This window comes from Pongo abelii, chromosome 3, assembly GCF_028885655.2.
Source record: "Pongo abelii isolate AG06213 chromosome 3, NHGRI_mPonAbe1-v2.0_pri, whole genome shotgun sequence".
Lineage (NCBI taxonomy): Eukaryota > Metazoa > Chordata > Mammalia > Primates > Hominidae > Pongo > Pongo abelii.
Window position 1 is genome coordinate 190,340,900 of NC_071988.2, and position 121,896 is coordinate 190,462,795.

Sequence of the window (121,896 nt, forward strand, 5' to 3'; positions counted from 1 at the left end):
GTCACGGCTTCCCTTTGCTAGGAAAGGGAATTTCCTGACCCCTTGTGCTTCCTGGCTGAGGCGATGCCCCACCCTGCTCCATGGGCTCCACCAACTGTCTGACAAGCCCCAGTGAGATGAGCCTGGTACCTCAGTTGGAAATGCAGAAATCACCTGTCTTCTGCATCGCTCATGCTGGGAGCTGCAGACTGGAGCTATTCCTATTCGGCCATCTTCACAATCTCCCAAGATTGAATCAGGGAGAAACAAAAACCCTGAATAGAACAATATAAATTTCCAAAATTGAATCAGTAATAAAAGACCTACCAACTAAAAAATTATTTTTTGGAATAATTTTAGTAGAATTGGTAATAGTGTTACAGCTCTTTATATTTCTGATCAAATTCAACTGTGAAGCCATATGGGAGTGGGTTACTCCTTAAATCACTCTATGAAGCCAGCATCACCCTGACATCAAAATGACATACTCATTTTTCTCACTATTTCATCTATATGCAGGCACCAAACCATCCTCTACCTGTGGTCTGTGGTTTTCCCTTTCACAGTCCAACAGCTGGCAGTAGTCACAAGATCTGTGGAATGAGTCCTCAGATGTGTTCTGAGAAGCTCTAGAGAGGCAGGTAGAGCTACACTTATTCCTGGAACTGAATTGATGGCAGCACCCTCTCTGTACCAGCTGTCACACTGCTTTAGGTTTTGTTTCCTCACAGAGCTTTGTGTTTTGTTACAGCTTTAGAAAACAAAAGAAGAGTAGGTAGCTTATCACAGAATCCCATTTTTTAAAGTCAAAGCCCCTAGAAAAATATATGTCTGGAACACTGAAGGCAAAGGTTGAAAGTATATGCACATACACCTGCAGTCTGGCATGTGCCCCAGCTACCAACTACTTCAAGGACATAGCCCAGTCACTCCTTTAGACTCTCAGTCATGTTTCTTTCTCTTGTCACTTCTCCTTCTCCTGATTCTCCTTCTTCCTCTTCCTCTCAGTTTTATCTATTCTCCTCCTTTTTTTCAAATTTGATTTTTAAATGTGATAAAGATCAGAGCAAGGTAGAGAAAATCTTCGGGTGATTAATTAGTCTTGAGAGTCACTAAAAATTATTCTCCATCAGCTCAAAAGTCTTTTTGTGTGTGTGTGTGTGTGTGTTTAATTTAGCTTTATTTTTATTTTTTTTCTTTTATTATTATTATTATCATTATTATTATTATTATTATTATTATACTTTAGGCTCTATGGTACATGTGCGCAATGTGCAGGTAAGTTACATATGTATACATGTGCCATGCTGGTGCGCTGCACCCACCAACTCGTCATCTAGCATTAGGTATATCTCCCAATGCTATCCCTCCCGTACAAACCAACACTTTGTATTAAAAAACTATCTGCTGAATGGAATCTGATGTCCAGTAAAAAATAAAAGCATGATGGAGAGCTCCTGTGCACAGACAGTGCTATGTAGAGAATTAGCACAATGAATTACCCTCAAGGTTTTAATGAGATGCAAGAAATAGTACTTCATTGTGATATGACCATCTTCATATTTCTTCATTTCTTAAGTATTAAAAATTAATAAGGTTAGAGAAAATTTGAATAATGCAATTAGGAACCTTTCTCTGATTGCTAGTACATGTAATAATTTGAGAATATACATATACAATCTTCTCATGCACATAAGAAACGTTTATGAAAACTAACCATGTATTAAGTCACAAAACTACTCTACAAAATTCGAAGAATAAGTGTCTCAGGAACTATGTTATCTGATGACATAATCAGTAATGAAAGATAAAAAAGAAAATCAAAATAAAATGGCTTATGTCTGGCAGTTAATAAGACTACTTCTAAATAACTAAAGAGGCAAAAGTTAATTAGTCAAAATACTTGAAATAACCTTAAAATATTTATTAAAATGTATGGAATGCATCCAAAATTATGATTAGAAAAATTTATATCTTAAATACTTTTATTGGAAAGAAGTTAGAGTGAAAATTAGTGAGCTAAGCATCCAACTTAGCTAAGGGAATTAAAAGAACCAAGAAAAAAAGTTAAAAGAAGACTATTTTCTAAGAAAGTAAATTAAGGAGATAATTAAGATTAAAAATTTATTGACACATAAAAAAGAAAAACGATTGATAAAGCCAAAACTAAATACAACTATGACTATGCCTTACTTAGCAACAGGACACGTTTAAGAAATGTGTCATCCTTGTGTAAACATCATAGAGTGTACTTACACAAACCTAGTCTACTACATACCTAGCCTAACCTCCTAGGCTACCAACATACACAGGGGTGTTACTGTACTCAGTACTGTAGGCAATTATAACACAATGCTATTTATGTATTTAAACATATCTAAACATACTAATGGTACACCTATATAGGGCACTTACCATGAATGGAGCTTGCAGCACTGTATGTTGTTCTCGGTAAGTTCATGAGTGAGTGGTGAGTGAATATGAAGGTCTAGCTCATTACCGTACATCATTGTAAACTTTATAAAATCTGTACTTTTGGGCTACACTAAATTTATTAAAAAATTTTTTATTCCTTCATTATTAAATTAACTGGTTTACTGTAACTTTTTTACTTTATAAACTTAATTTTTTAAAATTTCTGACACTTTTGTAATAACACTTAAAACACACACCCATGTTGTACACCTGTACATAAATATTTTCTTTCTATATATCATTATTCTATCACCATTTTTCTATTTTTTTAATTTTTAAACTTTTTTAATTAAAAACTAAGACGCAAACACACACATCAGCCTAGGCCTGCACAGGGTCAGGATCATCAATATCACTGTCTTTCTCCTTCACATCGTGTCCCACTGGAAGGTTTTCAGGGGCAATAATACACATGGAGCTGTCACCTCCTGTGATAAGAATGCCTTCTTCTGGAATAGCTCCTGATGAACCTGCCTGAGGCTGTTTTACAGTTAACTTTTTTTTTGATAAGTAGAAGGAGTACACTCTAAAGTAATCATAAAAAAGCACAGTATACTAAACGGTAGACAACAGGAATCTTTTAGTTCCATTAAAATCTTATGTGACCACCTTCATATGTGTGGTCCATTGTTGACTATAATGTCATGTAGCACATGACTATATTTCAAAATAATAATAGTTCAACAACATGAGCTTGGACACACATAGTGGTAGAAATAAAAAAGAAAATAAGTGGGAGATCCATTGTAAAAAGTATGTCAATAGGACATGGATACAGATTGCATCCAGAGGTAGAAAATTAATTTAAGGATGACAAATTCATTATGACAATAAGAAACAAAACTTTTGCAGACAACCTTATGTTTTTATTTATTTCATCTCTTGTAACATACATGAACATCTCAGAAAGAAGGGAACAGCCCATGCCTAACAGTACCATTCTGTGGGAATACTAGTGGCAGTTTATTTATTGAATTCATATTTTACAGTGAAGAAAGAATTGTCACACAGTAAATAGCTAATAATCCACCAACACACACACACACACACACACACACACACACAAACACACACACACATACACCCTTTCCAATGTCCCCTGGCAATAGTCCCTCACGTCTGGGTCCCTGGCAATACTCCCTCATGTCTAGCTTTTTCTAGGCTTTACATCCTTTACTTCACTCCTGTTTACTTTCAGCTGATTCTATTTGTGTGTTTTCTCTATATCGCACCGTGTTGCTAAAGAGATTTGTTTACACATTGATATGGCTTAGCTCTGTGTTACCACCCGAATCTCATGTTGAATTGCAATTCTTAATGTTGGGGGAGGGGCCTGGTGGTAGGTGATTGGATCATGTGGACAGATTTCCCCCTGCTGTGCTCGTGATAGTAAGTGAGTTCTCATAAGATCTGGTTGTTTAAAAGTATGTGGCACTTCCCCCTTCACTCTCTCTCCTGCTGCCATTAGAAGATGTGCTTGCTTCCTCTTCACTCTTCTGTCATGATTGTAAGTTTCGTGAGGGCTCCCCAGCCATGCTTCCTGTACAGGCTGCAGAACTGTAAGTCAATTAAACCTCTTTTATTCATAAATTATCCAGTCTTACGTACTTCTTTATAGCAGTGTGAGAACTGACTAATACAGAAAAATTGGTACCAAAGAAGTGGGGCATTGCTATAAAGATACCTGAAAATGTGGAAGTGACTTTGGAACTGGGTAATGGGCAGAGATGGGAACAGTTTAGAGCACTCAGATGAAGATAGGAAGATGTGGGAAAGTTTGGAATGTCCTAGAGATATATTGAATGGTTGTGACCAAAATGCTGACAGTGATATAGACAATGAAGTCCAGCCTGAGGTGGTTTCAGATGGAGATAAGAAACTTATTGGGAACTGGAATAAAGGTCACTCCTACTATGCTTCAGCAAAGAAACTGGGGGCATTGTTCCCTTGCTCTAGGGATTTGTGGAACTTTAAGCTTGAGAGAGATGATTTAGGATATCTGGCAGAAAAAAATTTCTAAGCAGCAAAGCATTCAAGATGTGGCCTGGCTGCTTCTAAAAGCCTATGCTAATTTGCATAAACAAAGAAATGGCCTGACACTAGAGAACATATATTTAAAAGGGAAGCAGAGCATAAAAGTTTGGAAAGTTTGCAGCCCAACCATGTGGTAGAAAACAAAACAAAAAAAAAATTTCTAGGGAGGAATTCAAGGCTGCAGAAATTTGCATAAGTAAAGAAAAGCCTAATGTTAATAGCCAAGACAATGGGGAAAATGCCTCCAGGGCATTTCAGAGACCTTCATAGCAGCCCCTCCCATCACAGGCCTGAAGGCCTAGGAGGAAAAAATGGGTACATGGGCCAGGCCCAGGGCCCCACTGTTCTGTCCAGCCTTGGGACATGGCACCCTGCATCCCAGCTACTCCAGCTCCAGGAGTGGCTAAAAGGGGCCAAGGTACAGCTTGAGCCATTGCTTCTGAGGGTGAAAGCCCCAAGCCTTGGCAAGCTTCCAAGGCTTGTACCTGCAGGGTCACAAAAGCAAGAGTTGAGCTTTGGGAGCCTTTGCCTATATTTCAGAGGATGTATGGAAATGCCTGGATGTCTAGGCAGAAGTCTGCTGCAGAGATGCAGCCCTCATGGAGAACCTCTACTTGAGCAGTGCAGAGGGGTTGCAGCCCCACAGACAGTCTTCACTGCGGCACCGCCTAATGGTGCTGTGAAAAAAGGGCTACCATCTTCCAGATCGCAGAATGATAGATCCAGCAACAATTTGTGTTGTGTGCCTGGAAAATCTGCAGGCACTCAACATCAGGCTGTAAAAGCAGCTGTGGGACCTGTACCCTGAAGGGCCACAGAGGCAGAGCTGTACAAGGACTTGGAAGTCCATCCCTTGCATCAGTGTGCCCTGAATGTGAGACATGGAGTCAAAGGAGACTATTTTAGAGCTCTAAGATTTAATGACTGCCTTGTTAGGTCTCAAACTTGCATGGGCCCTGTAGCCCCATTGTTTTGGCCAATTTCTCCCTTTTGGAATGGAAGCATTTATCCAATGCCTGTACCCCCATTGTATCTTGAAAGTAACTAACTTGTTTTTGATAACAGGCTCATAGATGGAAGGGACTTGTTTGTCTCAGATGAGACTTTGGACTGGAACTTTTGAGTTAATGCTGGAATGAGTTAAGACTTTGTGGGACTATTGCGAAGGCATGATTATGTTTTGAAATGTGAGAAGGACATGAGATATGGAAAGCAACGGGGCAGAAGAATATTATTTGGCTCTATTTCCCTACCTAAATCTCATGTCATATTGTAATTCTTAATGTTAGGAGAGGGACCTGGTGGGAGATGATTGGATCATGGGGCGGATTTCCCCCTTTCTGTTCTCATAATAAAGAGTTCTCACAAGATCTGATTGCTTAAATGTGTGTAGCACTTCCCCCTTTGCCCTCTCTCTCTCCTGTCTCCATGTGAAGATGTGCTTGCTCCCCTTCACCCTTCCACTGTAATATTAAGTTTTCTGAGGCCTCCCCAGCCATACTTCCTGTATAGCCTGAGTAAATCTGAATCAATTAAATCTCTTTTTTTCACAAGTTACCCAGTCTCTGGTAGTTCTTTATAGCAGTGTGAGAACAGATGAATACACACATATTGTTTATATATGCAAAAAATAGAATATAAATTTAAAATCAATGAATAAAATAATGGGTAAATAAGGAAAGGAAAATACTTGAAGCCCAAATTGAAATGTATACTAAATGTCTTCCCTGAGATTCCCCTTTTCTAGTGCTGTGAGATGACCACAACTCCTTTATATCACGAGATATTTCCTCACTTTTGTATTTCACCCTGCAACTTATCCCCAAACTATAAATATAGTAATGATGGTGTTTCAGGAAGTTAATAATATATAATACCCTTTTTATTCTTACATGGTTTAATTGGAAAATGACACAGGTGATAGATGAATGGAAATACAAATGTCAGCCTTGTGACTATAGTAAATTTTCTATTGCTGCTATTAATAAGTTACTATTAAATTAGTGGTAATATCACTGTTCGCAAAGTCAGATGTCTAAAATGGACTTCACGTGCTAGAATTAAGTGGCTGACAGGGCTGTGTTCCCTTCTGGAGGCTCTAATGGATGGGTCTTTCTTTGCTAGACAAGGGAAGGGCTGGATCTACAAAGTAACTGAATAAGCCAAGGTGGAAAAATAATGGGGGCCATAAGAGTCATGTACCAGAAAAGAACATGAGTATGTGCTAATAGATGTCTGCTAAAATACTTGTCTGTATTGTACATTTTTTAAACTTCGTATTTTCCAAATGCTTCAACATCCCCACAAACAGGCTGTGAACACCCTGCCCAGGAATCCAGGCGCACTTCTTTTCCTCCACTCACTGTCACCTACTGACAAACACACCAGTGAAATCCCCTCATCCCTGATCCCCAATAAAGACACTTGCCCAGGGGTCCTCTCCCTCTCTCTGTTCCCCACCTACTTGGTTGAGCTGAATGGTGACCATTTCTCTCCCTCTATAACCTGTGAGTATAATAACTTTTCATTTCCTATGCCTCAGCAAGTGTACTGTCTACAGCCATGTTGGACTGATTTTTCAAGACCTATAAGATTTATAATCCAATTTATAACCCAATTTATAACCTGCTATCAATAAGCAAAAACCTAGATCATCCTTCATTTTTCTCATAATGTCATATTTGTTATATAATCCATCAACAATGTAAGCCTACTTGAGTTTACACCTTCTCTCCCTTTCTACTGTAGCTAATTTAATCCAAGCCACACACTTGTGTCATGATGACTATCATAGCCTCCTTCTCTCCTTGCCTCCTCCAGTCTGTTTCTCACGAGGTAAAAGAACATCATTTGGAAATGCAAATCATAGCATGTCTTGACCATGTCTTGGCCAAAATGTTCCACTGTATTCTTCAAATCTATAGCCTATAAGGCCCCCTTCTTCTATTCCACTCTAATCTCTTACCACTTTCCTTATTTACTTCACACAGTCACACTACCCTTCTCAGTATATCTTAAACACAACTTTATTGTCCCATCAGGCCTTTGCACTGCTGTTTCTCTGCCTGAAATTTTTTTGTAATTTCTTTCTTTCTTTTTTTTTTTTTTTTTGAGACAGGGTGTCACTCTGTCACCCAGGATGGAGAGTACAGTGGCACAATCTTGGCTCACTGAAGCCTCGACATCCCAGGATCCAACGATCCTCCTACCTCAGCCTCCTGAGTAGCTGGGACCACAGGCATGTGCCACCACACCTGGCTATTTTTGTATTTTTGGTAGAGATGGGGTCTTGCCATGTTTTCATGGCTGATTTTGAACTCCTGAGCTCAAGCAATCCATCCGCCTTGGCCTCCCAAAATTCTGGAATTATAGTCATGAGCCACTGCACCTGGCCTGCCTGAAAATTTCTTTCTCCAAACCTTTGTGTGGCTTTTTTCCTCCCCACTCCCAACAGTTTTTATATAATTATCTGACCCTTATCCTATTTTGTCAGTGACTTTAATAGGACATAAAATTATGTTATATATTTATGTGCAAAAACTGCAATTACTTTTGCACCAATCTAATATTTCAGCCTCAGTGTTATTGAACTGCAGACTCAACTTGCATAAAATCAGCCAGGGTTGGGGTATGATTCTTTTTCAGAGAATTAAACATCTATGTAGAGTTGTATCAAGAAAGCCAGGCCCTGTAATAAAAGGGTCTACATTTTCTGGTTTCTAGGATATTGTTCAACTGCATCACCTATGATAAGAGCTTGTTATCAACTTCAGAGTCACAAAGATGTGCAGTGCAAGCATTATTAATCCATTTATTACTGGGAAATTAGATTTGGTTTCAGATTGGTACCCCCACATAAATAATAAGAGCTAATACGGGTTTAATCAAATGCATTGGTAAGACACAAATTTTTTTCATATGCACTCAACCTAGTAGGGACTTCAACTGCTTGTGATATAAAGATGATAAAGTGGGTCTTTATTGCACAGGAAGATATAAACAGGATCACAAAGGGATATTGAGAGGAGCAGGGACTAGCTTTGAGTATATTCTCTGGTTATGGAAGCCTTGCTCACTTATATAAGATTTCTTGCAGTAGCAAAAATTCCTATAAAGATCAGCATTTCAAGTTGAAGAGGTAAAGCTTCCCTTGACCCAGTTACTGATTCATGCAAAAACTGTAGTATCAAACATCCCCCAACGTGTTCAGACCTTCCTTTCTTTTGATAAAAATCTCATTAATGAAAACTTCCATTTCTGGGCAAGATGGAGCAATCTGATTTCTTCCAGGTCTTTTTTCTTACAACCCAAAAAAGGTCTTCTTTCTTAAAACTCAAAAACCTTGGACACAATACAAAAGTAAGTGTAAGAAGACTCTGAAACATGAGAAGAAGAAAGCGAACTACCTAGTGACCTCAAGTCAAGGAACAACATGGCAATATGTTTCCTGGGTTTCCTTATTGACTCCCACATATCCTGGCCATGGTGCTACAGAAGTCCATGACCTAGAACTGCCAACTGGCACGGATAAAAATAGTCCAAGAAAAGCCTATTTTCCCCCAGCCAAAGGACCTGAACAAAGAGTGGTCTAATGTAGAAAGCCTTTTTGGCAATATCCGTTGCTATGCTTTGAATATGTTGTCCCCAAAACTTAATTGGAAACTTAATCTCCAATGAAACAGTGTTGAGAGGCAGGGCCTAATGGAAGGTGTTTAGGTCACAATGGCTCCACCCTCATGAGTAGATTAATGCCAATTATAAAAGGCCTTGAAGCTTCAAGTTCAGTCTCTTACTCGCTCATGTGCTCTCTCTCTCTCTCGCCCACATGATGACTTTTGCCATTTTATGATGCAGCAAGTAGTTCTTCACCATTCTGTGTTCCCTTGATCTTGGACATCTCAACTTCCAGAATCATGAGCCAAATAAACTTACATTGTTTATAAATTACCCAATCTGTGGCATTCTGTTACAGCAGCACAAAATGAACTAAAACATCCATCCTACTCCTTCCAAACCCCATTAGAAAAAAATACAGCAACTCTCCTCCACTGCAGTTTCAACAGAGAAGAGTGAGAAGCTAATCCACTGCCTGTGCCACTGCCCCATAGAAGCAGGAAGTGGCACTCTCATTCCCTTGCCTGTTGGTGTTGGCAGGGCTGAGCAGGGAGCTGTTATTCCATTCCCCGCCTAAAAGAAGCAGATGTTGCTCAGATTCCCTCACCAGGATAATGTCAGCAGGTTCCAGCAGCAAACTAAGCCTCTACCCTTACCTGGCAGCAATGAGAATTGATAAAGAACTAAGAGATCGGGCTAATCACCACTATGCTTTACCCTCTCCTGGTGGCATTAGGGCCTTCTGAGTCTCTCCCTGACTTGCCATCAGTGAGAATGAATGAGGTAGTGTGAAGTGGAGCTCATTGGTACTCTCCTTTTACCTCCCTCCCTGACAATTCTCCATGTGTCCCTGAAGTGACCCAGTTCTCCTCCCTTTCTTGCTTGTAGTTGTCCTCAAGAATAACTACGGAATGTGCTGTGAATGCAATATTCTGAGATAAGGGGGAATTGGCTGGAATCATCTAGGCTCTGTTTTAGTCTTCCCCAGAATAGGCTGTGCATTGAAATTCTTTAACCCAGTGACTCCTGTTGCTATGGGGTATAAAAACCAAACCAGACTGCTTTCTAAGGTCCCTCAGCTGTGGTGCAAGTAAGGCCCCAATAGTTGAGACTTCATCTTCCTTGCCAGCTTTCCTGAGCCTTGGGGCACTAGTTTGCAATGAATCGGACCTTCTGTTGCACCTTGCTGCCTATCTGTGAGTAATAAATCTGCCTCATGTAGTTTGCTGTGCATGAGTGTGTTCTTTCTCATCAGACTAAGACAAGTTGGTAAACCAGTGCTCAGTGAACCTGCTTCACAGTGTGTACCAGGGTTGGGATGGTCCGCAGTGGAATGCTGAGCTTCCACTCACAATCAACATCAATAAGGAAGAATGAGGAGGAGCAAAGCAGGACTAATCAGCTCTTCCTCCATACATACTCCTGGTGGGAGCAGGGCCAAGCAGGCTGTTGACCTTCCATCCCCACCCTAAAACAACAAAGCAATGTGAACCACGCCTCTGTTTTCATTCTCCCAGGTTGTCAGCAAGGCCCAGTAGTGAGTTAAGTATACACCCCCACTAAAAGGCAACAAGGCAGGGGAATTCACAGTCCCACTAACACTAGAGATGTTTCAGAGGAAGTATGGGAGAAGCTAAGCTTCAACAACACCACCATCTGCATGAGGCAGTATAAGCCTATGCTCCGTTTGTCATAGTGATATCAGCAAGACCTAGCAGGAAACTAATACCTGCCTGACTCTCAAGCTGGTGAGGCTACACTTCACCAAGGAGATGACCTGTTCAAAAAGCATATTAAATATGATTCAGTGTTTCATCATATAATATCCAAAATGTTCAAGATGCAATAAAAATTACTCATTATACGAATAATCAGGATAATTAAAACTTGAATAAGAAAAGACGATCAACTGATGTCAATACCAAGATCAATCTGATGTTAGGATTATTTGAAAAGAACTTTAAAAGCATCTATCATTATACTGTTTCAACAAGCAAACGCATATTCTCTGGAAACAAATGGAAACATGGAAAAATCTGTGAAAAGAAATAGAAGTTATAAAGAAGAACCAAGTGGAAATTATTGAATGGAAAAAATATAATACAATAGCAAAAATCATTCTTCAAATATTTTTGCATGGCTTTAATAGTAGAGGGAAGATGACATAGAACAAAATCAGTAGACCTGAGGATAGGTCAATAAAATTTACCCTATCTGAATAACAGAGATAAAGTGACTGAAAAAAGAAATAAACAGTTTTAGGAACTTGCAGGACAAAACCGAAGAGCTAACATATCATTGGAGGCAAAGAAGGATAGGGAAAAAAGGGTGTATCTGAAAGGGTATTCAAAGAATTAATGGTTGAAAAGTCCCAAATTTAACAAAAGACAGACAACTTCGGATTGAAGATGCTAAGTGATCCCCCAGTAAGACTTGAAAGAAAGCAATACCAAGAAATATCTTAAACTTCTGAAATCTGTCAGAAAAAAAAAAATCTTTAAAGCAGACAGAGAAAAGTAACACATAACTAATAAAGAATTGCCAGTCTGAAGCCATAAAGGCCAGAGGAGCTTCAATCATAAGTTTTACATCCAGGGAAAATATTCTTTAGGAATAGAGAGGAAATAAAAACATTGTCCCATGGGGAAAAAATGAAGAGAATTTATCACCAGCAAACCTATTCTTAATGAGTGGGTAAAGGAAGTTCTCTCAACAGAAAGAAAATGAATACAAAAGAAAGCATGGGACTTCAAAAAGGAAAGAAGAAAACCAGAAGAGAAAAGAAATAGAGTTAAATATAATAGAATATTCTTCTCATGAGCTTTTTAAATCATATTTGATAGGTGAAGCAGAATTTTTAACATTATCTAAAGTGGTGCTCAATGTATTTGGAGGAAATATTTAAGGAAATTATATTTTAAATGTGTGGAGGGTAAAAAAACCTAAATAAAAATAAAGTGATAAAAACTTTGATACCAGTATACTGTGATAAGTTACATGTGTATTGCTATGGTTTCCAGGTGTCTCCCAAATTTCATGTTTTGGTAACTTAGTTCCCAGATTCATATGTTGATGATATTTGGAGATGGGGCCTTTGGGAGATAATTAGGATCAGGTAAGATCATCTAAGTGAGATCCCTATGGTGGAACTGATGACTATAAGAAGATAAAAAGATAATTTGCAAGGCTGAGGAGGGTGGATCACTTGAGGTCAGGAGTTCGAGACCAGCCTGGCCAACATGGCGAAACCCCATCTCTACTAAAAATACAAACATTAGCCGGATGTGGTGTCACACGCCTGTAATCCCAGCTACTCAGGAGGCTGAGGCACAAGAATTGCTTGAACCTGGAGGTGGAGGCTGCAGTAAACTATCACACCACTGCACTCCAGCCTCCAGATGAAAAGAGACCTAAGCTAACATACTCATGCCCTCTCACTGTATGATGCTCTCTGCCACATTATAAAGCAGCAAGAAGGCCCTCACCAGATGCCAACACCATGCCCTTGGATTTCTCAGCCTCCAAAACCAGGAGCCAAATAAAATTCTGTTCTTTACAAATTATCCATTCTGTAATATTCTGTTATAGCAACAGAAAACAAAGACACGTACATTGCAACACCTAGAGAAACCACTAAGAATACTACATATAGTGATATACTCAAAAACAATATAAGTCAATCAAGAAGTATGCCTAAAAATGTTCAGGTAATTCACAGGAATACAAGAAAGGAGAAATAGGAGAATAACAAACAGAAGGAACATGAATATTTATAGCATAACCTAAAACTAGAAATAAGTTAAGTGTCCTTTAATGGGTTGATAGGTGAACAAACTATGGTACATCCATACCATGGAATGCTATTCATTAATATAGAGGAAATAAACTATTGATATAAGCAGTGGTTTGGATGGTCTTAAGGAAATTATGCTAAGTGAGAAAAGCATATCTCAAAAGGTTACATATTGTATGATTTGATTCCATTTATATAGGTTTTTGCTGTTGTTGCTGTTTTGTTTTGTTTTGAGATGAAGTCTCGCTCTGTCACCCAGGCTGGAGTGCAGTGGCATGATCTTGGCTCACTGCAGCCTCCACCTCCTGGGTTCCAGTGATTCTCCCACCTCAGCCTCCTGAGTAGCTGGGATTATAGGCATGAGCCACCATGCCTGGCTAATTTATTGCATTTTTTGTACAGATGGAGTTTCACCATGTTTGCCAGGCTGGTCTCGAACCGCTGACCTCAGGTGATCTGCCCACCTTGGCCTCTCCAAGTGCTGGGACTACAGGCGTGCACTACCACACCTGGCCTCCATTTATATAGGTCTTGAAATAACAAAATTACAGAAATAGAGTACAGCTAGTGGTTGACAGAGGTTAAAAAAGGGATGGTGTCAGACGGGGAAGAGAGAAGGGGTGTATGGAAGAGAGTGAGAGGGAGGTGAGTGTGGTTAAAAGGGCAAAGAGAAGCATCCTTGTGGTGACAGAACTCTTCTGTATCTTGACTGTGGTGATGGATATACAAACCTATGCATGCAATAAAATTGCATAGAACTAAATTCACACAAATGAGTGCATCTAAAACTGCACTATTAAATAATAGATCATTTAGTGTTAATTTCCTGGTTCTGATATTATATTACATTATAATTATGCAAGCTGTTACCATTTGAGAAACTTGGCAAAGGGTATACTAGATCTCTTGTGTATTATTTCTTGTAACTATCTCTATCTACAAATTTCTCAAAATGAATAATTTAATAATTGGCTATTGCAGGACACCTTGTAAAGGACCAATGACAATATGATTTTTTTCCCCTCTTGGGAAAAGGATGGGAATGAATTGTGGCCACCATAATTTTTCTCCATCATTTCTCACCAAGGACTCTGCATATGTTTTTCAAAAACAAAAATTACATTTTATTACCACAAATAAAACATAAAATGCTTTTAGAGTTCCTATGTAAACTCATTCTTCATAAATTGTTGCAGGTTACTCCTTAAAGTTGTTGCTAAACATCAAAAAGAAAGCTGCCCATTGGACCCACCTCAAGGTGGTTAGGTATAACTCCTCTCTTTTAAGAAGATTCTGGATTGTAAAAAATATCTCACTTTCCTCCTAAAAATGAGGAAGTCAGATTCGCTCAGTAATGTGAGAAAAAAAATCTTCATGTCTCAATCAGACTCATGAAACTACAAATGGAGGAAAGCATCACGACAATATATTAACATTGTGTAACACTGTTTTGAGTACAGATTAACAGGCAGTAGAAAAACACTTTAGTCTCTTTTTTTATTATTATACTTTAAGTTCTGTGATACATGTGCAGAATGTCCAGGTTTGTTACATAGGTATACATGTGTCATGGTGTTTTGCTGCATCCATCAACCCGTCATCTACATTAAGTATTTCTCCTAATGCTCCCCCTCACCTTGCCCCCCACCCCCTGACTGGCCCTGGTGTGTGACATTCCCCTCCCTGTGTCCATGTGTTCTCATTGTTCAACTCTCACTTATGAGTGAGAACATGCAGTGTTTGGTTCTCTGTTCCTGTGATAGTTTGCTGAGAATGATGGTTTCCAGCTTCATTCATATCCCTACAAAGGACATGAACTCATCCTTTTTATGGCTGTATAGTATTTCATGATGTATATAGGCCACATTTTCTTTATCCAGTCTATCACTATTGGCATTTGGGTTGGTTCCAAGTCTTTACTATTGCGAATAGTGCTGCAATAAACATATGTGTGCATGTGTCTTTATAGCAGAATGATTTATAATCTTTTGGGTATATACCCAGTAATGGAATTGCTGGGCCAAATGGTATTTCTGGTTCTAGACCCTTGAAGAATTGCCACACTGTCTTCCATAATGGTTGAACTAATTTACACTCCCACCAACAGTCTAAAAGCTTTCCTTTTTCTCCACATCCTCTCCAGCATCTGTTGTTTCCTGACATTTTAATGATCACCACTCTAACTGGTATGAGATGGTATCTCACTGCGGTTTTGATTTGCATTTCTGTAATGACCAGTGATGATGAGGTTTTTTTCATATGATTCTTGGCCACATAAATGTCTTCTTTTGAGAAGTGTCTGTTCATATCCTTTGCCCACTCTTTGATGGGGTTGTTTGTTTTTTTCTTGTAAATTTGTTTAAGTTCCTTGTAGATTCTTGATATTAGACATGTCAATTTTGGCTTTTGTTGCAATTGCTTTTAGTGTTTTAGTCATGAAGTCTTTGCCCATGCCTATGTCCTGAGTGATATTGCCTAGGTTTTCTTCTAGGGATTTTACGGTTTTAGGTCTTACATTTAAGTCTTTAATCCATCTTAATTTTTGTATAAGGTGTAAGGAAGGGGTCCAGTTTCAGTTTTCTGCATACAGCTAGCCAGTTTTCCCAGCACCATTTATTAAATAGGGAATCCTTTCCCTATTGCTTATTTTTGTCAGGTTTGTCAAAGGTCAGGTAGTTGTAGATGTGTGGTGTTATTTCTGAGGCCTCTGTTCTGTTCCCTTGTTCTATGTATCTGTTTTGGTACCAGTACCATGCTGTTTTGGTTACTGTAGCCTGGTAGTTTAGTTTGAAGTCAGGTAGTATGATGCCTCCAGCTCTGTTTATTGTTTGTTTGTTTGTTTTGTTTTTGTTGTTTTGTTTAGGATTGTCTTGGATATAGGAGCTCTTTTTTGGTTCTATATGAAGAACAAGAAGAGTTAACTATCCTAAATATATATGCACTCAATACAGGAGCACCCAGATTCATAAAGTTCTCAAAGACCCACAAAGAGACTTAGACTCCCATACAATAATAGTGGGAGACTTTAACACCCCACTGTCAATATTAGACAGATCAATGAGACAGAAGATTAACAAGGATATTCAGGACTTGAATTCAGCTCTGGAACAAGTGGACCTAATAGATATCTACAGAACTGTCCACCCCAAATCAACAGAATATACATTCTTCTCAGCACCACATAGCACTTATTCTAAAATTAACCACATAGTTGGAAGTAAAACACTCCTCAGCAAATGTTAAGGAATGGAAATCATAACAAACAGTCTCTCAGACCATAGTGCAATCAAATTACAACTCAGGATTAAGAAACTCACTTAAAACCACACAACTACATGGAAATTGAACAACCTGCTCCTGAATGACTACTGGATAAATAACAAAATTAAGGCCAAAATAAATAAGTTCTTTGAAACCAATGAGAACAAAGACACAACGTACCAGAATCTCTGGGACAGAGCTAAAGCAGTATTTACAGGAAAATTTATAGTACTAAATTCCTACATCAGAAAGTGGGAAAGGTCTAAAATTGACACCCTAACATCACAATTAAAAGAACTAGAGAAGCAAGAGCAAACAAATTCAAAAGCTAGCCGAAGACAAGAAATAACTAAGATCAGACAGAGTAGAACTGAAAGAGATAGAGACATGAAAAACCCTTCAAAAAATCAATGAATTGGCTGGGCACGGTGGCTCACGCCTGTACTCTCAGGACTATTGGGAGGCCGAGGAGGGCGGATCACGAGGTCAGGAGATTGAGACCATCCTAGCTAACACGGTGAAACCCCGTCTCTACTGAAAATACAAAAAAATTAGCTGGGCATGGTGGTGGGTGCCTGTAGTCCCAGCTACTCGGGAGGCTGAGGAAGGAGAATGGTGTGAACCCAGGAGGCAGAGCTTGCAGTGAGCCAAGATCGCACCACTGCACTCCAGCCTGGGTGACACACACACACACACACAAAAATCAATGAATCCAGGAGCTGGTTTTCTTGAAAAGATTAACAAAATAGATAGATCACTAGCCAGACTACTAACAAAGAAAGAAAGAGAGAAGAATCATATAGATACAATAAAGATGATAAAGGGGATATCACCACCGATCCCACAGAAATACAAACTACCATTAGAGAATACTATAAACATCTCTATGCAAATGAACTAGAAAATATAGAATAATTTGATAAATTCCTGGACACATACACCCTCCCAGGACTAAACTAGGAAGAAGTCGAATCCCTGAATAGACTAATAGCAAGTTCTGAAATTGAGGCAGTAATTAATAGCCTACCAACCCAAAAAAGAAAACACTTTAGTTTCTAAGTGTCTTGGTGTCCAGAGTTCTTGCAGTGCTGATTTTAAGCAATGAAAATGAGATTAGTCCAAAGAAGGTAGAGACCTATAATATGGTACATGAAATGATGGGTTAGTCCCAGAAATCAGAATATTCTTCTATCTCCAGACAAAATGAAAAACAGGTTTTATTCTAAGCCAATGTAATCTATTTATAAATAATAGCATACAAAAGATCCTCTTTCAGTAAGGCATCTGGGTGGCAGGAAACAGCAGACTTTTTACACTGAGGAAAAAATTTTATGTTTTAGTTTAGGATCTAAAATAGATTCTAGAACTGTGACCTGAGGCTAAGGGTAAAGGGGGAAGATTTTTATATATAAATTATAATATATATGATGAATAGATTGTGCCAGAGGATTGATAGATGCATATATTTAACACAATGAGACCAATGGTAAACAGATCGAATCCACTTTATTTCTTCATGGCTTTCCAGTCACTTATATACAATTACAATAAAGCAAATCATTCTCTATATTTTTGTTAAATCATCACAAAATGTATGTTTAAAAAGTAGTTTTTTACTAGAAAGTACTATCTCAATAGCTGTATAGCTAACTTATGTAAATCATATTTATGCTAATTGAAGAGAATATATTTCACCTTCAGGATATTGTATTCATCTTTTCTAGACTTAATAAACATTTTATAAATATTGACACTGGGGATAAAATTACTGATAATATTATATTTACTTTGGCTTCACAGAGTAAAAATTGTTATTCAGTCACGTACAACATTCTCGCATTTTTTTAGTCAATCCTCAAACTACCTGAGACGTAACTATTATTACTCAGTTATAAAAAGAAACCAAGATTCAGGTATACTAAATAATTTGTGAGTATTCATGATAGAACATGGCAGGTTTGATTGCAACTCTGTTTGATTCCAAAGTGCTCGCACTTTCCACTTCATCATAATGTATTTCTGGCAAGAAGCATGAGAATCAAAAATGTGACCTGAAAAACTACTATGGAATTATTTTTAAGTGGTTTGCATAGACTTTGTTTTTAGACTTTGTTTAACTTTTCCCAAAAAGTTGTACTCAGTTGTTCAAAGGCTAAGACAACGTTGTCGTCTTCATTTTCACATAGCTCACGCAAGGAAACACTGGAAATGGGGAAAAAAATATAGGATCCATTTTAGTGAGATTGAATATTATAAGAAAGGCTTTCCTTGGGTAGGCAGAAGTAAGTAAATCCCATCAGATGATGAAATTATGCTAGCAAAATATGAGGAATAATGATAAGAAACATATTTCTCCTAAAAAATCTTGTATAAAAAATTTAAGAAAAGATAACAAAACAACCCCATGTAATTCTTCTCCATGACTATTACCAAGAGAGTCTGAAAAGCCATCAAATTCCACACAACTTGATCCCTTCTCCCTTCAAAAGTGCAACGCAAATTCCTTTTCTTTCCTCTACGTATCTCTTGTGGAGTCATTTTGTGTTATTTATGCTACTGTGTCCAGTGTATACTGAAACCCACAGGCAGCTACGTCTACGAAGAGGAAAATATTGCTTTCTTTATCTAGATGTGTAAAAAGATAAGGACAACAAGATATGGTAAGCAGAATAAAGGCCCCCGCAAGATGTCCACATCATATATTCCCCAGAAACCAATGAATAGGTCAGGTTACATGGCAAAGGGGAATGAATTATGGCTGCAGAGCGAATTAGAGTTGCTAATCAGCTGACCTTGAGATAGGAAAATAATCCTGGATTATCTGGGCAGGTTCAGTGTAATCTCAAAGGTCCCTGTAAGTGGAAGAGAAGAGTGAGGCAGGAGAGAGTCAGAATGATGCAGTACGAGAGTCTACGAACCATTGCTGGCTTTGGAGATGAAAGGGAGCCACAAGCCAAGGAATGCCGGCAGCCTCTAAAAGTTGGAAAAGGCAATAAAAGTAGATTGTCCCTTAAGAGCCTTTACAAAGAAATGCAGCCCTGCTGACAACTGGATTGAGCCCAAGAAGACACATTTTGGACTTCTGACCTCCAGAATTGTAAAATAATAAATTTGTGTTGGTTTAAGCCACTAGGTTTGTGGTAATTTGTTGCAGCAGCATTAAGAAACTAATGTACAGGTAACAAAAAAGGAGAGAAGAAATCCAAGAATGAACAGTACAGCTGGACTGATCAAGAGCTGAAAACTATCATGATCTGACATCTTATCAGCCTTTTATTATTTGCCGCTACCTTGTTTTCACTAGAGTTCCAGTTATTTTCTAGTGTTATCACTGACCTACCACAAAAATTGATCAGTTCTGTCTCTACAACACCAAATTTCCTTCTGAGTTACAGACTTAACATTGTGACTACTGAACATTTCCTCCTGATTGATATCTCCCAGATATAATGTGATGTGTATAAATTCTAGCTCACTATTTTTCTTTCTCATCCCCAAATGTCATGCTCATCCTTGTTTCCTATACACCCTTAACAAAAATAGGAACTTTGGTCATCTTTACCAACTGCATAAATTTTTTTACCAATTTCTTGAATTTTACCTCGTAAATATTTTTCTGATCACTCTTCTGCATCATATTTCAATTCCCTTAATTCAGACCTTCACTCATTTTCACCTGCATGACTGTTACAGCCTTTGCACCTACACATTTCTGCCACATATATAATCCGCATGCTCATGCTCCCCTCATGCTTATGCACTGTCTACACATTGCTCAAAAGATGAAGCCCAAACTTCTTAATGTTAACATAAAGACCTTTCCTGATATAGATCCAAATTCCATTTAAAGTCTCTTACAACAACCCAGCATCTTCCCCCATCTCTGCCAAATGCCCATATTCTCCATGTCGACATAGTGAGCTTGGAGTCTATCCCTGACACATCAGGCCCTTTCTCATTTCTGTACTTTGAAAATACTATTTCTTCTTCCCCACAATTTAACTCTTAGTCAAAAAATTACTTCATTTGAGACTCTTTCTTTGAATGCAAGTAGCATTAGTCATTCCCTTATCTGCCATCATAGCTCTGACCGTGTTTGTAAGGTCTATAAGTGAGCTTCTTTCACTACACATGTAAGAATTCTTTTAAAGCAGGTATATTAATTTAATGATCCTTTGGCCAGGCACAGTGGTTCTTGCCTGTAATCCTAGCACTTTGGGAGGCCAAGGCGGGTGGATTGCTTGAGCTCAGGAATTTTGAGACCAGCCTGGGCAGCATGGTGAAACCCCATCTGTACTAAAATACCACAAAAAAAAAAAAAATTAGCCAGGCATGGTGGTATATACACCTGTAGTCCCAGCTACTTGGGAGGCTGAGGCAGGAGAATTGCTTGAACCTGGGAGGTGAGGTTGCAGTGAGCTGAGATCGCAACACTCCACTCCAGCCTGGGTGACAGAGCGTGACTCCCCGTCTCAAAAAAAAAAAAAAAAAAGTTATGAACCTTTATAGCTCAAATGCTTAGGAAGTGTGTCTCATACCAACAATGCTTCAATACTTCTTGGATGAATGTGTGAATGATCGATTGATTTCTTTAACCAAGCTTTTGAGACAGCTTCCAAGTCTGTGGAGTTTCTTGGGCTGCTCTGGAGATGATAACTTGAGTAACTATGAGCCACTCAAGGAATACCCTATCTAGAGATATTCCAAGTGGACAAAGCAGTTTCCTTCTGCTCCCAAAAGTTTTACTCTCTGTATAAAAAGTCCAAACAGGCCAATTCTGCTCAGATCCAAGATATAAAAAGAGACTTGATTAGCAAGAAACTAATAATGGAGAGATTTGCGGCAAATTAAATATATAAAAAGGGATAGGACAAAGCAACATCTATAAAGTATTGAGTTGCATGCAGATTGAAGGCTTTAGAAAGATGGACATGTAGGCCGGGAGCGGTGGCTCATGCCTGTAACCCCAGCACTTCGGGAGGGCAAGGCAGGCGGATCACCTGAGGTCAGGAGTTCGAGACCACCCTGACCAACATGGAGAAACCCCCTCGCTACTAAAAATACAATATTAGCCAGGCATGGTGACACATGCCTGTAATACCAGCTACTCGGGAGATTGAGGCAGGAGAATTGCTTGAACCCAGGAGGCAGAGGTTGCAGTGAGCCGAGATCATACCATTGCACTCCAGCCTGGGCAACAAGAGCAAAATTCTGTCTCAAAAAAAAAAGAAAAGAAAAAGAAAGATGGACACGCAACTAAGCAACAGTAGATGGTCAATGAAGCCTAAGAATGGGGTACCCACATAAAGTTTGGTGTTGCTTGGGACCCTACTAGGTTTCGTTGAAGGTGAAAATAGGAGGCCAATATGAAAGATCAGAGTCAGACGGAGCCTGGAGAAAACACAAAATTCAAAGTTTGTAAGTGAATATAAACTAGAGACCGGAAGGAACCCTAAGGAGCCCTCTGAAATATCATGTCCCATGTCCTTGACATACATTGCTTGTGGCAATTGAGAATACTAGGATCTAGGAGTCAATAAAGCTTTCAAATATTGCTGCCTGTCAGTGCATGATGCCTGGGGCTGAGACTCTAATCTGGATGAAACTTCATCTCAACTAGACATTGGAATTAATTCTGTTATAGAAATAATACAACACATGTTGAGGAGACATTCTGCAGAGCCTTTGGGGAGTTGAAATGCATAGCACAGAAGAAGCTTAATGGCACCTTCATGTACCTGGCTTATAGTAACAGCTCAACATTTTTCAAATTATAAATAAATTATTAAAAAATCTAAAATCAATATTTAAATATATAACACACCTGATAGATTTAATGGTGAGTGCAAAATCCTTCAACAAATAATAAGCATCTCCTTCATTCATCCTAAAGAAAACAACATTGTGAAAATTAATAATACAAAACATTAACACCACATATTCTCACTCATAGGTGGGAATTGAACAATGAGAACACATGGACACGGGAAGGGGAACATCACACTTCGGGGACTGTTGTGGGGTGGGGGGAGGGGGGAGGGATAGCATTGGGAGATATACCTAATGCTGGATGACGAGTTGGTGGGTGCAGCGCACCAGCATGGCACATGTATACATATGTAACTTACCTGCACGTTGCGCACATGTACCATAGAGCCTAAAGTATAATAATAATAATAATAATAATAATAATAATAAAAAGAAAAAATAAATAAAATAAAATCATAATCATTAAAAAAAAAAGAACATCCTATTTTATATTTAAATGCTGAATTTATCAGTAACAGGTTGCTTTTGCCTGTCAAGATCTCTTTCCAAAAATTATTTCTGCCACAGACTCCTAGATATTGATCTAACCTATGGCAATGGTGATTATGAATTCAAGAATTGAAATTTCACAATCATAGATAAGCAATAAAAATAGGAGGCTGGCCATCTCAGGAGATAACCAAAATAGGAAAATAAAGCTCAGGAGGGTAAATTGGAACTAGAGACTCAAAAGGGAAGAAATAGATGTATCATTTACTAATGTCACAGCTGCTTTATTCACAATGAGTCACTTTTTTTCAAAACACTGCTCAACATCTTTGAAGAGTGTCAGATATTTTAATACCTTCATTCTATAAGGATTGCTCAACATTTTATGTAAAAAACAAAATTGGTTTCCTGCTTTGGTGTGACAGAATGCCCCTCCCCACATCTATGTGCTCAGTGCCCAATTCAATTTCTTCATCCTAGATAAATCCAAGAGTGTTTACCCCTGGTTACTATTTTTGAAAATGTTTTTCCTGCCACAGAACTAAAACAATTGTCATGTACTCAGTCCTATATCTACTCTTCTCAAATACTGGATAGCATGCCATTATTTGTTATTCAGTTTTAAAATATTTAATAATGAATAAACGGGAGAGTAATAAATACAAATATATCTATGAGCATATGCAAATATTTATATCATTAGAGCACAGCATTATGTCATGTGAGCTGGCCTAGTGCCAAGATTTTGCTGGAAAACCACAAACAAAAATAATACTGAATTTGTTATTCTCTCTTGCCATTAGTCTCTAAAAAAAACAATCTAGTATGTTTAGTATGATTTAACCTACACTTGAAACTGTAATGAGGTTTCTTCCTTAAAATTCATTAAATTAATTCATTAGAGACGGAGATGGGAGGACAGAGAAACATAGACAGACAGAGAGGACATACCTGTTATCTTGGACTAATCCTAGCAAGGAACCATGTTTGTAGAAATCCAGTGCATAGGCATTAAGCGACATTTTCCTTCCTCGGTTATCAAATTTCTGTGACAACAGCACTGGAGCCTGAGAGCGATTGACACCGATTGTGCCTAGAGTAACCTGAGAAAATACGATTCTTCTTAATGTATTATTTATGTATAAAGAAAGTTGATAATTTCTTATGTGGTGCTTTGTAGATACATCCTTTAGTTACCATTTTTAAAGCCCATTCTTTGCTGTGAAGGAAGAGGGTGCCTTAGCCACACACTGTGGTAGCACCATCCTAAGCAAGAGTGGAGAGTGGCTCAGCTCCACCCCATGAAGATTATTGCCTCCACAAAATACCAATGACACTTTCAACCATCCATCCACTAGAATATAGAAACACTCACTAGGAAAGAAAACCTAACACCATTTCATTCTCCTTATTGGTGAAAGGAATTTACTTGTAAACAGAATATCAATGAGCTAGAGGATTATACATCACAAGAAAAGAATTCAACTGAACAACTCTAACAATCTTTGGAACCCAATTACCTGAATAAAAAGAAGGAGGAAGAAGAAGGAGAACAAAAAGAAGGAAAGTAAAAAGAAGGTGGCAAATAGTTTTCCCATGTCTGCTCATTTTTTGCAAACTGTACTGTAGAGGATCAACAGAACTCTAGCATACTGTTATTATGAGTGTAAATTGGCACAGCTACTTTTTTTTGGAAGTTACAAATAAATTTTAACAACTAAGCAAATTCATACATAAATATCTATGAATAATAAGAGTTGACTCCATGTACTTATGCAGATCAGTGATGCAAATTATAAATTGCAGCGATATCTAAACAAGACTCTACTATTAAAACTTAATAATTTGCAGGTAACCATTCAAGTGACAGATATCAACTGCTTTCACTCCTGCTGAGACTTGTTTGGCACAGCTACTTTTTAAATGAGTTGGCAGTAGCTTGAAAAATTTAATATTTGAATATTCTTATTCCTATACGACTCAGAAAATTATGTTAACCCAGAAAATCAACACCTAAGAGAAACTATTGCACATACGCACGAGACATCCATAGCAACACTGTGTGTAATAGCAAAGACGAGAAACAAACACAACTCTTCGAAACAGGAGAACAGATTAACAGGCTGTTTGATATTCACACTATAAAATATTATTAAGTACTAAAAATAAAAGAGAGTTTGACGTTACAACAGGGATGAACCTTAAGGCATAGCATTGAATGTAAATAAAAGCGACTTTCAGGTGACTGCAGTAACTATTCCTTCACTTTTCATAAAATTCAAAAGCAAATTAATATAAAAAGGGATTTTGTAATATGTAGTTTTTAAAAAGAAAAGTGAAAAACACAAAGTTTAGAAAGGTTGATGGCCTGGGGGAAAAGGGGAGACAAGAAAATGAAATGTGGGAGGAGTACACAGATCCTTAGTACATGGTGTTCATTTAGTTCAATGCTTTAGAACTTATCTATATGCTATAAAAGATATATTTGTATGTATACTTAGCATTATATTAAAATGTAAAATTAATTTTATTGTTAATTAAAATAATAAAAGCAAAACAATTTTAAGAGGTTATAACTTAACTCTAGTAAATTAAATTTGTATAAAGTGAGTTGGGTAAGGTACATGTGAGGGAATATGGAAAGAAAATGTGAGTTCAAGAGGAAAAGAACTGCAAATTTATAAATCCTTATAAAAAGTTTTCCTGACTTGTTCTTAACTTACTGACTATGGGTATGAAAACACTTTCTTGTTGATATTCCATTTTATACAATTAAAAGAATGATGCATTGGTTTTAACACACCAACATTTATTTGAAACTAAAAACTATATCTTTAGAAAGTATTTAAATTTAGGATAAAAATGTATGTGTTCATTTAAAGTGCACAAGATGTATATAGTTTTCAAAATTATTTTAAGTGATACATGACTATGATTTTGGAATAAAATAGAGTTGAGACACCAATGCCAATCCATAATATCAAATGTAATAAAACACTTTTTCTCAAAGTTTGTATTAAAATATAAATTAAATTTCACCAAGTATCAACATTCAAATGAATTAGCCAGGATCTTCCAAATGTGCCTAGTTCTTTGCATTCCATTTTAGGCATCAATGATGCAGACTATAAGTAGTATTTACAGCATTTCTAGCAGTACTGAGAAAGTCTGAAGACAGTTTTATGTGCTACTTCCAGAGCAAACCTGTGTCAATATCAGTAGAGCCTTCAAAGATGGAAGAAAAGTAGTGGTGCCTGGAAATTCTCTGAGCAGGGTCCTCAGGCCAACTCTGAGAAACTGAAATCATATTGACTTCAAGAGCACCAATTGCTGAATATATTTGTTGATACATCCAGATTTTTTTTCCTTTTTAATCTGGGAAATTCGAAGTTCTTTCTAAGCTGCCTAGCAATATAAATCCATTCTTTCTTAAACACCTTTTATTAATAAACCCCACTCTTCACTTACATGGTTTGGAGTTTCTAGTCGAAGCAAATCATCATCGAAGTTCCCAGACAGACAAACAAATGGTGAAATTGCTACTCTTCCTTCCTTGCAGCTCATCAAATGAGATACGAGTTGAGAGTCTTCACATTCTTTACCTGTGAATTCTGACAATAATAGTTAGGGATAGATTAGTGTTTTGAACTCAGTCAAACTGTCAAACCTCAGATACTTTCTCTAGACCATGTTACAAGGGGAGCCATTCGGCTTCATGTAATGAAGACTGAAATGTTTTGTAAGTTATATCACATAAGGTTAGTAGCACAGCTTGGCACAGAATACATTCAATGAAAGTTGGCTATTAATGTTAGTATCACTATTATAAAAATGTGTATTATATTTTAGTTGCCTTAATCAATAAGAAATGAAAGACTAAATCTAAATTGTATACTCTTATCACAGAATTATTGTTATTACCTTTGTACTTTTTCTTACTGAACTCAGACTTGCCTTCAGAATTTTTCCTGAAACCATGCAGCCACAATTAGTAAGTTTGGAAGTAGTGCATGAGAATAAATATATTTTCCATTTATATTCTTATAAAACCCAGATCAGACATTCAAACTGGGCTCTAATTTGTAATTGAGGCATAATATTCACAGACTCCAATCTCACCCCACCTGTGATGGTCACCTTTTTGTATCTATTTTCCCTTAGAAGGCTTCCATCTATTAGCTCATGAAAAAAAGAACAAATGCTAAGACTGTTAACCACGTACAAACACTATTTTAAGATTTTCATATATGTTAATCATTTAAAACTCATCAAAACTACGTAGATAATGCTATTCCCTTTCTCATATATCTGTTCAGAAAACTAAGGCATGAGTATGGAGTCTCTCGCTCAAGATCTCACAGCTAATAAGTAGCAGAACCAGAGTTTGGACCCAGATAATATGCTCAGAATCTGTGTTTATGAAAACTAAGCGTATTTCCTCTCAAGAGAGAGTGACAGAATTAGTCTCTAGTTTCTCTTCATCTCATATGTACCCTTACTCTGTTTTCCAGGCTTGACCCTGAAGCAGCATTTAACAAGATGGTTATAAATGGCCCTACTTAGTTTCAGTCTCTTTTGCCCTTTTCATGTCTAATAAGCAAAATTTTTTTCTTTAGAAAGGAAAAGGAATCTCCTCACTTTAGGGCAAAATAAACTTTCTGGGGTTCCACTCTTCTTCCAGAATAAACTATTTTTAGGCAAGATTATTTATTCTTCAAATTATTCTACAATGGAGGTAAAATACACTTACTAATTTTTGACAATGGGAGTTGATATTCCTGATTCATATCAGCCAGTTTGGAAACAATTCGTAGGAAAGTGGTAAAGTCCTCCATAATTTTCATGTTATATTCATCTAAAGCATCACTGAAATCCTCAGGGAGATCATCAAGGAACACCTAGAGGCCAAATAATTTTCAGAGAGATCTATTTACCTTCCTTCAAAACTGAATCATTGGAAGAAGAAAGGTAAAGAACATTGCAATATAATTCTATAGTTATCTATTAATATTTATTCAATAATGTCAGTTTTATTTTTTCATTGGTGAAGTTCAGGTAACTTCATCTTTTGTTTCTATTTGCAATTATGAAAACAAATACCTTACTCATTACCCTTAAAAATGTATTTTGACATACTGAATCAAAACCACTTTTAAACAGAAGCATGCCCTCAAATAACATTAGACTTGTGAAAATTTCAAAGACTCTAGTGACACATTTGAATAGCAAGCAATGAGACAAAGTACATTTGCATGCCTAGAGTAAATCTCATTTTGTTTTGAGGGTTTTTTAAACCTCACTGGATTCATTTTGCTAATATTTAGTTAACTATTTTTTCACTTACATTCATGAAAGAGAAGTATCTCTAATTTTCCTTTTCATTATGTCCTAGTCAGGTTTTGGTATTAAAGCTAATTTTTGCCCTTAGAAAGGGTAAATATTCCCTCTTTTTGTATTATCCAGAAGAGTGTAGTGGACTGAATGTTTTATATTTTCTCAAAATTTATATGTTAAAATATGAACACAATGTGATGGGATTAGGACACAGGGCCTTTGGGAGATGATTAGGTCATGAGGGTGGAGTCCTCATAACTGGAATTAGTGCCCATAAAAAAAGACCCCAGAGAGCTCCCTTGCCTCTTCCACCATGTGAGAACACAGCATAAAGACAACCATCTATGAACCAAAAAGCAGCCCCCACCAGACACCTTGATTTAGAACTTCCTTTTAATTATTAATTTTTTATTTTTGTGGGTCCATAGTAGGTGTGTATATTCATGGATTATATGAGATATTTTGATGCAGGCATGTAATGCATAGTAATCACATCAGGGTAAATGGGGTATCCATCACTTCAAGCATTTATCCTTTTGTGTTACAAACAATACAATTATATTCTTTTAGTTATTCAGCCATAACAAAGAATGAGATCCCGTCGTTTGCAACAACATGTAAAGAATTGGAGGTCATTATGTTAAACAAAATCAGCCAGGCACAAAAAGACACACTTCACATGTTCTCACTCCTTTGTAGGACCTAAAAGTTAAAACAATTGAACTTAGGCAGATAGAGTAGAAGGATGGTTATCAGAGGCTGGGAAGGGTAGCTGGGGGATGGAGAAGTCAATGTTTAATGGGTACCAAAAAATAGCTAGAAAGACTGATCTCTTCTCAGCCTTCAAAACTGTGACAAGTAAATTTCTGTTGTTTATTAGCCAGCCAATCATTGCTACATTATAGCAGCCCAAACAGACTAAAATAAAATTTGTAAAAAGTTGGTGTTATTCTCTTTACAATAAAAATCATGCATATTTAAGGTATACAAACTGGTGTTTTAATATACATATATAGTGATGTTATCCTTACAAAGTTTGGAAGAATTCACCAGTGAAGCCATCTGAGCCTTGGGTTTTCCTTGTGGGAAAGTTTTTTTTTTTTTTTAAATAATAGATTACATTTCTTTACCAGATATCAGAACCAGATTAATTATATCTTCCTTGCTCAGTTTTGGAAAGTTGTATTTTCTAGGAATTTGCCCATTTGTCTAAATAGTCAAATATATTGCTATAAAGCCATTCAGAAAATCTTCCTTTGCTCTTTGCGATGTCTAAAATAGAGCCTGTAGTACTGCCCCATTTTCTTTTCTGATACTTGTGCTTTTACTCCCTTATTCTTAACCAGTTTTGCTAGACATTAATCAATTTTATTATTCTTTACAAAGAACCATCTTAGAGGCTTTGTTGGTTTCTTGTTCTTACAATTGTTAATTTACTTTATATCTGTTCTCATTTTATTATTTCTTTCCTTCTACTTACTGTAGGTTAGATTTTCTTGTTCATTTTGTTATTTTCTTTTTTTTTTTTCTTGTTGAATATAGTTTCTTTTTTTTTGTTTTTTGTTTTTGTTTTTGTTTTTTTTACTATTATTATTATTATTATACTTTAGGCTCTACGGTACATGTGCGCAATGTGCAGGTAAGTTACATATGTATACATGTGCCATGCTGGTGCGCTGCACCCACCAACTCGTCATCTAGCATTAGGTATATCTCCCAATGCTATCCCTCCCCCCTCCCCCCACCCCACAACAGTCCCCGAAGTGTGATGTTCCCCTTCCTGTGTCCATGTGTTCTCATTGTTCAATTCCCACCTATGCGTAAGAATATGCGGTGTTTGGTTTTTTGTTCTTGCGATAGTTTACTGAGAATGATGATTTCCAATTTCATCCATGTCCCTACAAAGGACGTGAACTCATCATTTTTTATGGCTGCATAGTATTCCATGGTGTATATGTGCCACATTTTCTTAATCCAGTCTATCAAATTCCATTTGACCCAGCCATCCCATTACTGGGTATATACCCAAAGGACGATAAATCATGCTGCTATAAAGACACATGCACACGTATGTTTATTGCGGCATTATTCACAATAGCAAAGACTTGGAACCAACCCAAATGTCCAACAATGATAGACTGTATTTTGTTATTTTCTTAAGCTAAAGTTTAAATCATTGATTTTTCAGCCTGTATTTTTTTCTAATTTATGGTTTTAAGGCTGCAAATTCCCCTGTAAGCACTGAATAAATTCCAACTTATAAGCATTCTTATGTTTCCTTAATTTTTATTTAATGTAAAATATTTTTAAATTTCCATTTTATGTCTTTTTTATCCTTTGTGTATTTATAAATTAATTTTTTAACTTTTCACGCAATTGAGATATTTCTGATTCTTCTGGTTAGTGTTTACCTGGCATTTATTTTTAATCATCTTACTTTCAAGCTTTCTCAGTTTTTATACCTAAAGTGTGACTTGTATAAATAGCATATATAGTCTGATGTCACTTAATGGCAGGGATATATTCTAAGAAATGTGGCATTAGGTGATATTGTCATTGTGCAAACATCACAAAGTGTACTTAAACAAACCTAGATCACATTACCTAGGCTTTATGGTACAGCCTATTGGTCCTAGGCTACAAACCTGTACAGCATGTTACTGAATTGAACACTATAGGCAGCTGTAACACAATGGTAAGTATTTTGTGTATCCAAATATACCTGAATGAAGGAAAGGTACAGTAAAAATACAATATTATATTTATGCAACCATCATGTATGCAGTCTGTCGTGGATCAAAATGTCATTATGTGGCACATGTCTATAGTTGTCTGTATTTTAAGATACAGCCTGAAAATCTTTGTATTTTACTTAGTGTATTTAGTACATTTACATTTAATGTAACTATTGATATAGCTATTTTCTACCTTGCCATTTGTTTTCTGTCTGAATTTGAACCACTCATTAGATATTTTTTCTCTTCCCTTCTTGTTTTTACCAGTTTTTCCTTTTGTTAACATGTATGTGCACACTATTTTACTAGTCTTTTAGCTGTTACCCCAGAGATTATGATATAGCTTTAATTTTATATTTCTTAAACTTCCAAAATTTTAAAACATTTAAATGTATTAACCTTCTGAACTCTTACATTATAATTTTCATAAACTTCAGTTCTATGTATTATTTCAAATTTTATATGTTACAATTATTTTTTGACACAATGTATATTCCTTTATATGTAATCACACATAACCCTTTTTATTATGATTCATTCCTTCCTGTACTTTCATGTTTCCAAATTTTGGATTTTGTCTATGTACCTAAAGTATATATTTATTTTACTGCAGACTTGATAGCAATGAATAACCTCAGATTTCACATCTGAAAACATCTTAATTTTATCTTTATTTTGACGAATATTTCCTATAAGTGTAGAATTCAGGAATAGGAGTTATTTTAATTGAGCACATTAAAAATATTGTTCCATTGTCTGGAAAGCCAAAAAAAATATAAAAATAAAAAATGGCAGACAAGAGGCAGAACTAACTTGCAGCTCCCACTTGGACAGACAGATCAGCATGTGGAGACTGACACCATGAACTTTTGCTCCAAGAACTACCACAGGAACACACCAGGAAAGCTAAGAGAATCCACAGACCCTTTGAAAGAAGTAACTTGCCTCTTCAGGCAAGCTGAAAAACTGTGAATACCCAAAGTGTGAAAGAGGGAACATCCACCCCTTAACACGTATCATCACTGGGGAAACTGAAGTTCCAGATCATGGGAGAAGGATCTGGAATTGAGACAAATTTAGAGAGCCAAGTGAAATATAGGTGTAGAGGAAGCAGTGGGATGAGCACTCTGGGCACTTTCTGTCTCCAGAAAAGCCATTTCTGACTTTGTCTCACAGTCCTTGGGGAGGGCTGCCAGTGGAATTAGGGAAAGACCACATGGAGAAGGAAACTTCCAGCTGAACTTTGTAACAATTTCAACCAAACACAAAGTTTCCTGGACAGACCCTGGGGCAGGGGGGTAAACAGGGAGTGCAGATACAAGCACAGAGGCTGCAACAAGTGGGGAGGTGTGAAACCCAAGAGCCCTGCTTGCTTTCTCAGTGGGGAGGCTTGTAGCCTGGGGAAAGTTTTCAGCCCTGCTCACAGATTGCCTGGAAATAAATTCAGTGCTATTGGGGAGTGGAGGACAGTACTACAAGAACTGCTGAAAGGAGCTCTAAATCTTGAAACAAATCCCTGAAAGACACCAAAATAGAACCTCCTTAAAACATAAATCTCACAAGACCTATAAAATAATAGCACAATGGAAAAAGAAAAAACAAGGTATTCGGGCAACAACTAGCATGATAAATAGAATAGTACCTCACATCTCAAAACTAAAATTGAATGTAAATGGCCTAAATGCTCCACTTAGAAGATTTGGAATAGCAAAATGGATAAGAATTCACCAATCAAGTATCTGCTGTCTTCAAGAGACTCACCTAACATATAAGGACTCACATAAATTTAAGGGAAAGGGGTGGAGAAACATATTCCATGGAAATGGACACCAAAAGCAAGCAGGAGTAGATATTTTTATATCAGACAAAACAGATTTACAGCAAAAATAGTTTAAAAAGACAGACGGACACTATATAATGATAAAAGGACTACTCCAACAGGAAAACTTCACAATCCTAAATATATATACACCTAATACTGGAGCTCTCAAATTTATAAAGCAATTACTAATATACCAAAGAAATGAGAAAGATAGCAACACAATAATAGTGGGGGACTTCAATACCCCATGACAGCACTAGACAGGTCATAAAGACAGAAAGTCAACAAATAATGGACGTAGACTACACCCTAGGACAAATGGACTTAACAGATATTTACAGAACATTCTACCCAACAATTGAAGAATATATATTCTATTCATCAGCACATGGAACATTCTCCAAGAAAGACCATATGATAGGCAACAAAACAAGCCTCAATAAGTGATCTCAGATCACAGTGGAATAAAATTGGAAATCAACTCCAAAATAAATCCTCAAAACAATGCAAATACATGGAAATTAAATAACCTGCTCCTGAATGATTATTGGGTCAACAATGAAATCAAGATAGAAACTTAAAAAGTCTTTGAATTGAACAGTATTAGTGACACAACTTATTTATAACCTCTGGGACACAGCAAAAGTGGTGCTAAGAGAAAAGTTCACAGCATTAAATGCCTACATCAAAAAGTCTGAAAGAGCAAAAATAGACAATCTAAGGTCACCCCTCAAGGAACTAGAGAAACAATAACAAACCAAACCCAAACCCAGCAGAAGAAAAGAAATAGCAAAGATCAGAGCAGAACTAAATGAAATTGAAACAAACAAACAAAACCAATACAAAAGATAAATGAAAATAAAAGTTGGTTCTTTCAAAAAATAAACAACATTGATAAATAGACCATTAGTGAGATTAACCAAGAAAAGAAAAGAGATCCAAATAAGTTTCATCCAAAGAAATGAAACAGAAGATATTACAACCAATACCACAGAAGTATGAAAAAAAAATTATTCAAGGCTACTATGAACACCTTTATACACACAAACTGGAAAACTTAGAGGAGATGGGTAAATTCCTGGAAATACACAAATCTCCTAGATTAAACCAAGAAGAAATAGAAACTCTGAACAGACCAATAACAAGCAGTGAGATTGAAATGGTATATATTTTTTAAATGTCAACAAAAAAACTCCAAGACTATATGGATTCACGACTGAATTCTATCAGGCATTCAAAGAAGATTTGGGACCAAGCCTACTGACACTATTTCAAAAGATAGAGAAAGAGGGAATCCTCCCTAAATTGTTCTATGAAGCCAATATCATCTTAATGTCAAAACCAGGAAACGACATAACAAAAAAAGAAAAGAAAACTACAGACCAATATCTCTGATGAACATAGATGCAAAAACCCTCAACAAAATACTAGCAAACAGAATCCAACAGCAGATCAAAAAGATAATCTACCATGATCAAGTGAGTTTCATACTAAGGATGCTGGGATGGTTTATCATATGCAAGTGAATAAATGTAATATACTGCATAAACAGATTTTAAAACAAAAATCACCTGATCATCTAAATAGATGCAGAAAAAGCATTTGACAAAATCCAGCATCCCTTTAAGATTAAAACCCTCAGCAAAATTGGCATAGAAGGGACATAGCTTAAGGTAATAAAAGCCATCTAAGACAATCCCACAGTCAACATTATACTTTACAGGGAAAAGTTGAAAGCATTCTCCCTGAGAACTGGAATAAGAAAAGGATGCCCATTTTCACCACTCTTATTCAACATAGTACTAGAAGTCCTAACTAGAGCAATCAAACAAAAGAAATAAATAAAGGACATCCATATCAGTAAAGACGAAGTCAAACTGTCACCATTTCCCAATGATATGACTGAGTACCTAGAAAAGCTGAAAGACTCATCCAAAAAGCTCCTAGAACTGATAAATGAATTCAGTAAAGTTTCAGGATACAAAATTAATGTACACAAATCAGTAGCTCTGCCACACACCAACAGCAACCAAGCTGAGAATCAAATCAAGAACTCAACCCCTTTTACAATAGCTGCAAATAATAAAATAAAATACTTAGAAATATGCCTAACCAGGAGGTGAAAGACCTCTGCAAGGAAAACTACAACACACTGCTGAAAGAAATAATAGATATCACAAGCAGATTGAAACACATATCATGCTCATGTATGGGTAGAATCAATTCTGTGAAAATGATGATACTGCCAAAAGCAATCTACAAATTCAATTCCCATCAAAATACCACCATCATTCTTCACAGAACTAGAAAAAACAATCTTAAAATTCATATGGAACCAAAGAAAAGCCCATATAGTCAAAGCAAAACTAAGCAAAAAGAACAAATCTGGAAGCATCATATTACCTGACTTCAAACTATACTATACGGTTATAGTCACCAAAACTACAAGGTCCTGGCATAAATATAGACACATAGACTAATGGAACAGAATAAAGAACAGAAATAAAGGCAAATGTTTACAACCAACTGATCTTTGACAAAGCAAATGAAAACATAAAATGGGGAAAGGACACCCTATTCAACATATGGTGCTGGGATAATTGGCAAGCCACATGTAGCAGAATGAAACTGAATCCTTATCTCTCACCTTATACAAAAATCAATTCAAGATGGATCAAAGACTTAAATCTAAGACCTGAAAGCATAAAAATTCTGGAAGACAATATTAGAAAATCCCTTCTAGACATTGGCTTAGACAAAGGCTTCACGACCAAGAACCCAAAAGCAAATGCAACAAAAACAAACATAAATAGATGGGACTTAATTAAACTAAAAGCTTCTGCACAGCAAAAGAAATAATCAGCAGAGTAAACAGACAGCCCACAGAGTGGGAGAAAATCACAAACTACGTATCCAACAAAGGACTAAATATTCAGAATCTACAAAGAACTCAAACAAATCAGCAACAAAAAAACAAACAATCCCTTCAAAAAGTGAGCTAAGGACATGAATAGACAATTCTCAAAAGAAAATATATAAATGGCCAAAAAACATATGAAAAAATGCTTAACATTACTAATTATCAGGGAAATGCAAATCAAAACCACAATGCGACGCCACCTTACTCCTGTAAGGACGGCCATAATCAAAAAATAAAAAATAACAGATGTTAGCATGGATGTAGTGAAAAGGGAACACTTTTACAAAGCTGGTGGAAATGTAAACTAGTACAACCACCAGGGAAAACAGTATGGAGATTCCTTAACAAACTAAAAGTAGATCTACCATTTGATCCAGCAATCACACTACTGGGTACCTACCCAGAGGAAAATAAGTCTTTACACAAAAAAGATACTTGGACATGCATGTTTACAGCAGCACAATTTGCAATTACAAAAATATGGAACCAGCCTAAATGCCCATCAGTCAACGAGTGGATAAAGAAAATGTGGTACATATGTATTATGGAATACTACTCAGCATAAATAGAAATGAAATAAGAGTATTCACAAGCAACCTGGATGGAGTTGGAGACCATTATTCTAAGTGAAATAACTCAGGAATTGAAAACCAAAAATCAAATCTTCTCACTCATTAAGTGAGAGCTAAGCTATGAGGACACAAAGTCATAAAAATGGTACAATGGACTTTGGAGACCCATAGGAAAAGGTGTGAGGGGTGAGGAATAAAAGACTAAACATTGGGTGCAGTGTACACTGCTTGGGTGATGGGTGCACCAAAATCTCAGAAATCACTACTAAAGAACTTATACATGTAACCAAACACCACCTGTTTCTCCAAAACCTATTGAAATAAAAAAAAATTCATATGTGGTCATCTGGAAAAGTATCTTTGATATAAGTATAAAAAAGCAATAGCATGTCTAATATGATTCTAGTTATGTAACACCAAGAGTTTATATATGTATATATCGATGATTGCATGTATTTGCCTGTAAAATATCTGAATCAACAACAAAATATTGTTCCATTGCCCACTAGCTTCCATTCTTTTGATTAAAAAGAGATCTATCATTCTCATTATTGCTTCTTAGAAGGAAATGTGTCACTTTATTTCTGTCCTAGGTGATTTATGATTTTCTCTTTGTGCTTTTCAGCAGTTTAGCTTAATGTTTTTCTACATTTATCCTCCCTGAAGTTGACTACGGTTTTAAAACTATAGTGTGTTATCTTTAATCAGCTTTGGAAAACTCCCAGCTATTATCTTTTTGAATACTCTTCAGCCATTTTTCTCCATCATTTTTTTTCTGGGACTCCCATCATATATACATTAAACTTTTTCCATATGATTCATGTTTCTTATGCTGTCTGATTTTTTAAATTTTTTTTATCTCTGTGCTATACTTTGGATGCTTTCTATTATGCTGTCAGCTTACTGATCGTGACTTCTGAAATGCATATTCTGATGGTCAGATATTGTATTTCCAGTTCTAAAATGTCCATTTAGTTTTATACATTCTAATTATCTAGTAAAAATATCCATCTTTTTATCAATTTTGTCTCTCCTCCTATTTTCTTGAACATATTAATCACACTTATAATCCTTATATGTTAATGCTAATGTCTTGATGATTTATGGATCTCAATTATCGACCTCTTTTCTTCCTGCTTATTGGTCATATGTTCATGCTTACTCACCATTTTAGGTTTTGTTTTGGTTTTGGTTTTGCACCAGAAATTGTTTTCAAAGGACTTTACAGGCTTTAGATGTTATCTTTCACCAGAGTGAATGCCCCCACTTTCGTGTTTGGGCAAGAGAGTGAAAGTATGATCACCTCAGTACAAGTACAGACTGCAGTGGGTATTGTTTTACAGTTTTAGTAAGCCTCATTTATGCTTTGTCTCTCTTTCTAGGTCATGGATTTCTTAAGATTTTGAGAATAAGGCTAGTTAGTCTTAGTCTTCTCAAATCTAAAAGACTGCTAAAGATCCACCATTTTCCTATAGCACTTCCTAACGTGCTGTTTAATTTTCCAGTCCTAGATGGCTTCGAAAATGTCTTGAGGGGGATACAAGCCTACCCATGAAGGCAGACCCAGATCCTTTTCTCTAGTGAGTTTTTATTTAATATAATGGGACTTTAGGAATTATTATCTAATTTTTTCTTTTTCTTAGAGATGGGGTCTCCCTCTGTTCCCCAGGCTGGTCCCAAACTCCTGGGCTCAAGCAATCTTCCCACCTCTGCCTCCCAAAGTACTGGGATTACAGGCTTGAGTCACCACGTCTGGCCTATTTTTTAAAGCTTTTTGGTGTAGTACCCCAATATTTCACACAGATCTGTCTGTTATGCAGTAAAGTGTATTTTTATCATGATCTTCTTTTTTCAAAATAGAGATAGTGAATTTTCTATGTTAAATATAAATTTATTTAAACAGAACAATTAAATAATTGTTTCAAAAATGTATGGGTGGTGAAAAGTGTAAAGATGATAGGTCAATGACTAAAATTGTGTTCACTGCTCTAGAGGGCATTCTGTGAGAGCACAGATTTTTAATCCAGCATTGTGGGATTAGAAAATATATACTAATTCTTTTTGTTTGTTCCATAGCAACTTTTCACTAAGGTTATCTTGTATAAACCAGCATATCCCATTTTATTCTAGGGAAGTATAATAGTAATAGTATTCGATGTTGACTTGATGGTAGAGAATCATAACCAAAGAAAATGTTGTATGTTACAAATAAAATTGAAAAAGTGTTTCTCTGTTTTTGGTCTCTGTGAGTCAAGTAATGATTTCTTAGATGACTATTCTAATATTTTCTCAGTGAAGACATTATAATTCACAACATATACTTCCCTTCCATAGTTCTATCTTAAGGTAAAAGGATCCTAAAAGAACAGTATATTCGGTGATACAGCTAGATGTTTCACTTAATGTATAACTGGCATATCTTTTCTTTAGTCACCTGATGTTATAATTTGATACAATCACATGAAAAACATGAATAAAATGTTGATCCTGTTTTTTTCACAAAGACTTTAACTTTTTGGTAGATTTACAGAGGGAGACATCAATTACAGATTAAATATCACACTGATTACAAAAAGAACAAATTATTCTATAAAACAAATGAACTGCCCTTTGAATTAAAATTCTACAGCTGCTAAGTCATTTTAGGTAAGATCTATTTAGTGATTTTACATTACTAAATTTTATCAGAATCACACAGTTTACCTTTGATTGATAAAACTCGAAGTGTGCATCTTGGAACTTTGGTGGAAAATATCTTCTTCCAAAGAGATGTGCCAATACTAATACTAGCTTTTCCATAACGTCTTGAGAAAAATGTTTTGAGCCTATATAAAACAAAGTGTCTTCTTGTAAATATGAAAGGGTATAATTCTATTTTTTCATGTTTAAATGGAATGTCATATTACATTTAATTTCATGGAAACTAAAAATTTATGACAAACATAGCAATTGAAGAATTACCATATATCCGCTAATAGTTTTTATCTGTGCCTTCTTTTTCATCCTTGCTACCTATACCCTAATTTAGATCCTAATGATCCCACACAAATTGCCTTATTTCCTTACCTAGATTTTCCTCACTTTAGTCTATCTTAGTGATTTTAAGAACTACCATATAGATTTAGTGTTTAAATGTAAAAATCAAAGGATTTTAATCAAAAATGTATTAAATAAAATATATTTAAAAATTTACTCAATATGGATAAAATTGTGCTATTTTTAGGGGAAAATATGATTCTAAATTACGCTATGAATATACTATTAGCTATTTAGGTATACTATACAATAATATTCAAAGAAAATATGATTGGAAGAAAATATTCACAAACATTAATAGTGATTATCTGTGGATAGCGTAATTATGAGTAATTTTTTATTTTTAACTTAATGCTTTCCTATATCCTTTTTCCATGATTAATATATATTATATTTAATTAGAAGAAAATATTTTCTAAAAAGTGTATATTATTTAATATGTTATTAATCCTGGAGGCAAGGAGTCACTGAAGTTAATATTTTGGAGGTGTTGACATTGTAAATACATGTCATAAAACATGGCTGACTATCATTTAATATATATTAGTAGGTATTTATCAATTGAAAATCTATAAATTATCTACATATTAATTGTATTTTCTTTATTAAAAATATTCCTGAAGTGTTGGTTTTCTACAAATCTGTTGCTATTTTTGGACTCTCTCTCTACATACATATATAAAATCTCAAGCTTACCTTTCCTGGTTGGCTGACAGAGATCATGGAAGAGGCCATTTACAAGAAAACTGACAAAAACAAGATTAGAAGGTTCATGATAATGCAAATGTGACACAAGTCCAGCAAACCCCATAGGATTACCTTCTTGATCTAAATAGCCCTAAAGAACAAAAAACAATTTATTAGTTTAACTCAAGTCACCACATAATAGGTAACTTATTAAGTACCAGTTTAAAATAGTATTTAATGCCAATATAAGAAATATTTATAACTATTACTGGGCCCAACTTTTATAATTATACCATTTATAAATAATATCAATCATTGGATAGAACCTTCTAAAAGCTACAATTTGTTCAGCATGATAAGAAATCTAGATAGTAGTAATGCTATTTCCCCAAAACAATAGTGCAGTAATGCATACCTCTTTCACCAGGAACTGCAAAGAAAACAGGAAGTAAAGTTTTAACATGTCCATGACTCTCGGTTGCTTGAAGGACAGCAATGAATGCTTTAGCACTGATAGCACCTTTAAAGAAAAGAGTATTTTTAGACACACAATGTTAACTGTTACAAAACACATTTGAAAATGATAATAAATGATAGATCAATATCTATTATACCACACAGATATCAGAAATGTATCAGAAAAAATTTGATTTCATATTATTTTATAGTGTTACATGGCAACTTCTTTAACAAAATAGAGCACATAAACTGAATTGTCAGAAATGAAATGTATTGCCAAACAGTCTGATTATTAAAGCCATTCCAGTTCAAGAGTTTATAGCTTTTAAGTTGTTCTAGGAGTAAAAAGATATATTATCCCATGTTCTGCAGTATTATTACAAAAATAATGTAACTAGGTTGACTTCACCAATGTTATAAAAATATTGCTTGTTTTCCAGAGTAAAACTGCATTAAAGTACATGTATCTTTCAACTTCCCACTAAAATGTCTATGAAATTCCAAAAAAAAAAAAAAAAATCCCAGCATCACCAAAATTGAAACTTAACCTGTCTTTAGGCCTGAGGGTTTATAGAACCTAGAAAGAATCTCTACTTACTATAAGGCTAATGGACTAGGAGGAGGAAGGGAAGGAAAAAAATAAGGAAGGAAGGAAGGAAGGAAAAGGAAAGGAAAGGAAATGAGGAAAGGAGAGAAAGGAAGAGGAAGGGAAGAGAGAAAAGGAAGAAGAGAGAAAGACTGGAAGGGTGGAAGAAGGGAGTGCACTTTCCATCTCTTTACTGTGGGATGATATTTTTGAGGGCACCATATCTGGCCTTTTTTGTAACCTCTTCTCTCTCATATGCCACATTTATTCAGAGATGGCAATAGTCAGAAAACAGCATAGTAAAGGGTAAGGGTTTCATGGTGGTTCACTATAACCACAGAGGTACAGACCTCATATTAAAGTCATACTAAGATTATAAGAATCCTGATAGCATTGCATACTATAGTTTATTGTGATTAACGTCATCCAGATAATCAATGTGTAATAAGACTAGCAGAAGTAGAACACGACCTTTCAGTCCAGAAAACTACATAGATGAAGATCTGCTAAACACTGATATTTGGGCCAAAAACTATTCATCCAGCTCAGCTCTGAAAGGGTATTTGATTAGCATTTAGGTGGATAGGGTGAAGCCAGAAGAAATTTCATACATCCTATTGCTTGGCAAACCATCAGATTTGGATAGATGTATCCAAAGTGATAAAATAGAAAAACACGCAATAGATCAATTCTTCTTAAGAAAAATTGATCATCTTCCTAAAATTATGGTCATGCTGTAAATATTTATTGAATGTCTACATCAGAAAATCAGACAAACAAACATTATTGGCCTTGGAGTGCTTACATTCTAGTGGAAAATATATAAAAACATGATAGAGATAGGAAGATAGAAAGATAGATGATAGGTAGATAGATGATTGATAGATGTAGATAGATAGATGGATAGAAATATAAATGATAGAATGATACATTATAGATAGAAAGGTAGGTAGACAGCAGATAGCAGAGAGATGATAGAAGGAAGATAGAGAGATCAGATAGATAGATAGATAGATAGATAGATAGATAGATAGATAGATAGATAGATAGATAGATAGATAGAGATAGGTAGGTAGAGGTAGGTAGATGGATAGAAATATAGATGATAGACATAAACAAAGATAGATCAGTGTAGATAGATACATAGATAGATTTGATGCTATATAGGAACTGATGAGAACTCTATTTAACTGAATAAGGAACATTGTCAATGCAGCAGACAGAGAAACATTTACAATTTAGAAGGCATGGTGAGGGTAGGCTTCACTATGTAATGTTAGAGCAAAGAATTTAACGTGGTAAGAGAGTGAGGCCATGTATATGTCTCAGGGAAGATCTTAGAAGGAGAAGAAACAGCAAGAGCCATGGTCCTCAGACCAGAATGTGCCTGGGATGTTCATGAAGCGGGTAGCAGGCCATATGGGAGACAGGAAGAAGTGAGCTTTACAAGCTGGTAAGAGATAATATTCTACAGGATCTCATAACTGTGACAAGGACATCTTTTCCTCTAAAGAAAAGATCTGACCTATGAAAATTGTTTTCTATATGCAGCAAAAAAAAGTTGTTTTGAAAAAATATTTGTATGCCGTCTCTCACCACTCTTATTCAATACAGTATTGAAAGTTCTGGCCAGGGCAATCAGGCAAGAGAAAGAAATAAAGGATATTCAAAGAGGAAGAGAGGAACTCAAATTGTCTTTGTTTGCAGATGCATGATCCTATATCTAGAAAACCCCATCATCTCAACCCAAAAGCTTCTGATAAGCAACTTCAGCAAAATCTCAGCATACAAAATCAATGTGCAAAAATCACAAGCATTTTACTATAAACCAACAACAGACAAGCAGAGAGCCAAATCACAAATGAACTCCCCTCCACAATTGCTACAAAGAGAATATAATACCTAGGAATACAGCTAATAAGGGAAGTGAAGGACCTTTTCAAGGAGAACTACAAACCACTGCTCAAGAATATCAGAGAGGACACAAACAAATGAAAAAACATTTCATGCTCATGGATAGAAAGAATCAATATTGTGAAAATGGTCATACTGCCCAGAGTAATTTATAGATTCAGTGCTATTCCCATTAAACTACCAGTGACATTCTACACAGAATTAGAAAAAAACTATTTTAAATTCATAGTGGAACCAAAAAAGAGCCCATACAGCCAAGACAATCCTAAGCAAAAAAAACAAGCTGGAGGCATCATGCTACCCAACTTCTACCTTTAACACAAGGCTACAGTAACCAAAACAGACACATAGACCACTGGAACAGAATAGAGAACTCAGAAACAAGACTACACATTTACAACCATCTGATCTTCCACAAAAACAAGCAATGGGGAAAGGGTTTCCTATTTAATAAATGGTAATAGAAGACCTGGCTAGCCATGTGCAGAAAATGGAACTGGATCCTATCCTTACACCTTATACAAAAATTAACTCAAGGTGGATTAAAGACTTAAAGGTACACCCCAAAACTATAAAAATTGTAGAAGATAACCTAGGCAATACTATTCAGGACATCGGCATGGGCAATATTTCATAATTGATGTGGTTTGGCTATGTACCCACCCAAATCTCATCTTGAATTGAAACTCCCACAATTCCCACATGTCATAGAAGGAGCCCAGTGGGAGGTAATTGAATCATGGGGGCAGATCTTGCCCATGCAGTTCTCATAATAGTGAATAAGTCTTATGAAATCTGATGGATTTAAAGAGAGGAATTCCCCTGCACAAGCTTGTTCTCTCTTTGCCTGCTGCCATCCATTGTAAGACATGACTTGCTCCTCCTTGCATTCTGCCATGATTATGAGACCTCCTCAGCCATGTGGAACTTTAGGTCCATTAAAACTCTTTCTTTTGTAAATTTCCCACTCTTGGGCATGTCTTTATCAGCAGCATGAAAACAGACTAATACAGTAAGTTGGTACCAGTAGAGTGGAGTGCTGCTGAAAAGATACCTGAAAATGTGGAAGTGACTTTGGAATTGGGTACTAGGCAGAAATTGGAACCGTTTGGAGGGTACTAGGCAGAAATTGGAACTGTTTGGAGGGCTCAGAAGCAGACAGGAACATGTGGGAGAGTTTGGAACTCCCTAAAGACTTCTGGAATGGCTTTGACCAAAATGCTGATAATGATATGGACAATGAAATTCAGGCTGAGGTGGTCTCAGATGGAGATGAGGAACTTGTTGGGAACTGGAGCAAAGGTGACTTTTGTTATGTTTTAGCAAAAAGACAGGCAGCATTTTGCCTCTGCCTGAGAGATTTATGGAACTTCGAACTTGAGAGAGATGATTTAGGGTATCTTGCAGAAGAAATTTCTAAGCAGCAAAGCATTCAAGAGGTGACATGGGTGCTGTTAACGGCATTCAGTTTTATAAGGGAAACAGAGCATAAAAGTTCAGAAAATTTGCAGGCTGACAATGTGACAGAAATGAAAATCCCATTTTCTGAGGAGAAATTCAAGCTGGCTGCATAAATTTGCATAGGTAATAGGGAGCCAAACATTAATCACCAAGACAATGGGATGTCTCCAGGGCATGTCAGAGACCTTTGTGGCAGCCCCTTTCATCACAGGCCCAGAGATTTAGGAAAAAAAAAATTGTTTCCTGGGCCAGGCTCAGGGTTTGTCTGCTGTGTACAGTCTAGGGACCTGGTGCCTTGCATCCCAGCTGCTCCCGCTATGACTAAAAGGGGACAAGGTGCAGCTCAGGCTATTGCTTCAGAGGGTGGAAGCCCCAAGCCTTGGCAGCTTACACGTGGTGTTGAGCATCAGAGTGCACAGAAGTCAAGAATTGAGGTATGGGAACCTCTGCCTCGATTTCAGAGGATGTATGGAACTGCCTGGATGTCCAGGCAGAAGTTTGCTGCAGGGACGGGGCCCTCATGGAGAACCTCTGCTAGGGCAGTGCAAAGGGAAAATATGGGGTTGGAGAACCCGCACAGAGTCCCTCCTGGGGCACTGCCTATTGGAGCTGTGAGAAGAGGACCCCCACCCTCCAGACCCCAGAATGACACATCCACCAATAGCTTGCGCTGTGTGCCTGGAAAAGCCACAGACACTCAATGCCAGCCTATGAAGGCAGCCAGGAGGGGCACTATACCCTGCAAAGCCATAGAAGTGAAGCTGCCCAAGGCCATGGGAGCCCACCTCTTGCATCAGTGTGACCTGGATGTGAGACATGGAGTCAAAGGATATCATTTTTGAGCTTTAAGATTTGACTTTCCCACTGGATTTTGGACTTGCATGGGGCCTGTGGTGCCTTTGATTTGGCAAATTTCTCCCATTTGAAATGGCTGTATGTACCCAATGCCTGTACCCCCACTGTATCTAGGAAGTAACTAACTTGCTTTTGACTTTACTAGCTCATAGGTAAAAGGGACTTGCCTTGTCTCAGATGAGACTTTGGACTGTGGAGTTTTGAGTTAATGCTGAAATGAGTTAAGACTCTGGGAGACTGTTAGAAAGGCATGACTGGTTTTGAAATGTGAGGATATGAGATTTGGGAGGGACCAGGAGTGGAATTATATGATTTGGCTGTGTCCTCACCCAAATCCCATCTTGAATTGTAACTCCCACAATTCCCATGGGTTGTGAGAGGAAACTGGTGTGAGGTAATTGAAACACGGGGCGGGTCTTTCCCATGCTGTTCTCATGATAATGAATAAGTCTTATGAGATCTGATGCTTTTAAAAAGAAGAGTTCCCTTGCACAAGCTCTCTCTCTCTTTGCCTGCTGCCATCCATTGTAAAACATGACTTGCTCCTCCTTGCCTTCTGTCATGATTGTGAGGCCTCCCCAACCATGTGGAACTGTAAGTCCATTAAACCTCTTTCTTTTGTAAATTGCCCAATCTTGGGTATGTCTTTATCAGCAGCATGAACATGGAATAATATAATGATGAAAATGCACAAAGCAATTGCAACAAAAGCAAACACCGATAAATGGGATCTAATTAAACTAAAGAGCTTCTGCACAGCAAAAGAAATGATCATCAGAGAAAATAAACAACCTACAGAATGGGAGAAAATTATCCATCCAACAAATGTCTAATATCCAGAGTCTACAAGGAACTTAAACAAATTTATAAGAAAAAAACAAACAACCCATTAAATAGTGGGCAAAGGACATGAACGGACACTTCTCAAAAAAAGACATACATGCAGCCAACATATGAAAAAAACTCAACATCACCACTCATTAGAGAAATGCAAATCAAAACCACAATGAGACACCATCTCGCACTAATCAGAATGGCAGTTATTAAAAAGTCAAGAAACAACAGATGCTGGTGAGGTTGCAGAGAAACAGGAATGCTTTTACACTGTTGCTGGGAGTGTAAATCAGTTCAACCACATCGTGGAAGACAGTGTGGAGATTCCTCAAAGAACTAGAGGTAGAAATACCATTTGACCCAGCAATTCCATTATTGGGTATATGCCCAAAGAAGTTCAAATCATTCCATTATAAAGATATATGCATGCATATGTTCACTGCAACACTATTCACAATAGCAAAGACATGGAATCACCCCAAATGTCCATCAACAATAGACTGGATAAAGAAGTGTGGTACATATACACCATGGAATACTATGCAGCTATAAAAAGGAATGAGATCATGTACTTTGTTGGGACATGGATGGAGCTGGAAGCCATCATCCTCGGAAAACAAATGCAGAAACAGAAAACCAAACACCACATGTTCTCACTTCTAAGTGCGAGGTGAACTATGAGAACACATGGACTCAGGGAGGGGAACAACACATACCAGGGCCTGTTGGGGCAGGGAGAGGGAGAGCATCATTAAAAATAGCTAATGCATGCTAGGCTTAACACTTTGGTGATGGGTTGATAGGTGCAGCAAACCACCATGGCACATGTTTACATAACAAACCTGCACATCCTGCACATGTGCCTCAGAACTAAAATAAAATAAAATAAGAAGATGGAAAAAAAGGAAAAATTATTTGTCATACTTAATGGGTGCCAAATGATATGGCCTCTTTGAGACAAGGCACTACAGCCTATGGTATAGAGACAATATAAATTGACATTTAAAAAATACATTATTATGATATAAAAGAGTGATGGATGGAGTAGTAAAGAGTTTCAGGGGCCAGGTGCAGTGGCTCACACCTGTAATCCCAGTACTTTGGGAGGCTAAGGTGGGTGGATCACAAGGTCAGGAGATCGAGACTATCCTGGCCAACATGGTGAAACCCCGTCTCTACTAAAATACAAACAATTAGCCAGGTGTGGTGGTGCACACCTGTAGTCCCAGCTACTCAGGAAGCTGAGGCAGGGGAATTGCTTGAACCTGGGAGGCGGAGGTTGCAGTGAGCTGAGATCACGCCACCGCACTCCAGCCTGGGCTATAGAGCAAGACTCTATTTCAAAAGAAAAGAAAAAAGAAACAGAAAAAGAAAAAAAAAAAAAGAATTTCAGAAAAACAAAAGTCCAGTAGTAGCAGAATTAAAATCCACATTTGCATTATGAAGAGCCATAACTGACACTTCAGACCATCAGTGATATGGAAGATAAGTTTTATGTTTTCTCCTAAAGAAAAAAATAGCAATGAAGAACAGAAAAGTGGGTTTCAATTTAAAAATTATAACTTTTCCTGAAAAGACAATGGAGCAATTAACAGAAGCAAATAACAAAGATACAATTCAAGGATCTCTTCTTCATTTGAAAAATACCTGAGCATTGCCTAACAATATGAACATACTTAACACTACTGAACTGTATACACTTAAAATGGTTAAGATGGTAACTTTTATGTACATTTCACCACAATAAATAAAAACCTGAGCATGAAGATTGAAAGGTCTCATATAATAACTAAAACGTCAATTTTTAAAGGATCCATAAAATAGAAAATCCTAGGAAATAAAACATTTGAAATAGAATAAAGAAAAAGATTCATATAATTGCACAAACAGAAAAAAATAGCAAGTTAACTGCAAGAGAACAGAAACCGCCATGGCTCCTCCATGTAAAACATTAAATGCCAGAAGGCAATGGAAACAATCTTAGTTTGATGTGATGAATGAAGATAATAATATTCTAAGAATGTTATGCCCACTTTTAAGAGTCCCATATGTGAGAAGTGTACATGTAGGTCTTCTCAAATATGCAAAGCAAAGAAGATGAACGACCCTGATAACCATTTAAAAAAATAAGAAATCTTATTAGAAGATGTACTCCTCTTTATAGAGAGTTAAAAATGAAGAACTCAAGAATGGGGAAATTTTGGTCTAAAAATGATGTATGGCTGCTCTGTAGGATCAGCCAACTCATCAAAAGAATCCTAGAAGAATCCTCACTTCAGAAAACAGTATCTGATTTAACTGGGCACGCTAATCACTATACAAAAACAGAAAGAACAGGTATCATTAACAGTGCATCTCCATAAAGATGAGAATCAAATTACGTAATTATGAATTTTAAATTCGTCATTGAGGGATTGGACACAAAATTTTTATCTGGGCAACATACATCAGCACATGTTTACAACCATATTTTGAAGTTCAGTTACATACAACGATATCAGTGTTTAAAAATCAAATGCACACCCATGCCTAGAAAACTGGCTGAAAAAAAACGATAATGTGAATGTCTTTGGGGAGTGGAACAGGAGCATTTTTTTCTTATTTCAACGTTCTACATTTCACACATCTTCCTAAGTTTGAGTTACTTTTTTTATGAAACACTTAAACTTTTTTGTTACGAAATCATAAAAATAAATCTTTTCTTTTCTTTCTAAATTGTAGAAAGGAATCTATTAATTGCCTAGAGCTTTTTAAATCCATAGCCAGCACTTAACTACTACAGGACACTGCATTTCACACCTGAAAATAGTAATCCTGGGTGATTTTCAGTGCCCATCCAGCCACAAATTCCATGTCTGATGGTGGAAACAAACAAAACTGTTATTCTCCCTAGCTACCCCCAATTCTATATGATTCAAGACATTACAAAACATTAAAAGACTGATGAAACTCAAGGGTTATCGCTACAGACTTCTAAAAGAACAGCAGACCTAACTAGAGCCAGGCCAGTGATGAAGACCGAACCTCAGGCAGTGTCCAGCACGGTACCTTTGCCTTGGCATCCTCTGGGTCATCTCCCTTGGAAGCTAGCAGCATGAGTCGCAGGACCAGGGTTATGCTGAGAGGGAAATGTCCTCTCAGCTCAGGAACATTGGATTTTATGAGTTTTCCTATTTTGGGGAATGGAATATCAAAGAAATACACATCTCCCATCAGGTCTTGACCTCTTCTTCCAGCACGGCCAGACATCTGGAAAGAGAATAGAATTACAATGTAAAACTTCCCTAAATGTTTCTACTGCCATAGTGTAAGAATGAGCCCTTTACTCTGGTTTGGAGCATGGAAATTGTGCATATGTCTAACCATTAAGGAACAGACACTAACATGCAACTACATAGTGCTTAGGAAATTTGCCATGACTGAGATAGATCTAAAAACTGAGACATTTGTCATCATTATGTACCTATTTCATGCCATTAATTTCAGTAGGCATTTGTGTAATATATATCAAAGAAATAATGATCTATTGAAGAAACAAAGAACACCGGCAAAACAGTGATGTCAAAATCACTTACAGCTGAACTCTAATATACCAATTGTCTCTCCCTGCCCATCTCCCCCATCTCTCATCCCTTTTCTACCCTCTCTCACACACAAGTGTGTTGAGTTACAAATCACAAAATAAAATATGGGCACAAACAGAATAAATACATGAGTGAAATAAAATTCAGAAATGCTACTTGTGAAAAAGCAAGTTATGAATAAACTCTTTACAGAGCTTATGTTAACTCTTATTTACTAAGTGCTTAGACTATGCTAAGGCACTGGGAATATAAGAGATGTGCCCATACTGAAACAACCACAAAGTGGAAGATCTAGAATTCAAATCCTGACATTTCAGTTCCCAAGTCCCTCATCCCAAATATCAAACACCCTAGATCCAGAGCCCAAAGAAGATTCCCAAAAATGAGTTAGAAGAATTGATTCAGAGTATGGCAGCAGCAATAGAAATAAAAAACAGGGGTTGGTAACATGCTGGGAAATGATATAAGAATGTTATATTGGGTAGGAACAAGGCCTACAAGGAGAATAAAAAGTGTTTAGAGATAAAGGGAGGGAAGCACGTTGATAAAAACCTGAATGTGGGTGACATATCTAAATTTGATTCTGCGAGCAGAAATAGTTATCAAATGTCTCTGAGCAGGGAGGTCGTACAAAGAGAAACCACGTTGTCTGCAGGACTTCGTAGAATAAGGAGAATGGAGAATCAGGGAAATTGTACTAATAATACAAAGCTAAGAACGTATGATGAAAGATGGTGGATACAGAAATTGCAAGGCAAAAATCAAATACCGCTGTAGGAAAGTAGTGAAGTGGGCTTGGTAACAGATCTGGTGTCAGGAGTAAAGATGAGGTCAGCATTAAAGATAATTCTAGAGTGCAAAATATTGTGCACAGCAAATGAATGAGTAAATGTTTATCAAGCACCTTTGACGTCTATCTTCCATACAAGTCACTTATTTAATTCTTGCAAATGCTGTGGGAGAGTAATTATCACCCATATTTTGGAGACAGAAAATGAGAATCAGGCAGTTTAGATATCTCATCCGAGGTCACACATCTGGTTAATCACACAATCCCAAATGCAGGTGCTTTCAACTATACCACAACTAAAACTGAAAGCCAGGCAAGGATGAATGTCCAGTTATGCTACTGTGAATTGCGGCATGTTTGTAAACTAAAGGTTCACATTTTTTACTATGCTATGGCCATATTTCAGCAATACAATAAGCAAGTTTATGCATTTTGCAATACCTGTCTATAATTCAACGCATCCAGATAGACTGAGTTTTGAGCAAAAACCACAGATTTACACGGCATGTTGACACCTAAAGCAAGTGTTCCAGTAGCTGTCACCACCTGGAAAGAGAATAAAACAATTACTTCATAAAATAGCATTTTAACAGAATGCAAGTATTTCCTGTCATAAAGTTGCTGAAAAACTCTTTGAGCTTCAGTTAAGCCACAATGGGAAAGCTAGAGAAACTAGACACATTGGTACTCTTGCTATTTCACAAACACCACAAGTACATAACCAAATGCACTGTTTGCTTTGCACAGAATATTCTTCCCCAAATATTCATTTGTCTGGCTTCTTCAGCTGCCCACTCAAATGTCACAGAGGAATCTGTAGCCCACCACATCCAAAATAACCACTCCTACCATCATTATCTATCTGTCTCACATGATTTATCTTCATAGCATTAATGACTACCTCAATAACATTACTTGTTTGTTCACTTGTCTTATACCAGACCAAGCAAGATTCATTATTGTATCCACAGCATCCATAAGAGTACCTGGCAACTGATAGGTGTTCAGTAACTTTTTTTTTTTTTTTTTTTTTTTTGAGACGCAGTTTCGCTCTTGTCGCCCAAGCTGGAGTGCAATGGCACGATCTCGGCTCACTGCAACCTCTGCCTCCCAGGTTCAGGTGATTCTCCTGCCTCAACCTCCCAAGTAGCTGGGATTACAGGCACCCACCACTACATTCAGCTAATTTTTGTATTTTTAGTAGAGACGGAGTTTCACCATGTTGGCTAGGCTGGTCTTGAACTCCCGACCTCAGTTGATCCACCCACCTTGGCCTCCCAAAATGCTGGGATTACAGGCGTGAGCCACTGCGCCCGGCCCAGTAAATATTTTTAAATGAATAACTAGAAAGAAAACTTTTTATGATCGGGCAATAATACTTTTACAAATCCACTTCTGGACAATTACCTATTTTGTCTACTAAAATTTGTTGAGATTATGCCTATGGAGAAAACATACCTCAGTAATTTTAAAAAGTTGTCTTTCCCCCCTGAATTGTCATAACTGACCAGAAAAGGAGCAGGACAAACTTAAAAGTTTACTCAGATAATCTTCTTCATATAATGCTGGGTATTTCTAATCATCTTCTCTTTCTTTTTATATTGATTGTCATATATGCCATGGTTAGTATTAATGTTTAAGTATACGGAGTGATTTTCTCTAATTATTCTGTAACTGAAATCTATATATCTGTGAAAATGCAACATATCATTTATTACCTGTTTTTCTCAAGTTTTTTGATAAGAACAAAAATGTAGAAAATAATAATACATTTAGAAAATAACTAGAAAAAATACCTTTTTAAAAAATGTTCTCTATAGCAAAGCTGTCACTATTTTCATAGTACCTTTTGTGGAGTGATCTCATTAACCTATTAGTAATTGAGCAACTACTATTTAACAGGTACTATTTTAAACACAGAATACACTGATCAAAATAGGTGTGTCTCTCTTCTATCAATTCATAAGCATGTAGAAAATATTGTATGTGGTTATTAGCCTTTAAAAGAAATACATAATTTGTTATGAGAACAACATAGCAAATTATGTTTAAATTTGTGTCTTAAAAATTCAATTTTTAAGAGAAAAGTATAGCAAAGTTGCTAATGCTACATCTTATTTTTTTTTCAGGTAATAGGACTGTTAACTATGATGTCAGATTTTCCTCAACATTTAGTTTAAAAGATGCTACCTAGAGTAGCAGAAACAATCTCAATCTCTTTGTCTTTCTTCCTCTCTCTCTTTTGTGAATGTAATATACATCATACAAAATTTAATGTGAATAATTTTTAAAAGTCAGTCTATTTTTGAATATTACTAAAGATCCAAATTTACAAGCAAACTATATAAAGCTCCTTCATGAATTTATTCAGAAAATCCCTGTGCACTGTCATGGGACACACTACACAAAACATAGCAAGAGTTCAGTTTGAAAGTTATTTTAGTATTGCTTTTGTCCATTATCACTGATAGGAGAGAGAACATAGATATATTTCATGGTAGAAAAATTTGCCAAAGTATTTATTTAGGAAATATTTTTATTCTCATGAAAAAGAGATAAACTAGGCCTTGTGCAGTGGCTAACACCTATAATCCCAGCACTTTGGGAGGCTGAGGCAGGAGGATCACCTGAGGTCAGGAGTTCGAGACCAGCCTGACCAACATGGAGAAACCCCATCTCTACTAAAAATACAAAATTAGCCAGGCATGGTGGCACATGCCTGTAATCCCAGCTAGTCAGGAGGTTCAAAAACAAACAAAAAAAAGAGATAAACTGAGTAGCACATTTCAATCCCCTTTTCAATTAAATAAGACAGAGGATATCATGACTTTTTTTTTTTTTTTTTTTTTTTTTGAGACAAAGTCTTGCTCTTATCCCCCAGGCTAGAGTGTGATGGCATGATCTCGGCTCACTGCAACCTCCACCTCCTGGGTTCAAGCGATTCTCCTGACTCAACTTCCTGAATAGCTGGGATTACAGGCACCTGCCACCACGCCCAGCTAATTTTTGTATTTTTAGTAGAGGCAGGTTTCACCATGTTGGCCAGGCTGGTCTCGAACTTCTGACCTAGGTGATCCACCCGCCTCGGCCTCCCAAAGTGCTGGGATTATAGGTATGACCCATCACGCCCGGCCAACTTATTTTTTTAAAAGACAATTACATGAGAAAAAAAGAAAAATGGTGGTTGTATTCTTTACTTTTCCTGAACATTCAGCTTGAAACAGTCACAATTTCAATTTTTAGAATAAAGAAAATTTACCTACCCTAAGAAATCCTTTTCTAAAGAGAATTTCAACTAATTGTTTTTCTTTGAAACTCATAGCACCGTGATGATATCCAGTACCCCTTTCTGCCAAGGCTTTCAATTCTTCACCTTTTCTTTCAAATTTTACTCGACCAAATACCTTCTGCAAAGTCTAAAAGAAGCAAGACATTTAGGGATTATGATTTAATTTTAATTATAATTTAAAATGTCTAAATGAAAATAACATGCATACTATGTAATAATTTGGCTAAACGAGGCAACTATTTGAAATTGACTCTACATGAATACAAAGAACATTATGGCAGCAATAGTAACTACAAGAAAAATCTTCCCACTTCTTTGGACAGACTATCTTAAACTGTCTTAACTCCACTCCTGGGACAGAAAATTTTTACAAAGTAGCAGATAAAACACCCAGCGGTGGTGAGTGCATGACTGCTCTTGCCTGAGGGATATCAGTTGGCTATTGGAGCCTTAGGAGTTTTCCCCAACAGAGAGACTTCTCCAAGAAGGCAGAGGAGATTCCTTACCCTACGTGGTCCAGGAATGCCTACTTCCCATTGAAACTGAGCACAAATGGCCTTAAAAATATCCAGGTCTTAAGAAATACAGTTGTGTCCAGAGATACATGGACAAAGATGAACACTGCTTATGAAGGAAGAGCGACAAAAAAACGCTTCCAAAAGCAAAAGGCTGGTTAGTGGTTACTTCAATTATGTATTCACTCACACAACAGAATATCAAGGATTTATTAAAATGATGATCTAAATACATGGTTATAAAAAATAAGACACCATGAAGCTTACAAAAGAAGGTGCACAATAGAATGATATGTATATGTGTACACACATACACAAAATCTATGTAAGTTTGTATGTGTATAGTCACGGGAAAATGAGATAAAAGGTTGGTCTGGAAGAGCAGTGAGTACTATGAGTGATGACACTGATTTTATTATTACTAATTTATATCTTCAAATTTGTCTACCATAAGCATGAGTAATTTGCATTTTAAAAGGTTTCTGCATACCAGTTTTAGCTATTCCAATGCCTCTTTGGTGTTTTAGCTATAATGTAAAAAGCCCGTGATTTTGAGAAATTCTGTGAATATTATTTAAAGTGTATTGGACCACATGTATCCAAATTTTCAAATGCAGCATATGAAACTGAAGTCTAGAATTCAGGCTGTGGAAACAATGTAATAGAAAGAAATAACGAAACGGCAAACATTTTCAGAGGTGAACTGTTAACAAGCAAGAAATAATCTACAAATCCTAAATCTCTTGCACAGGTATCCTTATCTCAGTGTGTGCTACTAGGGAATTTGACCTAGGAGACTCCTCCATGAACCCTGGCCTAGACTATTATGTCCTTTTTAGATATGCACTGCAGAGCATTCAAGAGTGATATGTAGCTAAAGGAGATTTCCCCTTTGGTAGGGATTGTATTAATTATGTATTATATTATGCATATATCTTATTAAACGTTGTCTACAACAAGCTATGGCTGACAAATGAAATAGTTTGGAGAACGATCATTTTGTAAGTGCTGACCTCGGTGTCCACTGCTTTTTGATCAGCATATGTGCAGTCCTGTGGGATTTCCAGGTTCTTCTCTAGACACTTCACTAGATTATCATGTTCAGCTTCATGTATTAGGCTTTGATCCACATTTCTGTTTTTTTTCTGGCTCTTTTCATCTCTGTTCATAAAAATAAAATTTTAATTAATGAAATTGTAAATAACGAATGAAGTAATTAATTGATTTGGCCACCAGAGGATGCCCAAGACTTCCCAAATCAGTCTTCTCTCCCAGACTTCCACGGCTGTGCATCTTTATTATTTTATTTTATTTTATTTTCGAGATGGAGTCTTTCTCTGTCACCCAGGTTGGAGTGTAATGGCGTGATCTCAGCTCACTGCAACCTCCACTTCCTGGGTTCAAGCAATTCTCCTGCCTCAGCCTCCCGAGTAGCTGGGATTACAGGTGTCCACCACCGCACCTGGCTAATTTTTGTATCTTCAGTAGAGACGGGGTTTCACCATGTTGGCCAGGCTGATCTTGAACTCCTGACCTTGTGGTCCACCTGCCTCGGCCTCCCAAAGTGCTGGGATTACAGGCATGAGCCACTGTGCCCAGTCTGCTGTGCATCTTTAATAACTCAGTCTTCCTCTAATGCCCTTCCTCTTCAGCCTCTGGATGTTATGATCCATCACGAGAAAATTCTATCACATATTGATATTTTCTGGGATGTTCCCTTTCCTTCTGGCTGTAGTCTTGCCAAACCCAGTTCTCCCGAGATAACTCTGTTTCTCCTTGCTAAAGTGATGATCATTTTCTCTTCCTCGGCCTTCATGACCCTAGGCTTGGATGTAAGGTAGGCATTCTCCTTGCTCCACATTGCCAATTCTAGTCATTCTCCTTCCCTCGTTGTAGTGGATGCTACAGCTGCTTTGAGTTTGGTTGCTAAGGCTCTCAGCTGCACCATTCCCTGGACAATTGCCCTAAACTGACAGAGGCCTCTTGGAGATGCCTGGGTGGTTACAGCCTCCCCTGGGGATGGGAAATAGCCCACACTCAATGTCTGAGTGATATGAAGTATAAAAATCAGCCCCCCTTGACTCAAGGTGGGGCAATTTTCTGGTGTCCTAGCATTCCCAGTAGGGTTAGAATCAGGTTATATTCTAGCAGAAGCCACATTCTTGCTTTTCTTCACCTTCCCTTTCTTGCTTCGTTCATTTTCTCATAGGTCCCTCATGAGCACACACCTTCAATAAATCCCTTCCACAGATATCCTCATCTCAGTGTATGCTACTAGGAATATACCTAGGAGACTCCTCCGTAAACCCTGGCTTAGACTATTATATCATCATACTGTGTTGTCCATCCATCACCCCTCAATGTAACATGCACCCAAGTCACTTATCACTTATTTGATTTTTTAAATTTTTCTCTTAGCTGTGCATGGAAGACAATTCTAAATATGAGAAGATGTGCTCACTTGTATTTCATCACTATGTGTTAAGTAACGTTACCTTTAACTCAGGGGAGAACGCTCTGACTATGGAAGGGCCTGGCCCTAAAATTTGCAGAGCATGTGGCAAAGCTCCACATATTATTGCCTCACTATAAGTTTTTAGTCAAGGTAATAAACCATCGAATAAAATAAATTCTATCCACCTACCTTGACAAATATAGCTCCATAATAACCTGGAATTCAAGGGTGAGAATGAGCTCTGGGTGGGCATGTCTCCTTAGCTCCACTGGCCCCTTGCTTTATGGGAATGGATGCAGATGGAAGAGGCCAGAGTGGGACTATCTAAAGGGCCCCCTCACCCTCACTTTATTTTTATAACTTGAATTGTTGGTCACTAATCCAACCTGAAATGTGGCTCCTGGTGCCCTCAGGTAAAGTTGTTGAGGATCAGTCACTAAGAAGGCTTACACCTCCTATGCTGTCCCTGGGTTTTCACCTCCCACACTTCTAAGGAAACAGAAAAATAGATAGAGGAAATATAAGCAGAAGGTCAGCAGCAAATGCTAGTTTGCTCTAGAATCTGGAAAACCTAAATCAGAAATGCTCTAAAAGCTGTTTCAACTTGGAGAGAAATATCTTTCATTCATTCAAATATATTTATGGAATAATATTACCTGACAGGTAATGTGCTAAGCACTGAAGACACAGGAAGAAAAATACACGGTTCCTGTTGTAAAGGAACTTAAAATTTAGGAAAAAGAAATACATACAAACAACAAGACATTACAATAATTGATCTACTAGCTATTGAAAGTGTAGAAGAACATAGGAGAGAGGGCAGAAATTCTAACTGCAGGAATCAGGGAAAGATTCGGAGATGAGATACCAAAAATTATGAGTACAAGCTTTGGGAGCAATCAGGAAGGAGGGCACTCAAGGCAGATGGGTCAGTTCATGGAAGGGAAGAGGTAGAAAAGTAAGTCATGTGAGGAGAATCATAAATATTGAGTATTGGTAGAGGAGTGTGGTAGGAAGTGAGACTGATAGAGTTAAGGCAAATACCAAAACATTTTGGCATAATGGTAAAGAAGTTTAGACTTCATCAGCTAAGCAAGGGCAAAGGAAGAACATTGAGCATGGGATAATTTAATCAATTCAAATGTGTGCAAGATCATTTGTTGACTAGATTGGAGAGTGGTGAACCTCAAGACTCTCAAGTCCAAAAAAAAAGACCTCTGTGATCATCCAGGCAAGATATGATGAGCCTCTAAGCCAGGAAGTTACTTAAGATGGAGAGGATCATAGAGAGGGGATAAACATTTTGGCCCTAGAGTTGACAGAATTAGACATTGAGAGCAAGGAAGAGATGTTACATTAGCTAAGTCTTTCCAAGCATCAAATCAGCATTTCCATCCATTCTCAAGTTCTTTTTATGATCACTCATAAAACTGTGATGGTATATTAGTGAGACTTCTTTGTCATGACCAAAGACAAAGTTTGTAGTCTATATTTAAACCTTCTGAGAACTAAGTGATAGCCAGAGTTCATATATGTGTCAAAGATGTGCTTATTGTGTAGGATGATTACGTCAGGTTATAAAATCTACCTAGGCTGACAGGCTGTGGTTCTACCTCTCCCAAGTCCTAAATGAGACTGATTGATGCAATTAAGGAATGAATGTACAATTATGGTCACTCATCTTTACCCCATTCTCTCACCCAAATGTACTCAATTTAGAAATAAGTCCAAGCAACAACTAGAACTTATTTATAGAACATACTCAATTTATGTTACCTACTAGGACTTGGGGAGTATTTTAACCCTCTACTTATCAATTTGTTTAGTTAACTACTTACATGATCTTTTGTTTCTCTATGGATTTTTTAACTTTTCGAAGTTTGTTAGCCATGACATGGGCTTCTTTATCAGCTTTGGGAGGCCTTTTTGTCTCCTGCTTTGTCTTTAGGAAAGCGCTCACACTTTTAGCTGCGTTTTCTACAGCTCCTAACTTGAATCTGGAAATAAAAAGAATGTGCGCCTTGAAAATAACATCATAAATACAATTCAAAACCGTATTTCCATCTACTACTATCATCCCGACATCTGCCTGTTGGGTTTTTAATACCGACCTTTATAAATGTTATCCAGAATGTGCACACCAGGTGTTCTGAATCAGCAGACTCCTTATTAACTACCTTATAGTAAATAATGTTGCCTACCCTCCCCTTCTCCCTCCCCGCCCGCCACACAGACATTACCCCTGGGACAATGCAATCAGAACTTGTGGAAATTTTTCCTCTAAGAGTAGTCAAATATTCCATAAGCAAGGAACAGAGAACAATGATTTTTCTCCTTTTATCTCCATTTATATACAGAAGACAGATAGCCATCCCCATCACCACCCTTCTCTAAAAATGAGAAAAAAAAGATTAATCAACAAAAAATTGTTCTTTTGGTAGAAGGTGAGAACCTATGATTCTTTCCCAAAGAATAAACCCTAGTTGTTGCTGGACTTTGCGATGCAGAAATGTCTCCAAGGCCTGGGCTTTATACTTCTTGAAATGTAACTACCTAGGAATATAGCGATCCATACTTCCCGGCACCCTGGGGCTCAACCCAGCAACCTGGTCTAGTTTGTACTCAGTTGGCTTTCTCAGATCTGAGCAATTAGCTACAAATTGCTAGACATTTATAGACCAATGGCTGCAGATCAAATTCTCCTGATACATGACGAGTAAAATGTTTCTAGAGGAAGTAAAGGCAAACATTTCCTATGTTTATTTCACATGCATTTCCCTGTGTCAGGAAGCTAGGGCTTTTTACAGGAGCACTGAAAAGCCCAGGGAGGTCTTATTTCTCCACTGCAACTTGGTGGCAAAGTGCTGTGGCTGCAAGTAGCCAATAGCTATTGTCACTATATTAACCATAGCTTATTATAGCAAGTCATAGATTTGGTTCGTATAATAAAGCTTTTTAAATCTATGTTGTGAAGCAAAGGGCCTTTCTCAAGTTTTTACAGAGCTAACATCAAAAGGAAATGTGTTTAGCTACTAAACAGTAAATAAACTGGCACATTGGTGAAGTAAGAATTTTAAAAATGACAGTCTACGCCACATGGCAAGAAATTTCATATAGTGGACAATAAAATAATAATAATAGTAAACATTTAAGTTATACACAGTTGGCCGGGCATGGTGGCTCACGCCTGTAATCCCAGCACTTTGGGAGGCCGAGGTGGACAGATCACCTGAAGTCAGGAGTTCGAGACCAGCCTGGACAACACGGTGACAAAGAATACAAAAATTAGCCAGGTGTGGTGGCACATGCCTGTAATCCCAGCTTGGGAGGCTGAGGCAGGAGAATTGCTTGAACCTGGGAGGTGGAGGTTGCAGTGGACTGAGATTGCACCACTGAACTCTAGCCTGGGCGACAGAGTGAAACTCCATTCCGCTTCAAAAAAAAAAAAAAATTATACACAGTTGTCAGGCATTATTCTCAGTGACTTCAGTATGTTAACTCATTTAGTACTCACAACAAACCTATGAAGAAGGCACTATTAATATTAATATCTCTATTAATATCCTTATTGCCAGATTCAGTGACCTGCCCAAGAGCCCACAGTTTATATGTGGCAGTCTGGCCTGCAGGCCCCTGTTCTCAAACCCTGTTTTTAACTGACATATGTTGCTTCTCTTTTTACATTAATGCAAGTTACTGGGGCCTAGGAATATATTCCTTTTTTAAATAGTGTCACTTTCATCATAGTACTTCATTTTTTAAAAAACTCTTGGAAATAATGTTCAAAGATCACTTGGAAATAATGTTGCCTCTTAAATCTCTCTGGTAACCTACATTTTATGTCAACCAAAACAAAACCAAAGAAAAAATATCTCCAAATATGTTGACTATATTTGGAATTAGAAATGAGAATTATAACCTAAGATGCACAGTTATGGCAAGCCACATATGTATCTGAAGGGAGGAAGATAAAAAGAAGCTTGTATTGGCAAAAGGGGAAGTTCACATAAGCTGCTTAGAAACACAGTTCATTGGTTTTGGAGACGCAAAACCAGAGCTGACATCAATTTATCAGTGGAGATGCCATTACTGAGTGGGTGTTCTTTCAAGGGCATCTTATCTGAATTGCTTCAGTCCTAAAGAAAGAACTGCCTGTGGGATTATTTTAGAAAGTCCTTGAGACAGTTTATCTCAGCCATGCAAGCATGGACACCCCACCTTCATGCTATCTCAGCTCCAGTCTGTTTGGATCTGACAAAAAGGGATCATCCTGGTATCTGCAACTTTCACAAGAATGAATGCGACCTAGAGATTAGACCTTATTCAATAACATTTTTGTAGCACTGTGCTAAGTGCTTTCATAACTTATGTTTATTTAATTCTCACCCCAATCTTATGTATCTCTTGATGATCTGGGGGTACTTAGCACTAAATCAAATTGTGTAAGACCAAGGATGTTCACAGTTTATTTTGTAGAGAATTCAAGAGTCATATAAACACGCCAAGCTTCAATTCTTCAAGTAGAATTAAACTTTTCATGTTTTGTGAAATATTTTAGTTTTAAAATATTTTAAGTATGTGAAGGATTTTGGAACATGCTACTCTCAAAATATACCACTCTGGCATATTAACTATTCTGAGTTGAAAGCACTAGAAAAAACAGCAGGGTCAAGAAGATCACTTTGATCTTCTTTTTCTTAAAAGTAGCAGATTAAATGCCCACAAAAATATGTTTTTATACCAGAAGGAGAGTAACACTCCTATCTTCAAAGATGGGAACTTGAAGACAAGGGAAATCTATACTAACAAACCTTGTTAAACTAACTCTTACCTTCCTAGTCACATCTTTACCCAAGTTACCCTAGCCTACACCCCTTTACTTTGTCACATTTTTCACAATTTACCACTCTTTGTCCAATGCACTATGTAAGTGTCCAGCTCTAACTGCATCGTTGGGTTTTCATCTCCTTATGGAGCCTTCTGCACCATATAAAACATACTACATACATGTGCATGCTTTTCTATTGATTTGTCTTATATCAGTTTAATTCTCAGGCCCAGGAAAAAAGCCTAAGGTGGTAGAAGGAAAATTTTGCCTCCCCTATATTTGTATGAAGGTATGAATAATAAACAGCTATTTTTCAGTTTCTGTTTTGCAGTGAGGCTTTCAGAAATATCCCAGAGGTACAGAATTACTTTTGTTTCTAATTACAATCTATAGCCACACTCGAAAGTGAAATGGGTGAACTTTGTAAATTCTTGGCAGTGCAGAAATGTATTTTCCTTATCCCAACAACAAAGATAAAAGGAGTAATATTATTGCAATCCCCCAAATTTCCAAACACAATCTTACATTCACCCATCATCGTTATTTCAGAAATATATCATCAATGATTCATTCCTATATGTCTGTTTACATGTGAGCAAGTTTCATTAAACTTTTCCACCTAACCAAGACTCTGAATTTATTTACTTCAGCTTCCACGGCTTAAGTGTAGTTTGAAATTACCCAAAGTAAAGAGAGTATTGTGTTCTAGTCCCAAATTATGTTATCAAAGTTAATCCAGGATCTAGTATGTTATCCATTTAATAAATTATACTTTGATGTCCAATGAAATTGCACTATTTTGTTCAATTTTAAGCTATTTGATACTATAATATATAAAATTTGGCAAGATATCAGTGTATCTGGATCAGAGTTCTCATTACTATAAATTAAATATAATAAAATACACTGTCAATAAGTAGTCTATTGTGAAGATACTTTAATTTTATGTGGGATACTTGTGTGCATATACATTCAATTTGTTTTGCAAAGAACCTAGGTATGTATTAAAAATTAACAAGGCTAAATAAAAAATAATAGTTTACAGTAGAAAGAAAACAAAAAATAGAGTAGCAATCTAAATAAAGAAGCATCTAAATAAAGTAGCAAACTAAATAATAGCACAAATACAAATATAAGAATCAAACTAGAAAGTTGTATTTTTTTCTATGTCCTCTTTCTCTTTTTTTTTTATTATACTTTAAGTTCTAGGGTACATGTGCACAATGTGCAGGTTTGTTACATATGTACACATGTGCCATGTTGGTGTGCTGCATCCATTAACTCGTCATTTACATTAGGTATATCTCCTAATGCTATCCCTTCCCCCTCCCCCCACCCCACAACAGTCCCCGGTGTGTGATGTTCCCCTTCCTATGTCCAAGCGTTCTCACTGTTCAATTCCCACCTATGAGTGAGAACATGTGGTTTTTAAACAAAACATATGCATTCAAATAACCAATGGGCCCCAGAAATAGTAATGAACACTGCACTACGATAGGAAAGTTTGTATAACTCCCTTCACCTTAAAGCAGCAGTCCCCAACCTTTTTGGCACCGGGGACCGGTTTCATGGAAGACAACTTGGCAGTGGGTGGTGGTGGGGAAGTGGTGCACAAGGATTGAGGGGGATGGTTTCGGGAGGAAACTGCTCCACCTCAGATCACCAGACATTCGTTCGATTCTCATAAGGAGCATGCAACCTAGATCCCTCACATGTGCAGTTCACAATAGGGTTGATCTGACAGGAAGTGGAGCTCAGGCAGCAATGCTCATTGGCCCACCACTCACCTCCTGCTCTGTGGCACAATTCCTAAATGACCATGGGCTGCGCCAGTGATGGTCTGTGGCCTGGAGGCTGGGGACCTCTGCCTTAAAGGAATGAGTCCAATACAATTACAAGCAAAACCAAATTAAATTAAATCACTTACAAAAAAAATAGTGCAGGTAACTTCTCCATTTTCCTTAGTTTTTCAACTAGAAGTGGAAACTTGGTGATCATGTTTTCTGGACTCAAATCTGCTTCAGGACTTAGATTCTGAAGTACCATTCTGGCCTGCAGCGGTGAATACAAAACAATTTTAAGTTCTGCAGGAGAAAGAAAGAAATTACTACTTTTTGCTAAAATATTTTCATAGTTGTCTAATATATGTTTTTGGGTTTTTTTAAATAGTCCTATGAAAGTACATTATAAAAGTAGGCAAAAAAACCATCAAAGAAACATACAAATCCATACACTAGAGAACAAAAATTTGGCAGTAATATATACACACATATGCAATTTAACCTGCAATTTTTAAGACAATACAAATCAGGAATAGAAGGATTTTTCAGCAAATGATGCTGGTTTCACTGTGACAGGAGGGCAAGTGTGAATCAGTTTCTACATTATGTCAAAAAATCACATCCAAATATATTTTCAAGGTTTGTAAATGACAAAATAGCTAGAAGAAAATGTAACTCAATTATATTATGTTTTTGAATGGGAGTAGATTAAGGTATTACAGCAAAAAAAAAATCCAATGAGAAAAGTCTAATATATGTCATTCCTCAATCTGCGCCAATAAATCAAATTTCAAAATATGAAGACCATCAACTTATTAAAACAAATATCCGTAACTTATATAATTCCAGGTAAAGTTTTAATACACAAATAGTTCCTACAGCTTGAAATAATAAGAAGAAAAGGACAATAAACTCCAAGTCAAAAAAGACAGAGGAGTAAAACAATCTTCTCAGAGACTGTTACTGTGAGTTCAATCTCTCTACTGCCAAAGTATCAACAATATCATCTCTATGGATAGTGAACCTTCTGTTCTTATCTGCTATGCCATTTAGAAGCAACCAGTAGCCTCTGGCACATGGTTTAGAAGACACTGAGGATGAGACAAAGACCAGTTTACTTTCTCTTTTTATTCTATCTCAGAATTACTAGACTTCATGTTCAACTTAAATTTCTAAAATAAAAATTGAGGATTAAAAAAAATCAGAAAATGGTATTAACTGAATGACATAACTCAGGAAAACAACAAAAATAAAGTTTGGCCAAAAAGTGTATGAAAATTACCTGCTCTATGTTGCCATTTTTAATCCAACTTGTTAATTCTGCCTTTAGACTCTCTTCATATTTTCTAGCATCCATCTTTTTAATGACTAATTTATTGTTAAAATGAATGAAGTTTTCTGGGCACAGTTCCTTGAAAACAAATATTACAAAATTAGGTACAATCATGCAAGAAAATCCAAAAGTATTTCTCAATTATATGCCTCATTAACAGCCTTACAAGTTTCTTGAGCACAGAGATGGTTAAACTTTTTATCACCACATGGCTTCTAATGCATAACGTTACTAGGATGGATGAGCTCTTCAAAAGAGAGGATACAAAGCAAAACAAAGTAGAAGATGAAAACAAACAGCAATTGGGACTTAGAAGGGAAGCAAGTGTAATAAAAAGAAATATGAATCTAAGGTGTAAGAAGACTGAAATATAATAGTGTTCCAGAAGTTGCAGAAGTTGAAAAGATTTCAAAAAAAAAGAAGAAATATTCTCAGGAATTAAAATAAAATACAAATTAAAACCCATTAAAAAACAAACAGATAATGTTAGAAATATGAGAAGAGGCACTCTTATTGTAGGAAGAGTCAGCTAATAATTTTAAAAGATTAGATGCCAGTGATTAGAAAGGGTGACAGTTTGTCAATGTTATCATCCTCTATAATAGGATTAATTACATCATTATTATTTACCTGGGCCCGGGGCCAACTTTTCCAAATTTGAAACATGGCATCATATAGCTGGATGCTTTCTCGAGGTGAAAGGGTAAGATCAGGAGGGAATCCATACCTTTCAATCTGTTTAAAATAAAATTAAAATTTTTACTCTTTATTTTATTTTATGTCTTATCCTTTGCCTCTTAGTCACTATCATAACCCAAAGACACTGAAAGGCAATAAACTAAAATGTTCAAATGCCAATAGGTGCTAAATGCTAACAAATTCTATCAACACAGTTCCCTGAATCACTAAAGAGGAAAAAAAGCCAAAAGCCCACCAAAAAATTTTAATATTACTTCCTAAGACCTTTTCATTGTGCTAATTTTCTATGAACTGACTTCATAATTGAAATCAGAGTGATGGGAAGCTGAAAGATTTGTGGACTCAGTTTAGACAATACATAACCTCTACCTTACAGCTAACACAAAAATTGATGTAATTAAGAATGTGATTCTTTACTTTTATGTGTACCAAGCCAGGCTAAAACAGGAAAATCTTATTTGCTTAAGTTTCAAGATAAGAACTGGGTCAGCTTCAAGATAAAGGCTCTCACACCACCTTCAAGACTCCAAGAAACTTCTCCCAAAGGTCACTGACAGGTCTGCTTTAAGTCTTCAATGTATGCCATTCATTTTTTCCACAAATATTTTTAAGTGGAAATAAAAAATTCCTGTTCTCAAAAAGTTTCACTGTAGTATTTTCTACTGGTTTCAATCATTACTGCTACAAATCATTTGCATGTAGAAACATACTCTCTGAGATGTTAACAGGAATGTAGTATAGACTGAATGTTTGTCTTCCCCCAAAAATTACATATTGAAACCGAATCCCCAGTGTGATGGTATCTAGAGGTAAATCCTTTCGGAGATGATTAGGTCATGAAGGACGAACCCTCATGAATGGGATTAATGCTGTTACAAAAGAGACCACAGAGATCTCCCCTGTCCCTTCTGCCATGTGAGGGCACAGAAAGAAGACAGCTATCTATGAACCAGAAAGCAGGCCCTCACAAGACACCAAATCTCCCAGTGCCTTGACCTTGGACTCCCCAGCCTCCAGAATTCTGAAAAATAAATCTTTGTTTCTGAAGCCTCTTAATTTGTGGTATTTTTGTTATAGAAGCCTGTTGAATGGGCTAAGACAGTATTCTTCAAAAAAGAAAAAGGAGGGAGAAATGATATATATTGTATCAAATAGGATTCTTTGGGATTTCTCACTGGAAGTGTTAAATCTCAAAGAAGTAAATATAGCATGCAAATTTATCCAAAATAATTTGACAATAGGGCACTTGCTTTCGTAAATAGCTATTAATACGTTATAAAATTCAGGTTTCAAATTTCGGGGCTAAAAAAGCCACTCCAAACACAATACGGCTGAAAAAAACTGGAGATGATGTTTGGTAGAATGGAAAGTACAGGAGAGTTTGAATCAGAAGATCTGGTTCTAATTGCACCTGTAAATGCTAGTTCCTCATCCATAATATGGGAATGAAAATACAATATTTTTACTTCCACCCTAAAGACTGTAGTGAGAGCAGACAAAATCAACATATGTTCTTCAAACCTTTAAAACTATAGAACGTAAAACAATTCCCAGAATCATCATTTAACATCTCAGTTGGAGTATTGAAAGATAGCTAAATGCTAAGGACTATATTATGTCAACATACTAAATAAAACAAAACACCTATTATTTTGTAATGTTGGCATCTTGCTCTCTTGTTAGGTATTACTTGAAAGTGGTTACTTATTCTACCTATCTAAAATAAAAACATACAATAAATCCAAGATTTATTATAATTTTAAAATACAAATCTTCTGTTTTTGATTGCTAGAATGCTTACGATTTCTTAAGTCTCTTAGCATTTTAGAGAGGTCTGAGTTTCCTCATTTCTAAAATGAAGGATAATTCTGCCTGTAACATAGATTTCCCTTATGAGAATTATATTAGATAACATATGTAACAGACCTAGTAAAATGCCTGGCATATGATTAATGCCACAGCCATCAATATGATTGACTAATTATCCCTTATAGTTCTTAATTTTTTAAATCAGTTTAACAGTCCTATGCCTAAATACTGGGGATCCAATTCAGTTGTTCTCCACTGCATAGTGACTAATGATCCTGCAAAAGTTGAGTGAGTCTAGGCAGAAAAATGGAGAGAAATAAAAGGTCATAGATTTGTATCATTCTTTATTTATAAACACAATAGTATTATACCATGATGCTATTTTTGTAAACCACATTGTCCCTAATGTCATAGGTGAGGGTAGGCATTGATCTATGCTGAGCAGAAACAGATAGACAGCAGTTCTCTCAAGGACTTCCTGGGGCTGATAGCTCTCCAGGAGTCAGCAGCTGTTCCTGTGTGGCATGAAAATTGGGCCAAAGGCCAAAAGACACTGTCCTTAGCCAGAAACAAGCCATGTATGGATTGAAGGCGATCCCTTACTATGGTTGGATTCAGACCAGCTCACTCGTCCTGCCCCACTCCTGAAATCATTTTTATACTACAACTATAGAGGAAAGAACCCAGGTGGATGGCCCTTCTTATGTTGCCACAGTTTATTATGTTTTTTTCTTGCCACTCCATTTTTTCATATTAATCTGAAATGGACTACACAAGACCAGGAATTATTTACTCAGTTGAAAGGTCTCCTTGGTTTTTATCACTGCTTCTTTAGGATATGTCCTATATAAACACATGCTATACACACAGCTGTCAAAACGGACTTACTAATACCTAAGTTTTATGTTCATCCTGCATTCCTGCCACAAAAGTCTAGACATCTTAAGAAGACTCATACAACAGCATGACCTTTGCAGAAGTCATCTGGGGTCACAGCACACTGTGGCAGTTCTATTGCTTTCCAGTTACTCCATTAATAGCTACTGAAAATAGAGGAAAGGCACTTGGACCAAAATGACAATTTCAGCAAGTACTCCAAACCACTATATTCATTGCTGCTTTAAGATAATCTGCCTTGAACCATCCTACACAGAATAATTTTTAAATACTATACTGTTTTTAAAACGCCAGGTAATGATGAAAATGTCAGATAACTCCTGGATATCATAAAGGAAAGAAGGGAGGGAAGGAGGGAAGGAGGGAAAGAAGGGAAGGGAAGGGAAAGGAAAGGAAGGGAAGGGAAGGGAAGGGAGAAAGAAAAATGAGAGAATAAAGTGCCTTTTATTCTTATATGTGGGTTATCATCCATATTCTAGGTTTGGAGTATGAGTTAAGTCACAAGAATTTTGTCCATATTTAGGTTTATTTAGAATTTGGATTGGGCCATTGTCACACAAGAGATAAGTTTCCATAACAAAATCCTATTAGAAAATTACCATCAGCCAGCTTGCTTTTAGAAGCCACCTTGTTTGAGGTTGCATCCTGGCCCCACCATTTACTTAATGATGCAACACTGAGTTAGTTAAGTTCTCTATGCCTCACTTTCCTCATTGTAAAGTGGGAATAGTATTAAGACATCTATCATAAAATTGTCGTAGTGGTTAAAAGAGGTTTAAAAACGTAGAATTTTTAGAACATGAAGTAAGTGCTCAATTTAGGTTAGCTGTTCTTATTTAACACACACTTAGTACCTTTTATATACATAGCAACTTGTTAGGAAATGAAGGACACACAATTTGTCTTCTAAGAGTTATTCTAGTAAGTAAAGACTATATGCATGTAAACAACTTAAGCAGTAAGCTCATCATGGCTGGTGTCGTATTAGAAACACAGACAAGGTATTATTGAGAGAAGAAAGATTACATCTAGCTAAGAAAGTCAGAGAAGAATTCAGAAAAGGTTTCACATTTGAAGAATTATGGAAGATGAACAAGATCTGAATGACTGGTATTTGGCATCCAGTTTGAAATATTCTAAGAGCAATATATAGCATGAGGGCTGCCAGGTAAGATATCCCCAGTGAATGAATGGAAAGGACATTGGGGCCAGGTCATTAGATGACCTTGGTTGTCAAGCTAAGGAGGTATGCATTTAGCTTTTTCCAAAAGAAAGCCAAAAGAGACTTGGAAAGATCAAAATTATCTTTAAAGAAAAGTTGAGAGTTACGTTGAATTATATTCATGTCAAATTATGTTGACTTTTGTGCTCTAAAAATTTTACATATTTTACCTCCTTTAATCATCACAACAATCTTATGATGGATGTCCTATTATGTTTAACATAACAGAATTTGGAATATATTTAAGGTTTTAGAAGGAAGACAAAACTATTGACTAATCATCACTTTGAAAGCCAAAGGAAGTTTAAATGGGCCATGTATGGGACTAGGATGAAAGAGGAAGAGAACTATGTAAGAAAAATTAAGAAATCTTTCCCCACTGACACCCCGGTGTCCCAGCTGAAATCTTCCTAAGACCTCCACCTTACTGTCTCACCACCAAAAAAATCATGTCGTGATTGCTACGTTAGTGAGAATGTCTTTTACCTGATTTTTCTATGTACTAGGGATTGTCCACATATAATTGCGTGGCTGCACTATGAGAAGAATTAGTGTCAGAGGGGTAGACAGACAGACATGGGCGCTGAGAAGAAGAAAAATTGCCAAAGAAAACATCCGAGAATAAATAAAATTAGCTAAAAATTCAGGTTAAATTTGTAGTGGTTTTTAATCTTTGTGTATTCAGGCATTGTTGAAGAACCAATGAGAATTAGAAAAAATACTCTTGTTATTTTTTAAATTAAGGTTAAAGTATCAGTTTCTGTAATTCTGTAATTCTATTCTATAATTCTGATAAATATCAATTAGGCAGCATTTATTTATAATACATACAAATATTTTATATTACTTAGAACAAATATAGCTAAAATATTACTTACGTGATCGGTTGTTAGTGCAGCACATGGGTGAAAATGATCAAAATGAATGTCACCATGTTTTATTGAACACACATGCTTCTCTAGATCATTGTACCTCTCTCCATAGAGCACTAAAAATGAAGAACAAGAATTTCCACATCAATGGAAACGTAATCACTGAAATAAATTTAAAGTAAACGGCATCAAGATCAAGGCAATGGTAGATTTTTTTTAAATAATAAAGTAAAAGGCAAACTTTATATAAATATATCAAACATACCAAGTCTAACTTTATACGATTGTTTTACTTGCAAGAAGTCTTTGGGAAAGCCGGCATGACGACCCACATGTCTTTTAGAAGCGGTATTATTTTCAATTATTTTGTCTTCTTGTTTCCAGTACCATTTTACCAATTGTAGCCACCTTAAAAAATAAACGTACATATTATTTAGGCAGAACATGGAACTACTTCATGTGAAATTAAGTAGTTTAAGTAAAGACAATTTCGTCTTCCTTATAAAGTGTGCTTAGGGGAATAGACTCAGAAGCCAGACTACCTGAAATTAAATCCCAACCTTCTTAGTAATAGCTGTGTCTCTTGGTTGAATAACTTCATCTTTCTGTACCTAGTTTTCCACATTTTAAAATGGAAATATGGTAGTCATATTGGAACTGTGACTATTTAATAGTAGTAATGGAAGTAAGCATAAATCATAAGGGTTGCTGGGCATTTAAAATAAATTAATACATGTAAAGCACTTAGAACAGTACTGGGCACATAGGAGGTATTATAGGATTGTTATTAGTAAATAAATAAATATTATTGTAAAGTAAAAAAAATTATTAGTAGTAGGCAAAAATCAAGCCCAATGACAAGATAAAATGGGGCTTTCAACTAATAAGAATTTGCTATCTTTCTAAACATCTCTATAAAGTGGGAAAATGGACCACAGGACCCATGGCTGAGTGTGTTGTTATATCGTTTTATTTTTTATTTCTTGGTGAATGACAAAAAAAGAAACAAAAACATATCTTTTCTGACGAATCATTTTTGGGATGGGGGAAATTTCCTACTCAATTGCAGATCTGGGTGGGGAAGTCCTTGATTTGTAGAGGGTGGGTTTCCTCAACAATGGCCAGGAGGTGTAGAGATATGCAGTTTCTTGAAGATCCAGAAATAAACTAATAAATTCACTAGAAACTTATGAAACTCCTCAGAACCCATAGAGAAATTATGAAATTCAAACATTCAAAATAGATAAACACTCTGTCCAAATTGGAACTTAATGCCTACTCGGTGAGATGTTCAGGATTACTTATGGTAGCTGAAAGAGCCAAAAAGGGACATCGGATCATGACAAGGAGATGTTCCCAGATTTCTGCTCCAATTTCTCCACCAAGACAATGAACCTATTAAAGAAAAAAAAAATCTCAACTGAAAAGTTGATTTAAAAATAGCAAATGAAAGTAAGACTTGGAATCTTGAAATTGTCACGCATGCCTTCCCATCGCCTTTAAGTGACCATGCCAAGTTTAAAGAAATATTAAAAATCCTCACAACCAATTCACCAACAATTCGGCTTTACTTTACTTTCAAAAATTTCTTTGAACTCAATGCATTTCTCTTCATGTCTACCGCCAACCTAGCTACTCTCATATCTCAGCAGCGCTACCACAATATCCACTTGACTACTATACTTAGCCTCCCTATCTGCCCTTAAATTCTTCACATCACAGCCAAAATAAAAATGTTGGCTGGGCGCAGTGGCTCACGCCTGTAATCCCAGCACTTTGGGAGGCCGAGGCAGGCGGATCACGAGGTCAGGAGATCGAGACCATCCTCGCTAACACAGTGAAACCCCGTCTCTACTAAAAATACAAAAAAATTAGCCGGGCGTGGTGGTGGGTGCCTGTAGTCCCTACTTGGGAGGCTGAGGCAGGAGAATGGCGTGAACCCAGAAGGCGGAGCTTGCAGTGAGCTGAGATCGCGCCACTGGGCCCAGCCTGGGCAACAGAGCGAGGTTCCGTCTCAAAAAAAAAAAAAAAAAAAAAAGTTTAAAAAGATAAACTATATCAAGTCATGTCACTAAATAAATTGCTTTAATATCTTCCCTTTGCATGTGAAATAAAATATAAACTCCTTAATGGGATGTATAATGTCTGGCATCATTTGGCCGCTGCTGCCTCTCTGGCTTTATCTCAATCCACTCTCTCCACCTTTACTATGGTCCAGAAAGAATGACCTTTTCTTTGTTCCTTGAACTCACCCTTCCCACCCAAGAGCTTTCACATGTATTATTCCCTCTGCTTAAAATACTCTTACCCTCTCTTATTCAAATGGTAGAGTTCAGCTCAATGCCAATCCATAAAAAAGACTTTTCTGACCACCTATTCCAGAGTTGCCTCCTCCTGACACTCTGCCAGGACTGCAGTCATGACAGCCTGGTCTCTCCCTTCACAGTTTGTACCAAAGTGGGCTGGCATCATCATTTGTGAGCTCACTTGTTTATTTCCTCTTTCTTGATTAAACTGCTGTCAGCTCCAGTGTCTAATAGATAAGGCATTAAGTAAACTGTAACCTTAGACCTGAATATTCTATTCCTAGCCACTGACACAAAGCCTAGCACTGAGGAGGCACTCCTTAAATATCCGCTGAGTAAATGAATGGATGAGCAAATCAAACTAGATTTAGAAAAGAGTCTCAAATGTGGTCTTCATTTAACAAAGTATGAGACCTGACAAGCAACTGAAAAAGACTTACTATCAAAGTCAAATTATATATCTATTAGAATATGCATACCCACTGCCCATCTGGGCTTGTCCTGGTGAGATAAAATACCACTCCATCAAATATTGACCTTATGCTTTGCACTAGATAGCACTTTTCCCTGATTCTGCCAGAATAGATGTTAGCCTTTAAAACCTTTCGGTTTTATCCCTTACACAAAATTTGAAAACCTGAAATAGCCAAAGTCATATCGTCATATCACTTCAGAGTTTTGAGATGAGATTTTAATTCAAAGTTCTAGATTTCATAGACAAAGTTGTTGGATTTTTGAAAACAAGAATATTCCAGACCTTCATGATGCAATATGAGATTAACCAAAAATAAATATAATAAATCAGTATCAAACAAATCCAAAGCACAGCCTATTTGGTACCTCCAAGTTTATAGCAAGGAAAACGTAAGTTACAGAGATTTGTTAAACTTTTCCCCTTTGAATGTAAAATTCCACAGAGTCAAAGAATATATCTTTCTATCGTGTTTTAAATCTCTTTTAATAAATATTCCCCCTTTTTTTTCTTTCTTTCTTTTTTTGAGATGGAGTTTCGCTCTGGTACCAGGCTGGAGTGCAGTGGTACGATCTTGGCTCACTGCCCACCTCCTGGGTTCAAGTGGTTCTCCTGCCTCAGCCTCCTGAGTAGCTGAGATTACAGGCACCTGCCACCATACCCAGCTAATTTTTGTATTTTTAGTAGAGATGGGGTTTCACCATGTTGGCCAGGCTGGCCTCAAACTCCTGACCTCAGGCAATCTGCCCGCCTCAGCTTCCCACAGTCCTGGGATTACAGGTGTGAGCCACCGCGCCTGACCAATAAATATTCCTAATAATGCTGCAATATAGCTTTGCTAAGTATCTTCCATTTGCCCCAATAAATCGCTATAAATCTACATTGTTTTTTATTCTGCTCTCTCTTCCCAGGGAAGCTGACCTATAGGTACTTTGTCAAAAGGACTCTTATGATTTCTGGTTCCACTGGGTTTGGCCTATGGAGGGCCTTGGCCATAGATCAGAAGAAGTGGGGAGACTGAGGCTGAGGTCATTTTTCCACCATTGGCTCCTTTCCTGCAAAGCTACCTTGAATCAGCTATGTTCCTCACAATATGGCCAACACAATTGGAATCTCCTTTTGAGTTTCCATAAATGCTTCCACGCCTTGCCGCTTTAAGCCGAGGGGTAAACTACTAGCTCTAGATTACTGCACTAACCCTTATGGATTCCCTCACATACACCTTTGAAAAATACCCTTCTTGAATTATTGCATTTCAAGAATGTCATTTAATTATCTGTTGGGATCATGACTGATAAAACTTATGTAATTGACATCATTGTTAGAGCCAAAAATTATTTATTTTATAGGTCAAAGATTGGATTGAAATCTCTGTCCAGGGAAACTTGTACCAGGATGGTTGAATTCTATTTCCCCTGAAACAGTTGTCAATGAAAGATTCCACTCCCATACAGAACTCTGCAGGGTGCATCTTTTTACCCTATTGAGTCACAACAGGAAAAGGAAGCCAAAAATCTGTAATTCCCAGGAAAAAATCACTCAGAAAAAAAAAAAGGGAGGCCTTCTCAATCTGAACTCCATCCAATGGGACAGATGTCCTGAAACACCAAATATCTTCATTGCTGTGCAAATGTGCAGTAGGAAATTAAGCAAAGAAAGAACACCAAACCTACCTCATCAAATATAACATATCTGATCCTTTTCACCCAGTTTTGGCGATGAGGAGCAAGCAGCAGAATTTCAAAGCAGGCAGGCACTGTAATAAGTACCTACAAAGAATAATATTGTGTGAAGTAACATTTTGAGCACTTACTATGTGTTGACATAGTTACAGGAATATGTAAGATAGACTTATGAGTCCTGAATGTACCTGCTGATAATTGGCATATAACATTGCTTCTGAGAATTCAGGGTTTCATCAAAACTGTGCCATATTCATTGGAACCATATGAAACTGAAATTTTGGTAGGCCAAAAATGGTAGAAAATCATATTTGAAGTTTACATCCTTGTTTATGAGCATTCAGGGTTTAAAAATAGAAATTATTCATTGTCACAAGTTTCATTCTTTAAAACCTGACACTGACATGAGTTTGGATTGAAAGATGTTTATTAAGAATCAGCTAGTGAAAAGAGCAGGGAAGCAGGCATGAGCAGAGAGGGAAGCCTAACTGCAAGGCAGGCCTTATGGAGCCTCAGCCAACCCAGCTCACAGTTCTGGAGTAAGGACTGCTGTCAGAGTTGTTCCACATCGAGCCACAGCAGCCCGCTGTTCATACTTCTACTTAGCTCAGTTGCAGGGTATAGACTGTGGAGGCAGAACTGGAGGAGCTGACAGCTGGCATCTATCTTAACCACACTCCCCACATCAAGTCCTTCTTTGAAAGGCAATCTGGGTAGAACATCTCCATGTCTACCATGCAATCTTCTATAATCATGTGTTCATTCTTATTTAGTCTTAATTGTTGATCTGTGAGTTCATAAGGGTGAAAACTGTTTATGATTTAACACCAGGTATACGATCCATAATACATTTTCTAAATCATGAGTATCCTTAATAGATACTTATGAAGAAAAAGTGATTGATGTAAAGTTGAGGTTTGTTAATTTTCTACAACATAGCATTCTTCAGATCATTCTGAATCCCTTTACAAACCAAGACAATGCAATAAAATATAAATTAAATCAGAAATCCAAAGGTCAGTGTCCTTAGAGAAAGATGAGTTCTAGTTCTCACTCTTTGAAATGTAACAATATTACATTTTTTCTAAAAGTATTTTGTCTTTCATAAATTCAAAGAAATTATTTTCACAAGCCTTGTGAAGATGTTGAATTTCTAGTCAAAGAGACATACAAGTACAGTTATATAATTTGATAACACACTTATTAATTAAAATACCCTACCTGACAGTTTAAGGCGTCATGACGATACTCCCTGGTGAAAACACCACAGAGAGCTTCACCACTTGGCAGATGTTTCGTAAAACGATTCTGAACAGTCGCTGCCACTTGATTAACAAGGGCCTGATTGACAAAGAAAAAGATCCGTTAGTCACATAATACAGAGAGGTGAAATATCAGAGGACAACAAGAACTGTCTAAAAGTGTATCCTGCTTTCAGTGCAGAAAGCTTACTAACCCCTTTCATCAACCCACTACTCTAAACACACTAACATATTCTCTTTGAGGTAGCTGACTCAGCATACAAACCTCATTGATAAACCTCAACCTAAAGTAAAATGGAATTTAAAAAGTATTCATCAGAAGAAAAAACAGAAAATGTTGCCTATACATCAGAAAAAAAATTGTGTCTCCTCTATTTGGTGACTTTCCCCTGATATCTAAAGTTTGAATATGTATATGTTATTTTATGTATATGTTTGTGTGTGTGTGTATGTATGCGTATATGTATATGTATATGTACATGTATGTTATTTTAGCTTCAGACACTGGAACAACAAAATGCAGGTTAAAAAATAAAGTGAACTAGATCTACCATGTGACCATGTTCATTATTTTTAAATAGTAGGTTCAGGAATGAAAGAGAATATTACAGTCACTTGAGCACTACCTTTGTGGGTGCAACGTACACGACCACCCCGTCATCGCTCTCCTTCAGCACTTTCTCCATACAGTAGTAGGAGGCATAGGTTTTGCCTGAGGACGTTGGGGCAACAATCACTGCTGACTCATTCTTATCCACAACATCAAGGAGCTCTCGCTGCAGGGTGCAGAGTACCATTCGTGTCAAGAAAGTGAACCGTATGTTACCAAAACAAAGACAGTATTTACAGACTTCCAATACGATTTTCTGAACCTTAAAGGATCTGTAGGTACATCTGAAGGTCTCATGTCATTCTCTCAAAAGAGATCATTTTTATGCTTTTGAACATCTGTAAGGTGGGTTTTATGTGTGAAAAATGGAGGATGTCTGAACAAAATATCTTATTATTGAGAAAACATCTTGTAATTATTTGCTATTTACTAAGTGCGGCTGAGAAACTAAGTTCTAAGAAAGAGACAATATGTATATTACTGATGGTGAAAAAAATATCTGAGGAGAAGAAACAAGAAACATTCTTAATTTTACTACTGATCTTCTACTTTCTACGTAGAAGAATGCCAGGATGAGAGAGCTCCATCCCTTCAGCCGAAGAATGTTGACTAGCCGAAGAATGATAATAAGTCTATGTAATAGGTAGAAGGTGGGAAAACAACTCAAAACCCCAACCGGTCCACTCCTGGCCACACCTCAGCGTGAACTGGGCATAAGAAGAGTTACAATGTGAATGAAATTAATGGAGAGCATTAATTACTGCCTCTAGTCCTACACTGAAGCAAGGAACCGGTTTTCCTATTCATGAAAAGGCGCCACGCATTTTTTAACCTACCCCACCATCATAAGAAAGATTCTGAAGGGGGCAGTCTATTAGACTGAAGCTATAAAACTGCATTTCTGTAGGCAAACATGTTCAATTTATCAGCAAGTTGGTATGGTTCAATGCATGTAGAAATGCATCCTTTTCTTCTAAATTTTATATCCCTCAATATTAATTTTATATACATTTTTAGAATAGCTACTATGGTGACAGATGCAATGTGTAAATATCTAAACAATTGTCCCTACTATTTAAACTATCCAAATTTCTCTATGCATTTTATATATTTACATATGAAATCCTATTGACACAGGGAAAACCTGGAGGCTGCTCCATGATGATACAGCTGGATGACACTGAGATAACATCAGAGCTAAACATATGAATCCATTAATGTACCTCCAAGGAAATGGTCTATATAATAAAAGAAAATCTCACTTTCTTTAATTGGGGAAAAAATAGTCCACATTTGACATTTTCAATAACAAAGTATCTTTAAATGACATCAACATCAAATATAATATGTAGAGCCACAATCATGGGAAACCTCTGAGATCACATATAATAAGAAAATACAGTAATTTTTGCTTCATTTGCAGTATTACCTGCCATGTGTCGGGAATAAAATCCTGGACCCTGGGATCTGGGTCTTTTCTCTCATCTCGTATCAAATAATGGCCCATGTATTGCAGTTGGAACCGAGCTGGCCCAATGCCAACTGAAAATTTATTCCTTTTCTTCACTTTTACATCATTTTCTGCATTCTGCATTATTTTAAAAGTCCGTTTTGAAAATGACATTGAATTAGAATATCATTTAAATAAGTAAAACATTTACTACTGAGCACTTTCTATGTGAAAAGCATTTTACCACCTTTTAAATTTAAATTTTTTAAATCATTGCCTTAACTAGAAAAAATTAGTAGACATCAAGATTTTCAAATATACATCATGACATTTGTGGCTACAACCTGATATATTTAAAGACAATTGAATAATCACACTATAGTTTTGAGATGTTTTGCTAGAATTAAGTGCAGGGTTAGTTTTAAAGGATCTGCAGAGATTATCTGGCATTTAATCTGTTTGTCCAGGTAAGCATTTGTACAAATTTTCTAATTATGCATTACTTCAAGATTGGGCAGTTGGGTTACTACTAATAACAGTATTTTCAGTAAAAAAAAAAAAAAATCTGGAAGAGATGACTATCTTTGCAAAACACTTTATGTATATCTAATAATTACCCTGTTGAAATTAAGCTATTCTGATGATATTACCTGGGTTGGATGTAAAGAACTTGCCAACTCATCAAATCCTAAATACTTAAGGCATCTGGCTATGAGCTGCCGATCATCTTCTTGTAAAAGTTCTGAGTATTTTTCCATCAAGGAGTGGATCCTTTTCATCATTTGAACAGCTATACTTAAATCTTTCGTGGTTTTACCTTGGTAAAGAATAAACAATAAAATTGTTATAAAGACCATCAAAAATAATTCATTTGATTATCCAAGATTAATCATCTAGATGGCCTCACTATCTTACTTGGCATTAGTGGAGGTTTTGGAGTAGAAAGGACCAAATAAAGTAAAATTGAAGTTCAACTATCCACACTTCATCATCTCTGTGGATTATTGAGATGTAGCTATATCAGTGTTGGGAAAAAAATTGTAGTTCATAATAGAAATAAGATAAAAAAAGCTCAAGTTTGTAAAAGTTTAGGAAGAATAACAAATATTTTCTCCATCTTTTATTTTCATATGTGCTCTACTATGTTCAAAGAAAAATATCTTTAAGACTTGAAATATCTGGTTAAAACCTTAGCAACATTTACTGAGTCCTATGGTTGACCACAGATAAGTATTTGGTGTAATCATTGGAGCCCTTCAATTCAATCCACCTCTTCCAACTGTCACATTCTAGATGTTGCTAATCTCTCTCCATTGCTTTATATTCATGCATATCCTTTTTGTTCCTCTGCCCTGCTAATTATTTCATACTTATTATGTCAGGGTTTCTTCTAATCAATCATCTATATTTCACCTATTTAACAATATTCAGTAGGTGTCTACTGAATACAGTAAGAGGCTACAAAGGAAATGTAATACAGTTCATACTGATTGTTATGCACTGTTTTTCTAAGTGAGCAGTTCACTTAGAAAAACAATGCATAACACTTGATCATTCCCAATTAAGAAGCAGAAACAATAGGAGGTTGCTGGAGAGAATAGGTCAGGGTGTTGGAGAGAACATAGAGGTCATGTGTTAAATGGATCAAAGTGTGGAGATGCTCAAAACTGACAGATCAACTAGGTTTGCTCAGAAGAACTGTCAGTTTGGAGGTATTATGGAACAAGATCATTTCACTTGCTGTGAATTTACACATCTTGATGTGATCCTATATCACCTGTATCTTCCTCTTTCTGCCTCTTTTCTTTTTTACTACCTGCTATGGAAATTGTAAAGAAGAGCACATGGTATCCACAGCAGCTTTGGAAGAACTCAGCGTGCCACGGAAGCATGAATACAGTGTTACCCAAAAAGGAAATGTTTACTCATTGGTCTCAAAGGCGAATGACAGATTCTTCCTGGGTGCCTCATCGTTTTTGTTGGTTTCCTTAACCATGCCCACAACTTTATAAGTTGTTCCTTTTGCACCCGTCTTTGAAGGTGCTTATGGATGTGCTATATATTTGCCCTTGGGACCCTCTCTGAGATTTCATTGCTCATTGATAAAATACAAAATTGTCCTTTTATTGGTGGTATCAGGGATCTGAGCTAAACTGTGGTTCAAAACTGTTAAATGAAAATTCCAGGCCAGGCGCGGTGGCTCACGCCTGTAATCCCAGCACTTTGGGAGGCCGAGGCGGGCAGATCACGAGGTCAGGAGATCGAGACCATCCTGGCTAATACGGTGAAACCCCATCTCTACTAAAAATACAAAAAATTAGCTGGGCGCAGTAGCGGGCGCCTGTAGTCCCAGCTACTCAGGAGGCTGAGGCAGGAGAATGGCGTGAACCCAGGAGGCGGGGTTTGCAGTGAGCCGAGATAGTGCCACTGCACTCCAGCCTGGGCGAAAGAGCAAGACTTCGTCTCAAAAAAAAAAAAAAAAAAAAGAAAACAAAAAAAAATTTCAGAAATACATAAATCACATGTTTTTAAATTGCACACCATTTTGAGTTGTGTGATGAAATCTCGCACCATCTCACTTCATCCTGCTCAGGACATGAATCCTTCCTTTGTCCCCCATGTTCACACTGTAGACACCACCTTCCCATTAGTCACTTAGTAGCCACCTTGATGATCAGATTGACTGCATTGATGCCTCAGTGTTGGTGTTCAAATAATCCTTCTTTTACTTAATAATGGCCCCAAACTGTAAAATACGTGATGTTGGCAATTCAGATAGGCCAAAAAGAAGCCATAAAGTGCTTTCTTTAAGTGAAAATGTGAAACTTCTTGACTTAATAAGTGAAGAAAAACTCATATGCTGAGGTTGCTAAGATCTACAGTCAGAAACAATCTTTTATCCATGAAGTTGTGAAGAAGAAAAAAGAAATCTGTGCTAGTTTTGCTGTTGCACCTCAAATGGCAAAAAATTTTGGACACAGTGTTTGATAAGTGCTTAGTTAAGATAGGTGGAAGACATGAATAGAAAATATTTTCCAGGTGATGGAAACATGTTGCACCTGAAAGCATTGAATCTGTATGAAGACTTCAACAAGGCATCCTCCGAAATGAGTGACAATGACCCATTTTCTTCAAATATAGGATGGTTACACAAATTCAGGAATAGGTTCGGACTGAAAAATATAAAAAATGCTGAAGCGGGCTGGGCTCAGTGGCTCATGCCTGTAATCCCAGCAATTTAAAAAGCTAAGGTGGGCAGATCATGACGTCAAGAGATCGATGATCCTGGCCAACATGCCAACATGGTGAAATCCCATCTCTAGTAAAAATCCAAAAATTAGCTGGGCATGGTGGCGTGAGCATGTAGTCCCAGATACTCGGGAGGCTGAGGCAGCAGAATCGCTTGGACCCAGGAGGCGGAGATTGCAGTGAGCAAGATCACGCCACTGCACTCCAGTCTGGTGACAGAGCAAGGCTCCGTCTCAAAAACAAAACAAAACAAAACAAAACAAAAAAACTAGACTGAAGAGGCTCCATCCACCAATGAAGAAGCTGCTGCCAACATTTCTGGCAGAGTTGAAGAAGTTGGTTAGAAAGAAAGGATACCATCCAAAGCAAGGTTTTAATTGTGATGAAACCAGGCTCTTCTGGAAGAAGATGCCCAATAGAACCTACATTCATAAAAGTCCAAAGGAGGCACCAAGACATAAAACATGGAAGGACAGATTAACCCTGGTACTAGGTGGCAATGCTGCAGTGCATATAATAAAGACAGGCATAATAGCATACAGACTGAAGGAGCCATACACTCTCAAAAACAAAAGCAAAAATTATCTTCTTGTGTTCTGGCAACATAATCAGAAAGTGTGAATGACAGCCAACATTTTTATGGAATGGTTCTACCAATGCTTCTTCCCAGAAGTGAAAAAATACTTGAAAGAGGAAAGCTTGGAATACTAGACAATGCACCAACCATCCCAAATCTGTTTTTGTTGAAAATGAAAATATTGAGATTGTATTTTTACCTCCAAATACAAACTCACTGCTTCAGCCCCTTGACTATGGCATCATTCAGTTTGTCAAAGCCACATACACCTGCCTGGTGTTTAATCACATTCAATCAGCAATTGATGCAGACCCTAATCTGGACATGATAAGGTGCTGGAAATTATTCACTATTGCTGATGCAATAACACTCACCAAAGATGCAATGGATTCATTAAACCCAAAAACTATAAATGCCTGCTGGAAGAATTTATGGAGTGAAGTCCTGAGTGATTTTCAAGGCTTCCAGGGGATCAGTGGAGAAGTTAGGAAAATAATTCATGCAGCAAGACTAATTGATAAAGAGGGATTTACCAACGTGTTTGATAAAGAAGTGATACAACATATTGAAGTTCATTAGGAAATGTTAACAAATGAGGAAATGGAAGAACTTATTGAGTCATCTAGGGAGGAAGATGAAGAAGAACCTGAAGCAGAACCTGAATTTGCTGAAGTGTTTCAAATTACATAGATATTAAAAGAAAAAATATGGAATACAATTCTCAGATGGAATACAGCAGTTAAGTCACCCACATAATCACAAAAGAATTGCAACCGTCACAGAAACACTTTGATGAGTTAAAAAGTGACAACAGTGGCTGGGCGCGATGGCTCGCACCTGTAATCCCAGCACTTTGGGAGGCTGCGGCGGGTGGACCACAAAGTCAGGAGTTCAAGACCAGCCTGGCCAATATGGTGAAACCTCGTCTCTAATAAAAATACAAAAATTAGCTGGGCATGGTGGCGCGCACCTGTAATCCCAGCTACTCGAGAGGTTGAGGCAGAAGAATTGCTTGAACTCGGGAGGCAGAGGTTGCAGTGAGCCGAGATGGTGCCACTGTACTCCAGCCTGGGTGACAGAGTGAGACTCCATCTCAAAAAAAAAAAAGAAAAAAAGTGACAAGGGTTACTGATAATGTTGTTCTTCTAAAGATTTTAGCAAAACTCTTTCAACCATGGAGGACCCCAATCATCAATACCGTCTGCTCCTAACATCAGTCATTCACTCCATCACGGCTTCATGATGCAAAGATCACCTGAAGCAGACGATTCTCCTTCTGTTGTATCATCAGAAGGTCAACAAGAGCGTTCATCATTCACCTCACTTCACCTCATCATGTAGCCATTTTATCATCTCACATTCTCACAGGAAGAAAAGGGGTGAGTATAGTACAATAAGGTATTTTGAGGAAGAGAGACCATATTTACACAACTTTTATTACAGTATATTGTTATAATTATTCTATCTTATTAGTTATTGTTGTTAATCTCTTACTGTACCTAATTTAGAAATTAAACTTTATCATAGGTATGTATGCATAGGAAAAAACAGTATACATGGCATTTGGTACTATCTACAGTTTCAGGCAACCATTGTGGGTCTTGGAACATACCCCTGGCAGGTAGCAGGAAACTATTGTAAAGGTAATAATACATAAAATAAGATAGTGCATGTAAGTCTTCTAATGCAAATTTCCAGTTAATAAATGGCAACTATCATCATTACATTTGTATTAATTCTCCAACTCACCGAAATAAGAAAACAGAATCACATACCTTCTTCACTTCGGCAATGTTCTTTCCAGGCTTTCAAGCAAGCAGTTAACCCCACCATTTCAACCTGAAGTTTCACAGAGCTACTTTTACAGGATTTCAAAAAATCTTCCAGGTTCTTTATTCCGGAGTGTAAATTCTCTTTCAATTGCTCTTCAATAGAAAATGACAAAGCATTCCACTTTTGCTCTTCCTTTTGTTCTTCCTTGGCAAATAACCTTTTCTTATTCTCTCTAGTAATTATTTCAGCCTTGGTCTCCTGCCCCAAAGGAAAAAAATATCTCTTAAAACAAGTTGAAAATATTCTGAGATAACAGGTCACGAGTGAGACAATATTATGAGTGTATTGATGACTTTGACCATCATCCCATTTTGAGTAGATGTGAAAAATTTCTTTTTTTCTTTTGGAAATTAAGCCTCTGTTAATTTATAACTTAAAACAATTTAATTTAGGGAGTGTAAAGGCTCTCTGTAGATAATTTCTAGATTTCTGAGTGGTGTGGTTTATAAATAAAAGAGTAAATGTTGCCAGGCATGGTGACTGACACCTGTAATCCCAGAATTTTGGGAGGCTGAGGCTGGCGGATCACCTGAAGCCAGGAGTTTCAGACCAGCCTGGCCAACATGGTGAAACCTCTTATCTACTAACTATACAAAAATTAGCTGGGCGTGGTGACACACTCCTGTAGTCCCAGCTCCTTGGGAGGCTGAGGCATGAGAATCCCTTGAACCTGGGCGGCAGAGGTTGCAGTGAGCCGAGACTGGGCCACTGCACTCCAGCCTGGGCGATGGAGCAGGACTCTGTCTCAGAAAAAAAAAAAAAAGAAGAAGAAGAAGAGTTAATGTCACAAAATAAGAGACAAGAGGTCGCCTCTCTTTTCATTTCTCCATGCTATGATATCTGCTGCTCTCTCTGGAATTGCCTGTCCTCTTCCATTCTTCCCACATCACCTCCCTATTCTCTACTTGTTTACGATATTTCCTCCATGAAGCTTTCCCTGACTCTCCCAAGTCTAAGTCATGTATTCTTCCTCTGCTCAGACACCCACTGAAGCACTCATTAACATAAACTGTAGTTGTAATTTCATTTGCCATTTCTCCTCTCTTGATTGAGATCCTTGAGACGGGAATGTGCCTTTGTTGTCTGTATGTCTCAAGCACAAAGCATCTAGTCCGTAATGTTTGATGAGTGAATAAGGAAAGAGGAAGAAGAGGAGTGGATAAGAGGAGCAACACAAATACAACTGATTTGCTCTTCCTCAATAAGCACTTCCAATTAACTTAAACATAGTATGGATCCACTTTTACTATGCTTTTACCAATCTGACTCATTAATCTACAAAGACAAATTAGAGAATTGTTGTATTAGCAAGAGGATTCCAACACATCTTCCACACTTCTGGCTAGTCAAGAAATTAATATGTAAATGCCTGCCTATAATGAAGTCAGTTTTAGTTGTCATCACTCTCTAAATTAGAAACAAATAATTCTAATCAATACTATTTGAGCTTTCCCAGTGTTTAGTCTTCCTAATTTGCTGTGTTGGGCCAATTTAGCATGGTTCTGTCTCAGTAGTACAAGGGTTACCTTTCACCCTTTGCCATGTAGATTTTTCTATTTTCATACATTGTATTATGTGACAAGAATTTCTGCAAATTTACCATTTCATAACATCTCTCAAAACAACAACAAAAAAACTGAAAAGCAGTAGTCTTTTGTCACCCATAATAAAAAAGTAAATGTTTAATTAAATAGTCTCACTGACAATACAATTGGCTATAAAAATGAAAAGGAGGAGAGAAACAATGATCACATAGTTGGGCTCAGAGAGAATTCTCTTTGGCTCTTAAAACAAAAGATGGGACAGCCCAACTGCTTGAACTTTTGAAGCAGTTCAAGAATAGAGGCATCACAGAACATGTGAGAACCTTTTAGAGTAATTTGTGATTATTTTTTGAAGTTATCTTGATTAGAAAATACAAGAGCTTTTTTGATAAGTCCTTGAACTGATGAACTGTCTGTCTCTCGGAGTTCTGAAAATGTCCACTGAAGGCTTGACAAAGAGATGCACATTTTCCTGATCTTGCCAAAATTTTCACAAAAGTAATTATTCAGAAGTGAGAATAAAAATATTTTTTGAGGTCTTTATATGTTCCATTCCTGATAACTTCACCATGTTTATTTCAATTTGTTAAGGTAGATATGTGACAAATACCTTTATTTGTGATTGGTTTTGTTAAGTTGGTACTTTCTCTAACATACTAAAACCTTTCATCTTAAGAGAAACTTTTTGTGAAAATAAATGCCACTTCCAAATCCCCAACTTTGAGGCCCACAGAAAGATACTAAAGCCTGATGAGTTTTCCATTTGTTTAAGATGGAAACCTTTATGACCTGCCTCTAAAGTCAAATAATCAGAAAATTCAGTTTTAAAATAAAAATATCTGTACTTAGACATTAATATTTCAGGAATTATCAACTGATAATTTTAGATCATAAACTATTAGTATTATTATTCCAGAAATAGATTGGAACTTTCCTTATTTACCCCTTGTATTCCATCCCCAGTTACGTCTCCCAGGAAAAGAGTAGAAAAATGACATCCCAAGAAGGAAAAAGGTAAGGTTGCAGGAGTACAACCCACACAGAAAGAGGAAATGGAGAGTTCTAACCTTGTACTCACAAAATGTGGTGGATTAATCAATCATTTAAATACTTTGGAAAAGTGTAAACACTCTTTATAATTTAGAAAAAAAGTAGATAAACATTTCATATCCATTTTTACTACCTATATGAAAAAGATTTTCACTGTAATTAATGAACAACTATATTTTTAATGTTAGTTTAAAATTTCTAAACTCAAAACTTTAGTCACTTAATTATTCTTCAAATAGATACATATGTTATTATGTATGAATACCATTACAACTTTTTTATGCAGGTTAGGCTTTTTCAGCAAGAGGTAAAAGAATAAGTATTCATATATAAAAATATATGCATATATATATCAAGAAAAGGCATTATATAAAAAGAAACCACCAAAGGGATAACACATATCAACTTGAGAAAAGAAAAAGAAAATTTTTTTAATTTGATAGAATTTATAGAACCTACGTGTGCCTTTTTGCTCTTGGGCCCACTAAAATCCTTCTTTGACTTAATAGTTTGAGTCACGATGATTTTCGAAGAGACTGTTTCTAATGAATTCCCATAAAACCGTTGGAAAACATGATACTTTTGCACAGATCTAAGAACACGAGGGTCTCTAGATTTTTCTGAAAAAGAAAAGACTTAAAATGTAACTTTATTGTAGTTTTTCAATAGCATTCTCATCAATTCTTCATATTATCCCACATCCAGTAGTTAAATTAGCGGAAAAGTAATTTAATCTTATTATCTTTCTTAAAGAGAGAATGTAAAATCAAGTTATCTATGGATAATAATTCCTTTTCTTATTTGAAAGATGGAAGTGACAAAACACACTCTCATGGTCTACCTCCTAAATTAGGTATCAGGGTGCAACAAAAAAATGATGGATTCCAGTCATTACCTATGTCCTGTGCCCTGTGAATTAGTTTAAGAAGAAGGTAGAGGCAGAGTGAAGAAGACAACCATCTGAGATATTCTGACTTCTTGTATCACTGGATAGAAAAAATCCTTACTCCGGACCATAGCCACAGAGCCAGAGCCCAGAGCATGGCAGCTAAAATGGTAAAATCTAATAACATAGGATGCCCCCAAAGTCAAGATATGCCTTACTCCCTTATCTCCATAAAAACTGTAATACTCACCGTAATGAAATAACTAAGCTGATTAATTTTTCTATGTCTGTAACTATACACATCACACCAAACCACTCTGAAGCATGTTAACGGTTCATCTAAAGTATCCCCCCACACCTTGGTCATTATTTACATACCCAGGCTAATAAGTACTTCACAGGAGCATACTTGCTATGCCTACTCCTAGGTTATTCTCAGAGTAAGTTTTGTCAACTCTAATGGGGCTGGGGGTAAGCACAGGGATACAGAAAGTTGAGATGAAGACAAGATCCCAAATTCAGTCTCTGTTGATCCACTGTTAGTGGTTTCATGGGCCTCCTTTTGTAGTTTTAACCACCCTGAGCATGAAGGCAGATAGAATGCTGGTGCTTGTTACATGCAGCCAATCGGGTGTTATGAAACAGTTAAAATTGCTTGAAAGACTATGGTCTCAATATATTTGACTCCAAGGAATACAAACATTGCTTAAACTACAAACCATCTTTCCTTGAAACAACTTCTAGCACTTCCTCCTAAAACACATACATATCTACATACGTATGACTGTCAACAAAGAAAAAGAATTTTTCATTACCATCTTTCCCAATGCACATCTAAATATCTTGTAGACTATTTTCATTCAAAAAAACTTTAATTTGTGTCTCATGATATGATAATTTTCCACTATAAAATAAAAGGCAGAGAGTAAAGTAGATTTAAATTTATTTCACTAGAGTCACAGAACTCACCATCAAACTGACACCTGGACCTGTCATAATCATCACTCAGGGGTTTATGAGAATGCCAGTGCACAAGTTCATCAAATTCCTTTTGTTTAACCAGTGAAGTAACAATAGGATCATCACTGTGAGACCAAAAAAAGGCATATTTTAAATTGCACACTTCCAAATATAACACAGAACAGATTTTATTTTATAATGTTTTTGAAAATCATAGTTCCCCTTCTTCTTTCTGCAATATGATGTGGGTGGTAGAATCCAAAGAGCAGTTTATTAGAGGTTTAATAAATCAAAATCTACTCCATGTCTCTAACAATCCCATCAATATCAACTAATAGGCATTCATTAATTCATTAATTTAAAATATGCAGCTGTAGTGATTTATTCTAAGACTAAAAACTGTACAGATTTTTACATGTAATGGCCAAAAGGCATTGAAAATTTTGATTTTAAATTCATTATGTATTACAAACACATACTACATGTAATGTACTCTAATCGTCTGCATTTCAAATAATCCTTGTTGAGTAACTCATGTATTCCATACAAGCATTTATTGAGGCACAGTTTTTGGCCTTATACCTCTTTAGAAAAGGCAAATCTTTCAAAATATCTCCAGCAAATTTATCAACCACAAAAGATGAAATTGGAATAAAACCCAAATTGGGCACCATTTCATTGGAGCTGTCTGTAAAGAAACAAAAAAAAAAATTGAGACAAGGTCAAATGTAAAACTTTCAGACAGGAATATTACATATTATTTTCTAAAACTTCATATTAAAAACATTTTACATTAATCTTATTTACATGTATCAAGTTCAGCCCTTCTCATAAAGCTATTTCCCACAGTAAAACACTTTGGAACACAGTAGAGTATAAAGAATTAGACAGCATTTTAGCATATATGTGGATATGCATGGGGGATGGGTGGGTGGATATGCATGGGGAATGGGTGGGTGAATGGATGCATGGATGGGTGGATGGATGGATGCATGGATGGGTGGATGGATGGATGGGTAAGTAGACAGATGATAGATGGATAAATCAGATAGGTAGGTAGATGGGAAGAAGGAAGGAAGGAAGAAGGAAGGGAGGGAGGGAGGGAGGCGGGGAGGGAAAGGAAATGAAAGAAAGAAAGAGAGAGAAAGAAAGGAGGGAGGGAAGGAAGGAGGGAGGGAGGAAGGAAGGAAAGAAAAAAAGAAAAAAAGAAAGAAAGAAAGAAAACACACACACGCACACAGGGAGGGAGGGAGGGAGGAAGGAAGGAAGGAAGGAAGGAAGGAAGGAAGGAAGGAAGGAAGGAAGGAAAGAAGATAAAGAAAAATACCTATGCCTTTTATTTTCAAATGTGAATTCCTTTTATTATTCCTTATTATAAGACAAAGAGTTTGACGATGGAAGCCTCAGAGAGTATATATCTATATACATATACATACACATATACAAAGACTTTCATGAAAATGAAATAAAAAAGAAGTAGGGAAAAATATAGATGGTAATGAAATTATTTGATATGATTACAGTATTCTCTTGGGTCCTCTTTGATTTTATACACACACACACACACACACGAAATAGATAGATAGATAGATAGATAGATAGATAGATAGATAGATAGATAATTACATATCATGTATAATATGATAATAGACAAATGAATGACTTTTTATTCTATTGAATGGTTCATGATTCCAGGTAAACCACCATTGCTCTGCCTGGGATCCTCCTAGTTCCCTGTGCCTGTGTTTGTCGGGATCCTTTCTTATTTAAGACCCTGCAACTTGCTGCCTAAAAGAGGCAGAGAGCCCATGTGGTCTTCCCTAAATTTTTCAGCCCCTAGGATGTTTTCAGCTTAGCTATAATGATATAAAAAGATGTTTGGTGTCTGTTATTCAGCATCTCAAGTGCTTTACACAAGGAGATTTTTCTGTTGACCTATAACTGCCATATTGCTGAAATGGAAGTCACATATATCTGGCTGTGTTTTTTAATTGAAACTATATTAATTATAAGAAAAATGTAAATCTTCATAATTATAGTCATAGCATACCACTCCAAGGATATAAGAATAAAGGTAATTTATTTTTATTATTAAAATTCAAGTGCCAGAAAATTATTTATACTTGCAGCATTGAATTAGTGGTGTTTCCTAAACATTTTCACAGGAATAATGCTTTCATTTCAGATTAACTTAGAAATTCATTACCTTTGATTGGTGATGGTTTCTTTTCAAGAAAACAAAATTTTGTTGTTCTCAGAGGAAATGGCTGTCCAACCTCAAAGTCTCTGACCAACTTTGATATGGTATTCCAGAGATATTCATAATCTTTCATAATGGTATCTCCCAAATTCAAATGTAGGCCTACATAACAATTAAAAACACTAAATACTAGAAGCCATCCACTCTCACACAAAGAATCATTAGTCACATTTTGAGTAAATTCACGGAATTCTGAAATACTTTCCACATAGTGAAATTTTTAGTGAGTTCCACACTGGACATAAATGAAAATGGTCACTAGTGTTGACTATGAGATACAGATTGTAAAGTTTATCTTGTTTTTATTGTTAATAACTAAGTATTAAATTTGTAAGTATATTAACCCACAAAATGCATCGTGAACATTTAACTACTCTTTAAGGTAATAAAAATGTTATGCCACACATAACTTTACAACGAACAAAACAGAATAAAAACTTTAGTTTTTGAGAGATGAGAAAATTGGTAAAGGATTGTTAAGTTTATATGCAGCTAATTCATTACAATGATTACAACATGAAGGAACCACATCACAGTGGTCAAAGCTTCAATAATGTTCAATCAGTTAGAGTTCTGTCCAAATATGTTTTTGTTTTATTTCGTTCGGTTTTACTACTAGGAAACATCAGAAACCTTACCCTAAGAAAAGATTTTAAAGAAAGAAAAACAAATTATATATAAAAATATATAAATTAGCCGTACCTTTTAGAAAAAAATTATATTTCCTAAATATCTCAATAGTACTGAAATAATTAATTAAATTTTATGAAGAAATATTATGCATGCATTTAAATGAAAAGTTCAACTTTTGAAATTAACTGAAAATGCTGGACACACAAACATATATTTTCTCCTGAAATACTTTTAATGTAATATTAAGTGAAAAACATATTTTAAAATACAGCATTCCCTCTGATTACAACTAAAATATTACATACATATGTGAACAAAGATGAAAATAATTGCTACGTTATATGTTGGAAGTAGAGAAAAATTATTTTGTAGTTTTAAATTCCTTATAAAGTTTATCTGTGGATGGAAGTATAATGATTATAATATACTGAGATGGTACCTTTTACATTTTCATTTTCATAGTAAAAAGCAATATTCTTCAACAAAAGCTCATCACTTAAGTCAGAAAGGTGAATTAAATTCAGATTCCAAAATTCAAAAGTATGTATATTTCTTAAGATGAAATATTCACACCATTTTTTCTGAAAATTGAAAAGAAAACCAAGTTATTGGCAATATTCATATTAGCAACAAACTATAGGGTTCATATGCTTCTGAACTGAAAGGCAGCGGCAGGGTCATTCCAATTCTTGTCAATGTAAGCCCATTCAGGCTGGGTAATGGTGAATGCTTTACACCTTAAGGAATTAAAGCATAAAATAAAATAAAAACTGATCCAAAAATGCATTCTGTATAGTTCTTTATCCTGAATCAAGGAAATCTGCATTTGACTGTTAAAATAGTATTTTTCTCACACTGTTACCTGCAGATAGAATCCCAAAGCTACAGAAATACTTCTGCTTTGAAATGTGCTTCTATTCTTTATTTAGATTTTAATATGTTCAGATTTAACTTTCAGGTCAAAAGAGCATTTAAAAAAAATGTGTTTGAGTGTTCAGGGACCTAGAAGATGCTGAATCCTTCAAACTCTTAAGATTCCCATCCACCTACCTGGTTGGTCTCCATGCTTCAAGATTCAGAGCAAACCTCATGGAACAATCCCTCCTATGATTTGCTTAGTTGCTTTCTCAAGAGGCCTCAAAAAATGTCAAAAATTTCTTTTATTGTGAAAATATTAGGGGCTACCTCAAATTACACTTAAGCTACAGGGTGTTACCAAAAATCTGGCATGGAATATGGGAAAGGCAGGAAGGATGGCTGACTATGGGCTGATCAGCTGTTGCTCCATAGGGCACATATTTGGAAGCCGGACAGAGTGAAGTCAGATCTCAACTTGATGATTCATTAGCTGTGTTCATGGACCATATAGCTGAGTCCAAGTTTTCCCTTTGCAAAATGAGGACATAAGAGGATCGTTTTTACATCTAATTAAAGACTAATGTTTTCTATTAGCTAAAAGTACAACCTAGACCTTAATTAGTCTCTTAATTATGATCAACAGTGAGCTCCATGTCATTAAAACCAACATATTTTCAGTCCTCAACCTATTACAATCCTCTATGGCAGCTGATACTATTAACCACATCCCTTTTGAACTGCCCGGTTCCTTTGACCTTCAGGACAACCCATTCTCCTTGATTTTATTCCCATTTATCCTTCTCAGTGTCTTTTGCCAGTGTCTCAACCCATACTTAAATGTTTAATATTGGAATATTTGAACTCCCTGTCCTCAGCTCTCTTACCATATCTCTCTTCCAAAATAATTTCATATCTTAGCATAGCATCAATTAACATCTATAGGGTAACGATTCCTAAACTTTTATCTCCAGCCCATTCCACCCTTCTAAGTCCAAACCATTATTTCAAATTGTTTACTAGATATCTCCATGTGGACATTTCATTGGCACTTTAAACTCGGTATTTCCAAAAAAGAAACTCATGATCCTTCCCCACTAACAAGCCCTTCATACAATGGCAGCATCCCCACAAATGCTCAAGCCAGGGGTCTAGGAATTATTTGACTCCTTCCTTTCCCTCATTCCCCACACTTAATCACTAAACTTGTCATTCTTCACCTTAAATAACTTTTAAAATTGCCCACTGCTATTCATCCCTACTTACCTCTTGCTGGTCCCTGACACCATCAACACTTACGTGACTGAGGTAATAGCCACCTAATTTCCCCAAATCCCCCGTTTTGCCTCTACAATGCACTCTCTGCATTGCATGCCAGGGAAAGAGTCTGCAAATGCAAGTGCCACTCATCCATTTGAAACCATCCAGTGGATTCTCATTGTGCTTCTATCAAGTTACATCTCCATTCTCTTAACAGGGCCTACAGAATCCTATGTGACTTGTCTATTACCCGCCTCTTCAGCTTCATCACTTTCCCATATTTTTCCTACCCCTGCTATGATAGATGTGTCTCAGTTCCTTGGTTATGCCATCCTCAGGATAATCACACATGCTGCTTCATGTCCTAGAATCCAGTTTCATCCCTCTCTCCATCCTGCTAACTCCTTCTCTTCCTCCAGGACTTGGGTCACTTCATTTCTCTTCATTTCTTTCTTTTTTCTTTGTTTTTTTTTTTTTTTTTTTGAGACCGAGTCTCGCTCTGCCACCCAGGCTGGAGTTTAGTGGCACAATCTCGGCTCACTGCAAGCTCCGCCTCTCGGGTTCACACCATTCTCCCACCTCAGCCTCTCGAGCAGCTGGGACTACAGGCACCTGGCACCATGCCCGCCTTTTTTTTTTTTTTTTTTTTTTTGTATATTTTTAGTAGAGACAGGGTTTCACCATGTTAGCCAGGATGGTCTCGATCTCCTGACCTTGTGATCCACCCGCCTCAGCCTCCCAAAGTTCTGGGATTACAGGTGTGAGCCACCGCGGCCGGCCTCTCTTCATTTCTTAAGAAAAACCATCGTTTTCAGACTACGTTGGGTTTTTTAATTATCAGATTATAAAGCATTCTATGATTCCGTCTTCAAAATTACTTTTAAAATTTAGTATCTGTCTTCTATGGAAAATGTAGATCTATGAAGGGGTTGGAGTGGGAAGGGTAAATATGTTTTTATTTTTCTCACTCTATCCCAGTGATTAGCACAATGCACTAAATGTTTGTGGACTGGCTTCCTAGTTAATTGGTCATAAAATACTTTCCTTGAACATTTTCACTATATGTATCATGATCCTTAAAAAAAGTTCATGACAATTGATCCTTTAATCCCATTTCTAGCTCTCAAGCCAAAATCAATAACCCCAAATTAAAGGAAAAGCCTTATACACAAAGAGAATAACAGCATCTATAATACAACCATCAAAGTCTTCTTAATATTCCATAATAGAGAAATGGGTAAGTAAACCATGGTACTAAAAGATAACTAGTAGCCATTAAAAATGATACTAATATTGTGAAAGAAAATAGAAAAACATGAAAAAAAATATGTATATAGAGAGAGTTCCAATATAAGAAACAATAAAACATCAGAAAAATCTATGCATTTAAAATAAAAAGAATAAACCAAAATGTTAACAGTTATCCATATTGGTTAAAATGGTAGGCCTCCGGGGAAGTTTTTCTTCTGTTTTTGCTTCTATTTTCCTAAAGTATCCAAATTGTCTCTAAATATTCTCTATAACAGTTGAAAGTAATAAACTACGAAATTTATTTCTTCAGTTCCTCTTAAGAGCAGACCACAGTGATCACCAACCATCAACTATAGTTGATAACACAAAAACCTGACCTTGGCAGAGATTTAACAAAGCAAAAATAGAGGCTTTTTCCTTAGGTTAGATATATATCATGCTATTTGTTAGTTCTCCTAAACATAGATGCTGAAATTGGAAAGTGATTGATGTAGCCCATTAAACTTTTATAGCCCCCAAGGGGCTAACAGTAGTCCCACATAAGAGAATTTTGAAAGTTATTATAGTTTCTATCTATCAAACATTCAAAACACAAAAATAGTAAACTAATAAAGAGTACATTTACCATTTGTAATAAAGGCTTCATGTCCTTAGCCCAATGCGAAGTGATGACTCTAGCACAAGCTCTTTGAGAAAGAGGCAGATGGAGTAGAAAAACCACAGTGAGACAATGCAGTTTACACAAATCTTCCATCTCCTGCAAGGTTAAGCAATTACTGTTCACCTGAATAAAATAAAGAAGGTATAAGCCAGAGAACAGCAGGGTGTAACATTGCATAATAAGCACGTAGGACCACAAAAGCTGGCAGCTACCTTTGCTGTGCAGGAATCATGAATTATTCCTTTTTTTTTTTTTTTTTGAGACAGGGTTTTGCTCTTTCACCTAGGCTGGGGTGAAGTGGCAGAATCTCAGCTCATGGCAACCTCCAACTCCAGGTTCAAGTGATTCTCCTGCCTCAGCCTCCCGAGTAACTGGGATTATAGGTACCTGTCACCATGCCTGGCTAATTTTTGTATTTTTAGTAGAGGCGCAGTTTCACCATGGCCAGGCTGGTCTCGAACTCCTGACCTCAGGTAACCCACCTGCCTCGGCCTCCCAAAGTGCTAGGATTATTGGTGTGAGACACCGTGCCCAGCTGAATTGTTACATTTTTCATTCTACATTTTTTAAGACTCTCCTTTTCTTTATAACATAAAATCTACTGCATTTATACAGATGTGAGGTAAGTGGAATGGGAAGCTGCCGGCTTAATCGCAGTTAAAATAAAACATTTCTCAGGATTTTTAGTTAAGCCAAACTCTATATGTGCTGATCGAGCAACTAATGAAGTCGTAATTTCACAGGACTCTACACTGATGGAGCCACACATTAAATGCTCTATTCCATCCAAGGCATCATATTTTTAAATAATATTGAAAATTACCAGGGCGAGGACACCAGGATGGTAATATATCTGAAAAACCTGCCCTGTGAGAACACGGGTAAAGAAGTGGACACATCTGATATCATGGGACAAGAACGTCATAGCTATCTTCAAACATTTGCAGGGCTATCAACAAAGCAAGTGTAAGATTTCATCAGGGCACCTCCAGAAGGCCAAATACAAATAGAGTCTAATCATTAGAAATTCCAGAGAGGCAGATTTGACTTAGTATCATTTTTGTGAGAATTATTTAAAATACTACGTCTAGTTATGAATAAATGTTTCACTAAAAATATATTCAATCTGATAATTGGAAAAACAGTTACAAGGATGCTAAGTAGAAGATAATGAGACCTGAACATTTCTGAAATGTTCAGAAACTCATTTCTCTTTAATAGAAATCTTCAGCCAAGAATCCCCCAGTAGGTAGACTGTATACAGAATAGTATGTATACACATGCGTCTGAGTGTGTGTGTGTGTGTATGTGTAAACATGCACACCCATAAGCACATATACATAGAGACAACTCTGTATTGCGGGAAGGAATCCAGACTGGCCAACAGATTCTTAATGGATCCTGTTGGCCATAAAGAAGGTTAAAAACTTTAGTATCTCTCCGGCTAGGATGATGCCAAGACACTACAGTAGGAATGTTCTTTCAAAAGACAGTTTGGTATTGTAGAACTTGTACAAGATGGACCTGAGTTCAATCCACATTGCTATTTAGTAACTTTGGTTTGAAAAATGTTACCTGGACTATTTGAATTTTAGTGTTCTCATAGGTGAAATGGGAATACTAATGCCTTTCTCACAATGCTGTTGTGAGGATTTAATGGCACAATGCATACAAAAAGCCCAAAACATGGTAGCATATTAGGCCTCCACCAAGTGCTAATATCCTGTCTTGTTTCATTTTCTTTTGGATGATTTAGACTAAATATATACTAAGTGAAACATCCAAATAGTAAAACATTAAATCATTTAATGGCACAATAAGTGTTTCCTGATAGACACAAATTTCAGTTTTATTTTTTGAAGTTTATATAAATAAGAGAAAAACATGAAGTACCAAATAGAGGAAATGAAAGATACAAATCAACGAAATTTCAAAAGTGGAGAGAAATAGTTTTTCTCATATAACAACCACACCTGTTGGATCTCAGTTTCCTGAACAGAAGAGCGCTCTCTGTTTCCTAAAAAGCGATGGTACATTCTCAAAGATAATGAGCATGAAGTAACACAAAAGACACGCCGAATGTCAGATCCTTCTGGCCAGATTTGCGTAAGCAGAGATACAGTCTCGTGTGCCTGTCAAAGAAAAAAATTGCAACATGTCATGCTATTTAGAAAAATATTTTTATTTGTAAGTGATCTTACTAGTGGGTACTACTAAGCTTAATACATGTGTGACAAAATAATCTGTACAACAAACCCCCATGACACAAGTTTACCTTCATAAAAAACCTATACATGTACCCCTGAACTTAAAATAAAGTTAAAAAAATGAAATGATAAAATTTTTCTGAGATGAAAGGAAACCTGTGTACATAGAGTAAAAGAGTTCACTGTATAACAAGAGAAACAATGAAATTAGATCCTCATACCGTATACAAAAAGCAACTCAAAATGGATTAAAGACTTACATATAAGACTTGAAAGTGCAAAACTACTAGAAGAAAACATAGGAGGAAAGCTCCACAACATTGGGCTGGGCAATGATATTTTGGAAACGGCCACAAAAGCACAGGCAACAAAAGCAAAAATAGCCAAATGGGATGGCGTCAAAGTAAATATCTTCTGCACAGCAAATGAAACAGAGGCAGTCCACAGATTTTGCAAACTATACATTTATTCACTTATTTATTTAGAGACAGGGTCTCACTCTATCACCCAGACTGGAGTGCAGTGGCCCAATCTCAGCTCACTGCAATCTCTGCCTCCCAGGCTCAAGCGATTCTCCTGCCTCAGCCTCCCAAGTAGCTAGGATTACAGGCGCGTGCCACTACTGCTCAGCTAATTTTGTATTTTTAGTAGAGATGGGATTTCACCATGTTAGCCAGGCTGGTCTCAAACTCCTCACCTCAAATGATCCACCCACCTAGGCTTCCCAAAGTGCTGGGATTACAGGTACGAGCCACCATGCCCGGCCAAACCATACATTTAATAAGGAGTTAAGATCTAAAGTATAGAAACAACTCAAACTCAATAGTAAGAAAACAAACAATCCAATTTAAAAATAGACAAAGGACCTGGACAGACATTACTAAAAACACACAAACAAACAAAAAACCCAACAGCCAATATGTACATGAAAGATACGCTCAGCATTACTAATTATACCAATCATCAGGCAAATGCAAATTAAAACCACAATGAGATATCACGTCTGTCAGAAGGGCTTTTATCAAAAAGATGAAAAATAACAAGTGTCAGAGAGGAAGTATAGAAAAGAGAACTCTAATACATTGTTGATAGGAATGTAAATCAGTAAAGCCATTATGGAAAACGCTATGAAGCTTCCTCAAAAAAACTAAAATTAGAACTACCATATGACCCAGTAATCCCACGTCTGGGTATGTATCCAAAGGAACCGAAATTAGTATGGTTAAAGCAAACTAAATATGGCTTGAGAAGGACTTCATACTTCTATATTTGAATCCTTGCGGATGAATTGCAATGTAACTTAATAGGTAGACAAGACTGAAAACTTAGTTTAGGATTATGTTCCTGTAATAATCGCTGTTTTGGCCAATCCCAGCAGCCATACTTCAACCACTCATACACTGCTGAGCATTCAAACTGTGTTCAAATAAGGCAAATGCAGAGTTGTAACCAATCCAGCTGTTCTGTACCTCACTTCCGATTCCTGTACGTCACTTTACATTTTTTGTCTATAAGTTTGTTCAGACCACGAGGCACCCCTGGAGTCTCTCTGAATCTGCTGTGATTCTGGAGGCTGCCTGATATGTGAATCCTTCATTGCTCAATTAAACTCCTTTAAATTTAATTTGGCTGAAGTTTTTCTTTTAACAGTATGTTGAAGGGATATCTGCACTCCCATGTTCATTGACACATTGTTCACAATAATCAAGACGTGGATCAACCTAAGTGTTTATCAACAGATGAACGGACAGTGAAAATGAGATATATATACACAATGGAATACTACTGAGCATTTAAAACGGGGAAATCCTGTCATTTTCAACAACATGAATGAATCTGGAGGATATTATGCTAGGTGAAATAAGCCAAGACAAAGAGACAAATACCAAATGATCTCACTTATATGTAGAATCTAACGAAGTTGAACTCATAGAAATAGAGAAGAGAAACTCTTCTCTTCAGAGGGTGAGGGGAGAAATGGAGACTTGCTGATCCAAGGGTACAAATTTTCAGATAAAAAAGAGGAATGGGTTTTGAGATCTATTATACAGCAGGATGACTATAACCAATAATAATGTCATATATTTCAAAATAAGTGCATAAATTTCAAATGTCTCACAATAAAAAATGATAGGTAAGCAAGGTGATGGATGTGTTAATCAGCTCCATGTAATCATGTCACATTGTATACATATATCAAAACAAAACATTGTACTTCATAAATATATCGTTATGATGTGTCAATCAAAAATAATTTTTTTAATTTAAAATTTTTAAAAAGAATAGAAACTATTTAAAAGATAGGAACTACCTAAGGGGACAATTTTCTGAAAACAGCTTTGGGAAAGAAAAGGAAGCTTTAAAAAAGGAAGAAGTATCCTTTGGCAATTAAGTGGCAAAAGGGTAAAAGAAGACAAAGAAGAATTTGAGGGCTCTGCAAGTCAGAAGAAAAGCAGATGATCTGAAGACCCAAAACCACTCACCCACTACCAAAACAAATAAATGAACAAACTAACAAAAACCCCACTAACATGCCTGGACTCTGACAAGCTAGCAGAAAAAGATAACATTAAATTAAATTATATTAAATTAAATTAATTGGATTGGATTAAATTGAATTAAAGTATCTTGTAACAAACCTCAATATCATTAAAATGAAAGGAAAGTACAAAGAGAGCTATTGCAAAAAATAATACCAGGAAAAAAAAATTCACACAAATTGTGTGAAAAATCTCATCATTACCTCCAAAAGTAATAATAATAACAGCAACCATAAAACAGAAGAAATCTCTAAGTCTACATTCTAAATATGGATATACTCAAACAAGCATTCCATCATACAAAAAATGATTTTTTTTTTTTGAGATGGAGTCTCACTCTGTCACCAGGTTGCAGTGCAGTGGCGTGATCTGAGCCCACTGGAACCTCCACCTCCCAGGTTCAAGCGATTCTCCTGCCTCAGCCTCCCGAGTAGCTGGGCCTACAGGCATGCGCCACCACGTCCAGCTAATTCTTGTATTTTTAGTAGAGATGAGGTTTCACCATGTTGGTGAGAATGGTCTCCATCTCTTGACCTTGTGATCCACCCGCCTCAGCCTCCCAAAGTGCTGGGATTACAGGCATGAGCCACCGCACCAGCCAAAAAATGATCTTTATTCAACAACTGATAAATGAAAAACAGAGTGGGAAAGAAAGAAAGAGACAATAAATAATTAATTCAGCAAAATAACCTTAGAAAAATGCAAAGCTATCCAGAAATAAAGAATAAGTTACAATATGCCCAAAGGAGAATAATCTCAATAAAATTTAATGAAGAAAGGTAAGAAAACAACCAAATGACATAAAATAAAAACCAAAAAAGGTCAGAAAAATAATAGTGGAAATGAAAGACAGAAAAATATTTGTATCATCGCACATCTTATCAACAACAAACTGGGCCAGGCGTGGTGGTTCATGCCTATAATCCCAGCACTTTGGGAGGCTGGGGCCAGGAGTTCGAGACCAGTCTGGGCAACATGACAAAAACTCATTTATAATAAAAATACAAAAATTAGCCAGGTGTGGTGGCACAGGCCTGTAGTTCCAGCTACTCGGAAGGCTGAGGTGGAAGAATTGCTTGAATCAGGGAGGCAAGGAGGTTGCTGAGATCGCGTCACTGCACTCTAGCTTGGGCAACAGAGCAAGACTCTGTCTCAATGAAAAATAATAATAAATAATAAAATAATAGTAAAAACGATAATTTAATAATAATAAAATCAATATTTTGAAAATAATAATCCAAGAAAACCAACTATACACAGTAAATGAGTGCTAGAGGATACTGAGCAAAATTAAAACCTCAGAAACCAGATAGTGAAAGGCAAAATAAGGAAACAGAGGATTGAGATTATTCTTTTTATAAAAATGGTGCAGCACAAAGGTAATTATCCTAACAAAACATGTAAAATAGCCCAAAATTTAAAATTGTTTAAATAAAATAACAAAGAATACACATCTCATAATTAAAGAAACTTAACAAACACACCAGAATACAAATGCCGATAACATATTATAGAATCAAGACCAAATGTGTCAGTCATAACAGTAAATGTGAGACTTACCTATAAAAGAAAAAATAATTTCAACTTGGACCACATTCCATATACAAGACACACAACTAAAACAAAGTGATTCAGAAAGACTAAAAATAAAGGAATGGACATAATTCTACCAGGTAAATGGAAACTAAAAGACAGCAGAGGTTAGCATCTTTACATTGGGCTAAGTAGAACTCAAACTCAAAAGCATTACATGTGAAAAAGAAAAGCAGTCTTTTATTCTAAAAGCCATAATCTATAATGAAAAGATATCCCTTATGAAAAATTATCCAGCATACAGCATGGCAACCAACCTTGTGAAACAAAAATGACAAAAGATAAAAGAAACTCTATAGAGAAACTCACCTATAATAACAAATTTTAATACACAAGAGAGACAGCTGGACAAAAGATAAGAGATAAAAGACTTAAACCACCATAATCAACAGAGTAGACCTTATAAATCAAACTACATTGTGGTGATAGGGAATCTTCATTTGTCTTAAATGTCCCCAGCACATCCATAAAAATTAATTATATGTTAACATCTTCATAATACAATAAAGATAGTGGAGAAAAAAAGAAATTTAAAAAGTCGCGAACATAGCCGGGCGCGGTGGCTCATGCCTGTAATCCCAGCAGGCAGGCAGATCACGAGGTCAAGAGATCAAGACCATCCTGGCCAACTTGGCGAAACCCGTCTCTACCAAAAATACAAAAATTAGCTGGGCGTGGTGGCATGAGCCTGTAGTCCCAGCTACTCGGGAGGCTGAGGCAGCAGAATTGCTTGAACTCAGGAGGCGGAGGTTGCAGTGAACCGAGATCGTGCCATTGCACTCTGGCCTGGAGACAGAGTGAGACTCTGTCTCAAAAAAAAAAAAAAAAAAAAAAAAAAAAATCACAAATGTGCTATAATCTGGAACTTAAAAACATTTCTATTCAGTCAATCTTGGGTGAAAGGAATACAAACTGAAATTACAGAACTTATTTTTTTAAATGACAATTTACAGCATAATCTATGGGATATATTTAAAGCGGTGATTCAGAGGAAAGTTTATTTCACTAAGTATGTTTAACAATAAAAATAAACGAATTTTTTAAGTGAGTAAGTTCCCAACCCCCCAAAAAATCTAAAAAGAAGCAACAACAAAAAATCAAAAAAAGATGAAAGAAAGCACAAAATAAATAAAAAAATCAATAGATCTCATTAATAAATCAAAATTCTTGGTTTTAAATAACTTAAAAACAGACAAACCACTAGCTAACTTGATCACGAAAAAAAAAAAACAAGAAAACTCACAAATATACAAAATAAAAATTAAAAGGGAAAGTAATTATTGAAACAGAAGATAAATTAAATCACAAAAGCCTACTTCACAAAGTTCTATGCAAATTGACTTGAAAACTTAAGTGAAATAGATAATTTTCACAGAAGAATAAATTATTAAATTTGATCCCATTAGAGTTAACAAGCCCAAAGAAGTCAATTGCCATGGAAGAAATACAGAAAACTAAGAAACTACCTCACAAAAAACACCAGGACCATATGGCTTCACAGGGGATTTCTGTCAAATCTTCAAAGACTAGATAATCCCAGTGATCTATACATTATTTCACAATATTGAAAAAGAAGACATTCTAATCTTTTTTATGAAGAAAATATCACACTGACATCTAACCAGATAAAGGCAATCCAAAGAAACAAAATTACAGAAATATCATTCATGCATACTGATGCAAAAATTCTAAACAAAATATTAGTAAACAGAATCCAGGGTGTATTATTAAGAACTAATACACCCTGACTAAGTTGGATTTATTCCAGTAATACAGAGTTGCTTCAATACTGGGAAAATCATTAATACCCTATACAATACTAATAAAACTGAGGAGGAAAAATCATATAATTATATCCATACTTTTAATAAACATTCATGCATTTATCATAAAAACACTCAAGAAAATAGAAGCTATGGCAGGGCACGGTGGCTCAAGCCTGTAATCCCAACCCTTTGGGAGGCTGAGGTGGGTGGATCACAAGGTCAGTAGTTCAAGACCAGCCTAGCCAACAAGGTGAAACCCCGTCTCTACTAAAAATACAAAAATTAGCCGGGCATGGTGGCGGGCACCTGTAGTTCCAGTTACTTGGGAGGCTGAGGCAGGAGAATTGTTTGAACCTGGGAGGTGGATGTTGCAATGAGCCGAGATCATGCCACTGCACTCCAGCCTGGGGGACGAAGTGATACTCTGTCTCAAAAAAAAAAATAGAAGCTACGATCTATGTGTTTAACATCAGAATGTGTGTGTGTGTGTGTGTGTGTGTGTGTGTGTGTATAGTGGTAATGTTTCCTATAGCTTTCACATACCTTTCAAAATGAACATAATTAAAAACAACCAGGAAATAGGTGGGATGGACCCAAGATGAAATACAAACACTAACCAATGAATGTAACTGTATTACATAATAAAGGATAACATAACCACACCAAAGGAGGTGGGTGAGAAAGTCACTAGCCTGAGTAACTTTGGAAACGGTATATTAACATATTCTATGGCTACAGTTAAAAAAGAACTGCACATAAATCTTATAATCTCACTGACTTTTTCTCACAGGTATGGTTAGCAATTAAAAAATTACTATACAGAGGGAAATAATAGACACGGGGGCTCCAAAACGGGGTGAGTCAGAGGGAAGTGATGGTTGAACGGTTACCTGCTGAGTACAATATTGGGTGATGGGTACACTAGAAAACCAAACTTCAACATTATGCAATATATTCTTGTAGCAAACCTGCATATGTATTTCCTGAATCTATAAAAATCAAAATAAATAAAATAAAATAACTTTCTGTGTGTATTAAAATTGAACAAAAAAGTGAATATATTGTAGATAACGAAAGCTGGATTTCTCATGCTTGAAGAGAGAAATTAAAAATAAAGAAAGGGGAGGGGTAAAATAAACCATTATGGATTTGAATCCTAGTTCCATTTGCTGAAAAGCCCTAGTAGCAATGACACCCCAGTAGCAGTTCACCAACAAAGTTCTCAGATCTGAACTTCTAAATGCCTTCTTCCTTGGCGAAGTAGTTAATTTCAGGGATGGAGCAGGGAAAATACAAGATGAGACTGGACCATCCTGTGATTTCAGAAAGTTAGAAAGTATGGAAAGATGAGGGCTTGTAAAAGAACACAGGCGCCAACCTAAAGGGGCTTCTAATGTTCGAACCTGGAACATTTTGAGCTCCAAAATAATTATAACGTTGGATTTTAACCTGTAATATAAAATAAATATATTTATCCATACTGACATAAATAAACAAATAAATGGCAGCACTAGGACAGCTGTCCCTTACAGTGGAATTCCAAGGAGAGAGTGAAATAAAAAATCACCATTAGGCAAAAACATCAATAATCATTGTTGCAGACAAGATCCACTGTGGACATTAAAGTGAATCAACTAAAGTTTGAGAAGAAACAGGATCTGCATAGTCACAAAGCATGTCCTTCAAGATTAACTACAAAGGGAAGATAGTAACTTCACAGTAGAGAAAACTGTCAGGCACCAACTTAACCAATGCTCAGACATATTGTTAGGATGCACTGAGGACCCAAGATTAATTCAGTGACATTCTGGCCAAAGATGTATAACCTCATTACTGATTCGTAGTCTTCAAAAATGTCAAGGTCATGAAAGATAAGAAAAGACTGAGAAACTGTTACAGACTGGAGGACACTCAAAAGTGTGACTGACAACTGAATGGATGTGGTATCCCGGACTGGATCCTGAAATAGCAAAAAGACGTCAGTGGAAAAGTCAGTGGAATTGGAATAGGTCTAAAGTTTAGTTAATAGGATTGACACAATGTTAATTTCCTGGTTTTCATAAATGTCCCGTGGTTATTTAAGATGTTAACATTAGGAGAAGCTGGATGAGAAGTATATGAGAACTCTGTATGATTTTTGCAACTTTTCTATAACTAAAAATTTAGTTCAAATACAAAGCTTTTTAAAACGTTTTGTTACCTCTTCCATAATATTATTCCATTTTAAACTTCCAAAAAGAGGTGCTAATGCTGAAAGCTTAAATCTTTCCAACTGGTTAAGCAGGGTTATATAAGCATCTTTAATGTTCTGTTTATTCTGTAAAATAAAGAAAAATCAGAAAAATTGTTATAAATAAAATACGTAATTATTTTCCAACTACAGAAAATTACATATTTTAGAAATAATTATGTTACGATATATTTCTAAGGAAAAAAATATGCCAATGTAATTGTAAGTTTTAAACCCCATTGAACATCACTATTGTGTCTTTGAAAGTTAATTTTTGCCTAGGAATATAGTGTACTTTGTTTTTTAACAGCTTCATAAAAGTATAATTAACATAACATAAAACTCCTTCATTTTGTTACAATTCAATGGCTGTTAGTAAATTTATCAACTTTGGAACCAATATCACAATCTAATTTTAGAACACTTCCAGCACCCTCCAAAACACCGTCATCCTCATTTAATGCCATATATTTTAACAAATTTGAAACATACACATGAATAAAAGATAGCATAACCCCCTTTCAGGTACCTATCACCCAGCAGCAGCCATTTTCAATATGCATTGTACTTTCAATCATATTTCACATAATCCTCAAATTGACTAATAACATAACTTCTTTAAGGTGAATATTCAACAAATTAGGAAATAGATTTTAACAAAAATAAAATCCTTCATTAAAAAAATTATTCAGCCGAATGCGGTGGCTCACGCCTGTGATCCCAGCACTTTGGGAGGCTGAGGTGGGCGGATCACGAGGTCAGGAGATCGAGACCATCCTGGCTAACACGGTGAAACCCCATCTCTACTAAAAATGCAAAAAATTAGCCGGGCATGGTGGCAGGTGCCTGTAGTCCCAGCTACTCAGGAGGCTGAGGCAGGAGAATGGTGAGAACCCGGGAGGCAGAGCTTGCAGTGAGCTGAGATTACACCACTGCACTCCAGCCTGGGCGACAGAGCGAGACTCTGTCTCAAAAAAAAAAAAAAATATTCTTAAGGAAAGATTAGACAGGATATATGTAGGTACTCTTAAAACTCAGATTTAGAAATTGCTGTAACAGAGTAAAATGAGACAATTAATAACAGTACTTCCTCCCAATATAAAAATGAATCCCAGGGCTATTCCTGCTCAGAGTAGGCAACCAGAATTGAAAATAATTTAATAATAGTCAAGAGCCACATAACAATGTTTCCTTCAGCCACAGACCACTTATATGTTGGTGATCCCATGAGATTATAATGGAGCTGAAAAATTTCTACCGCCTAGTGATATCATAGTGATGTCATAACACCACAGTGCAATGCACTACTCAAGTGTTCATGAGGCTGGTGTAAACACACTTACTGTGCTGCCAGGCATATAAAAGTACAGCATAGGCTGGGCGTGGTGGCTCACGTCTGTAATCCCAGCACTTTGGGAGGCCAAGGCGGGCGGATCATGAGGTCAGGAGTTCGAGACCAGCTTGGCCAACATAGTGAAACCCTGTCTCTACTAAAAATACAAAAATTGGCCCAGCATGGTGGTGCGAGCCTGTAGTCTCAGCTACTTGGGAGGCTGAGGCAGGAGAATCGCTCGAACCCGGGAGGCAGAGGCTGTGGTGAGCCGAGATCGCACCACAGCACTCCAGCCTGGGCAACAGAGCAAGACTCTGTCCCCAAAAAAACAACAACAAAAAAGTACAGCATATACAATTATGTACAGTATATAATACTTGATCATGATAAAAATGACTGCTACTGACTTATGATTTACTGTACTACACTAATTTTTTATTATTATTTTAGAGTATACTCTTTTCACTTATATTTTAAAAACAGCTGCCAAACAGCCTCAGGAGGCCCTTAAGGAGGTATTCCAGAAGAAGGCATTGTTATCATAGAAGATGACAGCTCCATGTGTGTTATTGCCCCTGAAGACTTTCCAGTGGGAAAAGATCTGGAGGTGGAAGACAGTTGATCTTGATGATCCTGACCCTGTGTAGGCCTAGGCTAATGTGTGTGTTTGCATCTTTTTTCTTTTAAGAAAAAAGCTTAAAAAGTAAAAAGTATATATTTTAATAGAAAAAAAGCTATTAGAATAATAATATAAAGAAAGGAAGGCCAGGCACAGTGGTTCACACTTGTAATCTCAGCATTTTGGGAGGCTGAGGCAGTGAGATTGGTTGAGCCCCAGAGCTTGAGACCAGCCTGGGCAACACGGCAAAACCTTGTCTCTACAAAAAACATAAAAATTAGCTAGGCATGGTGGTGTGCACCTGTAATCCCAGCCACTCGACAGGCTGAGGCGGCAGGATCACTTGAGCCAGAGACGTGGAAGCTGCAGTGAGCTGTGATCGCATCACTGCACTCCAGCCTGAGTGACAGAGTGAGACTCTGTCTCAAGAAAAATAAAGAAGGAAAATATTTTTGTACAGTTGTATAATGTGTTTGTACAGCTGTCAAAAAATTTTTGAAAATTAAAATTCACAAAATAAAAAATTACAGTAAGCTAATGTTAATGTATTAAATAAAAAAGTACTTTTAAAATGAATTTAATGTAGCCAAAGTGAATACTGTATATATTAATAAAACCTACAGTGGTGTACAGTAATGTCCTAAGCCTTCACATTCACTCACCACTCACTCACTGACTCACCCAGGGCAACTTCTGGTCCTGCAAGCTCCATTCATGGTAAGTACCCTATACAAGTGTATCATTTTTAATCTTTTATACCATTTTCAAATGTAGCTTTTCTATGTTTAGATATGCTTAGATACACAAATAATTATCACTGTGTTACAATTACCTAGAGTATTCAATACAGTAACATGCTGTATAGGTTTAGCCTAGGAACAGTAGGCTACATCAGATAGCCTAAGGGTGTCATAGGCTATACCATCTAGGTTTGTGTCTGTACACTAATGATGTTTACACAGCAGTGAAATCGTCTAATGATGCATTTCTTGGAACATATCCATGTGATGCATGACTGTACTAACTAAAGCAATACAAACTATCTTATTTTATGGCAACCATGTGGATATTTCCAAATACATGAGGAGTATGACACAATTATCAAACAGTGACAAATGTTAATTGTCTCAAAAATGATTTTGATGAATTAAAGAATGGCCTTAATATTCACAATTCACCATCAGTAGTGAAAAATAAGCAGAAACTGGATGTATTTATAATTTTATAAAGAAATTTAGTAATTTATAAATAACTATATTATTTAATGTACTAATTTTATTAATTTACTATATGGTACTGTATTGTTTTATTTCTAATTTATTATGTAAATAAATTTACCATAATTTCTATTATTATATATTATATTATTATAGCTATCATTTATTATTTTATACATAAATATAGTAATTTATAAATACATCTGTATGCATATTTACTCCCAAAATTTCAATACAATAATTGTCAAATATACTAATGTATCAAAATAATAACATCATGGAATTCGAACTCTAAGAACTTTGAAAATTCTCCTATTGATTACTTAATAATAAGAAATAAGCTTATTTCAGTTATTTTCCTTCTTTATTGACCTTCTCCATTGTTTTCTTATTAAAGGCTACCATATTAATAGCATTTTGTCGATATATCTCAGCAACAGGGGCGTAATTTTTGCCTAATTGCATGCATTTCTGGCCTTCAATACCTTGAGGTCAATGTATTATGCAGTGGTTAAGGACATAGGAGCTTGAGTCAGACTGTGTCTTTTCAAATCCATGTTCTACTATTCATTCGGTGTGTTTGGTGAGCAGATTACTGATTCTAGCATCTATTTCATCGCTGTAAAACACAGACAATACTAACACCTACCTTATAAGATTGGTTTTAAGGTTAAATAAAAATTATTCATGAGAAAATACCAAGCACAATTTTATAACAATAAGTGTTTGATAAATGACTGCATTTGCATTATCATTATTTACTTAATATTATTCATTGTTATACCTATCTGTTAAACCTCTGATAATTTCCTAGAGAAGGAGGAGAAAAAACTGAGTCAAGTAACTTAGAACATTTTGAAAATTTCTAGAAGAAATTGTCTTCTGGATGTGAATTACCTCCCGGAAAAAAATCTGGTGTCTATACATGCTTGGAAGAAGGTACGCATAAAGGCGAAGAACATCAGATTCTTGCCCTGAGGAAAGTACAACGTTGACCTTCCTTGCCCAAGAATGAATGATTAAAAAGTTGAAAAGGTGTGTTTGTAGATCGTTCAGGCCTTCGTCTGCAACTATCAGGAAATATGGGTAACTCTCTTCCAAGAAACTTCTCCACTCTTCTGATGAGCATCTTGAAAATGTTGTTTGAACATCAATGGTGGTATTCTTCTGAAGATGAAGAATTAAAGCAGTTCTCAAAGAAAGAAGTTCAGGGAAGTTGAAATATGCATACTCGGCATCCTGTGGAGGAGGAGGTGAAGTACACTTTATTTCAAAATTATCATTTAATCATTTAGTTGGCTAACACATCATTAAAGGCACTGAAGGAATAAAATCCAACAGTTTTGTTCTGTCTGATGGTCGGGGAATAGACCCCTAAACTTTACTACCATCTTACAGATATTTGCCGAAAAAAATCACAGTTTGGATTTAAATGCATGTGTCTCCTTTAAGCAGGCACTTAATACTCGGAGCTTATCATGCTTTACCCTTCCCACTTTCTAATTCTTTTCCTCTCCAATCTCATTTCAGAAAGAAAAAGAACAGAAAGCAAGTGGTAGATATAAATCATCTGCATCAGAAAGCTGAGGTGAACCACTGTGTTCTAGAGGATTGCTCCAGGTTACTGCAACCCTCCTTAAGCAACTAAGATTGTCTCGGCATACCAAAATTGGGGCAGCCAACTAGATTGTAAACATTAGATCGGAAGCCTAGCTCTTTATGCAAAACATGGCTGGCAAGCATTCAGCCATGTTCAGAAATGTAACAATAATTGAGACTGCAAAACGACTGAAAAGACCCACACCAAAGCTCTTTATCTTTAGGTATAGGATTAGGAAGGGTGGTAGTGGTTATACATATCTTTATTTGAAATTGTTGAAAATTATATTAATTATATTCATAATAAAAAAGCAAACCAAAAATAGTATTATCTTGGAAATACCTCGAACAAACCATGATAAAACATTGATTATTATTGTTAGACACTGGGTCTCACTATGTCACCCAGGCTGAAGTGCAGTGGCATGATCATGGCTCACTGCAGTGTCGAACTCCTGGGCTCAAGTAATCCTCCCACCTCAGCCTCCCAAAGTGCTGGGATTACAGGCGTGCACCACTGTGCCCAGCCAACAAAGCATTATTAATGACTGTCCCCAGGCTCAGATATATTTTCCTCTGGGCTCATATAAATTGCCTGCTGAGTTTTGAAAACAGAAGTAGCTCTCAGAGCAGGAGAACTAGAATCCAGAGTCCAACTGGGCCGCTATTGAGGAGCTTTCTCATCCTCTCTCATGATCCCGTGTGTCCTTACAATAAAGTTCTCTTCATTCAAATAAAACATAATCTCAAGTGTGGTGATTTCTGAATACTGGGATTGTGGGTAATTTTTTCCTTTTTTTCCTTTCAATTTTGTGAACTTTTATAGACATAATCTACTTTGTAATAAGAAAAATATATATACAATAATTTAGGAAATTTTAGTTTTAGTTCTCATATTATAAAAAAGAACTCAACTGTCATGTTACCTTGAAGAAAACTATGGTGAATTGTCCTCCTTTGCTAATAAGATCCAGAAGATAGCGTTCAACCAGATAGAAGAAATGGAGGTTCTGCCCAGGCTTAAATGATATCTCACAGACACATGTGATAAGTAATGAATCCCCATCAATCAAAAAAAATTCAGATTCAACAAAATCATTGAATAAACTGGAATATCTAAAATGAAAAACAGTTAAAACAAAAATCACATATGCATCAAATCATGTTCCAAAAAGGCATCGTTCTTATTAGCTCATTATCATTATCATCAACAGCTAAATTTGCTGAGCTGTCTCATGGCAGTGTCTACACTAAGGCTTTTCAAATATATCTTCATTCACAACTATTCTTCACAGCAAGAAGGCAGGATTATTCACATCTTAGGCTCAGAGAGCAAATTATCCAAAGCCATATGGCACAGCCTGATTGGACCATGAATCTAGTACTTGTACCCTGCATATAAACCTAAATTATATATATTTTCTGCTTAATCAATCTCAGCCCCTTACAAGTGGATTCACTGATGGCTACTCACAAGTGAAGCAAGAGGAAACCGTTTCCATTCACTATCATACAGCTCTAAAAGTGCTGTGTTGAACAATCATATATACATATATATAATAGTGTACATAGTTCTATATACTGTTATATATAATATTCTATACTATATACAGATATATATTATATATGTATATATATTATACATAGATACACACTGATATAAATACTGATATATATATACTGATACATGTATACTATATATTCAATAAATATATTAGAAAAATTTGTGAAAATTTGTTACTATTTGAAAAAACTCTCAAACCGTGCAGCCTACAAATATGAAAAAAATTTTAAGTTACCTATGTCACAAATGCATAAAGTATATGTAGTCTATTTTAGCATTTACTGCCATAAAATATACGCAGATCTATTGTAAAAGTTAAAAATTATCTAAACTTACGCACGCACTTATAGACTATACATGGCACCTTTTAGAGTTGCGAGAAGTGTAAACAAATGTTAAGCTGCACTATTAAATCACAACTGTATAAAATTAACTCTAGTATATACTGTACTACTGTAATAACTTTGTAGCCACTTCTTGTTGTATTGCAGTGAGTTAGCAGTTCCTCTCCAGTAAACTGCTCTCCAAACACAATAAAAAGTGATCTCTCATGATTCTTGCGTATTTTTCCATCATGTTTATTGCAATATCATAAACCCTAAATAAAACCATGGAACCCATATGAAGTGCCACTAGTGATGCCAGAAGTGTTCCCAAAAAGCAGAGAAAGTCATGACATTACAAGAAAAAGGTGAATTGCCTGATGTGTGTCATAGATTGATGCTTGCAGCTATAGTTGCCCACCACTTCCAGATAAATAAACCTAATGTAAGGACCATTGTAAAAAAAGTTTTTTAAAGAAATTAGTGAAGACATTGTTGCAGCAGTCATAAAAATCTTGCATTTTTTGTGAAAGACTTTTTTTTATCTCACACTGAAAATAGAGCTTTTATGTGGGTGTGGGATTGTCTAAAAAGGCATATTTATAGACTCTAATATGATTCAAGAAAAAGCAAAGTATATGACAAAGCAAAAGGAAGACAAAATATCTAAAGCTGGAAAATCTAATGCCAGCACAATATGGTTTGGTAACTTTGGAAAGAAGTTTGGCTTTAAAAATGTCAAGATAACAAGAGAAGAAGTTTCAGCCAACTAAGAGACAGAAGAAAATCATTGAGGGGAAAGAATATCTGCTTGAATAGGTTTTTAATGCAAATGAAATTATTCTGGAAAAAAAAGTCACAAATAATATTTATTAGTACAAAACAAAAGTGAGCACCAGGATTTAGGGCAGGAAGGGATAAGCTAACTCTACTGTATTGTGCAAAGGCGTTGGTTTTATCTTCAGGCCTGTGTTTATCTATAAAGCTGCCAACTCCTGAGACTCGAAGGGAAAAGTTAAACTCCAGCTGCCAGTCTGTCAGTTGTACAACAAAAAGTCCTGGACAATGAGGACACATTTTCTGAATTAGTTAAATTGATACTTTGTCCCTGAAATCAGGAAGTACCTTGCCAGTGAGGGACTGCTTTTCAAAGTTCTTTTGATATTGAACAATGTCCCTGGCCACCTAGAACTCCATGAGTTCAACACAACGATGTTGAAGTGGTCTACTCGCCCCCAAACAAAATGTCTTTAATTCAGCCTTTAGATCAGAGTGTCATAAGAACCTTTAAGGCTCATTACATACAGTAATCTATGGAAAGAATTGTCAATGCTATGGAAGAGAACCCTGATAGACAGAACATCATGAAAGTCTGGGGGGATGGCACCATTGAAGATGTACTATTGCTACGATCCACTCTCACTTAATAAATACATTTTTGCTTCCTTATGATTTTCTTAACTTTCTATACTAAGACCAGAGAAACAAGAGGGCAGGCAAGTCTTTGAAGGCATGTTTTGGAATTTTCTCTTCATCCCAGAATCAAATATTAGCGACTGATGAACTTTAAGCAGGCAGCATTATGATGGGCTTTGCATTTTGAAAAGACTAGTCCAGCTACAAGATAGACAATAGATAGGATGGGTGCAAACTTCTTGGTAGAGCAGAGAGAAAGCTATTGCAGTTAAGTTTTGGAGGAGTAAAAAGTTAAACACAATCCTTTTGTAGTTCACAAATGTGATGATCGGGTTTTCATGTGTATGTGTTGGATGTGCCCTACTCAACCCTTGTTACAAAGTTATCATCTGTCTGGCATGAATTTAGAAAAAATATGTAAAAATTAATTAACAATAATTTTTAAAAAGTTAAACGTGGATTCTCAACTGCATAGTTGTTCAGTGCCCTTAGCCCCTACACTGTTCAATGGTCAACTGTCTATAAATCAGTATAAGGCCAAATAGACATACAGGGAACATGATATATGATTTCCCATCTTTATTACTATAATACTCACTCAGCTTTTGGCATTTCATTCAAAATTAACAGGGACATTTTCTGTGAAAATGTTGTAAGAACATTTCTTTCTAAATTTAAAAAAAAAAGAGAGAGAAAGAGAATGGGTTATTTTTCAATTGGTCCTTCTTACAGGAGCTATCATTTAGTTATTATTCAACAAAGTAAAACAGTAATGTGGTTAATTCCATTAAATCTATCTAGTTTACAGAGTAACATTGTTTTATAATCTATAAATATTTTAAGTGGAAAATTACCCATTCTTGCTGCTGCCTGTGCCTCCAACCTGAACTGGCAAGTATTTAAGGTAGCAAATATCCTTTACTTTGGTACCTCTAAGTGGCAGTTCTTAATGAAAATGGCAGTCCTGCAAAAAAAGAAAAGAAAATGAGTCTTTATTCAACAAATATGTATTGAATGACTACTATATGTAAAGCAAAATATTAGACACAAGGAATACAAGAATGAACAAATCAACATTGCTGACAGTTCTCACAGAGCTTAAAGATAATTATTAATCAGATAATCATAGAAACAATGGAACATTGCAAAAAGGACAAAGTCAAGAGGTCAGAGGAAGTTTCCCTAAAGAAATAATGCTTGAGCTGAGTTCTAAGAAATAAACAAGAATTAATTAGGCAAAAAGAGAAAAAGAAGCATTTCTGGCAGAGGAAATACCAGAATACCATGTGTAAAAGCTCAGTGGCATGAAGAGTTGTGGGTGACATTGATTCCAGAAAGAAGCCAGTAGGGCTGGAGTGGAGACCATCAAGGAAAAGACTAGAGAGGACAGGAGAAATAGAAGGGCATGCAGAGCCTTTGAAGTCATGTTATAGAATTTTCTTTTCATCCTAGAATGAAAAATTAGCCATTGATGGATTTTAAGCAGGTAGTATTGTGATTGGCTTTGCATTTTGAAAAGATGAGTCCAGCTACAATATAGAGAATAAATAGGATGGGAGTAAGCTTCTCAGCAGAGCACAAAGAAAGTTACTGTGCAGGAGAGTAATGATGACAATTTGATGTAATATAGTTTGATGGTAGCTGAGATAATAAAGCTGGAGAGATGTGGATCTACTTGAAGGACATTTAGGAGATGAGTTTGACATAATTTGGAATTGGATTGGATGTGGATGGAGAAGAGAGGAAAGGGGGTTGTCAAGGATGACACAAGATTCTAGCTCAAGTAACAGGATGGATGACTAGGCCATTCCCTGGGCTGGGAATTTTAGAACAAGGCTACATGTCAGGAAAAGATTATGGCTGCATTTGTGAACCACCTGAATTTGACTTGCTTTCAAGATTTCCCAGAAGCCATGATATGTAAGTAGTAAAATACACAAGTCTAGAGGACAAATACAAAGTCTGGACTAGATTTGAAGAGGTAAGTAATCTGAGTATTAATGGTAAATGAGGCCATTGGTGTAGATGAGCTTTCTTGGACAGGGAGAGACAGCATCATGGGAGAAGAGTACTAAAAATCCACATTTGAAGATACTAGTACTTAATATATCAAGAGAGGAGGAAAAATCTGCAAAGGTAATAGAGAAGAAAATACTAAAGAGGTAGATGAAAATGCACTTAAGCATTTTGTCATGGGCACTAAATATTGAGACATTTGCCATTTAATATGTTAGGGCTGTGAAACAGGTAGATACATACATGATTTATGGATAGATAGTAGATAGATTGATTGATTTAGATAGATAGATATAGATGATAGATACATAGATAGATAGACAGATAGATAGAGATGATAGATAGATATAGATATATAGATGATAGGTAGATAGATAGATAGATAGATAGATAGATAGATAGATAGATAGATAGATATGATAGAAAGATTCCTATTCCATGATATTAAGGAACATATAATGGTGATGCACATGCTGATATTAAATATTACAATAATAATGCAAGGAAGTATATGACTGTAATGACAAACAAGTTTAAAGAAAAATGGAATTACTGTGGGCTGGGATGTTTAGGGACCCTTAATGGAGACACGAGCATAAGTATGGTCTCTTACTCACCCAGTTACTGTCTTATTTCAAAGATTATAGAGTATCTACACTTTACTAAACATTGTACTTGCTGAAACATATACAAATATGCATGAAGCATGATTCTCTCCTTGTACAACCCAGTGTAAGTTTAAAGATAACTAAGTGACACATTACATCTAATTTGCTGTGTTCTAGCAGAAATGGCACAGGAAGCCATTAGAGAATTGAGAGGGAGTTCCTAAATCAGAATGAAGGGATCAGGGTCCTGTGTTCTGAGGTTTCAAGAACAGGTTGAAAAGATGATGAAGACTTATGAAAGCATGTTGGGGAAAGTGAGAGATACAGAGAAATACTTTTCAGTCAGCAAAATCAGCATCAGTTTAATGCATAAAGTTGTGAAACTACATGACAAGTTTGAGATCCTATGGGTTGTTCTACATGGCATAGGACAGGGTGACTCATTGGAGATGACATTGGAAAGGCAGGTTAGAACCAGACTATAATGGGTCTCGTGCCCAGGTAAGGAGATTAGGCATTTTCATAAAAACTCTCTGTCACCCATTTCATGCAATCCTCAACCTCACTAATTGTGCATTGGCCACACTATCTTTCTTCAACACTCCAAATTGTACCAAGCTCAAATGGAAAAAAATGGGTCAGTGAGAACTGAACAGGCAAGAGAGAATTAACCCCAAGTATATTACAGAAAACTTCAGACAAGATAGCGTCAGATTCTACAAGATGAAATAAGTTAATTTACAGGTTCCCAGATGTTCACGATGCTCTTAGAGTCTCCGGAATTTTTTTATGCCACTCCTAGGACAAAATCAATACCTAACCGTTTCATTTATTAAGTAGATACAAACAAATTAATAACTATTTATGTCCTGACAACTTAGAAATTGTTTTAAGAAATAATATACATAGATTAAAAGGAATAATATAGTTTTTATAATGAAATGTAACTATGACTGAGACGTGGGTGCCTGTTAAACACTGTGAAACTTTCAACAATAGCTATGGTGACAAAATAAAACTGCCTTAATGTGCAATCCCTCCTTAATTTGACAATCAAGGGATTCTGTAGCCTGCCTATGGGAAGTTTGAGATCCTACTGGTTGCTCTACATGACATAGGACAGGGTACGCAAGACAATGCGTGTAAAGCCTAATAGGCTTTCCTCTTACATGCCCTATACTAAAGTAGGCTTACATACCCTAGGCTTTCCTCTTATATACCCTATACTAGAGCTATCCTATTAACCTCTGCCCCAACACATGCATGCCCTAACACCTAAACAGAATTCACAGTCATTATCCCCACTTCTCTGTTATTTAAGGGAGAGACATGCTAGAGATCCAGCCACCTGTAGTAACTGATGATTGAATACTCACATACACACACACACACACACACACACACACACACACAAATTAGTACCAATAGACATTTGAGGCACAAAAAAAGCAAAAATAAGAAACCAGATGAATAAGCATGATGCAGAGACAGAAAAGACCTTCAAAATTTGCTAATTACTGCTTTCAAAGAATTAAAAATATTTCTTATAAAATAGTAACAGGCTGCTAGAGAGAGAAAGAGAAAGAGAAAAAGAAAGCATGATGAGTGTTCATACACATTTAAAACATAATTTTACAAAGAGGAAAGTCATGTGCAGAACAATAAAATGAGCATGCTGGAATTTTTAGTCAGTGATCTGGAGGGTTAAAGTCTGGGAAATTTTGTAAAGGATAAAAGCAAAAGACAAAGAGATGCAAAAATTCTAAAAATACTAAAATATACAGAAATAAGTCAATAAGCTCTTCCTCCCCCTACTAATAATTCTAGTAGGAGATAAATAAGATTCCAAAATGAGTGGGGATAAAAATAATCAAAGATATATACTTAAACTAATATAATAATATTAGACCAGAACTAAAGAACAACATAATGTGTTTAGATTGAAATGTTTCCCCAACTACTGAGTAGAAATAATGACAAAAGGGAAAACTACACCTAGGCACAGCTTGTTAAAATTGCAGAGCTCCAAGAATAAAGAGAAAGACAGAAAAGGTACAAAGAAATGGAAATCAGGCCATATGAGACCTCGTTTAAGGCATGAACACTGTTGGCCGACTACTTGCATTTTAATCTTGGTTCTGAAATATACTATAGTTCTATACGCTTAGACAAGGTATTTACCATCTCTGAGTTTCAATTTACTTATCTATAAAATTGGAACAATAGTATTACTCACCTCTGATTGCATTTTCAAGCTACTTAAATGTATGAACTGATGGATACAAATTGATTAAAATAATACCTGGCACACAGAACTAATTAAAATAAGCAACATTCCTGGATGTTTTGATAAAATAAAGCATTTTTAAATTTCTAAAGGAAAAATAATTTGAACCCAGAATTCTGCATCTAAATAGTGATTCAATTCATGGAGAAGGCAAAAAGATGTAATTAGACTTTTAAGAAGTCATAAATTTCACCAACCATATATCCTTTTTTTATTTTAAGTTCTGAAATACATGTGCAGAACATGCGGGTTTGTTACATAGATATACACACGCCATGGTGGTTTGCTGCACCTATCAACCCATCATCTAGGTTTTAAGCCTGGCATGCATTAGGTATTTGACCTAATGCTCTCCCTCCCTTTGCCCCCAACCCTCCGACAGGCCCCAGTGTGTGAGGTTCCCCTCCCTGTGTCCATGTGCTCTCATTGTTCCACTCCCACTTATGAGTAAGAACATGTGGTGTTTGGTTTTCTGTTCCTATGTTAGTTTGCTGAGAATGATGGCTTCCAGCTTTATCCAGGTCCCTGCAAAGGACATGAACTCATTCTTTTTTATGGCTGCATAGTGTTCCATGGGGTATATGTGCCACATTTTCTTTATCCAGCTTATCATTAATGGGCATTTGGATTGCTTCCAAGTCTTTGCTATTGTAAATAGTGCTGCAATCAACATATATGTGCATGTGTCTTTATAGTAGAATGATTTATAATCCTTTGGGTATATACCCAGTAATGGGATTGCTGGGTCGAATGGTATTTCTGGTTCTAGATCCTTGAGGAATGGCCACACTGTCTTCCACAATGCCAACTATATATCTTAAATGACAATTTCATTTAAAGAGATAATACAGAAAATTGGGGAAAACCCATCAAGAATGAAGACAATCAGAAAACAATGAAACTTTGCATGATTTAGAAAAGTTAAAGAAAGCTATAAAGAAAAACAAGAGAATGCATGGTACTTCGAATTTACAAAAGTCTGTTTCAAACAGTAATTTTAATAACAGAACTACATGTCTTAGCCTAGCAATTGCTAGATTGCTTCTACACTGAGTAATGTGTACATACTCGTAATTTTGTCACTGCTGTTTACTTCTTTTTTACCGTTGACTCAACATACAAACAAATCACAAGAATCAAAGTCACAAACTGCTGTAAAATATGATAAACCTTGACAGTATGAAAATAATAATATAATTAACCAACTTGGCAGTTCACAAAGGGAAGAATGAAAGAAAAATAAATATGAACGTTAAATTCTTCATCTTTCACAGCAGGAAGTCCAGCAATAGCATCTGAAGACAATATATGAAAAAAATAATGGTTTATGGAATCAAGAAATTATCCTGCTTTTCTTCTAAGTACTGCACCATTGCATCACCAAAGAGTAGATACAAGAGTGATTCATTTCTAGAAATAATGCAGGTAATAAACACAGAAGGAATGATAGAATTAGAATATCACCACTTTACAACTCCTAATGAATTAACAGATCTTAGTATTTTTAAATGATACCACAACAAAAATAGAGGCAAGTGTCTGTACCATCACTGAAGTATTGTAGTTCCCCCAGCCAAAAAAAAAAAACCCAAAACTTGGGAGGCCAAGCAGGGGCAGATCACCTGAGGTCAGGAGTTCGAGACCAGACTGGCCAACATGGAGAAACCCCATCTTTACTAAAAATACAGAAATTAGCTGGGTGTGGTGACAGGCACCTGTAATCTCAGCTACTTGGGAGGCTGAGGCAGAAGAATCGCTTGAACCTGGGAGGCAGAGGTGGCAGTGAACTGAGATCAAGCCACTGCATTCCAGCCTGGGCAACAGAGCAAGACTCCATCTCAAAAAAAAAAAAAAGAAAGAAAGAAAAAGAAAAAAAAGAAAACCTTAATCTGATCAAAACGCTAGTAGCAATGATTAATTTACAAGAAGGTTAGAGGCCAGCAAAACATGTTAAATGACTCCACAGAGATTAGGACACATACACACACACATACACAACAGGACACACACATACAAAAACAAACAAGCAATCATAAGACCACATATCTTACAAACGAATAAATTAAAAGGGGATGAAAGAAATTGCAAGAACCTTGTAAGGCTTATCATCCAATCACAGTAGTGTCAGAACCACATTCTGATTCAAACAATCTTAAAAAGGAAGAAGAAAAGAAGAAGGGAGGAAGAGAAATGGAAAAGAGAAAAAAGGAGGGAAGAGGAAAGGCGCAAAGGGGAGGTAAAGAGGAAAAAAGTGGCGGCAAGGGAAGGGAAAGGAAATCATGGATTCTGTATTGGAACAGAATGGTGGAGCTACTTGATGAAAGGCATCAAGCTCCTGAAACCCTGCCTGGATAAGAGCTGGTGGGTTAAAATGGCTTCCAGTAGCCGGTATAACCCTCTCCCCTTGAGTGTGGGCAGGCCCTGTGAATTTAATGGCATAGTCTCTTTAATGATTCGGTTATATTATGTAAGCCTTCATCATAATAGACTCGGGAGACTCCTCCAAAGAAGTCTTGTGTGAGAAGGCCACTGTAGCTAAGATCTCAAGGTAAAATCTAAAGACATGGGAACCCCCAGCCAACAGCCAGCAAGAAAGCAGGTAACCCCAGTCCTTTAGCTGCAAGAAACTGAATTCTTCCAATAACCTGAATGAGTACCCATGGCGTCCCATGAGACCACAGCTCTGACAAACACCTTGATTTCAGCTCGATGAGATGCTGAGCAGAGAACTCAGTTTACCCATGCCTGGGCTTCTGATCCACAGCAATTGTAAAATAATAAACTTGAAATGTTTTAAGCCACTATACCTGCCCCTTGACCAGGAATAAATTATTTTAAGTTACTGGAGTAGGAAATAAATTTCTATTGTCTTAAGCCACTGAAATTTAAGGGTGCATAGAAATTACCTGGGGGAATCTTATTAATAAATGCAGATTCTGATTCTACAAGTCTGGAGCAGGGATTGAAGGTGGAAGCTTCTTGTTGCTGTCAATGTACAGGTTTTACTGGCTGTGCTTAGGTATAATGTCCCTTAATTTCTCCTCAACCTCCATTACCCAGCTCCCACCTTGGACGGGGACTCCTTAAATGCCTAAGCACTCCTCTCTCTCTCAGACTTCAGGCCTTTCGCGGTTGTCCCTTTCCTCCGCCCCTCCCCACGCCCGGCCTCCCGGGGTCAGCAGGGGACCCGTGCACCACCGCCTTGCGAGCCCAGGAGGCTCCCCAGATTCCCGCGCCGGGAGCCCAGCACTCCTGGGCCACCTCCCTGTCCGGTCCGTTGAAGAACACCTAGAACTCCCGCTAGACAGCTCCGCCCCAGGCTCTTCCCAAGGGACATCCCGGCTCCTCACCGCGGACTCAGGACCGGTGGTGTCCAAAGACCCGCGAGCTGCGTGCCCCGCGGGGAGGGAGTGAAACAGAGATCTAGTGCAGAGCCCAGGTGGAAGTTCCAGGTTATCCCATACCCGGCCTAGGACTGGGCGCTCTGAGTCACCGCAGCCAGCCTTTTGTGCATCAGGCAGGAGTTTCGGTTTCCTTTCTGCTCTCAGAAGCACTTAGGTTTCAGTTTCCCTTCAGCACGAATTAAGTGAGGCACTTTCGTGGAAAGTTTAGCATCCTTCCTTCAATCAGAATCTTAAGAAGGGGAGCATGGCGAAACGTTAGTTAAAGGGTATGAAGTTACAATAGCTAGGAAGAACCAGTTCTGGTATTCTATTCTGCAGTAGGGTTTGTATAGTTAAAAATAATGCATATTTCAAAATAGCTAAAAGAGAGAATTTTGAATATTCTCATCACAAAGAAATAGTAAAGTTTTGAGGTAATAGATTGGCTAATTATCCTGATTTGATCATCACACAATGTATACATGTATTGAAACATCACATTGTACCCCAAAAATATATACAATTATTATGCGTCAATTAAAAATAAAATGAAACTAAAAAAAACCTTAAAAGAGACAAAGGCAATAAAAATGGGCTTTGGAATTTGGGCATAGATATAGAGTAAATTGAGGCAGAAAAATTTGTAACATCTAAACAAGAGATAAAATCAAGAAGAGTTAGAATTTAGAAA

At 36.6% G+C, this 121,896-nt stretch overlaps 1 protein-coding gene and 1 non-coding gene across 4 annotated transcripts; one reads left to right on the forward strand and one right to left on the reverse strand.

Moving 5' to 3' along the window:
* Positions 1–17,643: 17,643 nt before the first annotated feature.
* DDX60 (DExD/H-box helicase 60) lies at positions 17,644–121,380 on the reverse strand. Of its 3 annotated transcripts, XM_054554676.2 has the most exons (40): positions 121,173–121,337; positions 120,729–120,807; positions 113,766–113,875; positions 113,510–113,579; positions 110,535–110,724; positions 108,907–109,248; positions 104,811–104,927; positions 96,478–96,636; positions 94,469–94,627; positions 90,917–91,058; positions 89,791–89,946; positions 88,167–88,272; positions 87,594–87,709; positions 86,198–86,358; positions 83,087–83,342; positions 78,136–78,302; positions 77,465–77,623; positions 76,052–76,201; positions 75,385–75,504; positions 74,155–74,250; positions 70,983–71,098; positions 69,969–70,111; positions 69,710–69,819; positions 64,835–64,939; positions 64,154–64,282; positions 63,018–63,142; positions 58,101–58,259; positions 54,821–54,968; positions 53,267–53,419; positions 50,445–50,549; positions 48,678–48,878; positions 39,936–40,040; positions 39,530–39,671; positions 38,501–38,622; positions 27,165–27,312; positions 25,883–26,025; positions 23,366–23,517; positions 21,981–22,043; positions 21,460–21,547; positions 18,212–18,358 (listed from the first exon to the last, which is right to left on the reverse strand). In XM_054554676.2, the coding sequence occupies exons 3-40, from the start codon at positions 113,767–113,769 to the stop codon at positions 18,344–18,346; spliced, it is 5,142 nt and encodes a 1,713-aa protein (XP_054410651.1). In that variant the 5' UTR covers positions 113,770–113,875; positions 120,729–120,807; positions 121,173–121,337; the 3' UTR covers positions 18,212–18,343. The 3 variants fall into 3 exon arrangements, with proteins under 3 accessions (XP_024102214.2, XP_054410651.1, XP_054410650.1); XM_054554675.2 differs by lacking the exon at positions 120,729–120,807 and having other exon boundaries at positions 121,173–121,380; XM_024246446.3 differs by lacking the exons at positions 21,460–21,547; positions 120,729–120,807 and having other exon boundaries at positions 17,644–18,358; positions 121,173–121,380.
* On the forward strand, positions 113,212–113,310 carry LOC112133309 (small nucleolar RNA U13). The gene has a single exon (XR_002914976.1). It is a non-coding gene; the product is annotated as a small nucleolar RNA U13 (small nucleolar RNA).
* Positions 121,381–121,896: the final 516 nt, after the last annotated feature.

What these genes read in the sequence shown, in the direction of transcription:
- DDX60 (XM_054554675.2), bottom strand. An exon ending in TCACCATAGTTTTCTTCAAG is followed by an intron (nt 109,249 to 110,534) that starts GTAACATGACAG and finishes CCTCCTCCACAG; the next exon opens with GATGCCGAGTATGCATATTT. An exon ending in ACCAGATTTTTTTCCGGGAG is followed by an intron (nt 104,928 to 108,906) that starts GTAATTCACATC and finishes TTTATTTTACAG; the next exon opens with AATAAACAGAACATTAAAGA.